Below are 139,050 nucleotides of genomic sequence, written 5' to 3'. Positions count from 1 at the left end.
CCAGACACCATCTCCAGACCACCATCTTCCAGACACCATCTTCCAGACCCATCTTCCAGACACCATCTTCCAGACACCATCTTCCAGACACCATCTTCCAGACACCATCTTCCAGACACCATCTTCCAGGCACCATCTTCCAGACACCATCTTCCAGACACCATCTTACCGGCACCATCTTCCAGACACCATCTTCCAGACACCATCTTCCAGACACCATCTTCCAGGCACCATCTTCCAGACACCATCCTCCAGACACCATCTTCCAGGCACCATCTTCCAGGCACCATCTTCCAGACACCATCTTCCAGACACCATCTTCCAGACACCATCTTCCAGACACCATCTTCCAGACACCATCCTCCAGACACCATCTTCCAGGCACCATCTTCCAGACACCATCTTCCAGGCACCATCTTCCAGACACCATCCTCCAGACACCATCTCCAGACACCATCTTCCAGACACCATCTTCCAGACACCATCTTCCAGACACCATCTTCCAGGCACCATCTTCCAGACACCATCTTCCAGACACCATCTTCCAGACACCATCTTCCAGACACCATCTTCCAGACACCATCTTCCAGGCACCATCTTCCAGGTACCATCTTCCAGACACCATCTTCCAGACACCATCTCCACACCATCTCCAGACACCATTTCAGACACATCTTCCAGCACCATCTTCAGACACCATCTTCCAGACACCATCTCCAGCACCATCTCCAGACACCATCTTCCAGGCACCATCTTCCAGGACACATCTTCCAGGCACCATCTTCCAGGCACCATCTTCCAGACACCATCTTCCAGACACCATCTTCCAGACACATTTCCACTCTTCCAGACACCATCTTCCAGGCACCATCTTCCAGCGACCATCTTCCAGACACCATCTTCCAGACACCATCTTCCAGGTACCATCTTCCAGCACCATCTTCCAGACACCATCTTCCACACTCTCCAGACACCATCTTCCAGACACCATCTTCCAGACACCATCTTCCGGGACCATCTTCCAGGTACCATCTTCCGGGACACCATCTTCCAGACACATCTTCAGGCACCATCTTCCAGACACCACCCTCCAGACACCTTTCTTCCGGGCACATCCCCCAGACACCATCTTCCAGGCACCATCTTCCAGGTACCATCTTCCAGACACCATCTTCCAGACACCATCTTCCAGACACCATCCTCCAGACACCATCTTCCAGGCACCATCCTCCAGACACCATCTTCCAGACACCATCCTCCAGACACCATCTTCCAGGCACCATCTTCCAGGTACCATCTTCCAGGCACCATCCTCCAGACACCATCTTCCAGACACCATCTTCCAGACACCATCTTCCAGGTACCATCTTCCAGGTACCATCTTCCAGACACCATCTTCCAGACACCATCTTCCAGGCACCATCTTCCAGACACCATCTTCCAGGCACCATCCTCCAGACACCATCTTCCAGGCACCATCCTCCAGACACCATCTTCCAGACACCATCCTCCAGACACCATCTTCCAGGCACCATCTTCCAGGTACCATCTTCCAGGCACCATCCTCCAGACACCATCCTCCAGACACCATCTTCCAGGCACCATCATCCAGGTACCATCTTCCAGGCACCATCCTCCAGACACCATCTTCCAGACACCATCTTCCAGACACCATCTTCCAGACACCATCTTCCAGACACCATCTTCCAGGCACCATCTTCCAGTTTCTTGCAGCATCGGTAAACCTGGAACATGACAGACACGTCTCCATGCTCGCCCCTATCCGTGCGATATATTGAGAGACAGTCATTCGTATGTGGTCACTGTAATGCCAGAGTAGAGAGAGTAGAGAGAGAGAGAGAGAGAGAGAGAGAGAGAGAGAGAGAGAGAGAGAGAGAGAGAGAGAGAGAGAGAGAGAAAGAAAGAAAGAAAAGGGAGATGCGGTTACCATGGAAATAAACCTGCATTCATCGCCCAACCGAAGATCTCTTCTCTCATTCTTCGATCGTTTCATTCATATGGTAATGACCCGCCCATCAGCAGTACATGCCAGCCTCTGAATGATTGTCAATGGTAACAACTTCAACCACCATTAAACCACGTCCCTCATAAACCTAAAGACACCAGAGACATTTGTGGGTTTCTTCATCTTCATTTTGGTGGACACCAACCGAAAGCTTTTTGACCGGGTCAACCATAAGCTAATGATCCTCAAGAGACGTCCGCAGTGCTCGTGGCCATGTTCCTGAGGGGCCCATCTCCACCCTCACACTGAGGGGTGCCATCTCCACCCTCACACTGAGGGAGCCATCTCCACCCTCACACTGAGGGGTGCCATCTCCACCCTCACACTGAGGGGTGCCATCTCCACCCTCACACTGAGGGAGCCATCTCCACCCTAACCCACACACTGAGGGAGCCATCTCCACCCTGACCCACACACTGAGGGAGCCATCTCCACCCTGACCCACACACTGAGGGAGCCATCTCCACCCTCACACTGAGGGAGCCATCTCCACCCTCACCCACACACTGAGGGAGCCATCTCCACCCTGACCCACACACTGAGGGAGCCATCTCCACCCTGACCCACACACTGAGGGGCCCATCTCCACCCTGACCCACACACTGAGGGGGCCCATCTCCACCCTGACCCACACACTGAGGGCCCATCTCCACCCTGACCCACACACTGAGGGGCCCATCTCCACCCTGACCCACACACTGAGGGGGCCTCTCTCCCTGACCACACTGAGGGAATCATCTCCGCCCTGACCCACACACTGAGGGGCCCATCTCCACCCTGACCCACACACTGAGGGGCCCATCTCCACCCTGACCCACACACTGAGGGGCCCATCTCCACCCTGACCCACACACTGAGGGGCCCATCTCCACCCTGACCCACACACTGAGGCGGGCCCATCTCCACCCTGACCCACACACTGAGGGAGCCATCTCCACCCTGACCCACACACTGAGGGGCCCATCTCCACCCTGACCCACACACTGAGGGTCCTATCTCCACCCTGACCCACACACTGAGGGCCCCATCTCCACCCTGACCCACACACTGAGGGGCCCATCTCCACCCTGACCCACACACTGAGGGGCCCATCTCCACCCTGACCCACACACTGAGGGGCCCATCTCCACCCTGACCCACACACTGAGGGGCCCATCTCCACCCTGACCCACACACTGAGGGGCCCATCTCCACCCTGACCCACACACTGAGGGGCCCATCTCCACCCTGACCCACACACTGAGGGGCCCATCTCCACCCTGACCCACACACTGAGGGGCCCATCTCCGCCCTGACCCACACACTGAGGGGGGCATCTCCACCCTGACCCACACACTGAGGGAGCCATCTCCACCCTGACCCTCCAGGTTGTCCAGTCCACCAAGCTTCCAACGCTGTCCCACCCCCTACTGTCTCACTGTGCCCCAGTCCCCTCCAGGTTGTCCAGTCCACCAAGCTTCCAACTCCTCCTCCTCCTCTAACGATCACCCGCACCACCATCCCCGCCACCCTCACCTCCTGCCAGCCAGAGATCCCTCGTCCCCAGGTTGCAGTTCATCCAACATTTCACCAAGAAGTATATTATTATTATTATTATTATTATCATTATTATTATTATTATTATTATTATTATTATTATTATTATTATTATTATTATCATTATTATTATTATTATTATTATTATTATTATTATTATCATTATTATTATTATTATTATTATTATTATTATTATTATTATTATTATCATTATTATTATTATTATTATTATTATTATTATTATTATTATTATTATTATTATTATCATTATTATTATTATCATTATTATCATTATTATTATCATTATCTTTATTCTTAATTATGATTATGATATCTACGTTTCTCTGAATTAGAGTAACTTATCCTCACTACATGTGTTGGGTCATGGCAGTCATGTGAGTGTGTCATGAGGGGCTTAGAGCCGTAGGAAGTAGCGATCAATGTTTATACATCTGGCACACACCTGTTGGTAGCACCGCGACAGGTGCTCCAGCAAACTCATGCCGATGGATGAAGCTTGATATTAAAGGCACTTCTTTTTCATATCTTAGTTATTTCCCACGTTAGGGAGGTAGCGCCAGGAAACAGACAAAGAATGGCCTCATGCGCTCACTTCCACTCTCTAAGCTGTCATGTAGAATGTACCGAAACCACAGCTACCTCTCCACAATCAGGCCCCAAGAACTTCTTCGCATGCCCTAGTTCAGTCCATTGACAGCACGGCGCCCCATATATACCACTTCGTTCCGGTTCCTTCTATCCCGTGTATACGTTACCCCCCTCCTACATGTTCAGGCCCCTCTCACTCAACCATCTTTGACTCCAACTTTCCACTTCTTCCTTGATTTTCCCGCTTCTTGTTACCTTCACCTCCGACACTTATGTTTCCTCAGTACACCATCTTCACCTCTTCCTTACACACTCCTCTTCCTACGCCTACTAACTCATACCCGATCATGTCTTATTAGATCAACTCTCCTCATTCCCTGCTTCATGCCTGACATCCAGACAAAACACCAATTTTGTCCACACAGACAGCCACCTCTCGTTGCACATTCTCACTACTCCCAGAACCTTCGCCCCCTCACCCACCTTACTTCGCACTTCATCTCCCATGACTCTATCCACTGCCATATCCACTCCCAGGGGTCGAAAACACTCCACCTCCACTGGGATGTCTCCACTGAAACTAAACCCCGAACTCTCTCCACTGCCAAACCTGACCACCTTACTATTACTCACGTTTACTCTCAGTGTTTGCCTTTCATACACTAGTTACTCACCCCAGTCTGACCCCAGCTTTAGGTCATTAGCAAGCTGTAACTGACAGACCACCCCAGTCTCCAACCACACCCCTGACAAACTACAGAACTGCTCTTCTCTCCATGACCCTTCCGTTGACCTCCCTCACTATCCCATCCATATATAGATCAAACAGCCATAGTGACATCACACACCCCTGGCGGAATGTATATATAGAGAGCCACTGTATTAATTATGCAAGGGGATGAAGGTGAATTTTCGAACTACAGAAGTATGAGTTTGTTGAGTATACCTAGTTAGTTGTATGAGAGGGTATTGCTTGAGAGGGTGAAGGCATGTACAGAGCATCAGATTGGGGAAGAGCAGTGTGGTTTCAGAAGTGGTAGAGGATGTGTGGATCAGGTGTTTGCTTTGAAGAATGTATGTGAGAAATACTTAGAAAAGCAAATGGATTTGTATGTAGCATTTATGGATCTGGAGAAGGCATATGATAGAGTTGATAGAGATGCTCCGTGAAAGGTGTTACGAATTTATGCTGTGGGAGGAAAACTGTTTTGAAGCAGCGAAGAGTACAAGGCTTGTCGCAGTCATAACATGAATCACATATAATACAGTAAACAACTCGGACTACTGTGCGCATGTGTGACAAGCGGTCAAATGGGGATTTAGTGTTGAATTATGTCCCTGATACCTTATTGCAGACACTGTGATCATACGACCCAAAGCTGATATGATGTTCATATGTTTTCTTCTTTTTTTATGATATTCTATACTGTGAGGTTAGAAATCAGATGAGCTGTGTATGTCTAACTCTATCAGGTTCTATCATCTATATAGCGGCTATGTAGCGGCAGCCTTTGCTCACGATATAGCTCAGTATAGCATTCCGTGCCTAAGTTGAGGATTTAGAAGCGCTGTTCATATTTGTATGTATGTACTCACGTCGTAACAAATGATTGTTTATCTATCTATGTATCTATCTATCTATCTATTAATCTATCCATATCTATATCTGTATGTCTATCTACCTATCTATCTATCTACCTACCTACCTATCTATCTATCTATCTATTTACTTATCTATCTACGTATCTGTCTCTCTATCAGTCAGTCTATCTATCTATCGATCGATCTATCTACGGATAAGATGAATTGAAGAAAACATGTCCGATCCCAACTGACGACTTAGGAAACATGGCTCAAGCCTCCATAACTCATGCTGGCTGAGCCGTCTTAACATTATCATACACATACACACAGACACACACACACACAGACACACACACACACACACACACACACACACACACACACACACACACACACACACAGGTCGAAGGTGGAGACCCGGGAACACTGCCACTTAAGCAAACAGCAAATAAAAGAAAACTTGAGCTGGGAGAATATAGTGCGGGAGAGCGTGGATCATCTCGTCCACCATCACACAACAGCGGTACAAAGGACCATGGTGGAGGGGGGGGACCAACCCCCTCCCCCCCATCACATTTACAACCCCTTCGGAAAATGGCGTTTGTTTACATTACTTCTGAGGAGGGGGGGGGGTCACAATGGTGCGCCGGAGCGGCCAGCATGAGAACGGCCCGGAGAACGGTGGAATGAACGGCCCAGAGAACGTGTAGGAATGAACGGCCCAGAGAACGGACGAATGAACGGCCCGGAGAACGGACGAATGAACGGCTCGGAGAACGGACGAATGAACGGTCCGGAGAACGAAGGAATGAACGGCTCGGAGAACGTAGGAATGAACGGTCCGGAGAACGGACGAATGAACGGCCCGCAGAGCGTAGGAATGAACGGCCCGGAGAACGGACGAATGAACGGCTCGGAGAACGTAGGAATGAACGGCCCGGAGAACGGACGAATGAACGGCCCGGAGAACGAAGGAATGAAAGGCCCGGAGAACGTATGAATGAACGGTCCGGAGAACGAAGGAATGAACGGTCCGCAGAACGTATGAATGAACGGTCCGGAGAACGAAGGAATGAACGGCCCGGAGAACGTATGAATGAACGGCCCGGAGAACGGACGACAGAACGGACGACAGAGCGGTCACAAGAACGTCCAGAAGAACGTGTAAGAAGGGAACGGACCTTCGTTGTTTCGTGTGGTTACATGATGAGGATCTTGTGGTCTATATACGGTAATGTTAAAACAAATTGATATACGTACATCTATAGCACGTGGTGGTGAACGTGCCTGGGGGTTCAGCACGTGGTACTGAACGTGCCTGGGGGTCAGCACGTGGTATTGAACGTGCCTGGTGGTCCAGCACGTGGTGGTGAACGTGCCTGGTGGTCCAGCACGTGGTGGTGAACGTGCCTGGTGGTCCAGCGCGTGGTATTGAACGTGCCTGGGGGTCCAGCACGTGGTGGTGAACGTGCCTGGTGGTCCAGCACGTGGTATTGAACGTGCCTAGTGGTCCAGCACGTGGTATTGAACGTGCCTGGTGGTCCAGCACGTGGTGGTGAACGTGCCTGGGGGTCCAGCACGTGGTATTGAACGTGCCTGGTGGCCCAGCACGTGGTGGTGAACGTGCTTGGTGGTCCAGCACGTGGTGGTGAACGTGCCTGGTGGTCCAGCGCGTGGTATTGAACGTGCCTGGGAGTCCAGCACGTGGTGGTGAACGTGCCTGGTGGTCCAGCACGTGGTGGTGAACGTGCTTAGTGGTCCAGCACGTGGTATTGAACGTGCCTGGTGGTCCAGCACGTGGTGGTGAACGTGCCTGGGGGTCCAGCACGTGGTATTGAACGTGCCTGGTGGTCCAGCACGTGGTGGTGAACGTGCCTGGGGGTCCAGCACGTGGTATTGAACGTGCCTGGTCGTCCAGCACGTGGTGTTGAGCGTGCCTGGGGGTCTAGCACGTGGTATTGAACGTGCTGGTGATCCAGCACGTGGTGTTGAGCGTGCCTGGTGGTCCAGCACGTGGTATTGAACGTGCCTGGTGGTCCAGCACGTGGTAGGGATGCCAGGCAGGGCCCGTCCTGTGTACACATGTCAACATCCTCGGGGCATGGGGAGGTGTGGGGCCCTAAGCGCCCTCCTGGACGGTGGGAAACTACACGTTGCTATGCACCCACAGCTGGGGGCTCCTCCTCTCTGGGGGGGAGGAGCCACTCTGGGGTAGGAGGGAAGTGGGGGGGGGAGCCACTCTGGGGTAGGAGGGAAGTGGGGTCTTGTGTTTGGGGGGTTGTGAACCCAAGGAGAAGTCTGGATGCTCTGAGGATGACCTCAAGGGTGACCTCTGCTGTGAGGACGACCTTCTCATGGTGACCATACACCTCAAGGACGACCTTCTCATAGTGACCATACACCTCAAGGGCGACCTTCCCCTGGTGACCATACACCTCAAGGACGACCTTCCCCTGGTGACCATACACCTCAAGGACGACCTTCCCCTGGTGACCATACACCTCAAGGACGACCTTCCCCTGGTGACCATACACCTCAAGGGCGACCTTCCCCTGGTGACCATACACCTCAAGGGCGACCTTCCCCTGGTGACCATACACCTCAAGGACGACCTTCCCCTGGTGACCATACACCTCAAGGGCGACCTTCCCCTGGTGACCATACACCTCAAGGGCGACCTTCCCCTGGTGACCATACACCTCAAGGACGACCTTCCCCTGGTGACCATACACCTCAAGGACGACCTTCCCCTGGTGACCATACACCTCAAGGGCGACCTTCCCCTGGTGACCATACACCACAAGGGCGACCTTCCCCTGGTGACCATACACCTCAAGGGCGACCTTCCCCTGGTGACCATACACCTCAAGGGCGACCTCTGCCTGAAGGACGACCTTCTCCTGTTTAAGGATAAGGTTCTGGATCCCCCCTTTATCAGGGGTGTTGACAGGGGGGGATAGATAGATATTGCTTCATTTTCGAAACTTTCAGAGGTTGGGATGTGGTTCGTGGCCCCTTCTTCTCCAGCGACACCCCGATCTATGGGGGTGTTTATGGGGGAATAGAAGGGGACTCGAACCCCAATCCCGTCCTCTTGTGTGAAGAGGGGGATCTATCCCTCTTTCTCTGGGGTGTAGAGGGATCTTCTCTCTCTCTTTGAGGTGTTGGAGGACCCTTTTGCTCTCTCTCTCTGGGGTGTGGAGGGAACCCCTTACCCTCTTTCTGGGGTGTAGAGTATTCCTTAAGGTGTGGGGAGAGGTATCACTCTGGGGTGAAGGGAGATTATTCCTTTCTCTCTGGGGTGTTTTGGGGGGGAAGCTTACCCTTCTCTTGGGTGTTGGGGAGACTTCCCCTCTCTCTCTGGGGGTGTCAGGGGTGTTACACCACGAATGATACATTCAGCTTCAGCCAGGCTTGTATCACTGGACGGAAAGGAGTACAGACAGCATCGACAGGCGAAGGAGAGACGGGAAGAGAGGGAAACAGACGCCAGGCGTGTGGAGAGAGAGAGAGAGAGAGAGAGAGAGAGAGAGAGAGAGAGAGAGAGAGAGAGAGAGAGAGAGAGTTCTCAGGAGATCAGTGACTGCAGGAGTTAGCTAGAGGAAGAGTAAGAGGAGGAGGAGGAGGAAGAGGAGCGAAGAAGAGGAGGAGGAGGAAGAGCAGCCCCTCATGTGTGGGGAGGTCTGGGGCAGGTTGGCCCACGCCTGTGTGGCGTGGCAACGCGGAGGAGGACATGTGTGGCGTGGCAACGCGGAGGAGGACATGTGTGGCGTGGCTTCCTCACTCATCCTTCCTCACATCTTACTCCTCACTCATCCTTCCTCACATCTTACTCCCTCATCATCCTTCCCTCACATCTTACTCCTCACTCATCCTTCCCTCACATCTTACTCCTCACTCATCCTTCCTCACATCTTACTCCTCACTCATCCTTCCCTCAATCTTACTCCCTCACTCATCCTTCCCTCCTCTTACTCCCTCACTCATCCTTCCCTCAATCTTACTCCCTCACTCATCCTTCCCTCACATCTTACTCCTCACTCATCCTTCCCTCACATCTTACTCCTCACTCATCCTTCCCTCACATCTTACTCCTCACTCATCCTTCCCTCACATCTTACTCCTCACTCATCCTTCCCTCACATCTTACTCCTCACTCATCCTTCCCTCACATCTTACTCCTCACTCATCCTTCCCTCACATCTTACTCCTCACTCATCCTTCCCTCACATCTTACTCCTCACTCATCCTTCCCTCACATCTTACTCCTCACTCATCCTTCCCTCACATCTTACTCCTCACTCATCCTTCCCTCCTCTTACTCCCTCACTCATCTTCCCTCACATCTTACTCCCTCACTCATCTTCCCTCACATCTTACTCCTCACTCATCCTTCCCTCCTCTTACTCCCTCACTCATCCTTCCCTCAATCTTACTCCCTCACTCATCCTTCCTCACATCTTACTCCCTCACTCATCCTTCCCTCAATCTTACTCCCTCACTCATCCTTCCCTCCTCTTACTCCCTCACTCATCCTTCCCTCCTCTTACTCCCTCACTCATCCTTCCCTCAATCTTACTCCCTCACTCATCCTTCCTCACATCTTACTCCTCACTCATCCTTCCCTCCTCTTACTCCCTCACTCATCCTTCCTCACATCTTACTCCCTCATCATCCTTCCCTCACATCTTACTCCTCACTCATCCTTCCCTCCTCTTACTCCCTCACTCATCTTCCCTCACATCTTACTCCCTCATCATCCTTCCCTCACATCTTACTCCCTCACTCATCCTTCCCTCAATCTTACTCCCTCACTCATCCTTCCCTCAATCTTACTCCCTCACTCATCCTTCCTCACATCTTACTCCTCACTCATCCTTCCTCACATCTTACTCCCTCATCATCCTTCCCTCACATCTTACTCCTCACTCATCCTTCCCTCAATCTTACTCCCTCACTCATCCTTCCCTCAATCTTACTCCCTCACTCATCCTTCCTCACATCTTACTCCCTCACTCATCTTCCCTCACATCTTACTCCTCACTCATCCTTCCCTCAATCTTACTCCCTCACTCATCCTTCCCTCAATCTTACTCCCTCACTCATCTTCCCTCACATCTTACTCCTCACTCATCCTTCCCTCAATCTTACTCCCTCACTCATCCTTCCTCACATCTTACTCCCTCACTCATCTTCCCTCACATCTTACTCCTCACTCATCCTTCCCTCCTCTTACTCCCTCACTCATCTTCCCTCACATCTTACTCCTCACTCATCCTTCCCTCAATCTTACTCCCTCACTCATCCTTCCCTCAATCTTACTCCCTCACTCATCTTCCCTCACATCTTACTCCCTCACTCATCTTCCCTCACATCTTACTCCTCACTCATCCTTCCCTCAATCTTACTCCCTCACTCATCTTCCCTCACATCTTACTCCCTCATCATCCTTCCCTCACATCTTACTCCCTCACTCATCCTTCCTCACATCTTACTCCTCACTCATCCTTCCCTCACATCTTACTCCCTCACTCATCTTCCCTCACATCTTACTCCCTCATCATCCTTCCCTCACATCTTACTCCCTCACTCATCTTCCCTCACATCTTACTCCCTCACTCATCTTCCCTCACATCTTACTCCCTCACTCATCTTCCCTCACATCTTACTCCCTCACTCATCCTTCCTCACATCTTACTCCCTCACTCATCTTCCCTCACATCTTACTCCCTCACTCATCCTTCCTCACATCTTACTCCCTCACTCATCTTCCCTCACATCTTACTCCCTCACTCATCTTCCCTCACATCTTACTCCCTCACTCATCCTTCCCTCAATCTTACTCCCTCACTCATCTTCCCTCACATCTTACTCCCTCATCATCCTTCCCTCACATCTTACTCCCTCACTCATCTTCCCTCACATCTTACTCCCTCATCATCCTTCCCTCACATCTTACTCCCTCACTCATCTTCCCTCACATCTTACTCCCTCATCATCCTTCCCTCACATCTTACTCCCTCACTCATCTTCCCTCACATCTTACTCCCTCATCATCCTTCCCTCACATCTTACTCCTCACTCATCCTTCCTCACATCTTACTCCCTCACTCATCCTTCCTCACATCTTACTCCCTCACTCATCTTCCCTCACATCTTACTCCCTCACTCATCTTCCCTCACATCTTACTCCTCACTCATCCTTCCTCACATCTTACTCCCTCACTCATCTTCCCTCACATCTTACTCCTCACTCATCCTTCCCTCCTCTTACTCCCTCACTCATCTTCCCTCACATCTTACTCCCTCACTCATCTTCCCTCACATCTTACTCCCTCACTCATCCTTCCTCACATCTTACTCCCTCATCATCCTTCCCTCACATCTTACTCCTCACTCATCCTTCCCTCACATCTTACTCCCTCATCATCCTTCCCTCACATCTTACTCCCTCACTCATCCTTCCCTCAATCTTACTCCCTCACTCATCTTCCCTCACATCTTACTCCTCACTCATCCTTCCCTCAATCTTACTCCCTCACTCATCCTTCCCTCAATCTTACTCCCTCACTCATCCTTCCCTCAATCTTACTCCCTCACTCATCCTTCCCTCCTCTTACTCCCTCACTCATCTTCCCTCACATCTTACTCCCTCATCATCCTTCCCTCACATCTTACTCCTCACTCATCCTTCCCTCAATCTTACTCCCTCACTCATCCTTCCCTCAATCTTACTCCCTCACTCATCCTTCCCTCAATCTTACTCCCTCACTCATCTTCCCTCACATCTTACTCCTCACTCATCCTTCCTCACATCTTACTCCTCACTCATCCTTCCCTCACATCTTACTCCCTCACTCATCTTCCCTCACATCTTACTCCTCACTCATCCTTCCTCACATCTTACTCCTCACTCATCCTTCCCTCAATCTTACTCCCTCACTCATCCTTCCCTCAATCTTACTCCCTCACTCATCTTCCCTCACATCTTACTCCCTCATCATCCTTCCCTCACATCTTACTCCCTCACTCATCCTTCCCTCACATCTTACTCCCTCACTCATCCTTCCCTCCTCTTACTCCCTCACTCATCCTTCCCTCCTCTTACTCCCTCACTCATCCTTCCCTCACATCTTACTCCCTCACTCATCCTTCCCTCACATCTTACTCCCTCACTCATCCTTCCCTCACATCTTACTCCCTCACTCATCCTTCCCTCACATCTTACTCCCTCACTCATCCTTCCCTCACATCTTACTCCCTCACTCATCCTTCCCTCACATCTTACTCCCTCACTCATCCTTCCCTCACATCTTACTCCCTCACTCATCCTTCCCTCACATCTTACTCCCTCACTCATCCTTCCCTCACATCTTACTCCCTCACTCATCCTTCCCTCCTCTTACTCCCTCACTCATCCTTCCCTCCTCTTACTCCCTCACTCATCTTTCCCTCCTCCTACTCGCTTTCCCATCTCCCATTCCCGTTACTCCCTCACCCATCCTTCCATCCTCCCACTCCCTCACCCATCACGCTTCCCCCCCCCCCCCCCCCCCCCTCGCCATCTCTACGTCAACCAAAAGGGAAAAAATAGTCTTGCTTATGGAAAGAGCGGCGCCAATATCTCAAATATTTCCCCTGGCCGAGCGCTCCATTAAAGGGGGGCAACGGCGCCAAATCTTCCCCCGGGGAGAGAGAGGGGAGGTGCAGGGGAAGGGGGGCTGCGCGCCCGCCCCCACTCCGGCATCTCCAGAATGACAAATAAAGTCCAGGACCCACGTAAACAAGAGACAATCGTCTAGTTTATGAAAGAACAGGATAGGATCCTATTGTTGGGCATTCCCGATCCTTCCGGGATTTTTAGGGGGGGAGTTTGGTCCCTTTCCCCCCCTCCTCCTCCCCCCCCCCCCCCCGCCCCCTGTTTTCCTTATCTTCACTCAAATTCACTCAAGCCGTCTCCTGTGGGTGGCTGTGTGAGCGAAAGTCCTTGTTATCTTTACCCGCCATCATCCCTCTGTCATCTCCCCAGCTCTTCATCTCCCCCAGGAGGAGGAGGAGACAGCAGGAGCAGCGCCCCCAGCTCCCCCAGCAGGAGCAGCTAACCCTGGGGTGTGCGCAGAGCTCGCTGGGGGAGAGAGAGAGAGAGAGAGAGGAGGGAAGAGCGACACACACACACAGAGGGAGTTGCCATCTTGCGATGAAAGTTAATGAAGCGGGTTTATAGACGGAGACACCAGGCCGGAGTTCTGGCCTCCTCGTACCATTGTTTGGCGGGTGGGCGCGCGAACCCACGCCAGGTATGTGCATGTGGCGCGGACCAACTTCTCGTACATTATTCCATTTTTCCTTCCGTTCTAGTGGCCATTTCACCCCCGCTGGGGCTTCCAGTACTCCCCTTTCAATATTTGTGTATCCGTTGCTGTCAAAGAAAAGGGTGCCAACTTGAAATTGAAAAGGCTAGAGCGGTGTGAAGTTGGGCGGGCGTGAGGGGGTGACAGATTTCGGCAACGCTGGAGGTATGTGTAATATTAGGATTCCAGCAAGCGTTACGGCTCTCGCCTGGAATGCAATATCATAGATGGACGATTGGACACCCCATTCACACTATCACTCGGCCCCAGAGAGTGTGATCATTGCTTCACTTATAGTCACCAGCCATCCAAGCCATTACCAGAAGAGACCCATCCAACCCCCCTATTTGCCACTCGACACGGGCCCAGCTGAAAGGGGGTAGGAGGGTGGTCTTCTTCGTGGATGCACTTAACCCTGGAAGACCATGGACCTCCCTCACTCACGCTCACCTGCAACTCCAGCCATCACTCGTCTTGTTCGTCTTCTTCCAGCCTCATATACACCACCACCCACTCCACCACCACACACTTCCCCTCCCTCACTCTCACCACCGCTTGCCTCCTCCTCCTCCTCCTCCAGGCCCGCCCCTCCTGGAGGAGGACCTCGAACTCCTGTGGTGCTGGCCCTTGCAACGTCTGCAGAAGAGGAAGGACCCACTCACTGTCTTGGTCCTGGTGACACTCAACTGCAAGAATTTTTTTTCTTTTTTTTAACCAATAGATCTGGCTGAGGGTGAGGAGACTCTCTCTCTCTCTCTCTCTCTCTCTCTCTCTCTCTCTCTCTCTCTCTCTCTCTCTCTCTCTCTCTCTCTCTCTCTCAGTATACATCACCCCTCCTCTTGCTCCTCCTCCCTCGCTCGGGTGCCACCCTATGACCTTAACGTGACCCGTTTCTTGTGTGACCCGTGTGTGTGTGTGTGTGTGTGTGTGTGTGTGTGTGCGCGCGCGAAGCTGGTCTTAGTGTGACCTGGTCCCAAAATTGTGACCTGGTTCCCTAAGTATGACCTGGTTATCCAAGTGTGACCTGGTTCCCCAAGTGTGACCTGGTTATCCAAGTGTGACCTGGTTATCCAAGAGTGACCTCGTCCCTGAGTGTTATCTGGTCCTAGTGTGACCTCTCTGAATTCTCTGTTAAATGGGCCTCAGTAAAAATAATAATGATAATGATAATAATAATAATAATAATAATAATAATAATAATAATAATAATAATAATAATAGCAATGTTATGTGGTGTGAGGTGGTTTGATCGAGTAAGTAATGTAAGGGTAAGAGAGATGTGTGGTAATAAAAAGAGTGTGGTTGAGAGAGCAGAAGAGGGTGTATTGAAATGGTTTGGTCACATGGAGAGAATGACTGAGGAAAGATTGACCAAGAGGATATATGTGTCAGTGGTGGAGGGAACGAGGAGAGGTGGGAGACCAAATTGGAGGTGGAAGGATGAAGTGAAAAAGATTTTGAGTGATCGGGACCTGAACATACAGGAGGGTGGGAAGCGTGCAAGGAATAGAGTGAATTGGAACGATGTGGTATACCAGGGTGGACGTGCTGTCAATGGATTGAACCAGAGCATGTGAAGCGTCTGGGGTAAACCATGGAAAGTTTTGTGGAGCCTGGATGTGGAAAGGGAGCTGTGGTTTTCGGTGCATTATTACATGACAGCTAGAGACTGAGTGTGAACGAATGTGGCCTTTATTGTCTATTTTCCTGGCGCTACCTCGCTGAAGCGGGGGGTAGCGACGAGAATGGATGAATGCAAGCAAGTATGAATATGTCTTGAGTCCAGGTCATTACCGGACTCAGGTCACGAGCCCACTTATGGGCAGGTCAGACAAGGTCACGGACGATGCAGGTGTATGACCCTGATACACTCCAGGTCATGTCCTGACCTGGAGTGTCCCAGGGTCATACACCTGTTAGGTCAGGTCCTGACCTAGAGTGTCCCAGGGTCATACACCTGTTAGGTCAGGTCCTGACCTGGAGTGTCCCAGGGTCATACACCTGTTAGGTCAGGTCCTGACCTGGATTGTCCCAGGGTCATACACCTGCCAGGTCAGGTCCTGACCTGGAGAGTACAAGCGTTATACACCTGCCAGGTCAGGTCCTGACCTGGATTGTCCTAGGGTCATACACCTACCACGTCAGGTCTTGACCTGGAGAGTACCAGGGTCATACATCTGCCAGGTCAGGTCCTGACCTGGAGTGTCCCAGGTCTGATGTGCCGCTTCTCTCTCTCTCTCTCTCTCTCTCTCTCTCTCTCTCTCTCTCTCTCTCTCTCTCTCTCTCTCTTATCTTACTCTTTCATCTGTTTCTCCCCAACCCTTTATCGTTCTCCCCCCTCCCCTCCATCGTACGCCTACCCCCTCCCCTCCATCGTACGCCTTCCCCCCTCCTCCCCTCCATCGTACGCCTTCCCCCCTCCTCCCCTCCATCGTACGCCTACCCCCTCCCCTCCATCGTACGCCTTCCCCCCTCCTCCCCTCCATCGTACGCCTTCCCCCCTCCTCCCCTCCATCGTACGCCTTCCCCCTCCCCTCCATCGTACGCCTTCCCCCCTCGCCTCCATGGTACGCCTACCACCTCCCCTCCATCGTACGCCTTCCCCCCTCCCCTCCATCTTACGCCTTCCCCCTCCCCTCCATCGTACGCCTTCCCCCCTCCCCTCCATCGTACGCTTTTCTCCTCCCCTCCATTGTACGCCTTCCCCCCCTCCCTCTATCGTACGCCTTCCCCCTCCCCTCCATCATACACCTTCCCCCTCCCCTCCATCGTACGCCTTCCCCCTCCCCAACATCGTACACCCTCCCCCTCCCCTCCATCGTACGCCTTCCCCCTCCCCTCCATCGTACGCCTTCCCCCTCCCCTCCATCGTACGCCTTTCCCCCTCCCCTCCATCGTACGCCTTCCCCCTCCCCTCCATCATACGCCTTCCCCCTCCCCTCCATCGTACGCCTTCCCCCCTCCCCTCCATCGTACGCCTTTCCCCCTCCCCTCCATCGTACGCCTTTCCCCTCCCCTCCATCGTACGCCTTTTCCCCTCCCCTCCATCGTACGCCTTCCCTCTCCCCTCCATCGTACGCCTTCCCCCCTCTCCTCCATTGTAGGCCTTGCTCCCTCCCCTCCGTCTTACGCCTCCCCCCCTCCCCTCCATCGTACGCCTTCCCCCTTCCCTCCATCTCACGCTTCCCCCTTCCCTCCATCGTACGCCTTCCCCCCTCCCCTCCATCGTACGCCTTCCTCCTCACCTCCATCGTACGCTTTCCTCCCGCCTCCCCCTCCATCGTACGCCTTCCCCCTTCCCTCCATCGCACGCTTTCCCCCTGCCCTCCATCGTACGCCTTCCCCCTCCCCTCCATCGTACACCTTCCCCCTTCCCCTCCATCGTACGCCTTCCCCCTCCCCTCCATCGTACACCTTCCCCCTTCCCCTCCATCGTACGCTTTCCCCCTTCCCTCCATCGTACGCCTTCCCCCTCCCCTCCATCGCACACTTTCCCCCTCCCCTCCATCGTACGCCTTTCCCCCTCCCCTCCATCGTACACCCTCCCCCTACCCTCCATCGTTCGCCTCCTTCCCCCTCCCCTCCATCGCACGCTTTCCCCCTTCCCTCCATCGTGCGCCTTCCCCCCTCTCCTCCATTGTAGGCCTTGCCCCCTCCCCTCCGTCTTACGCCTCCCCCCTCCCCTCCATCGTACGCCTTCCCCCTCCCCTCCATCGTACACCTTCCCCCTCCCCTCCATCGTACGCCTTCCCCCTCCCCTCCATCGCACGCCTTTCCCCCTCCCCTCCATCGTACGCCTTCCCCCCTCCCCTCCATCGTACGCCTTCCCCCTTCCTTCCATCGTACGCCTTCCCCCCTCCCCTCCATCGTACGCCTTCCCCCTTCCCTCCATCGCACGCTTTCCCCCTTCCCTCCATCGTACACCTTCCCCCTCCCCTCCATCCTACGCCTTTTCCCCTCCCCTTCATCGTACGCCTTCCCTCTCCCCTCCACCGTACGCCTTCCTCCTCCCCTCCATCGTACGCTTTCCCCCCTCCCCTCCATCGTACGCCTTCCCCCTCCCCTCCATCGCACGCTTTCCCCCCTACCCTCCATCTTACGCCTTCCTCCTCCCCTCCATCTTACGCCTTCCCCCTCCCCTCCATCTTACGCCTTCCCCTCCCCTCCATCGTACGCTTTCCCCCCTCCCCTCCATCGTACGCTTTCCCCCTCCCCTCCATCGTACGCCTTTCCCCCTTCCCTCCATCGTACACCTTCCTCCTCCCCTCCATCGTACGCTTTCCCCCCTCCCCTCCATCGTACGCCTTTCCCCCTCCTCTCCATCGTACGCCTTTCCCCCTCCCCTCCATCGTACGCTTCCCCCCCTCTCCTCCATCGTACGCTTCCCCCCCTTTCCTCTATCGCACGCCTCCCCCCCCCTCTCCTCCATCGCACGCCTTCCCCCCTCCCCTTCATCGCTCCCCTCCCCCCATGCGCCCAGCAGACACCAACAATAGAAACAAACACGTGAATTGCGCCATACACTGTTGACTGATAGAAATGTATCCCCGGGCAGGAGGGAGGGTGGGGGAGCAACCCCCTCCCCCCCGCCTTCAGGGGGTGAGAACGAGGCGAGGGGAGAAGGGAGAGGGGAGGGGAGGAGGGGAGGATAATTGTGGTAGAGGAGGAGGTAAGGGGTTTGGGGGAGGGGGGAGTTTCTTGAAGGAGGGGAGGAGGGGGTGTGTCAGTCTTGGTTAGGGAAGGGGAAGGGGGGAGGAGGGGAAGGGGGGAGGAGGGGGAGGTGGTGGTGAGGTGGCGGGGTTGGGGGGGGGGGGACGTCCCGCCCTATTCACAGTTTCCTGAACAAAACCTCAATTTTTCGACCGTCGGCTTCACTTACCGGAGACGTTCCAGAATGTTTCGTCCACCGCCTGGGCTGGGAATGGCAGCTGGGGCTCCCGGGCAGCGGTAAACTACCCGGATAATTGACTCATTTCATGATGCTGCGGGTGTAAAGGAGGGAGGCATCGGCCATGGCAGCCCAGACTCGGCCCTCGCCCTCCCTGCCCACCAAGATGGCCAACCTAGTGATCGAGACCAAGTTAAGAATGATCATTTCCCTCGCCCGCGGTCGGCCAACCAGGCCCCCCCCCTCCCTCCCCCCCCTCTCCTGTTAGTCCACATGTGGCTCATCCTCACAGATCCTCAGCTGCCGAGCTCCCTCCTCCTCCTCCTCCTCCCGATAATGACGTAATAAATGTATACCTTATTAAGTGTGGAATCGACATGAATGGCGGGCGTGACGGCCACCAACCCGGGACACTCCACCTTTTCACCCGTCGATTCCGTTTTCTGTGGAGTCGCTCCTCCTGCCTCGTCTCTAACTGGATAATTTGAGAGAAATTGTTATTAAAGACAATTTTTATATATGTAATAGATGGAATTATTCCTTTTTAATTTCTTAAAAAATAAAAGAAGCAATTTTTCCTTTCCTAAAACCTGATCTTTTTCCTAGAATTTCAACGCATTTGAGAACGCGACATTGCTTAGATTCAAATCTTGTCTCGCGGTGTATAAAGATAAGCAACAAAAAGGATAATATATAACTGAATATGATACAGCCACACACTTTTAGTATATGCATATATATTTTATACTATATTATATTATATTATAATATATATATTATATAATATATATTAGAGATGTATTATATGAAGGGTCCCTTAGTGTTTACATGAGTGAGTGTTGGGACAACGTATCCTTGGTCGTTGTGCATCCTTCTTCATCTGGACGTATGGCGTTCCATAACCGAATTCTGAGTATGATGTTTTCACTGTGACGCAGATGAGAGGCCATTTGTCCGAATATCTCAAATAAAAAGTTTTTTAAAAGACTCTTTCGCTTTGGGCTTAACCAGCGAGTGATGGACAGGTCGGACCCCACCACCGTGTTCACACAGGCATAAAAAAACGTCTGCCAGCCAAGTGAAAACCACCCTTATTCCAGAGGTATGTAAAGGTTTAGTTCTCCCTTTGGGTCAATGTTTGACAGAGCCTTACTGCCGGGTCTCCATAGCATCAATGTTTAAATTGGGCGAGCGTTTTAATTATGTGTGACAGCCAATTATTTGCATAATCTGGGATGATCGGTCCATCCAGGTGGCCGCGGGCGGGAGAGGGGCGGTGTGAGAGTAGCGCTGGGAGAGGAAATGTAGAGGAAGTGCAGCCACACGGAAAGGAGGAGGAGGAGGGAGGAGGAACAGAAAATGGAAGGTGGGGAGGCCATGAGATGATGATCGGGGCGCCGCTGGTGAGCCGGGCAAATATATTGAGGGCGTCTTGGCTTGGGGGGGAGGGGGGTTGGGAGTTGTTGTACAGGGGGACATGTAGAAGATCTGTAATGAGAGTGGGATCGTGATAAAGGGAGAGTACATGGCACGTGACTACATGAAGAGGAAAGGGAGACTTTGTGTGGAGAGAGATTGTGTGGAAAGGGGGAGGCTGTGTGGAAAAGGGGAGGTTGTGTGGAAAGGGAGAGATTGTGTGGAAAGGGAGAGATTGTGTGGAAAGGATGAGGTTGTGTGGAAAGGGAGAGAGTGTGTGGAAATGGAGAGATAGTGTGAAAAGGGAGAGATTATGTGGAAAGGGAGAGATTGTGTGGAAAGGGAGACTTTGTGTGGAAAGGGGAAGGTTGTGTGGAAAGGGAGAGATTGTGTGGAAAGGGGGAGGTTGTGTGGAAAGGGAGAGATTGTGTGGAAAGGGAGAGATTGTGTGGAAAGGGGGAGGTTGTGTGGAAAGGGAGAGATTGTGTGGAAAGTGAGAGATTGTGTGGAAAGGGAAAGATTATGTGGAAAGGGAAAGGTTGTGTGGAAAGGGGGAGATTATGTGGAAAGGGAGAGATTGTGTGGAAAGGGAAAGATTGTGTGGAAAGGTTTAGGGAGGAGAATGTGTATGAGGAACGTGGTGGGGGGTGGGGGGGGGGGCAAGAAAGACTTATGACGGTGCTGGGAGGGAGGGAGGGAATCCCACTGGTTGTCAAGGGAGAAATAAACCATATAGGGAGCTTGAGCATAAGTCTACTGGGGAGAGGAGGCAAGTCTTAAGGGCAGTACTGGGGGCAGGAACCGTGTTGGTGTGGGGCGTGCCCCTGGGGTCGACTGTGGGAGGAAGGCATACGAGAACTGGACCGCGAGAGCGACGCCCGCGGGAGGCCAGGCTCGGGAAAACCAACATGGCCGTGTGTGGGAAGGATTTAGATATGAAGGGAAACGCTATATGACAGGACTGTATATAGAAGGTATAGGACAGTACCATGTATAGAAGGTATATGAGAGGACTGTATATGGAAGGTATATGAGGAGACTTTATATAGAATATATATATATATATATATCTTTCTCTTTCTTTCATACTATTCGCCATTTCCCGCGTTAGCGAGGTAGCGTTAAGAACAGAGGACTGGGCCTTTGAGGGAATATCCTCATCTGGCCCCCTTCTCTGTTCCTGCTTTGAGAAAAACAAAAAAAAAAAAGAGGGGAGGATTTCCAGCCCCCCGCACCCTTCCCTTTTAGTCGCCTTCTACGACACGCAGGGAATACGTGGGAAGTATTCTTTCTCCCCTATCCCCAGGGATATATATATATATATATATATATATATATATATATATATATGTATATAGGGTGGGGGAGGGGGCGAAAATCCTGGGAGCCTTGAAGAATGTGTGGAAGTCGAGAACATTATCTCGGAAAGCAAAAATGGGTATGTTTGAAGGAATAGTGGTTCCAACAATGTTATATGGTTGCGAGGCGTGGGCTATGGATAGGGTTGTGCGGAGGAGGGTGGATGTGCTGGAAATAAGATGTTTGAGGACAATATGTGGTGTGAGGTGGTTTGATCGAGTAAGTAATGTAAGGGTAAGAGAGATGTGTGGTAATAAAAAGAGTGTGGTTGAGAGAGCAGAAGAGAGTGTATTGAAATGGTTTGGTCACATGGAGAGAATGAGTGAGGAAAGATTGACAAAGAGGATATATGTGTCAGAGGTGGAGGGAACGAGGAGAAGTGGGAGACCAAATTGGAGGTGGAAGGATGGAGTGAAAAAGATTTTGAGTGATCGGGGCCTGAACATGCAGGACGGTGAAATGCGTGCAAGGATTAGAGTGAATTGGAACGATGTGGTATACCGGGGTCGACGTGCTGTCAATGGATTGAACCAGGGCATGTGAAGCGTTTGGGGTAAGCCATGGAAAGTTTTGTGGGGCCTGGATGTGGAAAGGGAGCTGTGGTTTCGATGCATTATACATGACAGCTAGAGACTGAGTGTGAACAAATGTGGCCTTTGTTCTCTTTTCCTAGCGCTACCTCGCGCGCATGCGGGGGGAGGGGGTTGTTATTTCATGTGTGGCGGGGTGGTGACGGGAATGAATAAAGACAGCAAGTATGAATTATGTACATCTGTATACATGTATTATGTCTGTGTATGTATATATATATATATATATATATATATATATATATATATATATATATATATATATATATATATATTATATATGTTGGAATGTATAGGTATGTATATGTGCGTGTGTGGGCGTGTATGTATATACATGTGTATGTGGGTGGGTTGGGCCATTCTTTCGTCTGTTTCCTTGCGCTACCTCGTAACATGGGAGACAGCGACAAAGTATAATATATATGTATATATATATATATATATATATATATATATATATATATATATATATATATATATATATATACCCTATCCCTGGGGATAGGGGAGAAAGAATACTTCCCACGTATTCCCTGCGTGTCGTAGAAGGCGACTAAAAGGGGAGGGAGCGGGGGGCTGGAAATCCTCCCCTCTCGTTTTTTTTTTTTTTTTTTTTTTAATTTTCCAAAAGAAGAAACAGAGAATTCGGCCAGGTGAGGGTATTCCCTCAAAGGCCCAGTCCTCTGTCCTCAGTGGTCAGCTGGGTGGGTCACAACTCCAGTGGTCAGCTGGTTGGGTATCAACTCTAGTGGTCATCTGGGTGGGTTACAACTCCAGTGGTCAGCTGGTTGGGTATCAACTCTAGTGGTCATCTGGGTGGGTTACAACTCCAGTGGTCAGATGGGTGGGTCACAATTCTCCAGTGGTCAGGTGGGTGGGTCAAAACTCCAGTTGTCAGCTGGGTGGGTATCAACTCTCCAATGGTCAGGTGGGTAGGTTACAACTCTCCAGTGGTCAGCTGGGTGGATCGCAACTCCGGTGGTCAGGTGGAGGGGTCACAACTCACCAGTGGTCGGGTGGGTGGGTCACAATTCGCCAATGGTGAGGTGGGTGGGTCACAACTCCATTGGTCAAGTGGATGGGTCACATCTTCAGTGGTCAGATGGGCAGGTCACAACTCTCCAATTGTCAGGTAGGTGGGTCACATTCAGTGGTCAGGTAGGTAGGTCACATTCATTGGTCAGTTGGGTGAATCAGAACTCCAGTGGTCAGGTGGCTGGGTCACAACTCCAGTTGTCAGCTAGGTGGGTCACAACTCCATTGGTCACCTGGATGGGTCACAACTCTCCAGTGATCAGGTGGGTGGGTCACGACTCTCCAGTGGTCAGGTGGGTGGGTCACGACTCTCCAGTTGTTAGGTTGGGTGGTTCACAACTCTCCGGTGGTCAGCTAGGTGGGTCACGACTCCAATGGTCAGCTGGGTGGGCTAACTCCAGTGGTGAGGTGGATGGGTCACAACTCCAGTGGTCAGATGGTTGGGTTACAACTCCACTGGTCAGATGAGTGGGTCACAACTCCCCAGTGGTCAGGTGGGTAGGTCACAACTCTCTATTGGTTAGCTGGGTGGGTCATAACTCTCCAGTGGTCAGCTGAATGGGTCATAGCTCCAATGGTCAGGTGGGTGGGTCACAACTCCAGTTGTCAGGTGGTTGGGTCACTACTCCAGTGTTAGGTGGATGGCTAGGTCACAACTCTCCACTGGTGAGGTGGATGGGTCACAATTCCAGTTGTCAGCTGGTACGGTCACAACTCTAGTGGTCAACTCGGTGGTTCACAATTCTCCAGTGGTCAGGTGGTTGTTTCACAACTCTCCAGTTGTCAGGTGGGTGGGTCACAACTCTCCAGTGGTCAGTTGGGTTGGTCACAATTCTCCAGTGGTCAGTTGGGTGGGTCACAACTCCAATGGTCTGCTGGGTGGGTCACAACTCTCCAATGTCCAGGTGGGTGGGTCACATCTTCAGTGGTCATGTGGGTGGGTCACAACTCCAGTGGTCAGGTGGCTGGGTCACATCTTCAGTGGTAAGCTGGGTGGGACACAGCTCTCCAGTAGTCAGGTACGTGGGTCACATCTTCAGTGTTCAGCTGCGTGGGTCACAACTCCAATGGTCAGCTGGGTAGGTCAACTCCAATGGTTAGCTGGGTGGGTCACAACTCCAGTGGTGAGGTGGATGGGTCACAACTCCAGTGGTGAGGTGGGTGGGTCACAACTCCAGTGGTAAGATGGGTGGGTTACAACTCTCCATTGGTCAGGTGGGTGGGTGGGTCAGAACTCTCCAATGGTCAGCTGAATGGGTCACAATTCTCCAGTGGTCAGGTGGGTTGGTCACTACTCCAGTGTTAGGTGGATGGATGGGTCACAACTCCACTGGTCAGGTGGATGGGTCACAACTCCAGTTGTCAGCTGGAACGGTCACAATTCCAGTGGTCAGCTGGGTGGTTCACAATTCTCCAGTGGTCAGATGATTGGTTCACAACTCTCCAGTTGTTAGGTGGGTGGGTCACAACTCTCCAGTGGTCAGTTGGGTGGGTCACAACTTTCCAATGATCAGCTAGGTGGGTCACAACTCTCCAGTGGTCAGCTGGTGGGACACAACTCTCCAAAGTTCAGGTGGGTGGGTCACATCTTCAATGGTCATGTGGGTGGGTCACAACTCTCCAGTGGTGAGGTGGCTGGGTCACATCTTCTGTGGTAAGCTGGGTGGGACACAACTCTCCAGTAGTCAGGTACGTGGGTCACATCTTCAGTGGTCAGCTGCGTGGGTCACAACTCTCCAGTGGTCAGGTGGGTGGGTCACCACTCTCCAATGGTCAGCTGGGTGGGTCACAACTCCAGTGGTGAGGTGGGTAGGTCACAACTCTCCAGTTGTCAGCTGACTGTGTCAACTCCAGTGGTCAGCTGGGTGGGTCAACTCTCCAGTGGTTCGCCTGGTGGGTCACAACTCAACAGTGGTTAGGTGGGTGGGTCACAACTCTCCAGTGGTCAGCTGGGTGGGTCACAACTCTCCAGTGGTCAGATGGGTGGGTCAAAATTCCAGTGGTTAGGTGGGCAGGTCGCAACTCTCCAGTGGCCAGCTGGGTTGGGCACAACTCTCCAGTGGTCAGCTGGGTGGGTCACAACTCTCCAGCGGTCAGCTTGGTGGGTCACAACTAATGATCAGGTGGGTGGGTCACATCTTCACTGGCAAACTGGGTGGGTCATAACTCTCCAGTCAGGTAGATGGATGACATCTTCAGTGGTCAGCTGGGTAGGTCGCAACTCCAGTGGTCAGATGGGTGGGTATCAACTCCAATGGTCAGCTGGGTTTGTCACAACTCTCCAGTGGTCAGCTGGGTGGTTCACAACTCTCCAATGGTCAGCTGGGTAGGTCACAATTCTCCAGTGGTCAGCTGGGTGGATCACAACTCCAGTGGTCAGGTGGGTGGATCAACTCCATTGGTCAGGTGGATGGGTCACAATTTTCCAGTGGTCAGTTGGGTGGGTCACAACTCGCCAGTGGTCAGCTGGGTGGGTCACAACTCTCCAGTGGTCAGGTGGGTGGGTCACATCTTCAGTGGTCAGGTGGACAGGTCACAACTCTCCATTGGTCAGGTGGATGGGTCACATCTTCAGTGATAAGCTTGGTGTGTCACAACTCTCCAGTGGTCAGGTAGGTGGGTCACATATTCATTGGTCAGGTAGGTGGGTCACATTCATTGGTCAGCTGGATGGGTCAGAACTCCAGTGGTCAGGTGGGTGGGTCACAACTCTCCAGTGGTCTGGTGGGTGGGTCACAATTCTAGTTGTCAGCTGGGTGGGTCACAACTCGTGGTCACCTGGATGGGTCGCAATTATCCAGTGGTCAGGTGGGTGGGTCACAACTCTCCACTGGTTAGGTTGGGTGGTTCACAACTCCAGTGGTCAGCTGGGTAGGTCACAACTCTCCAATGGTCAGTTGGGTGGGTCACAACTCTCCAGTGGTGAGGTGGGTTAGTCACAAATCCAGTGGTCAGGTGGGTGGGTTACAACTCCAGTGGTCAGGTGGATGGGTCACAACTCTCCAGTGGTCAGGTGGGTAGGTCACAACTCTCCATTGGTCAGCTGGGTAGGTCAATACTCTCCAGTGATCAGCTCAATGGGTCAACTCTCCAGTGGTCGGATGGGTGGGTCACAACTCCAGTGGTCAGTTGGTTGGGTCACAACTGATTTGAATGCAAATGTGAGTAATGAGGCAGTTGAGGAAATAATTGGTATACATGGGGTGTTCAGTGTTGTAAATGGAAATGGTGAAGAGCTTGTAGATTTGTGTGCTGAATAAGGACTGGTGATTGGGAATACCTGGTTTAAAAAGAGAGACATACATAAGTATACGTATGTAAGAAGGAGAGATGGCCAGAGAGCATTATTGGATTACGTGTTGATTGATAGGCTCGCGAAAGAGAGTCATTTGGATGTTAATGTCCTTAGAGGTGCAACAGGAGGGATGTCTGATCATTATCTTGTGGAGGCGAAGATGAAGATTTGTAGAGGTTTTCAAAATAGAAGAGACAATGTTAGGGTGAAGAGAGTGATGAGAGTAAGTAAGCTTGGGAAGATGACTTGTGTGAGGAAGTACCAGGAGAGACTGAGTACAGAATGGAAAAAGGTGAGAGCAAAGGACGTAAGGGGAATTGGGGAGGAATGGGATGTATTTAGGGAAGCAGTGATGGCTTGCACAAAAGATGCTTGTGGCATGAGAAGCATTGGAGGTGGGCAGATTAGAAAGGGTAGTGAGTGGTGCAATGAAGAAGTATGATTGTTAGTGAAAGAGAAGAGAGTGGCATTTGGATGAATTTTGCTGGGAAATAATGCAAATGACTGGGAGATGTATAAAAGAATGAGGCAGGAGGTCAAGAGAAATGTGCAAGAGGTGAAAAAGAGGGCAAATGAGAGTTGGGGTGAGAGAGTATCATTTGATTTTCGGGAGAATAAAAAGATGTTTTAGAAGGAGGTAAATAAAGTGCGTAAGACAAGAAAACAAATGGGACCATCGGTGAAGGGGGCTAATGGGGAGGTAATAACAAGTAGTGGTAATGTGAGAAGATGAAGTGAGTATCTTGAACGTTTGTTGAATGTGTTAGATAATAGAGTGGCAGATATAGAGTGTCTTGGTTGAGGTGGTGTGCGAAGTGAGAGAGTTAGGTAGAATGATTTGGTAAACAGAGAAGAGGTAGTAATAGCTTTGTGGAAGATGAAAGCCGGCAAGGCAGCGGGTTTAGATGGTATTGCAGTGGAATTTATTCAAAAAGGGGTGACTGTGTTGTTGACTGGTTGGTAAGAATATTTAATGTATGCTTGACTCATGGTGAGGTGCCTGAGGATTGGCGGAATGCATGCATAGTGCCATTGTACGAATGGAAAGGGGATGAAGGTGAGTCTTCAAATTACAGAGTTATAAGTTTGTTGAGTATTCCTGGGAAATTATATGGGAGGGTATTGATTGAGAGGATGAAGGCATGTACAGAGCGTGTTCAAATTACAGAGGTATAAGATTGTTGAGTATTCCTGGGAAATCATATGGGAGGGTATTGATTGAGAGGGTGAAGGCATGTACAGAGCATCAGATTGGGGAAGAGCAGTGTGGTTTCAGAAGTGGTAGAGGATGTGTGGATCAGGTGTTTGCTCTGAAGAATGTATGTGAGAAATACTTAGAAAAGCAAATGGATTTATATGTAGCATTTATGGATCTGGAGAAGGCATATGATAGAATTGATAGAGATGCTCTGTGGAAGATATTAAGAATATATGGTGTGGGAGGCATGTTGCTAGAGGCAGTGAAGAGCTTTTATTGAGGATGTAAGGCATGTGCACAAGTAGGAAGAGAGGAGAGTGATTGGTTCTCAGTGAATGTTGGTTTGCTGCAGGGGTGCATGAAGTCTCCATGGTTGTTTAATTTGTTTATGGATGGGATTGTTAGGGAGGTGAATGCAAGAATTTTGGATAGTGGGGCAAGTATGCACTCTGTTGTGGATGAGAGGGCTTGGGAAGTGAGTCAGCTGTTGTTCGCTGATGATACAGAGCTGGTGGCTGATTCGGGTGAGAAACTGCAGAAGCTGGTGACTGAGTTTGGTAAAGTGTGTAAGAAGAAAGCTGAGAGTAAATGTGAATAAGAGCAAGGTTATTAGGTACAGTAGGGTTGAGGGACAAGTCAATTGGGAGGTAAGTGTGAATGGAGAAAAACTGGAGGAAGTGAAGTGTTTTAGATATCTTGGAGTGGATTTGGCAGTCTATGGAACCATGGAAGCGGAAGTGAGTCACAGGGTGGGGGAGGGGGGGAAGTTCTGGGAGCGTTGAAAAATGTGTGGAAGACGAGAACATTATCTTGGAAAGCAAAAATGAGTATGTTTGAAGATATAGTGGTCCCAACAATGTTATATGGTTGCGAGGCATGGGCTATAGATAGAGTTATGTGGAGGAGGGTGGATGTGTTGGAAATGAGATGTTTGAGGACAATATGTGGTGTGAGGTGGTTTGATCGAGTAAGTAATGAAAGGGTAAGAGAGATGTGTGGTAATAAAAAGAGTGTGGTTGAGAGAGCAGAAGAGGGTGTTCGGTCACATGGAGAGAATGAGTGAGGAAAGATTGACAAAGAGGATATATGTGTCAGGGGTGGAGGGAACGAGAAGTGGGAGACCAAATTGGAGGTGGAAGGATGGGGTGAAAAAGATTTTGAGTGATCAGCGCCTGAACATGCAGGAGGGTGAAAGGTGTGCAAGGAATAGAGTGAATTGGAATGATGTGGTATACCGGGGTTTGACGTGCTGTCGATGGATTGAACCAGGGCATGTGAAGCTTCTGGGGTAAACCATGAAAAGTTTTGTGGGGCCTGGATGTGGAAAGGGAGCTGTGGTTTCAGTGCATTATGCATGACAGCTAGAGACTGAGTGTGAACGAATGTGGCCTTTGTTATCTTTTCCTAGCGCTACCTCTTGCACATGTATGGGGAGGAGATTGTCATTTCATGTGTGGCGAGGTGGCTACGGGAATGAATAAAGGCAGATAGTATGAAGTATGTACATGTGTATATATGTATATGTCTGTGTGTGTTTTTTTTTTTTTTTCTTTTTTGCTTTGTCGCTGTCTCCCACGTTTGCGAGGTAGCGCAAGGAAACAGACGAAAGAAATGGCCCAACCCACCCCCATACACATGTATATACATACGTCCACACACGCAATTATACATACCTACACAGCTTTCCATGGTTTACCCCAGACGCTTCACATGCCCCGATTCAATCCACTGACAGCACGTCAACCCCGGTATACCACATCGCTCCAATTCACTCTATTCCTTGCCCTCCTTTCACCCTCCTGCATGTTCAGGCCCCGATCACACAAAATCTTTTTCACTCCATCTTTCCACCTCCAATTTGGTCTCCCTCTTCTCCTCGTTCCCTCCACCTCCGACACATATATCCTCTTGGTCAATCTTTCCTCACTCATTCTCTCCATGTGCCCAAACCATTTCAAAACACCCACTTCTGCTCTCTCAACCACGCTCTTTTTATTTCCACACATCTCTCTTACCCTTACGTTACTTACTCGATCAAACCACCTTACACCACACATTGTCCTCAAACATCTCATTTCCAGCACATCCATCCTCCTGCGCACAACTCTATCCATAGCCCACACCTCACAACCATACAACATTGTTGGAACCACTATTCCTTCAAACATACCCATTTTTGCTTTCCGAGATAATGTTCTCGACTTCCACACATTCTTCAAGGCTTCCAGAATTTTCGCCCCCTCCCCCACCCTATGATCCACTTCCGCTTCCATGGTTCCATCCGCTGCCAGATCCACTCCTAGATATCTAAAACACTTCACTTCCTCCAGTTTTTCTCCATTCAAACTCACCTCCCAATTGACTTGACCCTCAACCCTACTGTACCTAATAACCTTGCTCTTATTCACATTTACTCTTAACTTTCTTCTTTCACACACTTTACCAAACTCAGTCACCAGCTTCTGCAGTTTCTCACATGAATCAGCCACCAGCGCTGTATCATCAGCGAACAACAACTGACTCACTTCCCAAGCTCTCTCATCCCCAACAGACTTCATACTTGCCCCTCTTTCCAAAACTCTTGCATTCACCTCCCTAACAACCCCATCCATAAACAAATTAAACAACCATGGAGACATCACACACCCCTGCCGCAAACCTACATTCACTGAGAACCAATCACTTTCCTCTCTTCCTACACGTACACATGCCTTACATCCTCGATAAAAACTTTTCACTGCTTCTAACAACTTGCCTCCCACACCATATATTCTTAATACCTTCCACAGAGCATCTCTATCAACTCTATCATATGCCTTCTCCAGATCCATAAATGCTACATACAAATCCATTTGCTTTTCTAAGTATTTCTCACATACATTCTTCAAAGCAAACACCTGATCCACACATCCTCTACCACTTCTGAAACCACACTGCTCTTCCCCAATCTGATGCTCTGTACATGCCTTCACCCTCTCAATCAATACCCTCCCATATAATTTACCAGGAATACTCAACAGACTTATACCTCTGTAATTTGAGCACTCACTCTTATCCCCTTTGCCTTTGTACAATGGCACTATGCACGCATTTCGCCAATCCTCAGGCACCTCACCGTGAGTCATACATACATTAAATAACCTTACCAACCAGTCAACAATACAATCACCCCCTTTTTTGATAAATTCCACTGCAGTACCATCCAAACCTGTCTGTGTGTGTATATATATGTATATGTTGAGATGTATAGGTATGTATATTTGCATGTGTGGACGTGTAGGTATATACATGTGTATGTGGGTGGGTTGGGCCATTCTTTCGTCTGTTTCCTTGCGCTACCTCGCTAATGCGGGAGACAGTGACAAAGTAAAATAAATAAATGATGAATATAGCGCCAGGAAAAGATAACGAAGGCCACATTCGTTCAAATCAGTCTCTAGCTGTCATGTATAATGCACTGAAACCACAGCTCCCTTTCCACATCCAGGCCCCACAAAACTTTCCATGGTTTACCCCAGACCCTTCACATGGTCTGGTTCAATCCATTGACAGCACATTGACCCCGGTATACCACATCGTTCCAATTCACTCTATTCCTTGCATGCCTTTCACCCTCCTCCATGTTGAGGCCCTGCTCTCTCAAAATCTTTTTCACTCCATCTTTCCACCTCCAATTGGGTCTCCCACTTCTCCTTCCCTCCACCTCTGACACATATATTCTCTTTGTCAATCTTTCCTCACTCATTCTCTCCATGTGACCAAACCATATCAAAACAAACTCTTCTGCTCGCTCAACCACACTCTTTTTATTACCACACATCTCTCTTACCCTTTCATTACTTACTCGATTAAACCACCTCACACCACATATTGTCCTCAAACATTTCATTTCCAACACATGTGCCCTCCTCTGCACTACTCTATCTATAGCCCATGCCTCGCAACCATATAGCATTGTTGGAACCACTATTCCTTCAAACATACCCATTTTTGCTTTCCGAGATAACGTTCTCACATTCCTCACATTTTTCAACGCTTCCAGAAATTTCGCCCCTTCCCCCACCCTGTGACTCATTTCCGCTTCCAAGGTTCCATCTGCCAAATCCACTCCCAGGTATCTACAACTCTTCACTTCCTCCAGTTTTTCTCCATTCAAACTTACCTCCCAGTTAACTTGTCCCTCAAGCCTACTGTACCTAATAACCTTGCTCTTATTCACATTTACTCTCAGCTTTCTTCTTTCACACACTTTACCAAACTCAGTCACCAGCTTCTGCAGTTTCTCACCCAAATCAGCCACCAGTGCTGTCCCATCAGCGAACAACAACTGACTCACTTCCCAAGCCCTCTCATCCACAACAGACTGCATAATTACCCCTCTCACCAAAACCTTGCATTTACCTCCCTAACAATCCCATCCATAAACAAATCAAACAATCATGGAGATATCATGCACCCCTGCCACAAACCGACATTCACTGAGAAACAATCACTTTCCTCTCTTGCTACTCGTACACATGCATTACATCCTCGGTAAAAACTTTTCACTGCTTCTAACAACTTGCCTCTCACACCATATATTCTTAATACCTTCCACAAAGCATCTCTATCAACTCTATCATATGCCTTCTCCAGATCCATAAATGCTGCATACAAATCCATTTGCTTTTTTAAGTATTTCTCACAAATATTCTTCAGAGCAAACACCTGATCCACACATCCTCTACCACTTCTGAAACCACACTGCTCTTCCCCAATCTTATGCTCTGCACATGCCTTCACCCTCTTTATCAATACCCTCCCACATAATTTCCGAGGAATACTCAACAAACTTATACCTCTGTAATTTGAAGACTCACCTTTATCCCCTTTGCCTTTGTACAATGGTACTATGCATGCATTCTGCCAATCCTCAGGAACCTCACCATGAGTCATACATACATTAAATATCCTTACCACCTGTCAGCAACACAGTCACCCCCTTTTTGAATAAATTCCACTGCAATACCATCCAAACCCGCTGCCTTGCCAGCTTTCATCTTCCGCAAAGCTTTTACTACCTCTTCTCTGTTTACCAAATCATTTTCCCTAACCCTCTCACCACCTTGACCAAAACACCCTATGTCTGCCACTCTATCATCAAACACATTATTCAACAAACCTTCAAAATACTCACTCCATCTCCTTCTCACATCACCACTACTTGTTATCACCTCCCCATTAGCCCCCTTCACTGAAGTTCCCATTTCTTCCTTTGTCTTACGCTTTTTATTTACCTCCTTCCAAAACATCTTTTTATTCTCCCTAGAATTTAATGATACTCTCTTACCCCAACTCTCATTTGCCCTCTTTTTTACCTCTTGCACCTTTCTCTTGACCTCCTGCCTCTTTCTTTTATACATCTCCCAGTCATTTGCATTATTTTCCTGCAAAAAACGTCCAAATGCCTCTCTCTTCTCTTTCACTAATAATCTTACTTCTTCATCCCACCACTCTACCCTTTCTAATCTGCCCACCTCCCATGCTTCTCACGCCACATGCAAGTTTTGGGCAAGCCATCACTGCTTCCCTAAAAACATCCCATTCCTCCCCCCACCCCCCTCTTAGGTCCTTTGCTCTCACCTTTTTCCATTCTGTACTCAGTCTATCATGGTACTTCCTCACACAAGTCTCCTTCCCAAGCTCACTTACTCTCACCACTCTCTTCACCCCAACATTGTCTCTTCTTTTCTGAAAACCTCTACAAATCTTCACCTTCGCCTCCACAAGATAATGATCAGACACCCCTCCTGTTGCACCTCTCAGCACATTAACATCCAAAAGTCTCTCTTTCGCGTACCTATCAATTAACCCGTAATCCAATAATGCTCTCTGGCCATCTCTCTTACTTACATATGTATACTTATGTATAGCTCTCTTTTTAAACCACGTATTTCCAATCACCAGTCCTTTTTCAGCACATAAATCTACAAGCTCTTCACCATTTTCGTTTACAACACTGAACACCCATGTACACCAATTTTTCCCTCAACTGCCACATTACTCACCTTTGCATTCAAATCACCCATCACTATAACCCGGTCTCATGCATCAAAACTACTAACACACTCACTCAGCTGCTCCCAAACACTTTCCTCTCATGATCTTTCTTCTCATGCCCAGGTGCATATGCACCAATAATCACCCATCTCTCTCCATCCACCTTCAGTTTTACCCATATCAATCTAGAGTTTACTTTCGTACACTCTATCACATACTCCTACCACTCCTGTTTCAGGAGTAGTGCTACTCCTTTCCTTGCTCTTGTCCTCTCACCAACCCCTGACTTTACTCCCAAGACATTCCCAAACCACTCTTCCCCTTTACCTTTGAGATTCGTTGAACTCAGAGCCAAAACATCCAGGTTCATTTCCTCAAACATACTACCTATCTCTCCTTTTTTCTCATCTTGGTTACATCCACACACATTTAGACACCCCAATTTGAACCTTCGAGGAGGATGAGCAATCCCCGTGTGACTCCTTCTTCTGTTTCCTCTTTTAGAAAGTTAAATACAGGGAGGGAAGGGTTTCCAGGCCCCTGCTCCCGTCCCCTTTAGTCGCCTTCTATGACACGTGAGGAATGTGTGGGAAGTATTTTTTCTCCCCTATCCCCTATATATTTTACTGAATAGTGTAATATTTGTTAATATATTTTTGTTATTCACCACCAATGCTTTGTCTGTGTATGAAATAGGAGTACAATATGAAATTGATTATAGAATAAGGAAAGAATTAAAACTTTTAATATCCTCCTTGCATGTGTTAACCTCACATCCTCTTCACGTTCATATTTAGTGTGAACGGTTGGATATTTCTATATTTCTAAACATATTCATGTTAGTCATCACCACAATGTGCCTTTTCATGAACCAGGAGTACAGTGCAAAAACAAGTTAAAAGGAAAAAAAGAGACATTTCCACATTCTCTCATTGGGAGCTGTCAGCCATGTCAGCCACACCCCACTCCGTCCCTCATTCAGCAGTGAATCAAGTCAACACAAGGTATTTCTCTGACTTTCATAGTACTGGTGTTTTTCCTCTCTTCTGAATGCTTTTATTTTTTCATATTATGATGGACTATCTGGACCATATCTTATACTTAAGCGATAACATATGGGTTAGCAATTAATTTTATTGTGTCATATGACGAATAATTTCTTTAACTCAGGCTTTTATATGTATAGGATTTATATATCACTTATGCTTAATATGTAAACAATGATGCATATTTAATACTGTTGGTTTAAGGTTTCTTCTTTAACATATGAAGCTTATGTAATGTAGATAGTGATTTATAATTTGCACATGTTTATTTAGGCTCAGTCATGTGTTCCAGACACTACCTTGCTCACATGGGAAATATTGGATGTAAAAGATGCATGTGGCATAAGAAAGGTGGGAGGTGGGCAGATTAGAAAGGGTAGTGAGTGGTGGGATGAAGAAGGTTGTTAGTGAAAGAGAAAACCAACATTCACTGAGAACCAATCTCTTTCCTCTCTTCCTACACGTACACTTACCTTAAATCCTCGATAAAGACTTTTCACTGCTTCTAACAACTTGCCTCCCACACCATATATTCTTAATACCTTTCACAGAGCATCTCTATCAACTCTATCATATGCCTTCTCCAGATCCATAAATGCTACTTACAAATCCATTTGCTTTTCTAAGTATTTCTCACATACATTCTTCAAAGCAAACACCTGATCCATACATCCTTTACCACTTCTGAAACCACACTGATCTTCCCCAATCTGATCCTCTGTACTTGCCTTCACCCTCTCATATAATTTCCAAGGAATGCTCATCAAACTTATACCACTGTAATTTGAGCACTCACTTTTATTCCCTTTGCCTTTGTACAATGGCACTATGCAAGCATTCGTCCAATCCTCAGGCACTATTTACTGAATAGTGTAATATTTGTTAATATGTTTATGTTATTCAACACCAATGCTTTGCCTGTGTATGAAATAGGAGTACAATATGAAACTAAGTATAGAATAGGGAAAGAAATAAAACTTTTAATATCCTCCTTGCATGTGCTAACCTCACATCCTCCTCCCATTCACATTTAGCATGAACGGTTTAATATTTCTAAACATAGTCATGTTAATCATCACCAACAATGTACCTTTTCATGAACCAGGAGCACAGAACGAAAACAAGTTAAAAGGAAAGAAAGAGACATTTCCACATTCTTCTCTCTCATTGGGAGCTGTCAGCCATGTCAACCACACCCCACTTTGTCCCTCATTCAGCAGTGAATCAAGCCAACACAAGGTATTTCTCAGACTTCCATAGTACTGGTGTTTTTCCCCTCTTTTGAATGCTTTTTTTTTTACATTATGATGGACTATCTGGGCCATATCTTATACTTAAGCGATAACATATGGGTTAGCAATTAATTTTATCGTGTCATATGACGAATAATTTCTTTAACTCAGGCTTTTACATGTATAGGTTTTATATATCACTTATGCTTAATATGTAAACAATGATGCATATTTATTACTGTTGGTTTAAGGTTTCTTCTTTAACATATGAAGCTTATGTAATGTAGATATTAATTTATATATAAATGTGTACATGTTTATTTAGGCTCAGTCATGTGTCCCAGACACTACCTTGCTCACATGGGAAATATTGGATGTAAAATATGCATGTGGCATATGAAAGGTGGGAGATGGGCAGATTAGAAAGGGCAGTGAGTGGTGGGATGAAGAAGGTTGTTAGTGAAAGAGAAAAGACAGGCATTTGGACGATACTTATAAGGAGGTATAAGTTTGTTGATTATTCCTGGGAAATTATGTGGGAGGGTATTGATTGAGAGGGTGAAGGCATGTTCAGAGCATCAGATTGGGGAAAAGCAGTGTGGTTTCAGAAGTGGTAGAGAATGTGTGGGTCAGTTGTTTGCTTTGAAGAACGTATGTGAGAAATACTTAGAAAAGCAAATGGATTTGTATGTAGCATTTATGGATCTGGAGAAGGCATATGATAGAGTTGATAGAGATTCTCTGTAAAAGGTATTAAGAATATATAGTGTGGGAGGCAAGTTGATAGAAGCAGTGAAAAGTTTTTATCGAGGATGTAAGGCATGTGTACGTGTAGGAAGAGAGGAAAGTGACTGGTTCTCAGTGAATGTTGGTTTGCGGAAGGGGTGTGTGATGTCTCTGTGGTTTAATTTGTTTATGGATGGGGTTGTTAGGGAGGTGAATGTAAGGGTTTTGGAAAAAGGGGCAATTATGCAGTCTGTTGTGGATGAGAGGGCTTGGGACGTGAGTCAGTTGTTGTTCGCTGATGATACAGTGCTGGTGGCTGATTCATGTGAGAAACTGCAGAAGCTAGTGACTGAGTTTGGTAAAATGTGTGAAAGAAGAAAGCTGAGAGTAAATGTGAATAAGAGCAAGGTTATTAGGTACAGTAGGGTTGAGGGACAAGTCAATTGGGAGGTAAGTTTGAATGGAGAAAAACTGGAGGAAGTGAAGTGTTTTAGATATCTGGGAGTGGATTTGTCAGCAGATAGAACCATGGAAGCAGAAGTGAATCATAGGGTGGGGGAGGGGGTGAAAAATCTGGGAGCATTGAAGAATGTGTGGAAGTCGAGAACATTAAGTCGGAAAGCAAAAAATGGGTATGTTTGAGGGAATAGTGGTTCCAACAATGTTATATGGTTGTGCGGAGGAGGGTGGATGTGCTGGAAATCAGATTTTTGAGGACAATATGTGGTGTGAAGTGGTTTGATCGAGTAAGTAATAACAGGGTAAGAGAGATTTGTGGTAATAAAGAGTGTGGATGAGAGAGCAGAAGAGGGTGTTTTGAAGTATAAAAAAAAAAAAAAAAAAAAAAAAAAAAAAAAAAAAAAAAAAAAAATATATATCTTTCTTTCAAACTATTTGCCATTATGTATATGTGTATATATATGTGTGATGTCTCCATGGTTGTTTAATTTGTTTATGGATGGGGTTGTTAGGGAGGTAAATGCAAGAGTTTTGGAAAGAGGGGCAAGTATGAAGTCTGTTGGGGATGAGAGAGCTTGGGAAGTGAGTCAGTTGTTGTTCGCTGATGATACAGCGCTGGTGGCTGATTCATGTGAGAAACTGCAGAAGCTGGTGACTGAGTTTGGTAAAGTGTGTGGAAGAAGAAAGTTAAGAGTAAATGTGAATAAGAGCAAGGTTATTAGGTACAGTAGGGTTGAGGGTCAAGTCAATTGGGAGGTGAGTTTGAATGGAGAAAAACTGGAGGAAGTGAAGTGTTTTAGATATCTGGGAGTGGATCTGGCAGCGGATGGAACCATGGAAGCGGAAGTGGATCATAGGGTGGGGGAGGGGGCGAAAATTCTGGGGGCCTTGAAGAATGTGTGGAAGTCGAGAACATTATCTCGGAAAGCAAAAATGGGTATGTTTTAAGGAATAGTGGTTCCAACAATGTTGTATGGTTGCGAGGCGTGGGCTATGGATAGAGTTGTGCGCAGGAGGATGGAGGTGCTGGAAATGAGATGTTTGAGGACAATGTGTGGTGTGAGGTGGTTTGATCGAGTAAGTAACGTAAGGGTAAGAGAGATGTGTGGAAATAAAAAGAGCGTGGTTGAGAGAGCAGAAGAGGGTGTTTTGAAATGGTTTGGGCACATGGAGAGAATGAGTGAGGAGAGATTGACCAAGAGGATATATGTGTCGGAGGTGGAGGGAACGAGGAGAAGAGGGAGACCAAATTGGAGGTGGAAAGATGGAGTGAAAAGGATTTTGTGTGATCGGGGCCTGAACATGCAGGAGGATGAAAGGAGGGCAAGAAATAGAGTGAATTGGAGTCATGTGGTATACAGGGGTTGACGTGCTGTCAGTGGATTGAAGCAAGGCATGTGAAGCGTCTGGGGTAAACCATGGAAGGCTGTGTAGGTATGTATATTTGCGTGTGTGGACGTGTGTATGTACATGTGTATGGGGGGGGGGGGCCATTTCTTTCGTCTGTTTCCTTGCGCTACCTCGCAAACGCGGGAGACAGCGACAAAGTATAAAAAAAAAAAAAAAAAAAAAAAAAAAAAAATATATATATATATATATATATATATATATATATATGGGGAAGAGCAGTGTGGCTTCAGAAGTGGTAGAGGATGTGTGGATCAGGTGTTTGCTTTGAAGAATGTATGTGAGAAATACTTAGAAAAGCAAATGGATTTGTATGTAGCATTTATGGATCTGGAGAAGGCATATGATAGAGTTGATAGAGATGCTCTGTGGAAGGTATTAAGAATATATGGTGTGGGAGGCAAGTTGTTAGAAGTAGTGAAAAGTTTTTATCGAGGATGTAAGGCATGTGTACATGTAGGAAGAGAGGAAAGTGATTGGTTCTCAGTGAATGTAGGTTTGCGGCAGGGGTGTGTGATGTCTCCATGGTTGTTTAATTTGTTTATGGATGGGGTTGTTAGGGAGGTAAATGCAAGAGTTTTGGAAAGAGGGGCAAGTATGAAGTCTGTTGGGGATGAGAGAGCTTGGGAAGTGAGTCAGTTGTTGTTCGCTGATGATACAGCGCTGGTGGCTGATTCATGTGTGAAACTGCAGAAGCTGGTGACTGAGTTTGGTAAAGTGTGTGGAAGAAGAAAGTTAAGAGTAAATGTGAATAAGAGCAAGGTTATTAGGTACAGTAGGGTTGAGGATCAAGTCAATAGGGAGGTGAGTTTGAATGGAGAAAAACTGGAGGAAGTGAAGTGTTTTAGATATCTGGGAGTGGATCTGGCAGCGGATGGAACCATGGAAGCAGAAGTGGATCATAGGGTGGGGGAGGGGGCGAAAATTCTGGGGGCCTTGAAGAATGTGTGGAAGTCGAGAACATTATCTCGGAAAGCAAAAATGGGTATGTTTGAAGGAATAGCGGTTCCAACAATGTTGTATGGTTGCGAGGCGTGGGCTATGGATAGAGTTGTGCGCAGGAGGATGGATGTGCTGGAAATGAGATGTTTGAGGACAATGTGTGGTGTGAGGTGGTTTGATCGAGTAAGTAACGTAAGGGTAAGAGAGATGTGTGGAAATAAAAAGAGCGTGGTTGAGAGAGCAGAAGAGGGTGTTTTGAAGTGGTTTGGGCACATGGAGAGGATGAGTGAGGAAAGATTGACCAAGAGGATATATGTGTCGGAGGTGGAGGGAGCAAGGAGAAGAGGGAGACCAAATTGGAGGTGGAAAGATGGAGTGAAAAAGATTTTGTGTGATCGGGGCCTGAACATGCAGGAGGATGAAAGGAGGGCAAGGAATAGAGTGAATTGGAGCGATGTGGTATACCGGGGTTGACGTGCTGTTAGTGGATTGAATCAGGGCATGTGAAGCGTCTGGGGTAAACCATGGAAAGCTGTGTAGGTATGTATATTTGCGTGTGTGGACGTATGTATATACATGTGTATGGGGGTGGGTTGGGCCATTTCTTTCGTCTGTTTCCTTGCGCTACCTCGCAAACGCGGGAGACAGCGACAAAGTATAAAAAAAAAAAATATATATATATATATATATATATATATATATATATATATATATATATATATATATATATATATATATATATATATATATATATGTATGTATATTTTTTTTATTCATTTATTTTGCTTTGTTGCTGTCTCCCGCGTTAGCGAGGTAGCACAAGGAAACAGATAAAAGAATGACCCAACCGACCCACATACACATGTATATACATACACGTCCACGCATGCAAATATACATACCTATACATCTCAACGTAATCATATTTATACACACAGACATATACACATATACACATGTACAAAATTCATACTGTCTGCCTTTATTCATTCCCATCGCCACCCTACCACACATGAAATAACAACCCCCTCCCCACTCATGTGCGCGAGGTAGCACTAGGAAGACAACAAAGGCCCCATTCGTTCACACTCAGTCTCTAGCTGTCATGTACTAACACACTGAAACCACAGCTCCCTTTCCACATCCAGGCCCCACAGATCTTTCCTTGGTTTACCCCAGACGCTTCATATGCCCTGGTTCAATCCATTGACAGCACGTCGACCCCGGTATACCACATTGTTCCAATTCACTCTATTCCTTGCACGCCTTTCACCCTCCTGCATGTTCAGGCCCGATCACTCAAAATCTTTTTCACTCCATCTTTCCACCTCCAATTTGGTCTCCCACTTCTCCTTGTTCCCTCCACCTCTGACACATGTATCCTCTTTGTCAATCTTTCCTCACTCATTCTCTCCATGTGACCAAACCATTTCAAAACACCCTCTTCTGCTCTCTCAACCACACTCTTTTTATTACCACACATCTCTCGTACCCTACTATTATTTACTCGATCAAACCACCTCACACCACATATTGTCCTCAAACATCTCATTTCCAGCACATCCACCCTCCTCCACACAACTCTATCTATAGCCCATGCCTCCCAACCATATATAATTGTTGGAACCACTATTCCTTCAAACATACCCATTTTTGCTTTCCAAGATAACGTTCTTGACTTCCACACATTTTTCAACACTCCCAGAACTTTCGCCCCCTCCCCCACCATATGATTCACTTCTGCTTCCATGGTTCCATGCGCTGCCAAATCCACTCCCAGATATCTAAAACACTTCACTTCCTCCAGCTTTTTTTCTCCATTCAAACTTACCTCCCAATTGACTTGTCCCCCAACCCTACTGTACCTAATAACCTTGCTCTTATTCACATTTACTCTCAGCTTTCTCCTTGCACAAACTCAGTCACCAGCTTCTGCAGCTTCTCACCCGAATCAGCCACCAGCGCTGTATCATCAGCGAACAACAACTGACTCACTTCCCAAGCTCTCTCATCCACAACAGACTGCATACTTGCCCCTTTTTCCAAAACTCTTGCATTCACCTCCCTAACAACCCCATCCATAAACAAATCAAACAACCATGGAGACATCACACACCTCTGCCACAAACCAACATTCACTTAGAACCAATCACTTTCCTCTCTTCCTACACGTACACATGCCTTACATCCTCGATAAAAACTTTTCACTGCTTCCAACATCTTGCCTCCCACACCATATATTCTTAATACCTTCCACAGAGCATCTCTATCAACTCTATCATATGCCTTCTCCAGATCTATAAATGCTACATACAAATCCACTTGCTTTTCTAAGAATTTCTCACACACATACCTTAAAGCAAACACCTGATCAACACATTCTCTGCCACTTCTAAAACCACACTCTTCTTCCCCAATCTGATGCTCTGTACATTCCTTCACCCTCTTAATCAATACCCTCCCATATAATTTCACAGGAATACTCAACAAACCTATGCCTCTGTAATTGGAGCACTCACTTTTATCCCCTTTGCCTTTGTACAATGGCACTATGCAAGCATTCTGCCAATCCTCAGGCACCTCACCATGAGTCATACTTACATTAAATAATCTTACCAACCAGTCAACAATACAGCCACCCCCTTTTTTAATAAATTCCACAGCAATGCCATCCAAACCTGCTGCCTTGCCGGCTTTCATCTTGTGTAAAGCCTTTACTACTTCTTCTCTGTTTACCAAATCATTCTCCCTAGCCCTCTCACTTTGCACACCACCTCGACCAAAACACCCTATATCTGCCACTCTATCATCAAACACATTCTACCAACCTTCAAAATACTCACTTCATCTTCTCACATCACCACTGCTTGTTATCACCTCCCCATTTGCCCCTTCACTGATGTTCCCATTTCTTCCCTTGTCGTACACACTTTATTTACCTCCTTATAAAACATTTATTTTATTCTCCCTAAAATTTTATGATACTCTCTCTCCCCAACTCTCATTTGCCCTCTTTTTCACCTCGTGCACCTTTCTCTTGACCTCCTGCCTCTTTCTTTTATACATCTCCCAGTCATTTGCATTATTTCCCTGCAAAAATCATCCAAATGCCTCTCTCTTCTCTTTCACTACTAATCTTACTTCTTCATCCCACCACTCACTACCCTTTCTAATCAGCCCACCTCCCACGCTTCTCATGCCACAAGCATCTTTTACACAAGCCATCACTTCTTCCCTATATATGGCGATGAGAATAAATAAAGGCAGATAGTATGAATTATGTACATGTGTATATATGTATGTCTGTGTGTGTATATATATGTGTACAATGAGATGTATAGGTATGTATATTTGCGTGTGTGGACGTGTATGTATATACATGTGCGTCAGGGTGGGTTGAGCCATTCTTTCGTCTGTTTCCTTGCACTACCTCACTAACGTGGGAGACAGCAACAAAGAAAAATAAATAAATAAATAGATATTTATTTTTATCTATTTTGCTTTGTCACTGTCTCCCGCACCTGCGAGGTAGCGCAAGGAAACAGACGAAAGAAATGACCCAACCCACCCCCACACACATGCACACACACACACACACACGTCCACACACGCAAATATACATACCCATACATCTCAATGTACACATATATATACACACACAAACACATACATATATACACATGCACACAATTCACACTGTCTGCCTTTATTCATTCCCATCGCCACCTCGCCACACATGGAATAACATCCCCCTCCCCCTTCATGTGTGCGAGGTAGCGCTAGGAAAAGACAACAAAGGCCCCATTCGTTCAGACTCAGTCTCTAGCTGTTATGCAATAATGCCCGAAACCACAGCTCCCTTTCCACATCCAGGCCCCACAGAACTTTCCATGGTTTACCCCAGACGCTTCACATGCCCTGATTCAATCCATTGACAGCACGTCGACCCCGGTATACCACATCGATCCAATTCACTCTATTCCTTGCCCGCCTTTCACCCTCCTGCATGTTCAGGCCCTGATCACTCAAAATTTTTTTCACTCCATCTTTCCACCTCCAATTTGGTCTCCCACTTCTCCTCGTTCCCTCCTCCTCTGACACATATATCCTCTTTGTCAATCTTTCCTCACTCATTCTCTCCATGTGCCCAAACCATTTCAAAACACCCTCTTCTGCTCTCTCAACCATGCTCTTTTTATTTCCACACATCTCTCTTACCCTTACATTACTTACTCGATCAAACCACCTCACACCACATATTGTCCTCAAACATCTCATTTCTAGCACATCCACCCTCCTGCGCACAACTCTATCCATAGCCCACGCCTCGCAACCATACAACATTGTTGGAACCACTATTCCTACAAACATAGCCATTTATGCTCTCGGAGATAATGTTCTCGACTTCCACACATTCTCCAAGGCTCCCAGGATTTTCGTCCCCTCCCCCACCCTATGATTCACTTCTGCTTCCATGGTTCCATCCGCTGCCAGATCCACTCCCAGATATCTAAAACACTTCACTTCCTCCAGTTTTTCTCCATTCATACTTACCTCCCAATTGACTTGTTCCCCAACCCTACTGTACCTAATAACCTTGCTCTTATTCACATTTACTCTTAACTTTCTTCTTTCACACACTTTACCAAACTCAGTCACCAGCTTCTGCAGTTTCTCACATGAATCAGCCACCAGCGCTCTATCATCAGCAAACAACAACTGACACACTTCCCAAGCTCTCTCATCCCCAACAGACTTCATACTTGCCCCTCTTTCCAAAACTCTTGCATTCACCTCCCTAACAACCCCATCCATAAACAAATTAAACAACCATGGAGACATCACACACCCCTGCCGCAAACCTACATTCACTGAGAACCAATCACTTTCCTCTCTTCCTACACGTACACATGCCTTACAACCTCGATAAAAACTTTTCACTGCTTCTAACAACTTGCCTCCCACACCATATATTCTTAGTACCTTCCACAGAGCATCTCTATCAACTCTTATCATATGCCTTCTCCAGATCCATAAATGCTACATACAAATCCATTTGCTTTTCTAAGTATTTCTCACATACATTCTTCACACATATATATATATATATATATATGTGTGTGTGTTCTCAAGTGTGTACAAGAGGTTAAGTGTGTTCCCAAGCGTGTATAAGAGGTTAAGGGTGTTCCCAAGTGTGTATAAGAGTTTAAGTGTGTTCCCAAGTGTGTATAAGATGTTAGGTGTGTTCCAAGTGTGTGAGGTTAAGTGTGTTCCCAACTGTGTATAAGAGGTTAAGTGTGTTCCCAAGTGTGTATAAGAGGTTGTGTTCCCAAGTGTGTATAAGAGGTTAAGTGTGTTCCCAAGTGTGTCTGGAGAGTCCAGTATCCTGAGGTCTAGGAACTGTGTGTGTGTGTGTGTGTGTGTGTGTGTGTGTGTGTGTGTGTGTTTCATACATTATAGTAGGAGAGTTATATCTTCTATATCATCTAGAACACTTCTAAACCTGTGCAGGTTGCTGACTCTCACAAAGCACCAGTATGTCCTCCTCCCTGACCAGCCACTTGCTCACCTCCCCATCATGGCCAGTGAGGCCGCGCACCTCGGTATACAGCGGATTCAAGAGCTTAGTGGCTGTTCTCAGGTCACCCCTCTCTCCTCTAAGGTGGACAGCTGTGTAGCCCTGGCCCTTTCACTGAAGCTCACCTTTCTCTCTTCAGGTCCCAGCTTCAATGCCTCTTCCCTGCCTCTGTGTGTGTGTGTGTGTGTGTGTGTGTGTGTGTGTGTGTGTGTATGTGTGTTCAGGAGGATTACCTGTGGGGTTACAGAGGTAGGTGGCGGAGCCATTACAGTGGCCGTCACGTCGGATTTCACGGACGGGCGAGTGACGCATCAGCAGCAGATGGCAGGCGAGGGATGAGGAGAGTCACGGACGGGACAGCCTGGTCTGCCAGATGGCAGGCAAGGGACAAGGAGAGTCACAGACGGAACAACCTTGTCTGCCACATGGCAGGCAAGGGACGAGGAGAGTCTTGGATGGGACACCCTGGTCTGCCAGATGGCAGGCGAGGGATGAGAAGAGTCACAGACAGGACAACCTTGTCTGCCAGATGGCAGGCGAGGGACAAGAGTCATGAACAGGACAACCTTGTCTGCCAGATGGCAGGCGAGGGACAAGGAGAGTCACAGACGGAATAACCTTATCTGCCAGATGGCAGGCGAGGGACAAGGAGAGTCACAGATGGGACACCCTGGTCTGCCAGATGGCAGGCGAGGGACGAAAAGAGTCATGGATGCTACATCCTTGTCTGCCAAATGGCAGGTGAGGAACAAGGAGAGTCATGGACGGAACAACCCTGTCTGCCAGATGGCAGGTTAGGGACAAGGAGAGTCACGAATGGGACACCCTGGTCTGCCAGATGGCAGGCCAGGGACAAGAAGAGTCACGGATGGGACAACCTGCCAGATGTCGACCAGAGTCAGGATGGACGTGACGTAAGGGATAGGAGGACCCAGCACCCGCTCCAGGTCGCGTCCCATCCCAGCTGTGTGGGTCAGGGACACGTCCAGAACACAAGACATGCTGGAGGTACCCACAACACAGTCATTCTCCACATCTGTTCAGGTAAGTAATGATCAAATGTTCATCAGTCAACTATGATCACAAGATTTGCACTTAACGTAGCTAGAGACAAACTGTGTTAGTAGACTAGAACCCCTAGACTGAGGTCATGGGAAATACAGGCAAATATTTATATAGATAAATGAAGTACTTACTTACCCAGACACTATCTCTGATGTCATGATAAGGTATATAACACAGGGTTGTGATTACAGGCAACAATAATCTCATCATACAATTTTCCAACTTATAGATGAAAATATTTTGGCCACAAATCAGAAGAGACCAGTGTGTGATGTGGGTGTGGGATCCAGTGTGACGGTAAACACTGATGAAGCAGTACATACATTGTGGGCACTAGACATGTGAGGGTTATGAGTACATAATTTAAACCTACAGATGTTCATGACCACACATGGGACAGACACAGGGAAGGCTGGGGACATGGGTGCATGGTACAGATGGTACAGTCACAGGGAATGCTAGGTCACAAGAGTGTATTCTGTAGACTCAGGGAAGGCTGGGGAGACAAGTATGTATGGTACAGACAGAGAAGGCTGAAGACACAAGATTGCATGGTATAGACAGAAAATGAACTGTGTTATGTTTTTTTTAAGTATACATTTTTACCATTCTTATATGGATTTTTTTCGCAGGTAGTGGATCTGTGGTGTGATGAGTCCTGGGAATATTCCTTCAAGACAGCGATAGAGAAGTAATACCACAGGAAATGAAGTTAATCGACGTTGGTGGATTAAGATCAGACAGTAATGAGAGATGCCCCAGGACTTGCATATTGGCGACAGGCAAAGAGGCACTGCATTCAATTGAGGTAAGCCATTGTCTGTGTCAGTAGATGTGTAATTCATAGAAAACATAGGTTGGCAAATTTCTTATGGAAACCATATCCATTAGAGCATTTTCATAATCATTTTCCTGTTCAGTGTCCCAGTATCTAGATAGGGAAACACATTTCATCAATATAATGAAAGCAATGATTCTGTGCTTTTTAGATCAATGCAATTTGTATTTTTCCTGATGGTAGAAAATTTAAAGCAATGAAAGCCAATGAGGAATAGAATGAAATTCTTTAATGAAAAAGGTGTAAATATTGACAGCCATGCAAGATGTTCTATGAAAACTTACATTGGTTACACTCCTTTAACACTGGAAGTTACTGTATGTAACAAATATTTGCAGATTCTATGAGATAATCATTTCCTAGAGTATTTGAAAGAAAATACAGATCTAAGTCTCCATGCTGTGTATTCATGACAATAATCTTGGATTTCAAGGCAATGAGGCTAACTCATGACCAAAGTGATTTTGTAATAGGTAAGGGACTTAACCACATACATCAAACTTAAGAGTGAATACATACAAATGCATTTAAGAATTTAAACCATAACAAGCCTTCAATAACACCGATTTTAAATTTCCAGGACGTGCTTATTTGTCCAATGGTGCTGCTGAAGAATCAACAGTTCCTGTTTTTCTTTAATAACTTTTTTTGCAATAATATATTTCAAATCTAGCATTAACTTATATCCTATTTCATAATGTTTGTAAACTTTTTTCTTATATAATTACATATCTTTTTACATACATCATAAATGCATACACTAAATGGTATGACCAAGTAAAAATAGATTGTGAAAATCCCTGTTTTCATAAAGGTTACAGTTCTTTTAATTTGTAAACATAAGCTTGCCTGTAGAGTACAAATGAAGTTTCTGACCTAGTCTCACCATAAATTGTTTGTAAAAAATAATACATGCATAAAAAAGTTCAATTACACTAAATTTCTACCTAACTTGATATGTGACTGACTTCATACATTCAGTATAGCCAGTATCAAGCAAATCAATGAGAAAGTACATAAAATTTGTAATTTTACACATCAGTGAGCCTCATCAATTCATAAACAATATACAATTCCTGACAATTTTCAAATTACTCCCTTCAGGTGCTGTAGGGCAATAAAACATGCACCATTCCCATGCAACAACTCCAGTTTCATGCCTATCCAGTACAGTACATACTTAAACCCTGTCAATTTCAAGAATTGCACATACTCTTTACAAGATGACATTATCTCGATATATCAACACTATGTGTCATAAAATTCTTTAGGGATGAGTAAAAGGATTGGAATAAAAGAAAATACAGGGAAAGTGCAGATAGAAAAAAGGGGAAAAGTAATGGAAGACATACATGACAATGCCTCTTAACTAAATCACATGCGGTATTAAAGAATGGAAGTGTATTGGTGAAATTTCCAACACAAGAAGCAATGCCTGGGGATGACTTCAAAGCAATTATGAGCTGGGTATACTAGAAAAAGCCTCAGGAATAGATAACATTATAAATGTTGAAAAGCAGTGGTGATGTGACAAAATGAAAACAACAGATATGTGTCTTTGCTCATGGAAAACCGAGCAAAGACATATATCTGTTGTTTTATTTTGTCACATCACCACTGCTTTTCAACATTTATAATGTTATCCATTCCTGAGGCTTTTTCTAGTATACCCAGCTCATAATTGCTTTTAAGTCATCCCGGGCATTGCTTCTTGTGTTGAAAATTTCACCACTACACTTCCAGAATCAGTAATAGCCCCACTGTACAAAGGTTAAGTGGCAAAGACATGTAAAATTACGGAGAAACAAGCTTTTAAGTACACTGGGAAAGTTTGATGGGTGAACTGTCCACGAAAGGTAATAAAGATGACTAAGTGCAGTATACGGTGAAGAGCAGTTGGTTTTTAGGGAAGGTAAAGAATAAACAGATGGTAACAAAAAAGATAGAAGAGGCATATAATAAAGTGCACTGAAATGCAGGAGGAAGTTGCCAAGTGCAACAAAATCATTCTACTGAAACAGTGAAGTATGTGTGAAAGTGGATGACAGGTACTGTGAAAGGTCCAAGATAAGTATGGGAGTGAGGCAAAACTTGGCTTTTCAATGATGCATAGCATAATGGTACAAGAAATGTAAAAGGAAGCAGTCCAAGGAAGAAAAACGATCTGATCCTTGCAGAGAGTTACATGATGGAAAATGGGACCATAACAATAGATAAGACTGAGAGGCACCTTCGTCTTGCCTACCCTAACCTACAAGCATAAAAAGTGGTTTTGAAACAGAGCAGACATTTTGTGGATAAAGGCTGCTGAAGTGAACTACTTAAAGGGTGCTTGCAGTGTTAAGAGATCAGGTGGAGTAAGTAATGCAGAAAAGCAATGATGTAGGTTGTCAAAGAGAGAGCAAAAAGTTTGGGGTAATGTTACAGAATGGGTTAGCAAAATACCTTGCAACAGTTTGCTCGTCGAGGGGATGAATCATGAAAGGTTGGTAAAGAAAATGTATAAGAGCATTGAAAAGAAAATAAGAGAAAGATCTGTCGTCCTGGGGAGTGTAGGTGAGGGAATATACTGGGAAGAAGACTATGGAAGCATGCACCTTTTGCAGGAGCTGACTTTGCATAACTAAGGTCCCCTTCTCTATTCTTATAGGCTGGCAAAGGGCAGTGATAAATAATCATATTTATCACTGCCCTTTGCTAGGAGTTGACTCAACTCCTGTAGACTGGCAAGGGGCAGAGATATCCGATTTCCTACTCTATTACCCTTACAAATTTTATAAAAATACACACACAACATAAATTTACAAATGGAAATATTAGACCTACAAAATGCACAAAATAGGAAACTAGACAGAAGTGGCATTACTTTAAATTACATGCTGCATATTACTGTAGTATGTGAGCATCTGATTATCCATTGTTTGTGAATGATGGTCTACCACAGATGAAAAGCCTTAAAGTAAATGTGGCAGTGACGTACTAGTATAACATGAAAGAGAATACATCTGTCATGTCACTATTGTACATTTACAAACAACACCACTGAAACATTCTTGAACATAACAGATCAGACATGATGTTCAAAACTTAAATGAATTCACTTATATTTCAAACACCTTTTTCTGAGCACAAAGTGGTCTTAAATATACGAAGCAATTAAAAAAAAGCAACAGACAATTTAATCCTATTCAAGCTATCTGTGATGGCAGAAAAGTTCATAAACTAAGAGACATGTAACGTACAAGAAAAAAGGCATACAGATAATTATAAGAGAAATATTGTATTTGTAAACTTTACATGCAAATATGGAGGCACAAATACTGTAAAGGCAGTTGTAGTCTTGAAGTGAAACATCTGTCAAGTCTATTCTTAGATACTTTTGGATGCATGTATCAAATAAACTCTTAGCCATCTTTTTTTTTAGAAGGTGAATAAGTTAAGTTTTCTAGCTGCCTCTTATAGGATTTGTCTCCACAAATTGGAATAATTTTGGTTGCTCATCACTGAGATTTTTTTTTTTTTTCAAATAAGGAGACCAAAAGTGAACACAGTATTCAATGTTGGGATGCACCGGTAAATTACAAAGTGAGAATTGGCTTCTGAGACTGAAATTCAAATGCCCTTCCTATTAATCCAAGCATGTTCCATGCCTTTTTTTTTTTGTATATCTACTGCTTACTTGGCTTTAGATCATCAAATGTTATCACACCTATGTCTTTTCCCTCATTTACCCTTTGTCACTCGAGAAAATTCACACTGTGGCTTGTAGCCTATCATATTAAAATTCTTCAACCATTTGTTAGCCCAATTCGTCCGTTTGTTTATGTCAGTTTGAAATTACAAATGTTCAGTTTCTTAGGTTAACATCTGTAAATTCTAATATCACATAATGCATCCCAGTATAAATGTTATAGATACCTATTAGGAAAAGAACCAGTCCTAAGACTGATCCTTGTGGCACATCACTTGCTAAGTCTAACCAATAAGAGTCTTGACCATTAATCACCAAAGAAGCCTACCAATTTTCTAACCAATGAAGTACAACTCCATCTATACCATATGACTTAAAGTTCACTTGTCACCTTTGCAAATGTGGGACTTTATCAAAAGCCTTCTGAAAATCTAACTACATGACATCATCTGCTTTACATTCGTCATACATGGTAAAAATATGATAAATAAAATCAAGCAGTTTTGTAAGACACACAATTTCCTCAACACCATGATGATAACAATTTCTTACATGGTGATCCCCTAAATGATTTACAGTCTTGAATGATGGTTCCCACAAATGTACCAACAATGGATGTAACTAACTGGGCAATAACTTGCGGGCATGGACCAACTATCCTTTTTGAATACTGCTGCAATGCTAACAAACTTCCATCCTCTGGAATTTTCCCTACATCAAGCATCTGACTGAAAGGGCTGTCAAGGGCTCAACTATCTTACTTTCAAAAATGGGAAATTTATGAAAATTAACGTGGACTTATAATGAACTTAGCTCTCTTAAGCCATTGTAACCCTTTCCTGGAAAAATATCACCTTTAGAGCTTACAATTCACTTATCTTTTTCAAAGATAGAAATCTAGTAATGATGAAAATAATTCAAACATCATTTGACCTCAGTAACAAATGTATAAATTCTTAATTAAGTGTCAGTCAATCATCAAAGCCTGATACGATAACTGCCTGATTTGTAGCTTCTCAACATTTAAATATATAAATACAAAATTTAATGAGTCTACTTACAAAAACTACTCAGATATACAAATTACTTGAGCTGCATTTATGTACACACCACATGAAAAAATCTATAAAAAGTACAATAAAGCTAATTCACAAAGAAAGCTGATCAAAATTGTTACTATATATAAATACCTATAATTATGTCCGAATTTACACATATGTGTATATTGCACAAAAGAATACAATAACCATGCACTAAATTTGAAATCAACATACAACATCCATTTGTAAGTTTATTATAACATCAATTAGTAATCTACTTAAATGTAGCACAGTAACAAATCCAGCTGAGGGAAGCAGGACATCCCTTCCCTCTTGCCAGCCTATAGTATAGGGCTGTGGACTGCAGTTTCATAAACTAATTACCGAGTTGATTGTGCCATCTCAGCTAACATAAAAAAAAAAAAAAAAAAGAAATGCACATATGCACTTGATCAAGTCACATGAATGAGAATGGAATCAAAATATAAGACACACAGGCAGACAGAGCAATCAGTGTCTGACTAGTATTTTCCCTTTAAAGCAATAAATGTGTCTCTCACTCAAAATTTTAAAATCTTTCAAGCAAACATGAAGTTCAGGTACAAAAGATTTCTTATGCCACATACCAAGACAAATACTGACATTCTGTTACAATCTTCTATCCTAAAAATTGGTGCACATGGCAGTATTTGATCAATTATCCCTTAATATGTACATGCCTTAAATATTATTACTTCATAATGTATGAGCATTTTCACTGGTACAATCATATTATACACAAGAGCAAAAGTGAGCAAAGCCATGTCTTTGTTCCTGATGCTACCTCAGTAACTGAGGGAACTATGAACAGTTAATAAAAAAAATACACACACCCTTCCGTGACTTTGTTTTAAAAAACAGTTACTCTCTGCATCTTGAACCAGACAAAGAGACAAATGAAGATTAGGATTAACATAACATCAGGAGCACTGTGCAAGAAAGTGCACTGTACCTTGTTTCCCTCATGTAAACTTGCAGTTTACAAAACTGCTATTCCTCCAATAACGTTATGATATCTTCAAAAAGTAACTCTATTTTTAATAAGAAAGCAACAAAGTTTTATCAATCTACAAGAAAGGAATTGCAATCTAAAAAATTCTTCTTGGGAAATGAATTTTGTTCCAGTTTATGTGGGGCAGAAAAGGCACACAAATATCAACAAAATAATGACTCTGGCAAACAAATGCACAAGCAACTGCAAAAATGTTACGAATCAAACATAAGCTGAACTTAAGTGTAAACTCGAATCCATAGACACACTCAAATTGTAATGAATGAAAAAAAAAGGCACATCAGGATTTCCAAACTTATTTATGCTACTTCATTATCATATCTTGTATTTCTATGTACTCAATCAATATCATCCTTCCAAAATCTTTATACAGTTAGCAGTCATTCCTCTTAAAGCTTATAATAACAAATGCCTGTATCTTATCAGTTCACAGCACCTATCCATCTACTCTACAGTCTTCCTTAGCATCAAGTGATCTGCCATAAATCTCTTCCCTGCTATCACCTATCACAGAGATTTGAATACAAGCCCATGCAAACTAAATCCTGGCATCGTAATTTTTGTTACTATGGACTGAGAAAAAAAGTGTAATTCTTTACAAGACATGGGAGATGAAAGGATGAAATTCAACTAGAAAAACAAATGATTCAGCGAATCTGTTGCTAACCAGTCATCAAGTGACTGATATGACAGAAAAGTGCTACTCAAAGTATACACTGCAAACTTGGATAATACAGTGCTAGTCAACCACGTAATCAATGTATTCGTTGCAAACTCAGAGACTGGACTGACAGGAAACAAACAAACCTATGACACTTAGTCCCCAAGATCATGGAGTGCTAAGAATCTCCAGGTTCCCACCTGCCTCAACTGCCAATGAGAGGGAGTGCTCAGACAGAAGTAGTACTGGCCCCTCCCAAGACCTTTCCCTCTCTAACAGACTTGCTTCTTTTACCATTCACTGTAGCAATATTTGTTGTCTTTCTAGTTACTTCTCTTCAGTTGAACACCATCTGTCTAGTGCTTTTTCTAATATTTTACTTCTCTCTCAGACCCAATTGTCTAGTGATATTTTCACTAGCTCTTATTTCATATCCAACTATAATCTCCACTCACGATTCCTGTTCAAAGGAGGTGTCTTTGCTTGTTCCAACATCAACACACCTGCTGCACACCTTAAGGACCCTGAGTCCCCAAACTCTGATGTGGCTTGTCTGTCTGTCTTTTAACTACCACACTTTTCCTTTGTTTTGCCTACTGCTTTACCAATTCTACAAACTTTATATCTTCCTTGAACTATCTAAAATCCTGCCATGAGACGGTAGCATCTTTTCACCTGCAAGTCAAGATCTTCTACCTGGGAGATTTCAATGTTTAACGAAGGCAATGACTGGATTCCTCCAACACAGATGATGAGGGGATTGAAGCCTTCATGTTCTCCATTCTTAATGACCTAAAACAAATTCTCTCCCACCCTACCCATATTCCTGACAGCTGTGACCACTCTCCTAATATTCTGGATCTGTTTCTCACCCATAATCTTTTGCACAGTAAATACACAATCTCACTCTTAATTAGTTCATCTGACAAAACCCCCATAAATGTATCTATTTCAACGGCACCTCCCCCTCCAGCAACCCCGTCTAAACATAAATATTGGCACCCAAGCAAAGCTAACCGGGATAACTTACGAAAATTCTTTTCTGACTTTCCTTGGGTTAATTCCCATCTCTTATGTGGAGATGCTTCTGTCTCTGCCAAAGGCATAGCAAAAGTCATTGTTGTGGGAAATGAAGTATTTATCCCCTCTTCTTCCGATCCATGGTTCAACCATACCTCTTCTAAGGCCATTCAGGCAAGGGATCAGGCATATCAGGCTTGGTAAAACTCTCCTTCCTCCAACTCTCATTCAATATTTATCACTGCCCATGATCACTGCAAGTACATTATCCATGATGTAAAGCATTCCTTTATGCAAACAAGCTGCGATAACCTCTCCTAATCCACTGATAGGTATTTCTGATTGTTAGCCAAGGGGAATAGCTAACAACTTCTGTAGCTCTAACTCCTTTACTTTTCTGTTCTGACAGTACTACAACTGCTTCTTCCGAAGACACAGCAACTTTCTTTGGTTTCCATTTCTCCTTTAACTTTGCCTTGGATGATTAACATTCCTTCATCCCCTGATGCTCTTTTTACTAATCCTATGCCCTGTCCCCTAATCTCCTGTCTAACTGTCTGAATAGCACTTCTCTCTCTGGGCACAGGAGCTGTGATAAACTCTCCTAATCATCCACTGATAGGTATTTCTGATCATTAGCCAAGAGGAATAGCTAACAACCTCTGTAGCTCTTACTCTCCTTTACTTTTCTGTTCTGACAGTACTACAACTGCTTCTTCCGAAGACACAGCAACTTTCTTTGGTTCCCATTTCTCCTTTAACACTGCCTTGGATGATTGACATTCCTTCATCCCCTGACGCTCTTTTTACTAATTCTATGCCCTTTCCCCAAATCTCCTGTCTAACTGTCTGAATAGCACTTCTCTCTCTGGGCACAAGTAAGGCATATTGTTCTAATGGCATCCATCCCCACATACTGAAGCAGTGTGTCTCTAAACCTGCACCTATGCTATGCTAGTCTGTTCCGTTCCTGTTTAAAAACAGCACTTTCCTTTCTTCTTGGAAGCATGTGTTGGTGTATCCCATTCCTGGGAAGGGTGATTGTTCTAACCCATCTAACTATTCTCCTGTTGCTTTAATATCTACACTTTCCAAAGTATTTGAATCCCTCCTCAACTCCCATATCCTCAGACATCGTGGATCTTATTTCTGATCACTAGTATGGCTTCCATAAGGCGAGATCTAATGTCTGGTCGTCATCCCTGAAAGATTTTGGCAAATCATATGAAGTTGCCCTTGATATATCCAAAGCTTTTGACACGGTGTGGTTTTGGGGTCTCATCTCTAAGCTCCTCTCTTCTGACATCCCTCCCTCACTTAACTCCATCATATCTTGCTTCCTCTCTGGCCGATCTATCTCCATGGTTGTTGATGGATCAGCCTCTCCTCCTTTCTCCATCAACAGCAATGTCCCTCAAGGTTCTATCCAATCTCCTAAATTTCTTCTTCCTTATATCAAAGATTTAATTTCTTCCAAAAATAACCAAAAGCACTCTTACACCAACTACTTGACACTGCATTCAACATATCCTTCAATTCTGCTCCTCTTATGTGATCTGCATCTAATCTCAACACAACTTCCTTAATAAACTCAGACTTGGACAGGATACCTCAGTGGAGTAACAATAATCTGGTTAAGTTTAATGCCTCCAAGACCCAGTTTCTACAATCTCTCTATTGAAAATTCCTCACAACTTTCCTCTCTCCTTTGATGGTTCTGTGATTCCACCTCTTGACTCAATGTAAATACTTGATATTACAGTAACATCCACTACATCTTGGAAACCCCACATATGGAAATAGCTAAGTCTACCTCTAAGATACTGGGAGTCCTGTTTAGATGTCAAAATTTCTTTTCTTCCAAACAGTTGCTCTGTTCATAAAAAGGATTGATCTGTCTTTGTATGGAGTACTGTTCTCACATCTAGGGTAGTTCTAGATCTGCATCCTTACCAGACAGAGTCAAGTCGAAAGTGGCCCGACTTATAAAGTCTCCCAGGCTAACTTCAAAACTTGACCCACTTGGCCAACACCAAGACGTTGGCTTACTTTCTCTCTTTAATTGATATCACTCTGGATTTTGCTCCTGAGAGCTGGCTGCTTGTGTGCTCCCACTACTAGCTGGATCACACAAAACTCAGCAAGCTGTTGCATCACATGATTACTGTGTGGGTATTGGCAACTCAAGCATGGGCCATTTTGACAACTGTTTCTTTCCATACACCTAGAAGCTTTGGAACTCTCTTTCCCTATAATTATGACCTGGCATATTTTGAAAGACAGGTTTTTCACTTCCTCTAGAATTCATAGATATTTTCCCTTGTCTTCTTTTCCCCTTTCATTAACCTTTACATACTTTAGCTGAGGCCTGGCCTTGATGTGGACTTTTGTCTGTGACTGGAACCTCCAGTGTGAAAAAATAAAAAGGATATCCAGATATAGTCTATGAACTGTTCAATAATCCAGACTGAACCAACGTTTTTGCTGAAAAATTTTGATGCTGACTAAGATGCACTCAATGATAAATGACAACAGGTGATGATGCCACTGTTTCCTGATACTGTACTAAACTCACAAAAGTAACTACTTACTTGGTAGGTAGCCACTGACCAGGGAGGTATATTGCCAATACTATCTGCCTGGGTATCAGGAAGGTTGATGATGGCTGCATAGTGAGCCAACACTTAAGCAGCTGTCAAACTGCACTCCTTTGATCCAGGTTGTTGTCTTTTCTTTCTGCTTCATCCATATGCGGACTGCTGGCATTCTGTCCACAAACATACAAAATTCCCTTGTCGTATATTACACACAACTAATTCGCCATAACTCTAGATTTTCTTGTGGTAAGCGCTATACATTAGCCTTGCCTTCTGGCAAATTGGCAGAAGCAACAGATAAAAGTAGTTGATACGAACATGAGACAGGAGCATTATGGAGAAGCAGTAGATAGGAACATTAGGTTGAAGCATCAGATAGAAGTAATAGGTTGGAACATTTGGCAAAAACATTAGATAGACATATCAGATAGAGGAAGTCAGTAGGAACATTAAGTAAGAGCCTCTAAAAACACTGCAAGTGAGTTGCCCTCTGTTTGTGGCCTGTTAAGGGTAATGTAAAGGCTAAGAAGTGACACTGAAGTTCACCAGTTATGGAGACTCTTTTGCTGTGGCCATCCCCTTGAGGAACTTCCCACAGGGAATAGGCATCAAAGATACAGACATATAGATAGACAGACAGATATATATAACATCAAAAGGATGATTCTTTGAGTTACATCCAAAAACACCTTTCAGAAACAGCTATGCAAGTTACTTGATTCATTAGCATGTTACAGCATAACACATAATGAGTTGGAACCAACTTGGAATAGGTATTACAAGAATCTATCTGTATCTCTGAAGCCCGTTCCCTCTAGGAACTTCCATCAGGAGGTGGTCACAGCAAAAGAATTTCCCTTTAACCCTCTCCTTATATGCCTTTCTCGCATACACCGTTCCATGCATTCTTCCCTAATTTCTCTCCCTCCAATACTATTCCACTCTAATTCGCCATGTTACAGGTGGTCTTTCTCTTACACCAACCTCTTTCATTGTATTATCACACGCTCTCCTTGTAAGCTTGAATGCTTTCCAGATGCCCAAACCACCTCTTTTTATAGTGTTGTTTCACCCACTCTACCACTCCACAATTCATTTTCTCTATATTCCCTATCATACCAATCTCTCATTCCTTTCTTCATTCCATCTAGTCATACTACATGCTCCTTCCAAATAAATGATTTCCACAACCTGAATTCTCAAACTCTGTGACTCATCCCATGTCCATGTTTTGGCTGTATAGGTCAGGATTGGGAGGACTATGCTGTCCTTTAATCCTTTCTTCACTTCTATACTTACACCCCTACCCCCAGTTGTTCTATTAAGGGACACAATAACTCTACTACTCTGCACTGCTCTCCCCCTTATCTCTCCTTCTATATCACCAAACTTACCCACAACAGCTCCCAAATATTTAAATTCTCACTCTATACGGCTTTGCAAAATCTATACTGTCATTCTGTTTCTTTCAAAAACCATTATTTTACTTTTACTCACACCTGCCCGCCTTCAATTGCCTATGCTTACGCACATTATAAAACTTACATCCTTCTGCAACTCCTCTTCACCCTCAGCAAACACCACAGTATCATCCACAAACAGGTTTGTCACTAGCCACCATACTTCACAACCACACTCCACCTTATTCCCCTTTTCCCTAATTTTACTTTCATCTCTTTTATCACACTATCCATATATATACGTCAAAATGCCTCAGATACATTACGCACGTATAATGAAACTTTTGCTCAATTCTCTATGCACTCCTATGCATGCATTTGCTACTCTATGGAAGGCTTTCACACCCATCCAACAGTTGTTCCTCTACCCTTTATAACCTTAACACATCTCATAAAGAATTCCATGTCATATGCATTCTCCAGATCCATGAAAGCTTTTGCTAAATACTTTTCCACAGTCATTCTCACCAAAAAAATCTGATTCACACATTCCCTACCTTTCCTAAATTTCCCTTGCTCTTCACTTATTTTGCATTCAGTCCCTTCCACCACTCAATCAACAATTTTGGATACACTTTTTCTGGTATACTTAACAAATCTATTTACCTGTAATTGCCACATGCACCCTTTGCACCTTTTCTTTTGAATAAAGAAACAATACATCTGATCCCCTACCTATGATCTATGTGACTTACAACCATCCAGATATATGACTAGAAAAAAAATATAGATTAAAGAATAAAAATAATGAAATATGAACAGAAGAATCTTAAATAAAAGGAAACTACAGAATCACATAATAAAGCTGGCCAATAAGAAATGAGACAATCATGACAGAAAGTGAGCAGGATGAAAGAATACTGTACAGGTATATGAATTCTACAAGCTATGCTGACATGAATCTGATTTACGTTCATTTCCAGATTCGACCAGTCAGTCAGAATGGAACACGGACGTATGTCGTAGAGGGGATGTAAAAGCTTTCACCCAATCCTCAGACACAACCTCCTACTTCCATGCTGAATTACCTATCAAAGGCATCCACTCTATCCACTCCATACTTCAACATTTCAGCTGTAATCCCATCCACTCCAGGTGCCTTTCCTAACTTCAACCTCATTATTAACCATTTTACCTCAGTGCTTGCTGCAGGCCCCTGTATTTGTATCCTTTTCCTTCCAACCTTCATACCCAGGCATGTAACGACTGCTGCATCACCTTTTACATTCATCAGTTCTTCAAGATGCTCTTTCCATCTTCATTTCACTTCCATATTTGATTTAGCAACTCCCCTTCCTCAATTCTCACATTTGCATTTCCACTCTAACATCCACCTCTTTCCTTTTCCACCTCCTTCTAACGAAATTTCTTATTTCCTTTAAACTTTACAATAAAGTTTCTTTCAAACTCTCAATCAACTCTTTCTTTGCTTTCCTTCATCAGCCTCCTAACATTCTGTTAACACATCTTATATTCTTCCTTCCTCCTTTGCTGAACTTTCACTGGTACATTCCTTTTGAACAATCTATTATGTATCTTTTCATTTTCTTCCACAGCATTTCTAATCTCATCAGTCTACCATACATTTCCACTTTTATATTTTACAAATTTGTATGCAACCACTAATTGCAAAACCTTTAACAGTTTTTCTCTAAATATTTTAAACACCTCATTCACACATGACTGCATCTTAACATGTGCTTCACTTCCATCTCATCCCCATAAAAACTGTAAAATGGTAAGAATCTCTAAAGAATCCTTTCATAGCTCTATCATCCAGCACAACTTTTCTCAACCTTTCATCCAAAGCCACATAATCAATTAAACCCTTCTGTTCTCTCCTATTATTTCTTATCCACAAATATCTGTCAAACCTCTTGTGCTGAAAAAAGGTGTTTACAATTAATAAATCTCTCTCAGCATGGACATCCACAAGATGATAATGTAAAGAGTGTTTAAAGCTGGCAATGCATGGTGTCTAAGACACCATCATGTTCCAGCATTACAAAGCTAAAAGAGAAGCAATTAAGACTCACAGTGGTTTAGTACATACAGTTTCATACCAAGACATTTACAGACCACAAATACTTGAAAAAACTGTACAACCTCTATACTATTATTCTTTAATCACAGAGCCAAACTGAATTACATCTGTCTCTGATCTCCAATCCAAATGAATATCACAATAAGTATGAAGATGAGATTTTGAGGGAAAAATCCAAAAGATGGCCAAGGATACTTCTCAATATGGCATTACCTGAGTGCCCATGCCTTACATGGTGGTAGTTTTTTTGTCTTGAAAATGCTTAAAACAAGACTGACAAGTTTACTTTTCACATAAATGGCCTTGGAAGACAACACACCTAAACTGATTACAATCAGAGCAACTTAAATGTCTACATTATGAGGATGCTGCAAAGCAACTTGACTGAGATCTTGCCTTTATTTCTGTACTTTCACCTTTTGAGATGTATCTGCTCAGAATGTATTAGCTTGAAAAACATTACCTTGCCTTGCGGTCATTGGCAAAAGGCCAAAGCTTATTGTAAAACTACTCAGAAAAACAAAATATGATCATCTGCCACGAACAATTCATGGAATTTGTGAAGTACGAGAACCTACTGGCTATTCAGCACATTTTGGCATGAAAGATATTCAAAACATAAAACTGTGTATGATATAAAGAATTATATATTTTGGCTTCCTTTAAAAACTCATCAAACTGCTTACGTTAACATCTAAGATTCCTCCAATATAGTACTTACATTTCTTCTAGTGTTATCGCATAAATCATATTTGACCCTGAGATTCCAACATCAATGGCAATCTGTTGGTTCATGTTCCACAGTAATACTGTAATTGCAGGTGTCACATGCTGGAGCTGGTCTACTCTCTATGAAGTGACCATGATCAAAACACTATGCCTGATCCTCAGTTGAACAAACAACTGTCTCAAAATGGCAATGCCTGTTGAAAGAGGAAGGCCATACTTCATCATCTCTCTCTACTTCCTGAGTCTATTATTCTTTTGGGTTTCCAGATCCCATTTAGCTTCTTATTTACATTCAAAATAATCAATTATTCTGTCCATTAAATCACTGTGCAGTATAATTCATATACAGAGGTCTAGGACTTACCAGTTTAGATAACATAACTAACGTAACATTGACCCAAAACCTAGTCTTATTGCAATTTCTGCACTAATCCGAGATGCCATTTCCTGTGAGGCACGGTAGCGACAGAAATGGATGAAGGCAAGCAAGTATGAATGTGTACATGTGTATATATGCATGTCTGCTTATGTGTATGTATATGTTGATATGTATATGTGCGTGTATGGGCGTTTATGTATGTATATGTGTATATGAGTGGATGGGCTTCCTCGGTGACGTGGGAAACAGGGATTAAGTATAATAAAATAAAAATAATAATGAGTGAGGAAAGACTGACAAAGACGATATATGTGTCAGAGGTGGAGGGAACAAGGAGAAGCAGGAGACCAAATTGGAGGTGGAAGGATGGAGTGAAAAAGATTTTGAGCGATCGGGGCCTGAACATGCGGAAGGGTGAGAGGCGTGCGGGGAATAGAGTGAACTGGAATGATGTGGTATAATGGGGTCGACGTGCTGTCAATGGATTGAACCAGGGTATGTGAGGCATCTGGGATGAACCATGGAGGGGTCTGTGGGGCCTGGATGTGGAGGGGGAGCTGTGGTTTCAGTGCATTACACATAACAGCTAGAGACTGAATATGAACAAATGTGGCCTTTTTTGCCTTTTCCTGGTGTTACCTCGCTGGAGGGGGAGGGGATGCTACTTCATTTGTGGTGGGGTGGCGACGGGAATGGATAAAGGCAGCAAGTATGAATATGTACATGTGTATATATGTATATGTTTGTGTATGTATATATATGTATACATTGAAATGTATGTGTATGTATACATGTGTGTGTGTGTGGGTGCTTAAGTATATACATGTGTATGTGGGTGGGTTGGGCCATCTCTCGTCTGTTTCCTTGCACTACCTCACGAACGTGGAAGACAGCAATAAAGTATAATAAATAAGAAAAAAATATATGTTTTAGATATCTGGGAGTGGATTCAGCAGTAGATGGAACCATGGAAGCGGAAGCAAGTCACAGGGTGGGGAGGGGGGCGAAAGTTCTGGGAGCGTTGAAAAACGTGTAGAAGGCAAGAACATTATCCCGGAAACCAAAAATGGGTATGTTTGAAGGAATAGTGGTCCAACAATTTTATATGGTTGCGAGGCGTGGGCTATAGATAGAGTTGTGCATAGGAGGGTGGATGTGTTAGAAATGAAATGTTTGAGGATAATATGTGGTGTGAGGTGGTTTGATTAAGTAATGAAAGGGTAAGAGAGATGTGTGGTAATAAAAAGAGTGTGGTTGAGAAAGCAGAAGGGGGTGTTTTGAAATGGTTTGGTCACATGGAGAGAATGAGTGAGGAAAGATTGACAAAGAGGATATATGTGTCAGAGGTGGAGAGAATGAGGAGAAGTGGGAGACCAAACTGGAGGAAGATAGATGAAGTGAAAAAGATTTTGAGCGATGGGGGACTGAACATGCTTGAGGGTGAAAGGCATGCAAGGGATAGAGTGAATTAAAATGATGTGTTATACAGGGGGAGACATGCCGTAAATGGATTGAACCAGGGCATGTGAAGGGTCTGGGGTAAACCATGGAAAGTTTTGTGGGGCCTGGATGTGGAAAGGGAGCTGTGGTTTCGGTGCATTACACATGACAGCTAGAGACTGAGTGAGAATGAATGTGGCCTTTGTTGTCTTTTCCTAGCGCTACCTGGCACACATGCGGGGGTAAGGGGTTGTCATTTCATGTGTGGCGGGGTGGCGACGGGAATGAATAAAAGCAGCAAGTATGAATTATGTACATGTGTATATATGTATATGTTTGTGTGTGTATATATATGTATATGTTGGAATGTATAGGTATGTATATGTGCGTATGTGGATGTGTAGGTATGTATATGCGCGTGTGGACGTGTATGTATATAAATGTGTATGTGGGTGGGTTGGGCCATTCTTTCGCCTGTTTCCTTGCACTACCACGGGAGACAGCAACAAAGTATAATAATAATATAATAAAAATATATATCCCTGGGGATAGGTGAGAAAGAATACTTCCCACGTATTCCCGGCTTGTCGTAGAAGGTGACTAAATGGGGCAGGAGCGGGGAGCTAAAGACCCTCCCCTCCTTGTATTTTAACCCTCTAAAAGGGGAAACGAGAAGGAGTCATGCAGGGAGTGCTCATCCTCCTCGAAGGCTCAGACTGAGGTGTCTAAATGTGTGTGGATGAAACCAAGACAAGAAAAAAGGAGAGATAGGTTGTTAGTTTGAGGAAAGGAACCTATATGTTTTGGCCTTAAGTGAAACAAAGCTCAAGGGTAAAGGGGAAGGGTGGTTTTCGAATAAAGTCGGGTTAGTGAGAGGACAAGAGCTAAGGAAGGAGTAGCACTACTCCTGAAGCAGGAGTTGTGGGAGTATGTGGTAGAGTGTAAGAAAGTAAACTCTAGATTGATATGGGTAAAACTGAAAGTGGACGAAGAGAGATGGGTGATTATTGGTGCCTATGCACCTGGTCATGAAAAGAAAGATCATGAGAGGCAAGTGCTTTGGGAGCAGATGAGTGAGTGTGTTAGCAGCTTTGATGCACGAGACCAGGTTATAGTGATGGGTGATTTGAATGCAATGGTGAGTAATGTGGCAGATGAGGGTATAACTGGTGCAAATGGGGTGTTCAGTGTTGTAAATGGAAATGCTGAAGAGCTTGTAGATTTGTGTGTTGAAAAAGGGCAGGCGACTAGGAATACCTGGTTTAAAAAGAGAGATATACATAAGTATGTGTATGTAAGAAGGAGAGATGGCCAGAGAGCGTTATTGGATCATGTGTTAAGTGATAGGTGTGTGAAAGAGACTCTTTTGGATGTAAATGTGCTGAACATTATCTTGTGGAGGCAAAGGTGAAGATTTGTAGAGGTTTTCAGAAAATAAGAGAGAACGTTGGGGTGAAGAGAGAGGTGAGAGTAAGTGACCTTGGAAAGGAGACTTGTGTGAGGAAGTACCACGAGAGACTGAGTGCAGAATGGCAAAAGGTGAGAGCAAATGACGTCAGGGGAGTGGGGGAGGAATGGGATGTATTTAGGGAAGCAGTGACGGCTTGTACAAAAGATGCATGTGGCATGAGAAAGGTGGGAGGCGGGCAGATTAGAAAGGGTAGTGAGTGGTGGGATGAAGAAGTAGGATTGTTAATGAAAGAGAGGATAGAGGATGTAAGGCATGCGTACGTGTAGGAAGAGAGGAAAGTTACTGGTTCCCAGTGAATTTTGGTTTGCGGAAGGAGTGCGCTGTCTCCATGGTTGTTTAATATGTTTATGGATGGGGTAGTTAGGGAAGTGAATGCAAGAGTTTTGGAAAGAGGGGCCAAGTATGCAATCTGTTCTAGATGAGAGGGCTTGGGAAGTGAGTCAGTTGTTGTTTGCTGATGATACAGCACTGGTGGCTGATTCAGGTGAGAAACTACAGAAGTTGGTAACTGAGTTTGGTAAAGTGTGTGAAAGAAGAAAGCTGAGAGTAAACGTGAATAAGAGCAAGTTTATTAGGTTCAGTAGGGTTGAGGGACAAGTCAACTGGGAGGTAAGTTTGAATGGAGAAAAACTGGAGGAAGTGAAGTGTTTTAGATAACTGGGAGTGGATTTAGCAGCGGATGGAACCATGGAAGCAGTAGTGAGTTACAAGGTGGGGTGGGGGCGAAGGTTCTGGGAGCATTGAAGAATGTGTGGAAGGTGAGGACATTACCTCAGAGAGCAAAAATGGGTGTTTGAAGGAATAGTGGTTTCAACAATGTTATATGGTTGCAAGGAATGGGCTATAGATAGGGTTGTGTGAAGGAGGGTGGATGTGTTGGAAATGCAATGTTTGAGGAAAATATGTGGTGTGAGGTGGTTTGATTAAGTAATGAAAGGGTAAGAGAGATGTATGGCAATAAAAAGAGTGTGGTTGAGAGAGTAGAGGAGGGTGCATTGAAATGGTTTGGTCACATGGAGAGAATGAGTGATGAAAGATTGACAAAGAGGATATATATATGTCAGAGGTAGAGGGAATGAGGAGAAGCAGGAGACCAAATTGGAGGTGGAAGGCTGGAATGAAAAAGATTTTGAGCGATCGTGGCCTGAACATACAGGAGGGGGAAAGGCGTGTAAGGAACAGAGTGAATTGGAATGATGTGGTATACCAGGGTCGATGTGCTGTCAATGGATTGAGCCAGGGTATGTGAAGCGTCTGGAGTAAACCATGGAAAGTTTTGTGGGGCCTGGATGTGGAAAGGGAGCTGTGGTTTCGGTGCATTACACATGACAGCTAGAGACTGAGTGTGAACGAATGTGGCCTTTTTTGTCTTTTCCTAGTGCTACCTCGCAGGGTGGCGACGGGAATGGATGAAGGCAGCAAGTATGAATATGTACATACGTATATGTCTGTGTATGTATATGTACGTATACGTTGAAATGTATAGGTACATGTGCATGTGTGGGCATTTATGTATATACATGTATATGTGGGTGGGTTAGGCCATTCTTTCGTCTGTTTCCTTGCAATACCTCGCTAATGTGGGAAACAGCGATTAAGTATAATAATAAAGAAAAAATAAATCCAAGGCTCAGTCACAGGTACAGGTCCTAATGAGGCCAGGCCTTAAATCTACTGAATATTTCAAACATAAATACTAACAGTTAAAGTTGTTTGCGACTCTTGAATCAGAATAAGAAACCTTAACATCATCTGGGCAAGCTGGAGAAGGTATGGGGTTCCTAGCAGGGGTCTAAAATGGCAGTCTCTGACTGGTTCTCCTTTGAAAGATTGCTCTTGCATATCATAATGGTCTTTCACCATTATCTTTCGAGATTCTAATGCTAACTGTCCAAGAGTGCCTTACTTTTTGAGCTTGAGGTCAGTATTTTTACTACTCACAAAACTCATTAGCAATGAAAAAATTCAAAGGTAAAATACTTTCTGCTTCAGTGTATATTACAAGAGTTTGCCTTAACCTACATTAAAGCTCAAAATAATAAAGATTCAACTTTCTCCTTATAATACAGTATCTAAAATTATTCTCTTTACATTATAAACCTATACACCAAAACAACAGTATTCAACCCCTCATATGGCCACTCTGTTCCACCAGTCAGCTTCCTAATAGCATCTCCTGGAGGATTCTGGATACTTATCCTTCAGCTCTTCCCTGAATTGGCGGAAAAGGATGCGATTCTTCTCCAGTTCCATGTCCTTAGTCTTGTGAAAACCTCCGGCAGTTTTGAAGCCTTCATGCACTGCAAAGGCTGTGTCTAGAACCAGGAACCTATACCCAGCCATATGGAGCTCACATACCTAAGGAAAATATAAATGAATAAGAGAAACTTTATCATCCCTCACAATAAACACAAATTAAGGCCTGATGGCATTTGTCTAGGAATGAAATAATGGAATAGTGGAATAGTGTAGGTGGTAAATACAAATGACAATTTCATACCAAAACAACACACTATCGATCCCAATATTCATCTATTATCGAGGACTATGGGTCCACAAACATACAATCTCTCCTTATTACATGTAACACCTGACAGACCTTAACTCATACAACTCATTCTTCATAACTTTAGATTTTTTCTACAGTGAGTACTTTGTGCTTGCCCTGCCTTATGGCAAAATGGTTGGAGCAACAGATGGAAATAGTGAGTCAAAATCATAGACAAAAGTATGAAATAGAAACACTTAGTAGATGTAGTAGGTAGGAACATTTGATGGGAGCATTAGGTAGAAGCAGATGGTTGTAACATTAGATACACACATTTGGTAGAAGTCTCTGGAAACACAACCCTAGAGTTGCCCTCTGCCAGTGACCTGTTCAGGGTGAGAAGTGGCATTGGAGACTTTTCCTATTGCCATCCCCTTAAGGGAGTTCCCAAAGGGAACAGGCATTAGAGATCTAGACAGTCGATAAACCTAGATCCCAAAAAGAAAACCAACCAATCTCTACTCAAAAGCAACATAGGCAGTGAGAGCAAGTAGGGTTTTGGAATTATATCAAACACCTAAAGATGTTCAAAATTTTCAAATAGTGATTACAGCTTGAAGCTGAAAAATTTAATAATCCAGGCAGTCACTGACTGCCAAACCCAGAGCCAAAATAACCAACCACACAGCCTCCACATGGCCCAGTATATTGTATAACTCAAACACAGACTTAAGAAATGTATTAAGGCTACTCTGGAACTTATATTCTTTTCAAGTATGACAGAGCACATTTCATCAAGGACTATTTCAAACTACAAGGTCAAAATTTGCAAAATCATGGTATATAAATTACTTTTACTATTCTAGTGATGATGCAAAAATATCATTTGTTTATTCAATGAATTCAACAATGTACATACATTATTTCCTGCATGTTTCTTTCTTGTTCTCTGAACCTTTCAGTGGACTATTTCCCCTCACTCAACCACGTTATGTTCTTTTTATTTCAATTTCTATTCTAATATACTTTAATTCCATTTCCAATAACTACATTAAAATACATGTTTAACACTTCATCCAAATGAAATCATAACTGAAAAAGAAATATTCCTACCTGACTAATTCTGTTGTAACCAAACTGCCTGAACCTTTCGTCATAGAGTGGTATGTTGTTTCTGCCAATATAGAATGGTTCCCAGACGGCCTTCCACAACACCTCGTAGAGGGGTTCCACATACCCCACTCTTCCCTCTCTACTTTTCTCCCAAGCTTCATAGTTGGTATATCGCTGTTGAATTATCAGTAAGATCAAATTATGATAATGTTTATAATTCTGTTTGATTAAATTATAATGTATATGTTTCCCTTTAAAAGTATTAACAGAATTACAGCAATTCTATATTCCCTCATACTTCAACTTTCTGGGTCTTTACAGCAAATATATTGAATTATGTGTTTTCATTTTGTGTATGCTCATAATCATAATTTGTTAACAAATACTCTTGGCAAAATTCTGTATTTATTAGAAATGATTAAGAGAAAATATAAACTGATTTAAGATTTTCTGAACATGAAATGTAAATCATCTAAAACCATCACATACCTGACAATTCAAACAGGTCTCTTGATAAAAAGGTCTGGCAGTTCCATTTTCTCTCATCTTCAACAAATCTTGTTTAGTTTTTGGGATTCCTGCACTTTCCTTTATTTCATATATTGGCACTACCCACACTGTCTTCTCCTCACCTGAGTTTTCCCCAAATAAATTCTTTTCATTTGCATATGAAACAAATGCATCATGAAGACCTGAGCTTGGTACAATATCAATATCAATTACCATCATTAGTGGTGTAATAGTAGCTTTTCTAGCACTATTTCTAAGTAAGTTGGCAGGATACTGAATCCCCTTGATGTCATAATTGACCTGATCGATTTCAGAAAATATCTTTTCACAAGGAGTTGTATTCGAAGTGGGAGTAAGATGTGGTGAAGTAGGGGAATTTAGAGGAAAGATGAGACTAAATGTGACATTTTCCTTGATACCAGGATAACACTGCCGTAATAGATGAAAGGTTTGAACCACTGCCTGCACCTCTCCACTTAATGCAAACACTGCAATGGAGATGGGACCCTGAAAGAATGAAATTAACATATGTTTATATAGCCCACAAAAATCAATTGACCTTCTAAACTAAATCAAAATGAATGGAGTGTAAAAGATTTTCAGCAATCAGAGCATGAACATACAGGAGGGTGAGAAGAGCACAAGGAAATGAGTGAATTGGAATGATGTGGTATACCAGGGCCGATGTGCTGTCAATGGACTGAACCAGGACATGTGAAATATCTGGGGTAAACCATGGAAAGGTCTGTGGGGCCTGGATGTGTGTGAATAGGGAGCTGTGGTTTCAGTGCATAGCACATGACAGCTATGAACTGAATGTGCATGACTGGGCTTTTTTGTCTTTTTTCCTGGTGCTACCTCGCTGAAGCAAGGGGTAGCAATGCTGTTTCATGTTGGGCAAGGCGCCAGGAATGGATGAATGCAAGCAAGTATGAATATATACATGTGTATATATGTATATGTCTGTGTATGTATATATATATGTGTATATGTTGATATGTATGTATATGTATATGTCCACTAAGGGCATTTATGTATATATATGCATATATGAGAGGATGGGCCATTCTTCGTCTGCTTCCTGGCGCTAACTCACTAACGTGTAAAATGGCAATCAAGTATAATAATAATGATAATGATAATATATATTTCTTTTAAACTATTCGCCATTTCCCGCGTTAGCGAGGTAGCGTTAAGAACAGAGGACTGGGCCTTTTTTGGAATATCCTCACCTGGCCCCCTCTGTTCCTTCTTTTGGAAAATCAAAAAAAAAAATACGAGAGGGGAGGATTTCCAGCCCCCCGCTCCCTCCCTTTCTGTCTCCCGCGTTTGCGAGGTAGCGCAAGGAAACAGACGAAAGAAATGGCCCAACCCACCGCCATACACATGTATATACATACGTCCACACACGCAAATATACATACCTACACAGCTTTCCATGGTTTACCCCAGACGCTTCACATGCCCTGATTCAATCCACTGACAGCACGTCAACCCCGGTATACCACATCGATCCAATTCACTCTATTCCTTGCCCTCCTTTCACCCTCCTGCATGTTCAGGCCCCGATCACACAAAATCTTTTTCACTCCATCTTTCCACCTCCAATTTGGTCTCCCACTTCTCCTCGTTCCCTCCACCTCCGACACATATATCCTCTTGGTCAATCTTTCCTCACTCATTCTCTCCATGTGCCCAAACCATTTCAAAACACCCTCTTCTGCTCTCTCAACCACGCTCTTTTTATTTCCACACATCTCTCTTAACCTTACGTTACTTACTCGATCAAACCACCTCACACCACACATTGTCCTCAAACATCTCATTTCCAGCACATCCATCCTCCTGCACACAACTCTATCCATAGCCCACGCCTCGCAACCATACAACATTGTTGGAACCATTATTCCTTCAAACATACCCATTTTTGCTTTCCGAGATAATGCTCTTGACTTCCACATATTCTTCAAGGCTCCCAGGATTTTCACCCCCTCCCCCACCCTATGATCCACTTCCGCTTCCATGGTTCCATCCGCTGCCAGATCCACTCCCAGATATCTAAAACACTTTACTTCCTCCAGTTTTTCTCCATTCAAACTTACCTCCCAATTGACTTGACCCTCAACCCTACTGTACCTAATTACCTTGCTCGTAGAAGGCGACTAAAAGGGAAGGGAGCAGAGGGCTGGAAATCCTTCCCTCTCTTTTCTTTCTTTTTTTTTTTCCAGAAGAAGGAACAGAGAAGGGGGCCAGGTGAGGATATTCCCTCAAAGGTCCAGTCTTCTGTTCTTAACGCTACCTCGCTAATGCGGGAAATGGCGAATAGTATGAAAGAAAGATATATATATATATATATATATATATATATATATATATATATATATATATATATATATATATATATATATATATTTATGGATGGGGTTGTTAGGGAGGTGAATGCAAGAGTTTTGGAAAGAGGGGCAAGTATGAAGTCTGTTGTGGATGAGAGAGCTTGGGAAGTGAGTCAGTTGTTGTTAGCTGATCATACAGCGCAGGTGGCTGATTCATGTGAGAAACTGCAGAAGCTGGTGCCTGAGTTTGGTAAAGTGTGTGAAAGAAGAAAGTTAAGAGTAAATGTGAATAAGAGCAAGGTTATTAGGGACAGTAGGGTTGAGGGTCAAGTCAATTGGGAGGTAAGTTTGAATGGAGAAAAACTGGAGGAAGTAAAGTGTTTTAGATATCTGGGAGTGGATTTGGCAGCGGATGGAACCATGGAAGCGGAAGTGAATCATAGGGTGGGGGAGGGGGCAAAAATTCTGGGAGCCTTGAAGAATGTTTGGAAATCGAGAACATTACCTCGGAAAGCAAAAATGGGTATGTTTGAGGGAATAGTGGTTCCAACAATGTTGTATGGTTACGAGGCGTGGGCTATGGATAGAGTTGTGCGCAGGAGGGTGGATGTGCTGGAAATGAGATGTCTGAGGGCAATATGTGGTAAGAGGTGGTTTGATCGAGTAAGTAATGTAAGGGTAAGAGTAATGTAAGGGTAAGAAAGATGTGTGGAAATAAAAAGTTTGGTTGAGAGAGCAGAAGAGGGTGTTTTGAAATGGTATGGTCACATGGAGAGAATGAGTGAGGAAAGATTGACCAAGAGGATATATGTGTCAGAGGTGGAGGGAACAAGGAGAAGTGGGAGACCAAATTGGAGGTGGAAAGATGGAGTGAAAAAGATTTTGAGTGATCAGGGCCTAAACATGTAGGAGGGTGAAAGGAGTGCAAGGAATAGAGTGAATTGGAACGATGTGGTATACCGGGGTCGACGTGCTGTCAATGGATTGAACCAGGGCATGTGAAGCGTCTGGGGTAAAACATGGAAAGTTCTGTGGGGCCTGGATGTGGAAAGGGAGCTGTGGTTTTGGTGCATTATTACATGACAGCTAGAGACTGAGTGTGAACAAATGGGGCCTTTATTGTCTTTTCCTAGTGCTACCTCGCACACATGGGGGGGAGGGGGTTGTTATTCCATGTGTGGTGAGGTGGCGATGCTAATAAATAAAGGCAGACAGTATGAATTATGTACATGTGTATATATGTATATGTCTGTGTGTTTATGTATATATGTACATTGAGATGTATAGGTATGTATATTTGCATGTGTGGACGTGTATGTATATACATGTGTATGTGGGTGGGTTGGGCCATTCTTTCGTCTGTTTCCTTGCGCTACCTCGCTAATGCGGGAGACAGCAACAAAGCAAAATAAATAAATAATAAATATATATCTATTTATCTATTCATTATACTTGATTGCCGTTTCCTGCGGCAGATCAGCTTGAATTCTCTTCATCCTGGTTGCCTCCACGCACTTAGTACCCTAACTTGAGCCTTCGAGGTCAATTGCTCACTTAAATCTTTTATCTGTTCCTGTTTTTGGAAAGTGATAATGTATATGGGTATGGCATCAACATTCCCACTCCTGCTCATATCAATTAGATATGCAATCCTAGGGCCACTTTTTTAGGGCTCCTACACCTTTGAGGCTATGCTACATATGGGAGCGGAGTAAAGCGAGATCTTCTACGGTAGGGAGGTGGTTATAAACATTTCAGTTTCTGCTAGATTGATTTTTGATGTAACAGCAGCAAGGAAATGCTTTTAATTTAGGTGACAATGGACCAATGTATTAATTCACCCAAAAATCCTTCAAATGCCACTAACTAATTGGTATAGGATATTTGAAAAAAAAAAATGATGTGCACAAATCTCCAGTTCATCATTAGTCACATGTACATTATTAGACATGCATTTCAGTAAACTTGCTTTACTGTATGTGTAAAATGAGGATATATTCAATTAAACACCAATAAACAGACAAACCTGCCAGTGCTTGGCCAAGAGGGGTAGTCGGTGAAGCCTGGCAAAAGAACACTGAGTGACCAAAGTCAAACCATGGCTTTCTGGCAAATCCTGTTCATCTCTGCCATCCAATCCCTCATCTTGACTGGCCTCAATCCCCGATCCTCGAAGGACACCCACCGACACCCGGAATTCTCCAGTACTATCTAGGACACTCCAACGAGCAATACGTGATAATACTGCTTGGTGGTCATCTGAAAGCTGCAAAATGAAATTTCATCAAGAATCTGAACAAAAACACAACAGGTTAATTAACTAAGGGATTCAGTAACCACAAGAATGCTGTGGGGAGTATTACATCATTTTTGTTCTGCCAAGGCAGTAAGGAAAATGTATCTATATGATGTATACAGATTTGTATGAATAATGTATACAGATGTATATGAATGATGCATCACATATCACTGTGCATTATAACATGATTACATAGCAAAATGTGTATATATTACTCCAGTAGAGGGAACATATCACAGCCAGCAACATTGCAGACAGAACATTTGTTCATTTGGTAATCTCACTGTGCACATAAGGTTTGTCTTATTACACTGACATATATATCATAGGGTTAATAGGAGATGCCTTGTGGGGGTTGATAAGAGATGCTTTGTGGAAGGTCTAATTAATATATGGTGTGGGTGAAAACCCACTGGATGTAGTAAGAAGTTATCAAGATTGCAAGATATGTGCATGTGTGGGTAGAGAGGAGAGCGAGTGGCTCCAAGTGAAGGTTAGTCTGCAATAGGGGTGAGTCATGCTACCATAGCTGTGTAATTTGTTAATGGATGGAGTGGTAAGGGAGGCAAAAGCAAGGGCCTTGGAAAGAGGGATGAGTATGCAGTTTAATTGAGGTGATAGGAGCCTGAGAAGTGAGTCAGTAATTGTTTGCCGATAACACGGCTCTGATGGCAGGTTCAAGTAAGACTCTGCAAAAATGGATGTCTGAGTTTGGGAGAGTGTGTGGAAGGGGGATGTCATGAGTAGATGGGAATAAAAGCAAGGTCATCAGGTTTAGTAAAGCAGAAGGACTGGTTAATTGCAGTTTGAGTGTCAATGGAGAAAATTTAGATACCTGGGAGTGGATATGGCAACAAATGAAACAACAGAAGTAGAAGCAAATCACAGGTTGGGTTAGGGGTCAGTGGTAATGGGAACATGAAGGAATGTGTGGAAAGAGAGGTCATTATCTGGGGGGGGGAGAAAATTGATATGTCTGAAAATACAGTAGTCTCAACAATGTGTGGATGCAGGGCATGGGCTATAGATGAGAATGTGCAAAGGAGGGTTAGTGTGTTGAAAATGAAATGTCTAGGGGCAATACTTGTGGGTGCTTTAATCGAGTAAGTACTAAAAGAATAAGAGAGAGGTGTGGCAATAAGTTGAGTGTGGTTGAGAGAGCAGAAGAGGGTGTACTAAAATAGTTCAACATCAAAAATTCACAATTCAACCCTGCCATAACATCTACAAGCTGGGCAAAGCAATATCATCCAATTTATGGTAATCCCTAAACAATCAAAAGCAGGGAATGTTACATGGGTACCATAATTCTATTTCATGTCAACAGCTATTCCATATACACTAGAGATTTATTCACCCTTGTATGGAGTACTGCACTGCTCACAAATCTGGGATGAATTCATCAACCATCTCTCTATTGGCAAGAGTGGAATCTAAAGCCTCCTGTCTCATTAATTCTCCAGGTATGAGCTCTCTTCAACCACCCCTTTCTATACACCATGAAACTGCTGCCTTCTTGTTCTACAGGAATTGTTTCATTTGGGTCACTGCTCTCATGAGTTGTCTGCATGTCCTTCCCATCAAGGACTGGATCCAAGGAATAATTTAGGTTACTGCCTGCCATAGGTTTTGTATGGAGACCAGTCGGTCAAGAACAGCCTATTATGACATCTGTCATTCAATAGCTAAGCCGTTGTATAGTCTCTCTTTTTCATCTTTCCCTGTTCTTAAACCTTTCTACCTTTAAGAGTCAAATCAACTACCACCAGTGGAACAGTGATTATTTCCTACATTCTTTTCCCCAAACTTTTTCTTTTCACCAAGATGGCCTTGATTGGGGCATATTTTACCCATATTATGACAGTCACTGTAAAAAAGTAAACACTGAAGCTTAAATTTACATTTTGACAATATTGAGTACTTAATACCCTGATAGCAATTAAAAACTGGAGTGAGAACTCCAGCAGCAGTAACACTAAAAATAACAAGAGCACATATGATTCAGTGATCAATATCATGTAAAAAAAAGAGGAAAACAATATTAAGCAAAAAAAGAAAAAAAGGATATGCAATTACCAGAGAAAGAATTGAAAAGCTGGACAGAAAAAAACTGCAAATGTTGACAAGGATATCAAGGCCAAAAAATTTATGGCTTTTCAAAGAAGGTAAAAGATATGACAGCAACACCAAGATATCATGCCAAATGTTAATCAATCAGTATAAGTCTGTGTTCAGCACAAGACGATATACAGATGACAAAATATCTAATCAATAAGATGAGCATTCAACTACAGATACTGATTATTATTTTCTTATAATACCTAATTACTGTTTCCCGCATCAGTGAGGTAGCACCAGGAAATTCATTAAGAATGGCCCATCCACTCATATACACACATACATACATAAAGGCCCATACACACATATATACATACATATACATATCAACATATACATACACAGACATATACATCTATAAACAAGTACATATTCATCCTTGCTTGCCTTCAACCATTCCTGTCGCTACCCCACTCCACAGGAAACAGCATCACTACTCCCTACTTCAGCAATCTAGCACCAGGAAAACAGACAAAAAAGGTCACATTCATTCACACTCACTCTCTAGCTCCCTATCCACATCCAGGCCCCACAGACCTTTCCAAGGTTTACCCCAGACAGTTCACATGCCCTGGTTCAGTCCATTGACAGCATGTTGATCCTGGTATGCCACATCATTCAACTTCACTCTATTTCCTGCATGCCTCTCACCCTCCTGTATGTTTAGGCCCCGATCACTCAATTTCTTTTTCACTCCATCCTTACACCTCCAATTTGGTCTCCAGCTTCTCCTTGTTCCCTCCACCTCTGACACATATATCTTCTTTGTCCATCTTTCCTCACTCGTTCTCTCCATATGTCCAAAACACTTCAACACACCCTCTTCTGCTCTCTCAAAGACACTTTTTATTTCCACACATCTCTCTAACCCTTTCATTACTTAATCAAATCACCTCACACCACATATCGTCCTAAAACATTTTCTTCCAACACATCCACCCTCCTCTGTACAACTCTATCTATAGCCCATGCCTCGCAACCATATAATATTGTAGGAACAACTATTCCTTCAAACATACCCATTTTTGCTCTCCAACACAACTTTCTCTCCTTCCACACATTCTTCATTGCTACCAGAATCTTCGCCCTTTCACCCACCCTGTGGCTTACTTCTGCTTCCATGGTTCCATTTGCTGCATAGTCCACTAGTAGATATCTAAAATACTTCATTCCCTTCAATTTTTCTCCATCCAAACTTACATCCCAATTAACTTGTCCCTCAACCCTACAGAACCTAATAACCGTGCTCTTATTCACATATATTCTCAACTTTCTCCTTTCACACACTTTTCCAAACTCAGTCACCAACTTCTGCAGTTTTTCCCTTGAATCAGCCACCAGAGCTGTATCATCAGTGAACAACAACTGACTCACTGCCAAGGCCCTCTCATCCCAACAGACTGCATACTCGCCCCTCTCCAAAACTCTTGGATTTACCTTCTTAACCAACCCATCCATATACAAATTAAACAACCATGGGGACATCGCACACTCCTGCCACAGACCAACCTTCACTAGGAATCAATCACTCTTTTCTCTTCAAAGCAAATTACATGTGACAGCTAGAGAAATGTAATAAAGGACACAACCAAAGTAAATTGCAAATCACATATAAAGAATGAATGTGAGCAAATTGGCAACAAAATAAGAAAGAAAAGAAAAGACCAACTTAAATGGAACTCAGCACAAGAACCTCAAGAGAACCCAGTTATCATCCCTGAAAAGACTAAGATGACAGCAAAACCTTTGATTATGTTACCTGGAAAAAGCACTGGTCAATCCAGTATGGCAAACATACATACCATGACATATTCCTATGAGTCCACGGAGAAAATGAAACACGAAAAGTTCCCAAGTGCACTTTCGTGTAATAATCACATCATCAGGGCGTCCTAGCTTCATCTCTTCGATGTATATCGACTGACTGTTATATTCCTCTCTTGTGTCTCTCCTGATGATGTGATTATTACATGAAAGTGCACTTGGGAACTTTTCGTGTTTCATTTTCCCCGTGGACTCATACGAATATCCTGATCACACGCAAAATTGTGATCCTTTCCACCATGACATATATATATATCACCAATGCCCAGAAGAGGGTCTGAGATGGTACCAAAACAGTATTGCACAATTACCCAAACATCACAAAACTCATATTCATGAGTGATAAAAATACACATACCGTAACACAATACTGTATCACAAAGGACTGGTGATAGGGAAAACCTGGTTTAAGAAGAGAGATATACATAAGTATACGTATGTAAATAGGAGAGATGGCCACAGAGCATTATTGGGTTGTGTGTTAATTGATAGGCACATGAAAGAGAGACTTTTGGATGATGGTGTGCTGAGAGGGGCAACTGGAGGGTGGTCTGATCATTATCTTGTGGAGGCAAAGGTGAAGATTTGTAGAGGTTTCCAGAAAAGAAGAATGTTGGGGTGAATAAAGTGGTAAGAGTAAATGAGCTTGGAAAGGAGACTTGTGAGGAAGTACCAAGGGAGATTGAGTGCAGAATGGAAAAAGGTGAGAGCAAATGATGTACGGGGAGTGGGGGAGGAATGGGATGTATTTAGAGAAGTAGTGATGGCTTGTGCAAAAGATGCTTGTGGCATGAGAAACGTGGGAGGTGGGCAGATTAGAAAGGGTAGTGAGTGGTGGGATGAAGAAGTAAGATTGTTAATAAAAGAGAAGAGATAGGCATTTGGACGATTTTTGCAGGGAAGTAGTGCAAATGACTGGGAGATGTATAAAAGAAAGAGGCAGAAGGCCAAGAGAAAGTGCAAGAGGTGAAAAAGAGGGCAAATGAGAGTTGGGGTGAGAGAGTATCATTGAATTTTAGGGAGAATGAGAAGATGTTTTGGGAGGAGGTAAATAAAGTGCATAGGACAAGAGAACAAATGGGAACATCAGTGAAGGGGGCTAATGGGGAGGTAATAAAAAGTAGTGGTGAAATGAGAGGGAGTGAGTATTTTGAAGGTTTGTTGAATGTGTTTGATGATAGAATGGCAGATATAAGGTGTTTTGGTCAAGGTGGTGTGTGAAGTGACAGGGTCAGGGAGAATGGTTTGAGGTAGTGAAGGAAGCGGGAAGGGAGTGGGGGGCTGGAAATCCTCCCCTCTTATTTTTTTTTTAATTTTCCAAAAGAAGGAACAGAGAAGAGGGCCAAGTAAGGATATTCCCTCAAAGGCCCAGTCCTCTGTTCTTAACGCTACCTCGCTAATGCGGGAAATGGCGAATATTATGAAAAAAAAAAATGTGAGTAGGAGAGATGGCCTGAGGGCATTATTGGATTATGTGAAAATTGATAGGCATGTAAAAGAGAGACTTTTAGATGCTAATGTGCCGAGAGGGGCAGCTGGAGGGATGTCTAATCACTATCTTGTGGAGGCAAAGGTGAAGATCTTTAGAGGTTTTCAGAAAAGAAAAGAGAATGTTGGGGAGAAGAGAGTGGTGAGAGTAAGTGAGCTTGGAAAGGAGACTTGTCTGAGGAAGTACCAGGAGAAATTGAGTGCAAAAAGGCAAAAGATGAGAGCAAATGACATAAGGGGAGTGGGGGAGGAATGGGATGTATTAAGGAAGCAGTGATGGCTTGCGCAAAAGATGCGTGTGGCATGAGAAAGGTGGGAGGTGGGCAGATTAGAATGGGTAGTAATTGGTGGGATGAAGAAGTAAGATTGATAGTGAAAGAGAAGAGAAAATCGTTTCGACGATTTTTGCAGGGAAGCAGTGCAAATGACTGGGAGATGTATAAAAGAAAGTGGCGGGAGGTCATGAGAAAGGTGCAAGAGGTGAAAAAGAGGGCAAATGAGAGTTGGGGTGAGAGAGTATCATTAGATTTTAGGGAGAATAAAAAGATGTTTAGGAAGGAGGTAAAGAAAGTGCATAAGACAAGAGAACAAATGGGAACATTGGTGAACAGGGCAAATGGGGAGGTAATAACAAGTAGTGATGAAGTGAGAAGATAGAGTGAATATTTTGAAGGTCTGTTGAGTGTGTCTGACGATAGAATGGCAGATATAGGATGTTTTGGTCGGTGTGGTGTGCGAAGTGAAAGGGTCAGGGAGAATGGTTTGGTGAACAGAGAAGAGGTAATGAAAGCTTTGCAGAAGATGAAAGCTGGCAAGGCAGTGGGCTCGGATGGTACTGCAGTGAAATTCATAAAGAAAGGGGGTTACTGTATTGTTGATTGGCTGGTAAGGATATTTAATGTATGTATGGATCATGGTGAAGTGCCTGAGGATTGGCGGAATGCAGGCATAGTGCCATTGTACAAAGACAAAGAGGATAAAGGTAAGTGTTCAAATTACAGAGGCATAAGTTTGTTGAGTATTCCTGGGAAATTATATGGGACAGTATTGATTGAAAGGGTAAAGGCATGTACAGAGCATCAGATTGGGGAAGAGCAGTGTGTTTCAGAAATGGCAGAGGATGTGTGGATCAGGTGTTTGCTTTGAAGAATGTATGTGAGAAACACTTAGAAAAACAGATAGATTTGTATGTAACATTTATGGATCTGGAGAAGGCATATGATAGGGAGGATAGAAATGCTTTGTGGAAGGTTATAAGAGTACATGGTGTGGGAGGTAAGTTGCTAGAAGCAGTGAAAAGTTTTTACCAAGGATGAAAGGCATGTGTACAAGTATACAGAGAGGAAAGTGATAGGTTCTCAGTGAATGCCAGTTTGTGGCAGGGATGCATAATGTCTCCATGGTTGTTTAATTTGTTTATGGATGGGGTGGTTAGGGAGGTGAATGCGAGTGTTTTGGAAAGAGGGGCAAGTATGCAGTTTGTTGTGGATGAGAGGGCTTGAGTAGCGAGTCACTTGTCATTTGCTGATGATACAGTACTGATGGCTGCTTCGGGTGAGAAACTGCAGAAGTTGGTGACTGAGTTTGGTAGTGCATAAAAGAGAAAGTTGAGAGTAAATGTGAAAAAGAGCAAGGATATTAGGTTCAGTAGGGTTGAGGGGCAAGTGAATTGGGAGGTAAGTTTGAATGGAGAAAAATTGGGGGAAGTGAAGTGTTTTACATATCTGGGAGTGGATTTAGCAGCAGATGGAACCATGGAAGCGGAAGTGAGTCACACGGTAGGGGAAGGAGTGAAGGTTCTACGAGCTTTGAAGAATGTGTGGATGGCAAGAACGTTATCTCGGAGAGCAAAAATGTGTAAGTTTGAAGGAATAGGGGTTCCAACATGTTATATGATTGCGATGGATGGGCTATAGATAGGGTTGTGTGGAGGAGGGTGGATGTGTTGGAAATGAAATGTCTGAGGACAATATGTGGTGGGAGGTGGTTTGATCAAGTAGGTAATGAAAACATAAGAGAGATGTGTGGTAATAAAAAGTGTGGTTGAGAGAGCAGAAGAGGGTGTGTTGAAATGGTTTGGACACAAGGAGAGAATAAGTGAGGAAAGACTGACAAAGAGGATATATGTGTCTGAGGTAGAGGGAAGAAGGAGAAGTGGGAGACCAAGTTGGAGGTGGAAGGATGGAGTGAAAAAGATTTTCAGCGATCGAGGTCTGAGCATACAGGAGAGTGAAAGGCATGCAAGGAATAGAGTGAATTGGAACAATGTGGTATACCAGGGTCAACATGCTGTCAATGGATTGACCCAGGGCATGTGAAGCATCTGGGGTAAACCATGGAGAGGTATGTGGGGTCTGGATGTGGAAAGGGAGCTGTGGTTTCTGTGCATTACACATAACAGCTAGAGACTGAGTGTGAATGAATGTGGCCTTTTTTGTCTGTTACTGGCACTGCCTTGTTTGTGGGGTGAGGGGATGCTATTTCGTGTGTGGCGGGGTGGCAACTGGAATAGATGAAAGTAGCAAGTATAGATATGTACATGTGTATATATGTATATATCTGTGTACGTATATGTATGTATACGTTGAAATGCATATGTATACATATGTGAGTGTGTGGGCGTTTATGTATGTACATGTGTAAGTGGGTAGGTTGGGCCATTCCCTGTCTCTTTCCTTGTGCTACCTTGCTAATGCAGGAGATGGCGGTTAAGTATAATGAAAAAGAATATAGTAAAAATGGTGAAACAAAATATCAAAGATAAACTAAATTAAATGGATCAGAGTTCTTTACTAAGAGAAAATTCAAAGTGGTGAAAAATGGATCAATGTCTGAAAAATAGAATGCTCTATCAGGAATACCAAGAGGAAAGGCATTAGTTTCAATGATATTCACTGAGTACCTATGACTTTAAACACATACAGGGAAGTAAAGGTAAGTACAGCTAGGTGTTTTGCAGGTAACACAAAAGGAAAACTGCAAATATGCTTGAATATACTCTATAAATGGACAGAAGAGATCTTGGTGGAATTTAATACAGAGAAATTTGAGAAAATTCTACAAAGACCCATCAGGAAAAAAAAGAGTGAAGAAAATGTCAAATGAAGTAAGAATGATCATAACTAGAAACCTGAATTCAGTGAGCATATCTATAAGATATCAATATCAAGCCAAATAATGAGTGGTATGATGATTATACAGGTGATCCCTGACTTACGATGGTTCGTCTTACAATTTTTCAACTTTACGATGGTGTGATAGCAATACGCATCTAGTAGAAACTGTACTTTGAATTTCTAATTTTGATCTTTTCCTGGGATAGCGACATGCAATATGATACACTCTCATGATGCTGTGCAGCAGCAGCAAGGCACAGCTTCCAGTCAGCCAAACAATCATGAGTGTAAACAACCGTTACTCTAAAGTATACTGTGGTGCCAGTGTTTTTTTGTGTTTTGTGTTTTTGCATCCCATCATGTTTACAAAATCCCCATCTGTGTCTCCTGCCTTTGGTGATAAGAGGAAGGTAATTACTCTTGAGATGAAATTAAAGATAACCGCACAGCATGCAGGCAGCAAGCCAGTAATGGCCATTGAAAAAGAGTTAGAACTTTCGCAATCAACGATCTCGACCATCCTAGAGGATAAGAAGCAAATCAATGATGCAGTGAAATCTTCAGCACTGGTTAAATCCAATGTCATCACGAACATAAAAGCTGGGCTAACTGATGATATGGAAAAATTACTTTTTACATGGATGGAAGACCAGATACAAAAGCAGATACCCCTGAGCCTCTCAATGATCCAGACAAAGGCAAGAAGTCTTTCCGATATGCTAAAACAGCATGCCAATGATCCTACATATACGCAAATGTTTACAGCAAGTCATGCGTTTTTCCAACGCTTCAAAAGGCATCAAAATTTTCATAATGTACAGGTTAGTGGTAAGGCAGCAAGTGCCTGATGATTACGGATGAAAAAAGTAAATGTTCTGAGAAGGTTTAAGGTATGCTAGGCTAAGCTATGATGTTCGGTAGGTGAGAAGTAAAGCATTTAATGTATTAAATGTATTTTTGACATGATATTTTCAACTAATGACGGGTTTATCGAGGAGCACCTGTAACTTTCAAAATGAAATACAGAAAGCTAATAACAGAAATTTCTTCTGTTTCTATCGAGGATGTAAGGCATGTGTACGTGTAGGAAGAGAGGAAAGTGATTGGTTCTCAGTGAATGTAGGTTTGCGGCAGGGGTGTGTGATGTCTCCATGGTTGTTTAATTTGTTTATGGATGGGGTTGTTGTTAGGGAGGTGAATGCAAGAGTTTTGGAAAGAGGGGCAAGTATGAAGTCTGTTGGGGATGAGAGAGCTTGGGAAGTGAGTCAGTTGTTGTTCGCTGATGATACAGCGCTGGTGGCTGATTCATGTTAGAAACTGCAGAGGCTGGTGATTGAGTTAGGTAAAGTGTGTGAAAGAAGAAAGTTAAGAGTAAATGTGAATAAGAGCAAGGTTATTAGGTACAGTAGGGTTGAGGGTCAAGTCAATTGGGAGGTAAGTTTGAATGGAGAAAAACTGGAGGAAGTAAAGTGTTTTAGATATCTGGGAGTGGATCTGGCAGTGGATGGAACCATGGAAGTGGAAGTGAATTATACGGTGGGGGAGGGGGCGAAAATCCTGGGAGCCTTGAAGAATGTCTGGAAGTCGAGAACATTATCTCGGAAAGCAAAAATGGCTATGTTTGAAGGAATAGTGGTTCCAACAATGTTGTATGGTTGCGAGGCGTGGGCTATGGATAGAGTTGTGCGCAGGAGGGTGGACGGCTGGAAATGAGATGTTTGAGGACAATATGTGGTGTGAGGTGGTTTGATCGAGTAAGTAATGTAAGGGTAAGAGAGATGTGGAAATAAAAAGAGCGTGGTTGAGAGAGCAGAAGAGGGTGTTTTGAAATGGTTTGGGAATATGGAGAGAATGAGTGAGGAAAGATTGACCAAGAGGATATATGTGTCGGAGGTGGAGGGAACGAGGAGAAGTGGGAGACCAAACTGGACGTGGAAAGATGGAGTGAAAAAGATTTTGAGTAATCGGGGCCTGAACATTCAGGAGGGTGAAAGGCGGGCAAGGAATAGAGTGAATTGGATCGATGTGGTATACCGGGGTCGACGCGCTGTCAATGGATTGAATCAGGGCATGTGAAGCGTCTGGGGTAAACCATGGAAAGTTCTGTGGGGCCTGGATGTGGAAAGGGAGCTGTGGTTTTGGGCATTATTGCATGACAGCTAGAGATGGAGTGTGAACGAATGGGGCGTTTGTTGTCTTTTCCTAGCGCTACCTCGCACACGAGGGGGGAGGGGGATGTTATTCCATGTGTGGCAATTGGCGATGGGAATGAATAAAGGCAGACAGTGTGAATTGTGTGCACGGGTATATATGTATGTGTCTGTGTGTGTATATATATGTGTACATTGAGATGCATGGGTATGTATATTTGCGTGTGTGGATGTGTATGTATATACATGTGTATGGGGGTGGGTTGGGCCATTTCTTTCGTCTGTTTCCTTGCGCTACCTCGTAAAAGCGGGAGACAGCGACAAAGCAAAATAATAAAATAAAAAAATAACAAATGTTCAGTGTATAACCAAGTAGAAAAAGTAAATACTATCACTTAATATGGCCACCAGCAAAACAAATGGAAAGAAATGTTACAGAAAATATATCAACATTTCACAAGCAAAGCCAATAGTCTGAAACATATGAAATATCACAAGATTGAAAAAGCTCAAAAATCACAGCCCAGAAAAAAGGGAAAAATGCATGATAATGTATTGTATGCTTAGCGGCAAACTGAGAGCATCAAGAATAGTTCTAAGTCTGAAAACATTTCAACATAGAAGACTTTTTTCATACCTGATTACTGTTTTCCCACATTAGCAAGGTTAGCACCAGAAACATACAAAGAACACATTTGTTCATATCTATTCTCTAGTAATCATGTGTAATACACTGAAATCACAGCTCCCTATGCACAACCAGGCCCCACAGACCTTTCTGTGTTTTACCCTGGGTGCTTCCCATCCCCTGGTCTGGTCCACTGAGAGCATGTTGACTCCTGTATACCATATCGCTCCAGTTCACTCTCTCGCATGCGCACCTTTCACCCTCCTGCATGTTCAGGCTCCAATCACTCAAATTTTTTTTTCCCTCCATCCTTCTATCTCCAATTTGGTTTCCCCATTCTTCTTGTTTCCTCCACCTCTGACACATATATCCTCTCTGTTAGCCCTTCCTCACTCATTCTCTCCATATGTCCAAACAATTTTAGGACACCCTCTTCTGCTGTCAATCAAACTTTTTTCATTACTTCACATATCTCGTACCTTTTCATTACTCAACATGATCAAACCACCTCACACCACACATTGTCCTAAAACATTTAATTTCCGAATATAAACCCTCCTCTGCACAACCCTATCTATAGCCCAAGTGTAATAGCCCATGTGTAATACACTGAAATCACAGCTCCCTATGCACAACCAGGCCCCACAGACCTTTCTGTGTTTTACCCTGGGTGCTTCCCATCCCCTGGTCTGGTCCACTGAGAGCATGTTGACTCCTGTATACCATATCGCTCCAGTTCACTCTCTCGCATGCGCACCTTTCACCCTCCTGCATGTTCAGGCTCCAATCACTCAAATTTTTTTTTCCCTCCATCCTTCTATCTCCAATTTGGTTTCCCCATTCTTCTTGTTTCCTCCACCTCTGACACATATATCCTCTCTGTTAGCCCTTCCTCACTCATTCTCTCCATATGTCCAAACAATTTTAGGACACCCTCTTCTGCTGTCAATCAAACTTTTTTCATTACTTCACATATCTCGTACCTTTTCATTACTCAACATGATCAAACCACCTCACACCACACATTGTCCTAAAACATTTAATTTCCGAATATAAACCCTCCTCTGCACAACCCTATCTATAGCCCAAGCCTTGCATCCATATAATATTGTTTGGACTACTTGTACCTTCAAACATACCCATTTCTGCCCTCCCAGATAACCTTCTCTTTCCACAAATTCTTCAGAGCCCCCAGAACCTTCGCCCACTTGCCCACCCTATGACTCGCTTCTGTTTCCATGGTCCCATTTCCTGCCATGTCCACCTCAAGATATCTATAACACTTCACTTCCTCTAAATTTTCTCCATTCAAAGTCCCATCCCAACAAACATGTCCCTCAACCTGCTGAACCTCATAACCTTTCTTTTATTCACATTTACTCTCTACTTCTTCCTTTCAAATATTTTTCCAAATTCAGTCCCCAACTTCTGCAGTTTCTCGGTTGAATCTGCCACCAGTGCTGTATCATCAGCAAACAATAACTGACTCGATTCCCAAGCCCTGTCATCCACCAAAGACTGCATACTCTAGCCCCTCCTTCAAGACTCTCAAATTTACCTCCCTCATACCCCATCCATAAACAAAATATAAAACCATGACAACATCATACACCCCTACTGTAGACTGACCTTCACTTGGAACCATTCACTCTCCTCTCTTCCCACTCGTACTTGTGCCTTAAGCCCTCGATGAAAACTTGTCACTGCTCCTAAGAGCTTTCCTCCCACACTATATATCCTTAAGACCTTCCACAAGGCATTACATGCTTTCTCCAGTTCAATAACTGCCACACACACACATCCTTCTGTTTCTCTAAGCATTTCTCACACATTCTTTAATGCAAGATATGTGTACGAGTAGGTAGAGAGGAGAGTGACTGGTTCCCAGTGAAGGTTAGTTTGCAGCAGGAGTGTGTGACTCTCCTTAATGTACTCATGACATTTACCCCATCACCCACCCTATGGTTCACTTCAGCTCCCATAATTTCCACCCACTGCGGTGTCTACTACCAAGTATTTAAAACTTTTATGTTCTTTAATTTACAACCTCAAAGTTTTCACTCTTTTCCCTCCACTTATCACTATTATCAAAGATTTATGTTCTTTCAAGTTTTATTTTCTCATCTATCAATTTCCTTAAAGCTAAAAGAAGTTGGAAGGCTACCTGCCTAGGTATTGGGAGGATTAGTGACAGCTGCATAGCAAGCCAGCATTTCGGTGGTTGTCAAGTTGCACTCCTATGACCTAGGTGGCTGTCTATTCTTTCTGCCTCACTCACACGTGGACTTCTGGTATTCTGTCCACAAACATACAATCTCTTCTTGTCATACATAAGAAATGACAAAACATGACTCATACAGCTCATTCTTCATAGCTAAATTTTCCTGTGGTGAGCACAATGCAGCAGAACTACCATTTGGTTAAATGGTAGGAGCGATAGATAAAAATAGAGGGTAGGAACATTAAGGCAGGAGCATTAGGCAGAAGTAGGTAAGAACATTAGGCAAGATCATTAGATAGTAGTCGGTAGAAACATTAGGCTGTAGCCTCTGCAAACACAGTTTCCCTCTGCCAGTAGCCTGTTAAGGGTGAAGCACTAGAGGCTAAGAAGCGGCACAGAAATTTACTACTTATGAAGATCTTTATTGCCATGGCCACCTCCTTAAGGGAATTCCAGGAGGGAACAGGAATCAGATATATAGATAGACAGATAGATAAAATGAGCACAGAGCCATGTGGCAATGAGACCTAAAATAGCAATTGATGTCACACAGGACTTTGTACCAATTTCACCTTCCACAAGAGGAGCCATTCTGCATATATGATTTACATGTCAAGTGTAACTACAGCTTTCTTCACCTGAAGCAAATGAAATGCAACATTAAGACAATACACTAATTTTACTGCTCAAGTTAAACATTTATGATCAAAGGAGTATCTTGGGGATTGATCTGTCAAACTAGTTTTGCACAGCAAACAAATGCAAAAAAGTCAGACTGAAGCTATTGACCTAAGACATGTCAAATTGTACATTTTCTTTTGATTTACAAAAAATTTGGCCTCATCTGATCATAGCAAAAGAAATGCATAATACATAATGTTCACCTATGAACTAACTATAGTACCTTCTGCCCAAGATGATAGTCTCGCCTGCGGAAAGGAGCATGCTGGCCCTTTAGTCCAACCCTCTGTCCTAGACCATAGCTTCCTTCTCCAGCTGCTGCTTCTGCTGCAGTCAGTTGTCTCTGTTTCAGCAACCTTGTGAGAAGCACATTGGTTACCTGCAAAACATAATACTACTTGTTAAACCTACCTACATCTAAATGGTCGAGATGACATCTTAATAACTTATGGATAAATTTTATCAAAAATTAAAGGGCAAAAAACTTGAAACCAACAGTATATTTATCAGCTGAAAGTGAAATGAACACGATGTACATCTCCGGTCTGAATATACACATCAGGAAGCAACCAAAGTTTTTATCTTGCCCATTTAAGAACCGTTACAATGGTGCATGAATTTTTCCAAAGCTTGCTGCGTGGTGCTGTAGACCACACCACCATTTCATCATTGTTCACCCACTTAGGATTTGAAGGGGTAGTGTTCTGTGCTTTTCTCAATCATTTTTGTGGTTTTGTCCTTACTATGACATCCAAAAGATAATGACAAGTATAATATAGCAAAGAAGCATGTTACATTTAACATGTAGAAATTTAAAACTCAATAGCAACCACATAAGGGCAAGTCAATGTGTAACTAAAAAGAGCATCATGGTGTTCATAATATGATCATACATATCAAAAGTAAATTGGAAAATTGTGGTTTGAGTAAGGACACTGACATGCACAGAACACAGCATGGAGATAGACCAGCAAATAAGGCCATTCTTCTTCAGTTCCTGGTGCAACACTGCCAGTGCAGAAAATGGTAAGCAAGTATGCAAAAAAAAAAATTGCATCTTTGCAAATTAAGCTTGAGCTACGGAAAATAAAAGGATCACCATGTTCCCATAATGGATCACTTAGCAAAAAAAAAATTACTCTCATGAAAGATAAGATGCTAGATGAAAGTGAAAAATGCTCTTCCATATACATGATATGACTATCCTAAACAATACAATGTAATCTTTATTGATGATCAATAATTTCTTTAAAATGATAATGAAGCATAAACAAAAATGCCAATATACAAGACATTAAAAGTGCAACAATGATCATCGTATGAGCACCATATTGCCTGGCATAAGAAATGCTCACAGCAGGTAGCACTAGTCTTTGTATATTTTGATTTTTTCATGATACAAAACATTATCATAAAGTACTTAAGTAAAAAACTTTCCTTTCAGCTATCAATATTATCATTACTATATTTGTTAAGCCAGTGTGCAGTATTCTAGCATTTAAACAGATCTTTCATCTTTAATTCTTTTCCAATGGACAGGTGGTGGAATTAGCAGCTATGCACCTTAAGTGGAATAAATTTTGCAGAATTAAGAATCACACCCTCTGTCCTACAGAGGCAAAAAGTGGGGATATGTACTTCCTTGGGGAAGGTTTACTACCCTGCTATGTTTTAAACACTCACTTCAAATGACATAATTCTAATCAATATAACAATGGTCACTGACATACAAACAACCATAAACCAAAAACCTCAACATAATCATTCAATACTTATTAAATTACTTTGTTTTTTTTTTGTGCAGTTTTAAAATCAGCTGTAACATAAGTTTATAATACTTTTGGCAGTATTATGAAAATATGTCACACAAGAGATTAACAAAATACCTCTGAAAAACATGGAAAAGGTTTATCTACCACCTATCTTGATGAATAAATTCTCACCTGTAACAAACTTGCAATGACTGCCAAAACAGCCACAGACCGCCATGATATGATGCTTGATAGGAACCTTGGAAACATCCCAGTGAACATTACATTCAATATCTACTCATGCCAAGGTCAGGAGTACAGGTCATCTGTGTCAGTCATGATCTGTGGGATGCTCATGAATATCAATAATGGTTCTACAGTAATCAAAACAATGCAAATTATACAGAATGTGATCAAGAAAATTAAGCAAAAACTTGTAACTACAGGTTTTAGCTTTTTTAAAGAGTTTGGAAAACCAGAGACAATCACTCATCAGTCTGAAAAATAGAACTTTTTATTATTCTACTATCACCAATTAAAGACTAAATTAGCCAACCAAAACATCAATCAGCACCAACTGAATAAAGTCTGGAATTATCTGACTTACTGTACGTCACCAGATATCAAACTGGTCCTCCTGGAAATGTATCATAATAAGACAAGACCCTTGTCATATAATTGAAAAACATGCTACAGGCTACGTTTCAACAAAAAAGAATCTGCAATCTGCATTTTCATTATGGAGTTATACACTAGGGCACCAAATGGGGAACTATAAAAGGTAGTTACCATTTTGCAGTTACAAAACACTGGTAGGTCAAATGACATAATGCCATTAAGCACTCTGATTGCCCAGTATAAGATGGCACTTAAATGTCAAATATTATTAAACTGTTAAGCTTTAACTTCAATAAAAGTTGTTGATTTGCATCACTGCAATAAAGGGATGTTCACTGCATTAAACTTTATAAATGAAAAATCTATAATGGGAGAATAAGTTGCACCCCACCTTTCAATCTTAACAAACCTCCAAAATGGGGAAGGAGCATGAAAATCATGGAAAAAGTGGGGTTAAGTATCATGTACTTCAAACAAACATCACAAACAAACAAAGCTAACCCATCGTAGTTTCGCCAAGCAACCCCAATCCTTCTTATGCATATGCCATATTTGGAAAAAAATACCACAACCAGATAAAGAAAACTCTCATAACAAAACATGTCAGGGGCACATAAAACCTCTTCGTTACTTGCACAAACATCATTCACACACGAGACATCTTGGGATAGCCAACAGCCATATTAACGGGCTGGTCAACCATGAGAGCAACATAATATAGCAATGATGCACTGTTAGCAATCAGTGTATATTGACTACTCAGTGTTTAATGGCTTAATGTCATCCGACTTTCTAGTGCTGTTTAACAACACAATAACTATAGTAAATTTTACTCTACATATGCTGCAATTCAAACTTAAAAATATTACCTACAATGTACCGTATTACTAATCTATGGATTACATTAACACATGTATGTAGTGATTTACACTACATTCTCTTATCCCATCACTTGAAACAGCTCTCTCAAAAAAGGGCAGGACACTGAAGATGAGATGATGGGTTAAATAACATAAGTAGATGCATGCTCCATGGAATATTTGTGTCACCTACAGTGAAACTTGAAAACATTAGAGCGAAATACAAGTGGGTGGAGATATTCATTTATTTATCTATTTATATTATTATACTTTGTCGCTGTCTCCCACGTTAGCACAAGGAAACAGACAAAAGAATGGCCCAACCCACCCACATATACATGTATATACATACCTGTCCACAGATGCACCTACACATACCAATACATTTCAACGTATACATATATATACATACATAGACATATAAATATATACAAATGTACATAATTCATACTTGCTGCCTTTATTCACTCCCATCACCAACCCGCCACACATGAAATGACACACCCTACCCCCGCATGTGTGCAAGGTAGTGCTAGGAAAAAACAACAAAGGCCACATTCATTCACACTCAGTCTCTAGTTGTTATGCATAATGCACCAAAATCACAGCTCCCTTTCCACATCCAGGGCCCCACAAAACTTTCCATGGTTTTACCCCAGACACTTCACATGCCCTAGTTCAATCCATTGACAGCACATCGATCCCGGTGTGCCACATCGTTCCAATTCACTCCATTCTTTGCATGCCTTTCACCCTCCTGCATGTTCAGGCCCCCATTGCTCAAAATCTTTTTCACTCCATCCTTCCACCTATAATTTGGTCTCCTACTTCTCATTCCCTCCACCTCTGACACATATATCCTCTTTGTCAGTCTTTCCTCACTCATTCTCTCCATGTGACCAAACCATTTCAATACACCCTCCTCTGCTCTCTCAACCACACTCTTTTTATTACCACATGGGAAACAAAAGAAGGAGTCACGTAGGGAGTGCTCATCCTCCTCGAAGGCTCAGATTGGGGTGTCTAAATGTGTGTGGATGTAACCAAGATGAGAAAAAAGGAGAGATAGGTAGTATGTTTGAGTAAAGGAACCTGGATGTTTTGGCTCTGAGTGAAACAAAGCTCAAGGGTAAAGGGGAAGAGTGGTTTGGGAATGTCTTGGGAATAAAGTCAGGGGTTAGTCAGAAAACAAGAGCAACGGAAGGAGTCACACTACTCCTGAAACAGGAGTGAAGGGAGTATGTGATAGAGTGTGAGAAAGTAAACTCTACATTGATATGGGTCAAACTGAAAGTGGATAGAGAGAGATGGGTGATAATTGGTGCATATGCACCTGGGCCTGAGAAGAAAGATCATGAGAGACAAGTGTTTTGGGAGCAGCTGAGTGAGTGTGTTAGTAGTTTTGATGCACGAGACCAGGTTATAGTGATGGGTGATTTGAATGCAAAGGTGAGTAATGTGGCAGTTGAGGGAATAATTGGTGTACATGGGGTGTTCAGTGTTGTAAATGGAAATGAAGAGCTTGTATATTTATGTGCTGAAAAAGGACTGGTGATTGGGAATACCTGGTTTAAAAAGAGAGATATACATAAATATACATATGTAAGTAGGAGAGATGGCCAGAGAGCGTTATTGGATTACATGTTAATTGATGTGCTGAGACGAGAGGTGCAACTGGAGGGATGTCTGATCATTATCTAGTGGAGGCGAAGATTAAGATTTGCAGAGGTTTTCAGAAAAGAAGAGAGAATATTGAGGTGAACAGAGTGGTAAGAGTAAGCGAGCTTGGGAAGGAGACTTGTGTGAGGAAGTACCAGGAGAGACTGAGTACAGAATGGAAAAAGGTGAGAGCAAAGGACGTAAGGGGAGTGGGGGAGGAATGGGAAGCAGTGATGGCTTGCACAAAAGATGCTTGTGGCATGAGAAGCATGGGAGGTGGGCTGATTAGAAAGGGTAGTGAATGGTGGGATGAAGAAGTAAGATTATTAGTGAAAGAGACGAGAGAGGCATTTGGACGATTTTTGCAGGGAAATAATGCAAGTGACTGGGCTATGTATAAAAGAAAGAGGTAGGAGGTCAAGAGAATGGTGCAAGAGGCAAAAAAGAGGGCAAATGAGAGTTGGGGTGAGAGAGTATCATTAAATTTTAAGGATAATAAAAAGGGGGTGACTGTATTGTTGACTGGTTGGTAAGGTTATTTAATGTATGTATGACTCATGGTGAGGTGCCTGAGGATTGGCGAAATGCGTGCATAGTGCCATTGTACAAAGGCAAAGGGGATAAGAGTGAGTGCTCAAATTACAGAGGTATAAGTTTGTAATTTGACTATCAGTAAATTTTAGGGAGAATAAAAAGATGTTCTGGAAGGAGGTAAATAGGGTGCGTAAGACAAGGGAGCAAATGGGAACTTCAGTGAAGGGCGTAAATGGGGAGGTGATAACAAGTAGTGGTGATGTGAGAAGGAGATGGAATGAGTATTTTGAAGGTTTGTTGAATGTGTCTGATGACAGAGTGGCAGATATAGGGTGTTTTGGTCGAGGTGGTGTGCAAAGTGAGAGGGTTAGGGAAAATGATTTGGTAAACAGAGAAGAGGTAGTAAAAGCTTTGCGGAAGATGAAAGCCGGCAAGGCAGCAGGTTTGGATGGTATTGCAGTGGAATTTATTAAAAAAGGGGGTGACTGTATTGTTGACTGGTTGGTAAGGTTATTTAATGTATGTATGACTCATGGTGAGGTGCCTGAGGATTGGCGGAATGCGTGCATAGTGCCATTGTACAAAGGCAAAGGGGATAAGAGTGAGTGCTCAAATTACAGAGGTATAAGTTTGTTGAGTATTCCTGGTAAATTATATGGGAGGGTATTGATTGAGAGGGTGAAGGCATGTACAGAGCATCAGATTGGGGAAGAGCAGTGCGGTTTCAGAAGTGGTAGAGGATGTGTGGATCAGGTGTTTGCTTTGAAGAATGTATGTGAGAAATACTTAGAAAAGCAAATGGATTTGTATGTAGCATTTATGGATCTGGAGAAGGCATATGATAGAGTTGATAGAGATGCTCTGTGGAAGGTATTAAGAATATATGGTGTGGGAGGCAAGTTGTTAGAAGCAGTGAAAAGTTTTTATCGAGGATGTAAGGCATGTGTACGTGTAGGAAGAGAGGAAAGTGATTGGTTCTCAGTGAATGTAGGTTTGCGGCAGGGGTGTGTGATGTCTCCATGGTTGTTTAATTTGTTTATGGATGGGGTTGTTAGGGAGGTGAATGCAAGAGTCCTGGAAAGAGGGGCAAGTATGAAGTCTGTTGGGGATGAGAGAGCCTGGGAAGTGAGTCAGTTGTTGTTCGCTGATGATACAGCGCTGGTGGCTGATTCATGTGAGAAACTGCAGAAGCTGGTGACTGAGTTTGGTAAAGTGTGTGGAAGAAGAAAGTTAAGAGTAAATGTGAATAAGAGCAAGGTTATTAGGTACAGTAGGGTTGAGGGTCAAGTCAATTGGGAGGTAAGTTTGAATGGAGAAAAACTGGAGGAAGTGAAGTGTTTTAGATATCTGGGAGTGGATCTGTCAGCGGATGGAACCATGGAAGCGGAAGTGGATCATAGGGTGGGGGAGGGGGCGAAAATTTTGGGAGCCTTGAAAAATGTGTGGAAGTCGAGAACATTATCTCGGAAAGCAAAAATGGGTATGTTTGAAGGAATAGTGGTTCCAACAATGTTGTATGGTTGCGAGGCGTGGGCTATGGATAGAGTTGTGCGCAGGAGGATGGATGTGCTGGAAATGAGATGTTTGAGGACAATGTGTGGTGTGAGGTGGTTTGATCGAGTAAGTAACGTAAGGGTAAGAGAGATGTGTGGAAATAAAAAGAGCGTGGTTGAGAGAGCAGAAGAGGGTGTTTTGAAATGGTTTGGGCACATGGAGAGAATGAGTGAGGAGAGATTGACCAAGAGGATATATGTGTCGGAGGTGGAGGGAACGAGGAGAAGAGGGAGACCAAATTGGAGGTGGAAAGATGGAGTGAAAAAGATTTTGTGTGATCGGGGCCTGAACATGCAGGAGGGTGTAAGGAGGGCAAGGAATAGAGTGAATTGGAGCGATGTGGTATACAGGGGTTGACGTGCTGTCAGTGGAGTGAATCAAGGCATGTGAGGCGTCTGGGGTGGACCATGGAAAGCTGTGTAGGTATGTATACACGTGTGTGGACATGTGTATGTACATGTGTATGGGGGGGGGGGGGTTGGGCCATTTCTTTCGTCTGTTTCCTTGCGCTACCTCGCAGACGCGGGAGACAGCGACAAAGTATAAAAAAAAAAAAAAAAAAAAAAAAAAAAAAAGTTTTTTGAGTATTCCTGGTAAATTATATGGGAGGGTATTGATTGAGAGGGTGAAGGCATGTACAGAGCATCAGATTGGGGAAGAGCAGTGTGGTTTCAGAAGTGGTAGAGGATGTGTGGATCAGGTGTTTGCTTTGAAGAATGTATGTGAGAAATACTTAGAAAAGCAAATGGATTTGTATGTAGCATTTATGGATCTGGAGAAGGCATATGATAGAGTTGATAGAGATGCTCTGTGGAAGGTATTAAGAATATATGGTGTGGGAGGCAAGTTGTTAGAAGCAGTGAAAAGTTTTTATCGAGGATGTAAGGCATGTGTACGTGTAGGAAGAGAGGAAAGTGATTGGTTCTCAGTGAATGTAGGTTTGCGGCAGGGGTGTGTGATATCCCCATGGTTGTTTAATTTGTTTATGGATGGGGTTGTTAGGGAGGTGAATGCAAGAATTTTGGAAAGAGGGGCAAGTATGAAGTCTGTTGTGGATGAGAGAGCTTGGGAAGTGAGTCAGTTGTTGTTCGCTGATGATACAGTGCTTGTGGCTGATTCATGTGAGAAACTGCAGAAGCTGGTGACTGAGTTTGGTAAAGTGTGTGAAAGAAGAAAGTTAAGAGTAAATGTGAATAAGAGCAAGGTTATTAGGTACAGTAGGGTTGAGGGTCAAGTCAATTGGGAGGTGTTTGAATGGAGAAAAACTGGAGGAAGTGAAGTGTTTTAGATATCTGGGAGTGGATCTGGCAGCGGATGGAACCATGGAAGTGGAAGTGGATCATATGGTGGGGGAGGGGGCGAAAATTCTGGGAGCCTTGAAGAATGTGTGGAAGTCGATCGCTGTCTCCCGCATTTGCGAGGTAGCGCAAGGAAACAGACGAAAGAAATGGCCCAACCCACCCCCATACACATGTATATACATACATTCACACACGCAAATATACATACCTACACAGCTTTCCATGGTTTACCCCAGACGCTTCACATGCCTTGATTCAATCCACTGACAGCACGTCAACCCCGGTATACCACATCGCTCCAATTCACTCTATTCCTTGCCCTCCTTTCACCCTCCTGCATGTTCAGGCCCCGATCACACAAAATCTTTTTCACTCCATCTTTCCACCTCCAATTTGGTCTCCCTCTTCTCCTCGTTCCCTCCACCTCCGACACATATATTCTCTTGGTCAATCTTTCCTCACTCATTCTCTCCATGTGCCCGAACCATTTCAAAACACCCTCTTCTGCTCTCTCAACCACGCTCTTTTTATTTCCACACATCTCTCTTACCCTTACGTTACTTACTCGATCAAACCACCTCACACCACTCATTGTCCTCAAACATCTCATTTCCAGCACATCCATCCTCCTGCGCACAACTCTATCCATAGCCCACGCCTCACAACCATACAACATTGTTGGAACCACTATTCCTTCAAACATACCCATTTTTGCTTTCCGAGATAATGTTCTCGACTTCCACACATTCTTCAAGGCTCCAAGAATTTTCGCCCCCTCCCCCACCCTATGATTCACTTCCGCTTCCATGGTTCCATCCGCTGCCAGATCCACTCCCAGATATCTAAAGCACTTCACTTCCTCCAGTTTTTCTCCATTCAAACTCACCTCCCAATTGACTTGACCCTCAACCCTACTGTACCTAATAACCTTGCTCTTATTCACATTTACTCTTAACTTTCTTCTTTCACACACTTTACCAAACTCAGTCACCAGCTTCTGCAGTTTCTCACATGAATCAGCCACCAGCGCTGTATCATCAGCGAACAACAACTGACTCACTTCCCAAGCTCTCTCATCCCCAACAGACTTCATACTTGCCCCTCTTTCCAAAACTCTTGCATTCACCTCCCTAACAACCCCATCCATAAACAAATTAAACAACCATGGAGACATCACACACCCCTGCCGCAAACCTACATTCACTGAGAACCAATCACTTTCCTCTCTTCCTACACGTACACATGCCTTACATCCTCGATAAAAACTTTTCACTGCTTCTAACAACTTGCCTCCCACACCATATATTCTTCATATATTTATATATTTTTTTTAAGAAAATATATAAATATATGAAGAAAATATGGTTTTTCATTAATCTATGTAAATAATATTTGAGTGTGTATATATTGTTTGCTGCTTAATTAATGCTCATAATCTAAAAAGTATGTTTATTGTAAATAATTTGTAAAAGATGTGAAGGATGAAAAAAACGTGTGTAATGTGCTTTGGTGCATGTTGAACAAAATCAAATGTAAAAACATGCCCCTAAGCATCGTATACTTACAAAAATAAATAAACATCCATGCTACCAACCAGGGTCTTACCTTGTCAGTACAACATGCTCCACACCAATTCAGATGAAGTTCTTATACTTTTATGGGTTTTACTTCAATAACATATGACAGAAATATTCTGTAAGTAATCATGTATTTTAGAATTTATTTGGCGCACATGATAAGTGTAATTTTATATCGCAGCCACAGGTTGTTAAGGATTAAAATCAACAGAACCTATGAAGCCTCACCCACCTTGCAAGTCATACTGCCTTTATGTAAATATCATTTTTGGATTATACTTTCATCACTTTTGTCTACCTATCTTCAGTGGATATTGACATTTAAAACATGGACTTAGAACACAGTGTCAGTATTTCTGAAGTTTAAGGGCACCACCAAAGTAACTCAAGAAGTGGAAGAAATGCATGCAAATGGACATAGCCCTGCCTAATATCACATTTGATGAGAAAAAATAAGAAATCACGTAGCAACAATCCAAATTACTTCTAATGTATAGGGGATCAGTTGCTATGTATTTCTTCAAAATCCAGTATTTTGTGTGGTGTCCATAGAGTAAAATCTTATTTAACTTTTATCATATAATATTCCTAGAGCCAGGAGTGATCCCATGCTTTGAAAGCTTGAGGACCAAGTAACTTGCATTTAGATTAAACTGAAAAAGAAAATGGTAACAAAACTCATTCCAATGAATGACTAAATGAAGTATTGGAAAACAATCATAAAATCTCATGCATACTCCATTCTTTCGGCCCCGTGATTGCAGAAATTGAAGACTACTGGTTCTAGAGCCACTACCTTTTTCACTTAAATGTGATCAATAGAAAAGAACGCATGACTGGACTTGGTACTGGTCCCCGAGGTCTCCAGGCTCCAGGAGGAGTTGAGATGAATTCATAAGAAATCTCAGAACATGCAATAAAGTCTTGGCTTAGGTCCTAAATCAAATTAGATTCCTAGGTTAATTCCTCAGCACTAGGTCCTTAGACGAAGTTAGGTAATATGGCTACTCTTAGATCATGTTAAGTTAGGTACTAAAATATATTCTTACAATGATTACTCCTCAGTTACACTGAGTTAGGTCCAAAAATCGATTCTTACAACCTAGTCCCAAAGACTACACCTTGGACATAATCTAGGAACCTATCCCAACCTAACGAAAAGATCTAGCCTTAGCCATAAGCTTAGGACTCAACCTAAGATCTTATCATGAAACGCCTCTTGTGAACTCATCTTCACCAGATCTGGGAACTAAAGAGATCGGAGTCCAGTAATGGTTCCACACAGATATGTCTTCCAATAACTTTTCCCAAATCTTATTATATTCCCCACAACATATCCTGCCGACCCACACAATGGCGGGACCAAAGCGGAATTTTAAAAGTCACGTTCTTTAACTACCCAATAACCAATAAAAAGCACCAGACAACGTTCTTTTAAACACAAATCCCTTAAGACACATAAGAGGTTAACACCCCCAAAGAGAAGCAGTAACTCGACACATTACCTACCTACACATAAGATGAGACAACCCCACAGCAATATGGAGAGACGCATCTACTTCCCGTCTCTTCTTCTGTTTACTTTCATTTGAAAAGAGACAGATGACGAGACAGACAACTGTATCTTGTTGGGTATTGGGTGTCGCCGTCCTCCAGGCCTGACCATGTGTTGTCCCGCCTCAGCTGCCACCTACCGTGAAAATATATAGTTGACCACATTACCATATGTAACACTACATCAGACGAAAGAACTACTTAGCAAAACACTATTACATTACTTATATGTAAAATTCTTTGTGTTAATGCCATGAAAATGCTTGATAAATAACTTGCACACGTACAGGCGAACAATTGTATAGTTCATAGAGCGTCATTAAGGGGTGGCAGCGGTGGTGTTGGTTTGTTTACACTGCCGCTGTTCGCACAACAAATCCGGATTTTAAATCGGATTTCTTACTGAATAATATTATTTTTGAAGAATCTCTACACAATAAATGAATCATCAGTCGATATAACTCTGAAATACCTGAACTTATTTCGAGTATAAGCCTGAATGATTTTTTCTTTATTTAACGATCATGATACATTTCTAGTGCGATTTTTTTCTTCTATGCTGTAAAGCCGTCTTATGTCCGTGCTACAAAAACACCTCAACCTTCTTCCTACCGTGCATTTAATAAATGAAGGTATCTCGATAATACATTATTCTTATTATCCTCATAAGTGATAAATGTTTCATCAACCATCCTCACAAGAGACTTTCTTGCTTCAATAGGATCAAAATGATGACAATCAGCTTTTCCAGACATGGCTGATTTTACCAGATACATCCCATGAGCAAAACTATGCGTGCACCCATCTACGCCATGTCAGTTGAAAAAATAAATCAGAGTTTATTCATAGAGAAAATATTACTATGGAAATCAATTTTACCTTCTCAGGTATTTGTAGACATTTGAAAGTGGAGAGGTTCCAGGTTGAAGAAGAGAGGAAAGGAGGGAGGGAATTCCACAAATTAACTTTACGAGGAAAATAGATATTACAATAGTCCATCCTCGTGTGGCTGGCATCCCCACAATAAGTATAGGAAGAAGCAGTCATGGGATTCGAGCTGGATACACATAATAGCAGCTCACCTGAGCCGTGTCTGAGACCATGCATGGAGGAGCAACATCAAAGGGAGATGGAAAGGGATGATAGAAAAAAGATGTGATGACAGGCGAACTAATATGGCAAAAAAGGTTCTCTCTCTCTCTCTCTCTCTCTCTCTCTCTCTCTCTCTCTCTCTCTCTCTCTCTCTCTCTCTCTCTCTCTCTCTCTCTCTCTCTCTCTCATCTATCTATCTATCTATCTATCTATCTATCTCTCTGTGCCAAGATTAAGCTTGACGTGGGCTTTTGTCAATAACATGACCTATGTGCTTGGAGGTGCCATGACGGGAAGAGAGCGACATATGTGTAATGATTGTGTCGTGGGATTATCTAGGTGGATATGTGCGTTCCAGATGTGTGAACTCTTCTGAATAATAAGACATACATACGTAGAACGCAACATGGCAATAACATATAAAATCGTACTCAAGGAATAAATTTTAAGAAAATAACAATACTAGAAAATAATTTACTGTAAATCTCTTATTTATGTCCTTTACGGTAAACAAACATTGCAATAAAAGTATCCTAAATTGATTTTGAATACATTTGGTCATTTTGAATGTGACCCCAATTCACTACAAAGCAATCATATGTATATATATATATATAATGCAAGAGTTCTGGAAAGAGGGGCAAGTATGAAGTCTGTTGGGGATGAGAGAGCTTGGGAAGTGAGTCAGTTGTTGTTCGCTGATGATACAGCGCTGGTGGCTGATTCATGTGAGAAACTGCAGAAGCTGGTGACTGAGTTTGGTAAAGTGTGTGGAAGAAGAAAGTTAAGAGTAAATGTGAATAAGAGCAAGGTTATTAGGTACAGTAGGGGTGAGGGTCAAGTTAATTGGGAGGTGAGTTTGAATGGAGAAAAACTGGAGGAAGTGAAGTGTTTTAGATATCTGGGAGTGGATCTGTCAGTGGATGGAACCATGGAAGCGGAAGTGGATCATAGGGTGGGGGAGGGGGCGAAAATTTTGGGAGCCTTGAAAAATGTGTGGAAGTCGAGAACATTATCTCGGAAAGCAAAAATGGGTATGTTTGAAGGAATAGTGGTTCCAACAATGTTGTATGGTTGCGAGGCGTGGGCTATGGATAGAGATGTGCACAGGAGGATGGATGTGCTGGAAATGAGATGTTTGAGGAAAATGTGTGGTGTGAGGTGGTTTGATCGAGTAAGTAACGTAAGGGTAAGAGAGATGTGTGGAAATAAAAAGAGCGTGGTTGAGAGAGCAGAAGAGGGTGTTTTGAAATGGTTTGGGCACATGGAGAGAATGAGTGAGGAAAGATTGACCAAGAGGATATATGTGTCGGAGGTGGAGGGAACGAGGAGAAGAGGGAGACCAAATTGGAGGTGGAAAGATGGAGTGAAAAAGATTTTGTGTGATCGGGGCCTGAACATGCAGGAGGGTGAAAGGAGGGCAAGGAATAGAGTGAATTGGAGCGATGTGGTATACAGGGGTTGACGTGCTGTCAGTGGATTGAATCAAGGCATGTGAAGCGTCTGGGGTAAACCATGGAAAGCTGTGTAGGTATGTATATTTGCGTGTGTGGACGTGTGTATGTACATGTGTATGGGGGGGGGGTTGGGCCATTTCTTTCGTCTGTTTCCTTGCGCTACCTCGCAAACGCGGGAGACAGCGACAAAGTATAAAAAAAAAAAAAAAAAAAAAAAAAATATATATATATATATATATATATATATATATATATATATATATATATATATATATATATATATATATATATATATATTATCCCTGGGGATAGGGGATTAAGAATACTTCCCACGTATTCCCTGCGTGTCGTAGAAGGCGACTAAAAGGGGAGGGAGCGGGGGGCTGGAATTCCTCCCCTCTCGTTTTTTTTTTTTTTTTAATTTTCCAAAAGAAGGAACAGAGGGGGCCAGGTGAGGATATTCCAAAAAAGGCCCAGTCCTCTGTTCTTAACGCTACCTCGCTAACGCGGGAAATGGCGAATAGTTTAACAGAAAAAAAAAAAAAAAAAAAAAATATATATATATATATATATATATATATATATATATATATATATATATATGAATACGAATAAAGTGTATATGAACGCGCACCTTCATAGAACATACAAAGCTCCATCAGCCAGGATCGAACCTGGGACCCTTTATGCAAGAGGGGTCTATCGGTTGTTTCCGAACAGAACACATAGCCAGCTGAGAGCGTTTTACCGAACCTGACTGTACAACGCGATAGACCCAGTTGCTCACCATTGTGAGACGAAGGGTATTCGAGTACTTAGTATTTCGAATAGTTGTTTCCTATTATACAGTCCCTTAGCCTAGCGGTTAGCATGCCTGCCTCTTGCATATATATATATATATATATATATATATATATATATATATATATATATATATATATATATTATATGTGTGTGTGAGAAACTGCAGAAGCTGGTGACTGAGTTTGGTAAAGTGTGTGAAAGAAGAAAGTTAAAGAGTAAATGTGAATAAGAGCAAGGTTATTAGGTACAGTAGGGTTGAGGGTCAATTCAATTGAAGGTGAATTTGAATGGAGAAAAACTGGAGGAAGTGAAGTGTTTTAGATATCTGGGAGTGGATCTGGCAGCGGATGGAACCATGGAAGCGGAAGTGGATCATAGGGTGGGAGAGGGGGCGAAAATTCTAGGAGCCTAGAAGAATGTGTGGAAGTCGAGAACATTATCTCGGAAAGCAAAAATGGGTATGTTTGAAGGAATAGTGGTTCCAACAATATTGTATGGTTGCGAGGCGTGGGCTATGGATAGAGTTGTGCGCAGGAGGATGGATGTGCTGGAAATGAGATGTTTGAGGACAATGTGTGGTGTGAGGTGGTTTGATCGAGTAAGTAACGTAAGGGTAAGAGAGATGTGTGGAAATAAAAAGAGCGTGGTTGAGAGAGCAGAAGAGGGTGTTTTAAGATGGTTTGGTCACATGGAGAGAATGAGTGAGGAAAGATTGACCAAGAGGATATATGTGTCGGAGGTGGAGGGAACGAGGAGAAGAGGGAGACCAAATTGGAGGTGGAAAGATGGAGTGAAAAAGATTTTGTGTGATCGGGGCCTGAACATGCAGGAGGGTGAAAGGAGGGCAAAGAATAGAGTGAATTGGAGCGATGTGGTATACCGGGGTTGACGTGCTGTCAGTGGATTGAATCAAGGCATGTGTATGGGGGTGGGTTGGGCCATTTCTTTCGTCTGTTCCCTTGCGCTACCTCGCAAACGCGGGAGACAGCGACAAAGCAAATATACATATATATATATATATATATATATATATATATATATATATATATATATATATATATATATATATATTATCCCTGGGGATAGGGGAGAAAGAATACTTCCCACGTATTCCCTGCGTGTCGTAGAAGGCGACTAAAAGGGGAGGGAGCGGGGGGCTGGAAATCCTCCCCTCTCAATTTTTTTTTTTAATTTTCCAAAAGAAGGAACAGAGAAGGGGGCCAGGTGAGGATATTCCCTCAATGGCCCAGTCCTCAGTTCTTAACGCTACCTCGCTAACGCGGGAAATGGCGAATAGTTTGAAAAAAAAAAAAAAAAAAATATATATATATATATATATATATATATATATATATATATATATACTTGATCACCGATTTCCGCGTTAGCGAGGCAGCGCCAGGAATCTGACGAAGAAAGACACATCCACTCACATACACAATTTTACGAAGAATATAAGCACATACACGTACACATACATATAAACACATAATACATACACTCGCACATACATATATATACACATACTTGTTCGCCTTCATCCATTCCTGGCACCACTCTGTTCCACTGGAAACAGCATCGCCACCCTGTACGTCAGCGAGGAAGCGCCAGGAAACAGAGGAAGAAGGCCACATCTGCTGAAGTCCATTCTCTAGTGGTCATATGTAATGCACCGAAACCACAGCTCCCTTTCCACATCTAGGTCCCACAAAACTTTCCATGGTTTACCCTAAACGCTTCACATGCCCTGGTTCAATCCATTGACAGCATGTCGACCCCGGTATACCACATCGTTCCAATTCACTCTATTCCTTGCATGCCTTTCACCCTCCTGCATGTTCAGGCCCCGATCACTCAAAATCTTTTTCACTCCATCTTTCCACCTCCAATTTGGTCTCCCACTTCTCCTCGTTCCCTCCACCTCTGACACATATCCTCTTGGTCAATCTTTCCTCACTCATTCTCTCCATGTGCCCAAACCATTTCAAAACACCCTCTTCTGCTCTCTCAACCACGCTCTTTTTATTTCCACACATCTCTCTTACCCTTACGTTACTTACTCGATCAAACCACCTCACACCACATATTGTCCTCAAACATCTCATTTCCAATCTTCTTTGTAATGCATGACCCGATGAACAGCATTTCCACTGGCTTGGGAAGCGCCTCCAATACATCCCTTCACCACGATGTCCACATGATTGGTTCATAAGGATGGTCCACCAAGCTGGTCTATCTGGCTGGTCCATATGGCTGGTCCACATGGCTGGTCCATGTGGCCGGTCCATATGGCTGGTCCACGTGGCCGGTCCACATGGTTGGGCCGTCTGGCTGGTCCATATGGCCGGTCCATATGGCTGGTCCGTCTGGCTGGTCCATATGGCTGGTCTATATGGCTGTTCCACCTGGGCTCAGAGGAGACAACACATGGCACAGCTGGTGGTGTGTGGGGGAACCAGCTGGAGGGTGTCTCAAACCATCTGTAGCGGGGACTAAAGTTTAGCTCTCTCTCTCTCTCTCTCTCTCTCTCTCTCTCTCTCTCTCTCTCTCTCTCTCTCTCTCTCTCTCTCATCCCCGAGACTTTCCACCAACTTCCCAGAACTTGTTCTTCTCCTTGGCAACTTCTGGAAGTTTTCGCATCTAAAATAGAACATCCCAGGAGTTGTGTTCTTCCCAGTAGAACGCCCCAGATGTGTTCTTCCTAGAAGAACGCCCAAGGAGATGTGTTGTTCCCAGTAAAACGCCTTAGGAGATGTGTTCTTTCCAGTAGAACACCTCGAGGTGTGTTGCTCCTTGTAGAGCACACCAAATGTGTTCTTCCCAGTAGAACACTTCAGGAGATGTGATGCTCCTTGCAGAACACCCCAGAGGATGTGCTGCTCCTTGTAGAACACCCCAGAGGATGTGCTGCTCCTTGTAGAACACCCCAGAGGATGTGCTGCTCCTTGCAGAACACCCCAGAGGATGTGCTGCTCCTTGCAGAACACCCCAGAGGATGTGCTGCTCCTCGTAGAACACCTGAGAAGATGTGTTGTTCCTTGTAGAACATCCCAGGGGATGTATTGCTCCATTTAGAACACCCCAGGAGATGTGTTACTCCCTGCAGAACACCTCAGATGTGTTTCTCCCTGCTGTAAAACACTGAAGAAGGTGTGTTGTTCCCTGTAGAACACCGCCGAACCCACCGTGTGGCTGGGGATGTGTTCACAGGTCCCGGAATACATTTGAGGTTGTGTTGCGTCGCTCATGATGAATGACAACAAGAGCGGTGTATCGGCCAGCAGGGGTAGACCGCGCCTCTCCTCTCCAGCCAAGTGGATCATACTCCACATGACCTCAGTAGCGCCCCAGGTTCCCACATGACCTCAGTAGCGCCCCAGGTTCCCACATGACCTCAGTAGCGCCCCAGGTTCCCACATGACCTCAGTAGCGCCCCAGGTTCCCACATGACCTCAGTAGCGCCCCAGGTTCCCACATGACCTCAGTAGCGCCCCAGGTTCCCACATGACCTCAGTAGCGCCACAGGTTCCCACATGACCTCAGTAGCGCCCCAGGTTCCCACATGACCTAAGTAGCACCCCAGGTTCCCACATGACCTCAGTAGCGCCCCAGGTTCCCACATGACCTCAGTAGCGCCCCAGGTTCCCACATGACCTCAGTAGCGCCCCAGGTTCCCACATGACCTCAGTAGCGCCCCAGGTTCCCACATGACCTAAGTAGCACCCCAGGTTCCCATATGACCTCAGTAGCGCCCCAGGTTCCCATATGACCTCAGTAGCGCCCCAGGTTCCCACATGACCTCAGTAGCGCCCCAGGTTCCCACATGACCTAAGTAGCACCCCAGGTTCCCATATGACCTCAGTAGCGCCCCATTCAGTGGCCAAAGCAACGTAGGATGTGTCTTGCTTGGTTCATAAAGACGCGTAGCAAGAAACACTTCTATTCCCCGCGGGTCAGGGTCGTGGGGAGGACCAGCCAGGGGTCAGGGTCGTGGGGAGGACCAGCCAGGGTGGTGGGGAGGACCAGCCAAGCGTCAGGGTCGTGGGGAGGACCAGCCAGGCGTCAGGGTGGTGGGGAGGACCAGCCAAGCGTCAGGGTCGTGGGGAGGACCAGCCAGGCGTCAGGGTCGTGGGGAGGACCAGCCAGGCGTCAGGGTCGTGGGGAGGACCAGCCAGGTGTCAGGGTGGTGGGGAGGACCAGCCAAGCGTCAGGGTCGTGGGGAGGACCAGCCAGGCGTCAGGGTGGTGGGGAGGACCAGCCAAGCGTCAGGGTCGTGGGGAGGACCAGCCAGGCGTCAGGGTCGTGGGGAGGACCAGCCAGGGTGGTGGGGAGGACCAGCCAGCGTCAGGGTGGTGGGGAGGACCAGCCAGGTGTCAGGGTCGTGGGGAGGACCAGCCAAGCGTCAGGGTCGTGGGGAGGACCAGCCAGGCGTCAGGGTCGTGGGGAGGACCAGCCAGGCGTCAGGGTGGTGGGGAGGACCAGCCAAGCGTCAGGGTCGTGGGGAGGACCAGCCAGGCGTCAGGGTCGTGGGGAGGACCAGCCAGGGTGGTGGGGAGGACCAGCCTGGCGTCAGGGTGGTGGGGAGGACCAGCCAGGTGTCAGGGTGGTGGAGAGGACCAGCAAGGCGTCAGGGTGGTGGGGAGGATCAGCCAGGCGTCAGGGTGGTGGGGAGGACCAGCCAGGTGTCAGGGTGGTGGGGAGGACCAGCCAGGGTGGTTGGGAGGACCAGCCAGGTGTCAGGGTGGTGGAGAGGACCAGCCAGGTGTCAGGGTGGTGGGGAGGACCAGCCAGGTGTCAGGGTGGTGTGGAGGACCAGCCAGGCGTCAGGGTGGTGGGGAGGACCAGCCAGGTGTCAGGGTGGTGGGGAGGACCAGACAGGCGTCAGGGTGGTGGGGAGGACCAGCCAGGGTGGTGGGGTGGACCAGCCAGGTGTCAGGGTGGTGGGGAGGACCAGCCAGGCGTCAGGGTGGTGGGGAGGACCAGCCAGGGGCTGGGTGGGGTGGACCAGCCAGGTGTCAGGGTGGTGGGGAGGACCAGCCAGGCGTCAGGGTGGTGGGGAGGACCAGCCAGGGTGGTGGGGTGGACCAGCCAGGTGTCAGGGTGGTGGGGAGGACCAGCCAGGTGTCAGGGTCGTGGGGAGGACCAGCCAGGTGTCAGGGTGGTGGGGAGGACCAGCCAGGCGTCAGGGTGGTGGGGGAGGACAGACAGGCGTCAGGGTGGTGGGGAGGACCAGCCAGGTGTCAGGGTGGTGGGGAGGACCAGCCAGGGTGGTGGGGAGGACCAGCCAGGCGTCAGGGTGGTGGGGAGGACCAGCCAGGCGTCAGGGTGGTGGGGAGGACCAGCCAGGTGTCAGGGTGGTGGGGAGGACCAGCCAGGCGTCAGGGTGGTGGGGAGGACCAGCCAGGCGTCAGGGTGGTGGGGAGGACCAGCCAGGTGTCAGGGTGGTGGGGAGGACCAGCCAGGCGTCAGGGTGGTGGGGAGGACCAGCCAGGCGTCAGGGTCGTGGGGAGGACCAGCCAGGTGTCAGGGTGGTGGGGAGGACCAGCCAGGGTGGGGTGTGGGGAGGACCAGCCAGGCGTCAGGGTGGTGGGGAGGACCAGCCAGGTGTCAGGGTGGTGGGGAGGACCAGCCAGGCGTCAGGGTGGTGGGGAGGACCAGCCAGGTGTCAGGGTGGTGGGGAGGACCAGCCAGGCGTCAGGGTGGTGGGGAGGACCAGCCAGGCGTCAGGGTGGTGGGGAGGACCAGCCAGGCGTCAGGGTGGTGGGGAGGACCAGCCAGGGTCAGGGTGGTGGGGAGGACCAGCCAGGCGTCAGGGTGGTGGGGAGGACCAGCCAGGTGTCAGGGTGGTGGGGAGGACCAGCCAGGCGTCAGGGTGGTGGGGAGGACCAGCCAGGCGTCAGGGTGGTGGGGAGGACCAGCCAGGCGTCAGGGTCGTGGGGAGGACCAGCCAGGTGTCCAGGGTCGTGGGGAGGACCAGCCATGGTGGTGGGGGTGGACCAGCCAGGCGTCAGGGTGGTGGGGAGAACCAGCCAGGCATCAGGGTCGTGGGGAGGACCAGCCAGGTGTCAGGGTGGTGGGGAGGACAAGTCAGGGTGGTGGGGAGGACCAGCCAGGCGTCAGGGTGGTGGGGAGGACCAGCCAGGCGTCAGGGTCGTGGGGAGGACCAGCCAGGCGTCAGGGTCGTGGGGAGGACCAGCCAGGCGTCAGGGTGGTGGGGAGGACCAGCCAGGGTGGTGGAGAGGACCAGCCAGGCATCAGGGTGGTGGGGAGGACCAGCCAGGGTGGTGGGGAGGACCAGCCAGGTGTCAGGGTCGTGGGGAGGACCAGCCAGGCGTCAGGGTGGTGGGGAGGACCAGCCAGGTGTCAGGGTCGTGGGGAGGACCAGCCAGGCGTCAGGGTCGTGGGGAGGACCAGCCAGGCGTCAGGGTGGTGGGGAGGACCAGCCAGGGTCAGGGTGTGGGGAGGACCAGCCAGGTGTCAGGGTGGTGGGGAGGACCAGCCAGGCGTCAGGGTCGTGGGGAGGACCAGCCAGGCGTCAGGGTCGTGGGGAGGACCAGCCAGGCGTCAGGGTGGTGGGGAGGACCAGCCAGGTGTCAGGGTGGTGGGAGGACCAGCCAGGCGTCAGGGTGGTGGGGAGGACCAGCCAGGCGTCAGGGTCGTGGGGAGGACCAGCCAGGCGTCAGGGTCGTGGGGAGGACCAGCCAGGTGTCAGGGTCGTGGGGAGGACCAGCCAGGTGTCAGGGTCGTGGGGAGGACCAGCCAGGTGTCAGGGTGGTGGGGAGGACCAGCCAGGTGTCAGGGTGGTGGGGAGGACCAGCCAGGTGTCAGGGTGGTGGGGAGGACCAGCCAGGCGTCAGAATGGTGGGGAGGACCAGCCAGGGTGGTGGGGAGGACCAGCCAGGCGTCAGGGTCGTGGGGGAGGACCAGCCAGGTGTCAGGGTGATGGGGAGGACCAGCCAGGTGTCAGGGTGGTGGGGAGGACCAGCCAGGTGTCAGGGTGGTGGGGAGGACCAGCCAGGTGTCAGGGTGGTGGGGAGGACCAGCCAGGTGTCAGGGTGGTGGGGAGGACCAGCCAGGCGTCAGGGTGGTGGGGAGGACCAGCCAGGTGTCAGGGTGGTGGGGAGGACCAGCCAGGGTGGTGGGGAGGACTAGCCAGGCGTCAGGGTGGTGGGGAGGACCAGCCAGGTGTCAGGGTGGTGGGGAGGACCAGCCAGGTGTCAGGGTGATGGGGAGGACCAGCCAGGTGTCAGGGTGGTGGGGAGGACCAGCCAGGGTGGGTGGGGAGTACCAGCCAGGTGTCAGGGTGGTGGGGAGGACCAGCCAGGTGTCAGGGTGGTGGGGAGGACCAGCCAGGTGTCAGGGTGGTGGGGAGGACCAGCCAGGGTGGTGGGGAGGACCAGCCAGGTGTCAGGGTGATGGGGAGGACCAGCCAGGTGTCAGGGTGGTGGGGAGGACCAGCCAGGCGTCAGGGTGGTGGGGGAGGACCAGCCAGGGTGGTGGGGAGGACCAGCCAGGCGTCAGGGTGGTGGGGAGGACCAGCCAGGTGTCAGGGTGGTGGGGAGGACCAGCCAGGGTGGTGGGGAGGACCAGCCAGGTGTCAGGGTGGTGGGGAGGACCAGCCAGGTGTCAGGGTGGTGGGGGAGGACCAGCCAGGTGTCAGGGTGGTGGGTAGGACAAGCCAGGGTGGTGGGGAGGACCAGCCAGGCGTCAGGGTGGTGGGGAGGACCAGCCAGGGTGGTGGGGAGGACCAGCCGGGCGTCAGGGTGGTGGGGAGGACCAGCCAAGCCCTTATCTCCCAGGTGGAGGCAGCTGGCCTTGGTAACTCCAGCAGGAAGATGTTATATTATGAACGAGTCACAACACCACATCATCTTCCTCCCTCTGTCTGAAGGTACAGAACCTCATCCATAAGGCAGTTTGTCATAACACAAAATCATCAACAAAATTCTAAATGTTCAAAAGCCATTCGTCCTCATGATCACCAGTTTACAACTCGTTCTGTGCAATATTCTCCCTTTCATTATATCATCATCACAATACAATAATCATAATATGAAAGGTAGGATCAAGGTCTCCCCTTGTTGAATCCCTGATTCGAAACCCATTTACATTGCTTCGACTCCCTACAGCCCTACCTTACTGGGGCGTCCGTCTAATCAAAAATACATTTTTTTTTTCTCCGTGTTGTGAGCATTGCTGTATTCCTGTCTGATGAACTAACTCTGTTTTGACCCTTGGAACGCAAGGGCGCGACCATCTCCTGCAGGGTAGGGCGCTGGGAAGGGGGGGAGGGCGCCCTTATTCAAGGCCAGCACGCACTGAGAATGCCATGGTCGGGCGGAGGTCTTGCGCGCGATGCGAAGGTGTCCAAACTGCCACAGGTCGGCCCTTATGGATCTCCGTTCGCTACACGTGTGTGCTACGTTGGGTGTGACTCAGTAACGATGGTTTGAGGAGGGTCATTTGTGGTCGCCCCGGGTCGAGTTGCTCCCCAGCAGGTGGACACGTAGGGTCGGCCCTTGGGTGGTGGGTGGCGGGACAAGTTGCAGGTCCAGCCACCGCTGGGACGTCTGTAACTGTTCCTCCTCCTTCGTCGTCTGCCTACCACTCCACCTCACTGATCATTGCGTCACCCGACCACTGCAGACGACACCACTCACCACTCACCTCCCCAGGCGAGCCCCTGGTCCTCCCCAAGGGTCAGCCCTAGAGGAACCGGACACATAAAACATCACAACGAAAGAAATACAAACGTTTTCCCCTCAGGTTCCATGACACACCCGTATCTACTCACACATCAGACATTACGAATACATGACCTTGAAATCTACAAGACCTACGTGCCCTGTGGCCAGACAGTCTTACCCTCGACTGTGGCGAGTGTCGAGGCAATGGTTCATACAGCCATTCATCTTTTCCCTGTCCAGGAACTGTCCCCTGTCCAGGAACGGTACGGCTGTTACCCTCCTCTCCACTGATGCCACACACTTTACTCTGGTGAGGCATCGCAACAACAGATCTGGGAGTGTTCACCTCTGGCATGTCCAATCTCATGCATGCTCCTCTGCTACCTTCCTCTACATACTCCTTTAATGGTTGTGGGAACGAGGAGTACTTGCCCACACTCTCGTAACGATCAGTTCGGGTATAAATTACTCCACACAAACACAATGTAACATTATCGTACCTCGTCCGTTTATGTCTTGCAGATCCTCTACAACGAACTGTCCGCTCCTATAAAACATCATACAGTGTGCACTGTTACTCTCTGGAAGCAATACAACTTCAGCATAAACATCTAAAACACGAAGATCAAAAACACTTTCTCACTATTCGAGACATTAACTGCAACTTCCTGGCCATCGCCATAGCAGTAGTGTGGTACGTAAGTGTGGTTAACCAACCTCTTGCTGTTGTGTGGATGACAGAAGGACAGACACCAGCCTCCTGCCAGGCTCAGAGAACCTCACTGCGTCCCACTGTGACTTCTCTTTAAGTCTTCGCTGTCGCTGCTGCAGCGGAACATCACTTCTGTAGGCGAGGATTCCACATTCAAGTGCAATTCATCAATTGCAAGTGACATGGGGACACAGGCATACGTCAAAATAACTATAAAGCAAATAAGTGAGACAAAATCTCAATACATTACCTCATTCCGTGCAGCTGATCTGCTTCCTACACTGCCATGATCCATCTGGCGGTCGTCTCTCCAACTACCACCCACTAACACCAGGTTACATAGTGAAGTCTGGCAGGTTTGGCAGCCGTGAATTCCGTCAGGGGTCCCGATTTCTGATGGCCACAGGACACAACGTGAAGCCGCCCAGCAAATCAATCCGTAATTTCAATCGTGTTCCACGCCACCTTGGGGCCCAGTTGGTCCCCCTGCAGCGCTGGCTCTCGCTCACCCAACACCGAATTTTGGTGAAAGATTAAATGTCGGTCATGATCATGTTTTATATACAATAATATTATTCCTTTTCTGTCTTATGTACACCTTACCGTACTATATATATATATATATATATATATATATATATATATATATATATATATATATATATATATATATATGAGTCCACGGGGAAATGAAAAACGGTAAGTTCCCAAGTGCATTTTCGTGTAATAATCACATTATCAGGGGAGACACAAGAGAGAAATATAACAACTGTCACTTGATATACAACGAAGAGACATAACTAGGACGCTATTGGTTTACCCAGTAGCGTCCTGATACTTGGCTGACTGATCCCTAATATTCTTGAAGGTTCATACGGAAGATATTGAGAGAAAAGAGATGATACGTTGATGATTTCTACACTCGGGATACGTAATGCCGATTGGAAAGACGTCAAGCATGACAGGGTGTTACACTGACCTAAGATCCAGTCAAGACCCACTGGAAGTATGAGTGATTGTCACACTGGCTTGCCTCATCGACCCCTGACAACACCTTAGGGCCAGTGTGACAAGCTGTTACATTGGCCTATAGCCCTTAAAGACGCCTCCGAAGGCAATGTGCGAACGGAGAGAGAGAGAGAGAGAGAGAGAGAGAGAGAGAGAGAGAGAGAGAGAGAGAGAGAGAGAGAGAGAGAGAGGTGTAAACATACTGCCCTCATATGTAGAGAGAGTGTGACGTCACGCAGGTGGCCCGCCACAACTGTTGCCATGGCAACCATGGCTATCATCATCCCCCCCCCCCCCTTCCCCTTCCCCAGCCAGGTGTGTGACCGTCTGTCATGACCCCAGCAGGTGTGCGCAACAGGAATCAGCCACGTCTAAAACAGAGGTCAACATGAAATAGAACAGATGCCATTTAGTTTATAACAGAGGTCAAACGCGTATACAGGAAACATGGGTCAGGTTCACGTGACCCCCAGGTCGGGTGTCAAGCCCTTGTTACTCCAGGGTCGCCCCCCAGGTCGGGTGTCACGCCCTTGTTACTCCAGGGTCGCCCAAACCATCATCAGAACTCAACCTCTTCGACATTCTCGATATTTTTTATTCCCAGGACGAACATGAGTGGATGATTACAAGCATATTTTTGTCTTCTATTTCCAGGTGAGTCTCCGACCTCCCTCTCGATAGTTTTATTCCCAGGATGAACATGAGTGGATGATTTCATGCATATTTTTGTTTTTTATTCCCAGGTGAGACTCCGACCTCCCTCTCGATAGTTTTATTCCCAGGATGAACGTGAGTGGATGATTTCATGCATACTTTTGTTTTTTCTATTCCCAGGATGAGCGTGAGTGGATGATTCCATGCATATTTTTGTTTTTTTTATTCCCAGGTGAGACTCCGACCTCTCTCTCTCTCTATTTCTTTGGCTTAAAAGGCAAGACAGCAGTGCATGGATCAGCGTGATCGTCTACCTCCGTTGCCACAACAGACCAGCAAACAGAACTCCGTTACATACTGCAGGGGTGTCTGATCTCACCCCTAACCCCCCCAAGCTGACGTCCTTGGTTGCCGCTGAGATGTCAGCCCTCCCTCCTCAGGGCTGCTAGCCTCGGCTGACACATTCTTGTCCAGCATGAAGCGTCAGCAGCCCTCGGGGGGATGTCTGAGTCTGTGGTTCGTAATTAGCTTCAACAGGAGGTCAAGGTGACGTCACTAATGAGATGCCATGCCTCGAGATGAAGGCTGACACACTCCCTCCACCTGCTGACACTTGGGTCACACAGTCCCTCCACCTGCTGGCACTTGAGTCACAGACTCCCTCTACTTGCTGACACATGGGTCACACACTCCTCCACCTGCTGACACTTGGGTCACACACTCCCTCCATCTCCTGACACTTGGGTCACACATCCCTCCACCTGCTGACACTTGGGTCACACACTCCCTCCATCTCCTGACACTTGGGTCACACATTCCCTCCACCTGCTGACACTTGGGTCACACACTTCAGCCCCGTGTGTCACTTATTACAACTGTTCACAGTTAGGTCACACCTCTGTATCTGTTAACAGATGGTTCACATTCATATACGTGTTGACAGATGGTTCACATTCATATACGTGTGGACAGATGGGTCACATTCATATACGTGTGGACAGATGGTTCACATTCATGTACGTGTGGACAGATGGGTCACATTCATATACGTGTGGACAGATGGTTCATGCGACGCCCGTCTACTCTCATAACACTGTGCTCCAGCGACGAAGGCGGCCATGGTAGCCATCTTCCACCCGCCACCTGTCTGTCATTAAGGCGGGGTCATGCCCGTGTAAGACGGGGTCATGCCCGTGTAAGACGGGGTCATGCCCGTGTAAGACGGGGTCATGCCCCGTGTAAGACGGGGTCATGCCCGTGTAAGACGGGGTCATGCCCCGTGTAAGACGGGGTCATGCCCGTGTAAGACGGGGTCATGCCCGTGTAAGACGGGGTCATGCCCCGTGTAAGAGGGGGTCATGCCCCGTGTAAGACGGGGTCATGCCCCGTGTAAGACGGGGTCATGCCCCGTGTAAGACGGGGTCATGCCCGTGTAAGACGGGGTCATGCCCCGTGTAAGACGGGGTCATGCCCCGTGTCATGGCAACGGCGCGGGCTGCTGACCAGCCCACACCTGTATGGTGGGGGGGGGGGGGGGGGGGGGGAAACAGCCTCGAGACCCCCCCCCCTTTCCCCCTCACAGGAGGGGGTGGGGGGGTCGACCTCAGCCCCCCCAACACCCCCTGAAGGACTCCATCCCCTGGCAGGCAACGGAGCTCTAAAGCTTTGAAGTTAAGCTTGAAGTTCACGTGGAAAGGTTTAGTAAGCTTGGACACGGAGCGCTAAAGCTCTCTAGGGATGGGGGAACCAAAGGGAAGAACCTCTCCAGCTGGGGAGGAACCTCTCCAGCTGGGGTGGAACCTCTCCTCCAGCCGGGGTGGAACCTCTCCAGCCGGGGAGGAGCCTCTCCAGTTGTGGAGGAACTTCTCCAGCTGGGGTGGAACCTCACCAGTTGAGTAGGAACCTCTCCAGCTGGGGTGGAACCTCACCAGCTGGGTAGGAACCTCTCCAGCTGGGGAGGAACCTCTCCTCCAGCCGGGGAGGAACCTCTCTAGCCGGGGAGGAACTTCTCCAGCTGGGGTGGAACCTCACCAGTTGAGTAGGAACCTCTCCAGCTGGGGTGGAACCTCACCAGCTGGGTAGGAACCTCTCCAGCTGGGGAGGAACCTCTCCTCCAGCTGGGGTGGAACCTCTCCTCCAGCTGGGGTGGAACCTCACCAGCTGGAGACTTCACTCATACTCACCAGGGAAACGCGCCAGAGACCTATGTTTCCATGAACACTTCCAACTGGAAGACATGGGAACACATGATCCTGGAACACATGACCCTGGAACACATGACCCTGGAACACATGACCTGGAACACATGATCCTGGAACACATGATCCTGGAACACATGACCCTGACACATGACCTGAACACATCCGACACCTGGAACACATGATCCTGGAACACATGATCCTGGAACACATGACCCTGGAACACATGATCCTGGAACACATGACCCTGGAACACCCATTAGACCCTGCCTGAACACATGACCCTGGAACACATGATCCAGGAACACATGACCTGGAACACATGATCCTGGAACACATGACCCTGGAACACATGACCCTGGAACACATGACCCTGGAACACATGATCCTGGAACACATGATCCTGGAACACATGACCCTGGAACACATGACCCTGGAACACATGACCCTGGAACACATGATCCTGGAACACATGATCCTGGAACACATGACCTGGAACACTGGAACACATGATCCTGGAACACATGATCCTGGAACACATGATCCTGGAACACATGACCTGGAACACATGATCCTGGACACATGATCCTGGAACACATGATCCTGGAACACATGATCCTGGAACACATGATCCTGGAACACATGACCCTGGAACACATGATCCTGGAACACATGATCCTGGAACACATGATCCTGGAACACATGATCCTGGAACACATGATCCTGGAACACATGATCCTGGAACACATGATCCTGGAACACATGATCCTGGAACACATGATCCTGGAACACATGATCCTGGAACACATGATCCTGGAACACATGATCCTGGAACACATGATCCTGGAACACATGATCCTGGAACACATGATCCTGGAACACATGATCCTGGAACACATGATCCTGGAACACATGATCCTGGAACACATGACCCTGGAACACATGATCCTGGAACACATGATCCTGGAACACATGATCCTGGAACACATGATCCTGGAACACATGATCCTGGAACACATGATCCTGGAACACATGATCCTGGAACACATGATCCTGGAACACGTGATCCTGGAACACATGATCCTGGAACACATGATCCTGGAACACATGACCCTGGAACACATGATCCTGGAACACATGATCCTGGAACACATGACCCTGGAACACATGACCCTGGAACACATGATCCTGATCCTGGAACACATGATCCTGGAACACATGATCCTGGAACACATGATCCTGGAACACATGATCCTGGAACACATGATCCTGGAACACATGATCCTGGAACACGTGATCCTGGAACACATGATCCTGGAACACATGATCCTGGAACACATGACCTGGAACACATGATCCTGGAACACATGATCCTGGAACACATGATCCTGGAACACATGATCCTGGAACACATGACCCTGGAACACATGATCCTGGAACACATGATCCTGGAACACATGATCCTGGAACACATGATCCTGGAACACATGATCCTGGAACACATGACCCTGGAACACATGATCCTGGAACACATGATCCTGGAACACATGACCTGGAACACATGATCCTGGAACACATGATCCTGGAACACATGATCCTGGAACACATGATCCTGGAACACATGATCCTGGAACACATGACCCTGGAACACATGATCCTGGAACACATGACCCTGGAACACATGATCCTGGAACACATGATCCTGGAACACATGATCCTGGAACACATGATCCTGGAACACATGACCCTGGAACACATGATCCTGGAACAACTTGTGTTCTCAATTACCACCCGCTCACCTCCCGACCCTCGTCTGTGTGGAGCATGCATAACCCACACCCACCTCACTTATGAGGGAAGAGGTAATGAGGCCACCTCTCACTTATGAGGGAACGGGTAATGAGGCCACCTCACACTTATGAGGGAACAGGTAATGAGGCCACCTCTCTCTTGTGAGGGAACAGGTAATGAGGCCACTTCTCACTTATGAGGGAACAGGTAAAGAGGGCACCTCTCCCTTATGAGGGAACGGGTAATGAGACCACTTCTCACTTATGAGGGAACAGGTAATGAGGCCACCTCTCTCTTATGAGGGAACGGGTAATGAGGCCACTTCTCACTTATGAGGGAACAGGTAATAAGGCCACCTCTCTCTTATGAGGGAACAGGTAATGAGGCCACTTCTCACTTATGAGGGAACAGGTAATGAGGCCACCTCTCTCTTATGAGGGAACAGGTAATGAGGCCACCTCTCTCTTATGAGGGAACGGGTAATGAGGCCACTTCTCACTTATGAGGGAACAGGTAATGAGGCCACCTCTCTCTTATGAGGGAACGGGTAATGAGGCCACTTCTCACTTATGAGGGAACAGGTAATGAGGCCACCTCTCTCTTATGAGGGAACAGGTAATGAGGCCACTTCTCACTTATGAGGGAACAGGTAATGAGGCCACCTCTCTCTTATGAGGGAACAGGTAATGAGGCCACCTCTCTCTTATGAGGGAACAGGTAATGAGGGCACCTCTCTCTTATGAGGGAACAGGTAATGAGGCCACCTCTCTCTTATGAGGGAACAGGTAATGAGGCCACCTCTCTCTTATGAGGGAACAGGTAATGAGGCCACCTCTCTCTTATGAGGGAACAGGTAATGAGGCCACCTCTCTCTTATGAGGGAACAGGTAATGAGGCCACCTCTCTCTTATGAGGGAACAGGTAATGAGGCCACCTCTCTCTTATGAGGGAACAGGTAATGAGGCCACCTCACTCTTGTGAGGGAACAGGTAATGAGGCCACCTCTCTCTTATGAGGGAACAGGTAATGAGGCCACCTCACTCTTGTGAGGGAACAGGTAATGAGGCCACCTCACTCTTGTGAGGGAACGGGTAATGAGGCCACCTCTCTCTTATGAGGGAACAGGTAATGAGGCCACCTCTCTCTTATGAGGGAACAGGTAATGAGGCCACCTCTCTCTTGTGAGGGAACAGGTAATGAGGCCACCTCACTCTTATGAGGGAACAGGTAATGAGGCCACCTCTCTCTTGTGAGGGAACAGGTAATGAGGCCACCTCTCTCTTATGAGGGAACAGGTAATGAGGCCACCTCTCACTTATGAGGGAACAGGTAATGAGGCCACCTCTCTCTTATGAGGGAACAGGTAATGAGGCCACCTCTCACTTATGAGGGAACAGGTAATGAGGCCACCTCTCTCTTATGAGGGAACAGGTAATGAGGCCACCTCTCACTTATGAGGGAACAGGTAATGAGGCCACCTCTCTCTTATGAGGGAACAGGTAATGAGGCCACCTCTCTCTTATGAGGGAACAGGTAATGAGGCCACCTCTCTCTTATGAGGGAACAGGTAATGAGGCCACCTCTCTCTTATGAGGGAACAGGTAATGAGGCCACCTCTCACTTATGAGGGAACAGGTAATGAGGCCACCTCTCTCTTATGAGGGAACAGGTAATGAGGCCACCTCTCTCTTATGAGGGAACAGGTAATGAGGCCACCTCTCACTTATGAGGGAACAGGTAATGAGGCCACCTCTCTCTTATGAGGGAACAGGTAATGAGGCCACCTCTCTCTTATGAGGGAACAGGTAATGAGGCCACCTCTCTCTTATGAGGGAACAGGTTATGAGGGTTTGAAGGAGATGAGTTCTTACACCTCTGATTGCCAGACGGTCGAGCTAAAGTCACTGGCCGATCTGAACAAGAGGGTCATGACCCCGTGTCATGGTGCTGGAGGGCTGATGACTCCGTGTCATGGTGCTGGAGGGCTGATGACTCCGTGTCATGGTGCTGGAGGGTGATGACCCCGTGTCATGGTGCTGGAGGGCTGATGACTCCGTGTCATGGTGCTGGAGGGTGATGACCCCGTGTCATGGTGCTGGAGGGTGATGACCCTGTGTCATGGTGCTGGAGAGTGATGACCCTGTGTCATGGTGCTGAAGGGCTGATGACCCTGTGTCATGGTGCTGGAGAGCTTATGACCCCGTGTCATGGTGCTGGAGGGCTTATGACCCCGTGTCATGGTGCTGGAGGCTGACGACCCTGTTCCTCACTTGACATGACACACCTACAGGAAGTGAACGACCCCTTCTGATCCCATTACCAAAATTCCTCTGTATATGATGTCAAAAGTCGATCTTTTAACATTGTCTCTAAGGTTGAAGTACCTCAGCAATTAGATATTACTGTTAGCTCTCCTATCAGAACGTAATATGTCTATCTACAGTATTCTAATGTACAGTTCGAACCCAGTGGAGGCAGTAGGTTGGTGTGAGACAAGAGTGAATATAGGATAATAAGACTCACATACGACGAAGTCAAGTTTAATCAAATCTATTCGAACGATACAGAAACCATAATGTCGTAATGAAGTGTTTAATATTCATGTCTTCAGTAGATAGTCCAAGTTACTAAGATTGAGGAAAATGAGAATATCAATCAGACGATATCAAACTAGCAGGTACACCATTACAGACATACTCCACATTACAGGAGGACTTAAGATCAAAGTATTATTGACAAAAAGAGTAAAAATCACCAGGTATACCAACAGATATACCCTCTCTGATTCCATGGCTTGTGAGCCAAAAAGCTAAATATTCAGTCATGTGAGGGGCCGTCCATGGGCAGTGTTATGGTCCTGGTCCCACTGAACTGGCTGTGTCAGGCTCGGGGGGGACACTGCCCTCCCACCCACAGTTGTAGTAGATCTCGGTCCTCCTCTACTTGCCTGTATCAAGCTGGGGTCAACTGCCTCCCCCAAGGGACGTATGACAAAGAACATGTCGACACTAATACTTGTTACATGTTATTCACAGAACTATGTAACGTGTAGTTAACACTTCCATTTATAGTTCATTGCGCCGTGGTCACTGTACCACCACAGTATACAGGCTTTACGTATGTATACACATGCATGTATGCACGAGTATGTATGAATATCTTAATATGTCACATAATACCCTCCAACACTCAGGATTCGAACCCAGGACCTTTTGCGTGGTAGTCTGGAACGCCAACCGTTAGGCTATGATCATAGCCTAGAAGGCAGCGTTTCCGACTACCACGCAAAAGAGCCTGGGTTCGAATCCTGGCCGTTGGAGGGTACTATGTGTTCTATGAATGTGTGCGTTCATATGTACTATATTCATGTGTATATGTGTGTATACTTATGTGTTTTCTTCAGGCTGAGTATACATTTTGACCCATCTGATATGATAAGGGGAATATACGAAGGGCATGGGTGGAACGGTCTGTTCCCAGTGGGGGACGAGTGGGCTGTGAGTGGGGGACGAGTGGGCTGTGAGTGAGGGCACGAGTGGGCTGTGAGTGAGGGCACGAGTGGGCTGTGAGTGAGGGCACGAGTGGGCTGTGAGTGAGGGACGAGTGGGCTGTGAGTGGGAGATAAGTGAGGTGTGAGTGGAGGACGAGTGGGCTGTGAGTGAGGGACGAGTGAACTGTAAGTGGAGGACGAGTGGGGTGTGAGTAGAGGACAAGTGAACTGTAAGTGGAGGACGAGTGGAGTGTGAGTGAGGAACGAGTGGAGTGTGAGTGGAGGACGAGTGGGGTATGAGTGGAAGACGAGTGGGGTGTGAGTGGAGGACGAGTGGACTGTGAGGGGGGGACGAGTAGATCAAAAGTGGAAAACCAGTGGATCATGAGTGGAGGATGATTGAGAGACGAGTGGAGGACCAGCGGATCATGAGTGAAAGATGAGTGGAGAACCAGTGGATCATGAGTAGAGGATGAGTGGATGAAGAGCAAAAATCCATTTCTTTCCTCACTTTGCTCCTTGGGTGACTGTCGGCAGAGCAGCAGCCCAGGAGGTGACCGGGACCATTCTACCAGCACCTGTGTCTCCCTGGTCCTCCCTGGAGGGCCCTGGAGGGAGAACCTTCAGAGTGTCCCTCTCTGGTCCTCCCTGGGGGGAGAACCTTCAGTGTCCCTCTCTGGTCCTCCCTGGAGGGAGAACCTTCAGAGTGTCCCTCTCTGGAGGGAGAACCTCCAGAGTGTCTCTCTCTGGTCCTCCCTGGAGGGAGAACCTTCAGAGTGTCCCTCTCTGGAGGGAGAACCTCCAGAGTGTCTCTCTCTGGTCCTCCCTTCAGGGAGAACCTTCGGAGTGTCCCTCTCTGGTCCTCCCTGGAGGGAGAACCTTCAGAGGGAGGGAACCATAACCTTCTGGTCCTCCCTGAAGGGAGAACCTCCAGAGTGTCCCTCTCTGGAGGGAGAACCTCCAGAGTGTCTCTCTCTGGTCCTCCCTGGAGGGAGAACCTTCAGAGGGTCCCTCTCTGCTCCTCCCTGGAGGGAGAACCTTCAGAGAGTCCCTCTCTGGAGGGAGAACCTCCAGAGTGTCTCTCTCTGGTCCTCCCTGGAGGGAGAACCTTCAGAGTGTCCCTCTCTGGAGGGAGAACCTCCAGAGTGTCTCTCTCTGGTCCTCCCTGGAGGGAGAACCCTCAGTGTCCCTCTCTGGTCCTCCCTTCAGGGAGAACCTTCGGAGTGTCCCTCTCTGGTCCTCCCTGGAGGGAGAACCTTCAGAGGGAGGGAACCATAACCTTCTGGTCCTCCCTGAAGGGAGAACCTCCAGAGTGTCCCTCTCTGGAGGGAGAACCTTCAGAGTGTCTCCCTCTGGTCCTCCCTGGAGGGAGAACCTTCAGAGTGTCTCTCTCTGGTCCTCCCTGGAGGGAGAACCTTCAGAGTGTCCCTCTCTGGAGGGAGAGCCTTCGGAGGGAGGGAACCATAACCTTACCCTGACCAGTCTTGGAGTGTCCTCCCAGGGAGTGAAAACCATATGGTCCCCCTTGTACTCCTGCCCTCCCTCGAAGTACTGCCTGGGAGTGTGTGGCGCGGACAGGGAGGCCTTCAAACTGGTGGTTCTGGTGAGGAAGTGCCACCGGGGGTAGAGGACGCAGGAGCGAGGAACGACAGGTCGTGTGTATCATCTGAGCATGTGGAGCAGGAGGAGGAGGGCCACCACAAGAAGCGACAGGTCGTGGAGGCTGTGGGACGACCCCTCGTCGTGATGCATGGCCCTGGGTTCCTCGTCTGTTGCGCGCGCACACACACACACACACACACACACACACACAAAGGAAGAAAGAATCAATCAGTATAAACATCATATCAAAAACCACATCTTAATGATAATAGTAATAATAATAATAATAATAATCTGTTTTCCCTTTTAGAAAGTTAAGACACAAGGAGGGGAGGGTTTCTAACTCCCCATTCCCGTCTCCTTTAGTCGCCTTCTACGACACGTGAGGAATGCGTGGGAAGTATTCTTTCTCCCCCATCCCCAGGGATAAAGGAGTGAAAAGTTTCTTGTTCTCAGTGAATGTCGGTTTGCGGCAGGGGTGCGTGATGCCTTCATAGTTGTTTAATTTGTTTATGGATGGGGTTGTTAGGGAGGTAAATGCAAGAGTTTTGGAGAGAGGGGCAAGAATGCAGTCTGTTGTGGAGAGAGGGTTCGGGAAGTGTGTCAGCTGTTGTTCGCTGATGGTATATACAGCACTGGTGGCTGATTCGGTTGAGGAACTGCAGAAGTTGGTGACTGAGTTTGGTAAAGTGTGTGAAAGAAGAAAGTTGAGAGTAAATGTGAATAAGAGCAAGGTTATTAGGTACAGTAGGATTGAGGGACAAGCCAACTGGGAGGTAAGTCTGAATGAGGAAAAACTGGAGGAAGTGAAGTGTTTTAGATATCTGGGAATGGATTTGACAGCGGATGGAACCATGGAAGCGGAAGTGAGTCACAGGGTGGGGGAGGGGGCGAAAGTTCTAGGAGAGTTGAAATATGTGTGGAGGGCCAGAACATTACCTCGGAAAGCAAAAATGGGTATGTTTGTAGGAATAGTGGTTCCAACAATGTTATATGGTTGCGAGGAGTGGGCTATAGACAGGGTTGTGCGGAGGAGGGTGGATGTGTTGGAAATGAGATGTTTGAGGACAATATGTGGTGTGAGGTGGTTTGATCGAGCAAGTAATGAAAGGGTAAGAGAGATGTGTGGTGATGAAAAGAGTGTGGTTGAGAGAGCAGAAGAGGGTGTGTTGAAATGGTTTGGTCACATGGAGAGAATGAGTGAGGAAAGATTGACCAAGAGGATATATGTGTCAGAGGTGGAGGGAACGAGGAGAAGTGGGAGACCAAATTGGAGGTTGAAAGATGGAGTGAAAAAGATAATGAGCGATCGGGGTCTGAACATACAGGAGGGTAAAAGGCGTGCAAGGAATAGAGAGAACTGGAACGATGTGGTATACCGGGGTCGACGTGCTGTCAATGGATTGAACCAGGGCATGTGAAGCGTCTGGGGTAAAGCATATATATATATATATATATATATATATATATATATATATATATATATATATATATATATATATATATATATATATATATATATTTGTGGAAAGAGGGGCAAGTATGAAGTCTGTTGGGGATGAGAGAGCTTGGGAAGTGAGTCAGTTGTTGTTCGCTGATGATACAGCGCTGGTGGCTGATTCATGTGAGAAACTGCAGAAGCTGGTGACTGAGTTTGGTAAAGTGTGTGGAAGAAGAAAGTTAAGAGTAAATGTGAATAAGAGCAAGGTTATTAGGTACAGTAGGGTTGAGGGTCAAGTCAATTGGGAGGTGAGTTTGAATGGAGAAAAACTGGAGGAAGTGAAGTGTTTTAGATATCTGGGAGTGGATCTGGCAGCGGATGGAACCATGGAAGCGGAAGTGGATCATAGGGTGGGGGAGGGGGCGAAAATTCTGGGGGCCCTGAAGAATGTGTGGAAGTCGAGAACATTATCTCGGAAAGCAAAAATGGGTATGTTTGAAGGAATAGTGGTTCCAACAATGTTGTATGGTTGCGAGGCGTGGGCTATGGATAGAGTTGTGCGCAGGAGGATGGATGTGCTGGAAATGAGATGTTTGAGGACAATGTGTGGTGTGAGGTGGTTTGATCGAGTGAGTAACGTAAGGGTAAGAGAGATGTGTGGAAATAAAAAGAGCGTGGTTGAGAGAGCAGAAGAGGGTGTTTTGAAGTGGTTTGGGCACATGGAGAGAATGAGTGAGGAAAGATTGACCAAGAGGATATATGTGTCGGAGGTAGAGGGAACGAGGAGAAGAGGGAGACCAAATTGGAGGTGGAAAGATGGAGTGAAAAAGATTTTGTGTGATCGGGGCCTGAACATGCAGGAGGGTGAAAGGAGGGCAAGGAATAGAGTGAATTGGAGCGATGTGGTATACCGGGGTTGACGTGCTGTCAGTGGATTGAATCAAGGCATGTGGAGCGTCTGGGGTAAACCATGGAAAGCTGTGTAGGTATGTATATTTGCGTGTGTGGACGTATGTATATACATGTGTATGGGGGGGGGGGGTTGGGCCATTTCTTTCGTCTGTTTCCTTGCGCTGCCTCGCAAACGCGGGAGACAGCGACAAAGTATAATAAAATATATAATATATATATATATATATATATATATATATATATATATATATATATATATATATAGTGTGTGTGTGTGAGTGTGTGTGTGTGTGTGTGTGTGTGTGTATTATGACAACACATACTTTGTTCTACCCTAATTTTCCACGGTTATTATGTGATGGCACAGGAGACCACCTCTCCCACACAGGTTCACTCCCAAATGTTTACAAGCTTTAAGTAGCCACACATAGAATTGTACGTGGGCTTGCCCAGTGTGTGGACGTGTGTGCTCGAACGACCTGCGAAGCCTTGGCCTCTCTTTTTACCTGTATGTAATGATAACTTTTTAAACATCTCAAAGTATTTCAAATGGCTTCCGCGAGTCTGTGATCCTTTCGAACTTAGTTCTGAGTTCCTTAAAATTTCCCAAGTTAACTCCAAGTATTCACAAGTGTTGTTAAATGATCCCAAGTATTGTAAGACTCTCAATGGATGTGAATGTTTCCAAGTGTTCTTATGTAATTGCGAGTGACATCATGCAAGTGGCTCGAGCTGAGGATACAAGAAGCGTCCTCAAGAGGGACAGGTCGGGGCGCCCCCACCGCGTCTCTACGCCCTTGTAAGTTTGTGGTCGGTGTTGTCAAGGGTGATACAAGTGTTTGCTGAAGGAGTGGCTGCAGGGCCTCTCAGGACGGGCAAAACAACACCTTAATTAGGTGTTCTGCTCGAGTGTCGCCTCTGACAAACACTCGTGGCCGACACACGAGCCAAGAGGGTCGAGGCTCAGGAGGAGGAAGGTGAGGGGGATCACATCGTCCCTACAGGAGGGAGGAACCACGCACTCTGCACAGGCTGGATCAGCGAAGGGAGATGGAAGAAGCACAGGAGGAGATCGAGATGTAAGATGAAGCACTTGAGGTTTGTGTGTGGGGGGTCACATGGTTAGCTGATGAGAGGAGACGAGACAGTGTGACCACGGGACGTCCAGCCCTCACAGTACCGGGACTCACGAAGCAGTGACGCCCTAACACGAAGCAGTGACACCCTAACACGAAGCAGTGACGCCCTAAGGGAACATCAGTGAACTCAAGGTGCAGTGAACGCCCTGATGTATCAGATACGACTCTCCCTCCCAACAAGACATATATATATATATATATATATATATATATATATATATATATATATACATCCTACGCCATCTATATAAACAACCATTAACATCACGAAGGAAGAGGCAGGTTAGAAATAACTTTATGACTAAGGACAAAAAAATTTACGACATAATACAAATCGAAAATGACATCACTGAAGGATTTGTATTCATTGTGGACAGGTCCCGTGGGAGAACAAGAGATGATCGCGTTCATAATAGCACAAATAGAATTTCTGATGATAGATCCTGGCGTTGAGAGAGAGAGAGAGAGAGAGAGAGAGAGAGAGAGAGAGAGAGAGAGAGAGAGAGAGAGAGAGAGAGAGTCTCCTTACCCTTGAGGACGAAGACAGAGACGTGGGCTGGGCTGAGGTCCTCCGGCTGGCAGGTGTAGTTGCCAGCGTCGCCAGGCGTCACACTGGTGAGCGTGAGTCTGGAGGTGGCCCGCGCCCCCTCCTGCGCCTCCTGCAGGCTCACCCCGCCCCTGGGGAGCACAACAGTGATCAGCTGACTCCGTAATACTTACAAAAATTAGGTCAGAGGTCAACCCAGATAACATTCTCTCCTCTAACCCACACAGACACACACGCACACACACACACATATGTATATACATCCTCACACACACACACACACAGTCACACACAGACATATGCACACACACAGACACCACACGTAGGTCAACAGATAACCCATATTCTTAACATATACACAGTGGTACAGTGTACTGCAACCAATTTTTCTGTGGGGATCAAATTTTGTGGTTATTAAATTATTTCATATAAGCAGCTTACCACGAAATAGGCTTAACAGGTGCGTATTAATTTTTCCTTATATATATATATATATATATATATATATATATATATATATATATATATATATATATATATATATATATATATATAACAGGGTAGATGTCATAGGGTAGAAGCGATGGAGGAGGAGATATCTGACCGTGTGCATAAAGTTATCGCAAAACAAACACAGACGGAGTCAACAAGGGACCAGATGGTCGCCAGTGTTGTCATATCTATCTAACCTGTATAGTATTCTTGACTCCTAAATGTTATCTGATATGTTGGGAATATCATACCTTGCCACTAAGAATATACATTATTACTAGAACCACTATAGGGGGGAGGGAGATCCTATGTTGACTACCCCACGGTGTTGATCGGTGCACACGGTCAACACCGTGGAGCCGAAAGCCACCAACTGACCCTCCCATCACATCACATCAGTTCCCACACCCTCTTGCTGGCCTGATCCAGATCAACTCGGTCCTGACCCCCGCACCACGGGACGCCAGACCAGAACCAAGCGTCTGGATAACACAGAGGAACTGGATAGTACAAGATAAAACAACCTATAGAAATCAGCTATATATGAGCTTGGTGGAGCTATTTATAGAATCAGTAGACTTCGTCCTATTTCGATAGATCTATCTGTATATGGAACTAGCTATATAAATTTTCCGAAAGAGTGTTCAAGCTTGTTTAATGGGTAGATGCGAGAGTATCTGTAATTAACTAATTTAGCTGTAGTTTAATTATGTACTGGAACGTTCCCATGTTGCTCTAGTTTAACAGCATTGGTCAAACTTGTCAAGTTTGATAGATAGATCACACAGAAGTAGATTTATGATAACGTATGAAATTCTTTAAGTAGATAAAAACGTCATCATAGTTATCAAATGATGGACTACTGTATCCTCAGGTCAATCATGAAGGTCACGGATGACGGGTCCCGGTCATGACCTGTTAGGTTAGGTTAGGTCAGGTCAGGACCTGTTAGGTAAACATCCCTTCCATTCCTAAGTCTGGTCCTCACACCAGGTCATATTCACAGGGCCAATTGACCTCGAACCTCTCATTACTATTTGGATGACCTGAGATCAAGTGGCCCAGCGTAAGGCACTGCCAGAGAGATGGTTAAGATAAGAACAGAGCATAAGGTCGCTTATCTTATCTGCCACAGTGTCTGGCCCCTCTGAAGATGGCGTCACACCAATTTCCTAAAGTAAACAGTGACTGGGGTCATTCCTTTAGGTATTATCATCCGAAATCCATGTTGACGACCATCAGCTGATCAACCTGGGGGTTGGAAATCAAACTGAAATGTGAAGTCATTTCAATCCTGGAAATTATAAGGCTTTTGGCCCGATGGGATTTGATATCATAATTGCCAGGGCGTCTCCGATTACATGACGTCACGGGGTATAATTCAAGAAGCAGCAATGTTATATTACGTCAACTAGGCACGCCATCTTGGTGATTGGAACCCTTGATCAGAAATCTATGTAAATTCTTTGTCTACTAACAGATGAAGCCTTCACTGTGTATATATAAGTTTCGACCATTGCTGGAATGTAATAAGTCCACAAACTGGTACATGACTGAGCCATTGACTGGTATATGGCTGGACCATTAACTGGTATATGGCTGGACCACTAATGGTATATGGATGGACCATTAACTGGTATATGGATGGACCATTAACTGAGATATGGCTGGACCATTAACTGGTGTATGGCTGGACCATTAACTGGTGTATGGCTGGACCATTAACTGGTGTATGGCTGGACCATTAACTGGTGTATGGCTGGACCATTAACTGGTGTATGGCTGGACCATTAACTGGTGTATGGCTGGACCATTAACTGGTGTATGGCTGGACCATTAACTGGTGTATGGCTGGACCATTAACTGGTATATGGCTGGACCATTAACTGGTATATGGCTGGACCATTAACTGGTGTATGGCTGGACCATTAACTGGTGTATGGCTGGACCATAAACTGATGTATGGCTGGACCATTAACTGGTATATGGCTGGACCATTAACTGGTGTGTGGCTGGACCATTAACTGGTATATGGCTGGGGTCGAGCCTGCCTTACTGTAGAACTCTCCCTCGACCTAATAACGCCTTGTGGCCACATGAATCATACATATTCTTTAACTCTGGATCAAAACTGAGAAACAGTGATGTTAACTGATATCTATCGACCCTCGACACACACACACACACACACACACGTATACATACGTACATATACAGAAACAATACATAGCGTTCGTCAGCGTAAAAGAACTATGAGATTAGAGTAACGTATGTGTAGATATATACAAATAGAAGAAAAGGAAATGTATCATCTGAAGCAATAAAGGTTGGGAGGAGGGCCCACCCGTGTCTCAGGTTGGGAGGAGGGCCCGCCCGTGTCTCAGGTTGGGAGGAGGGCCCACCCGTGTCTCAGGTTGGGAGGAGGGCCCGCCCGTGTCTCAGGTTGGGAGGAGGGCCCGCCCGTGTCTCAGGTTGGGAGAAGGGCCCACATGTGTCTTGGGAGGGGGGGCCCGCCCGTGTCTCAGGTTGGGAGAAGGGCCCAAATGTGTCTTGGGAGGGGGGGCCCGCCCGTGTCTCAGGTTGGGAGAAGGGCCCGCTCGTGTCTCAGCTTGGGAGGGGGGTTGGGAAGGCCCACCCCACCCGCGTCTCAAGTTGGGAGGAGGGCCCCTCCGTGTCTCAGATTGGGAGGAGGGCCCACCCGTGTCCCAGGTTGGGAGGAGGGCCCGCCCATGAGCCACCCTCAGCTCACCATTACCATTGGTGTGGAATTCTCTAACACATCCTCAAGACAGCTTGTTATATGTCTGTCTGTCTGTCTGTCTGTCTGTCTGTCTGTCTGCTACTGTCTCTGTCTGTCTGTCTGTTTGTCTGTCTGTTCGCTACTAACTCTGTCTGTCAGTCTGTCTGTCTGCTACTGTCTCTGTCTGTCTGTCTGTTTGTCTGTCTGTTCGCTACTAACTCTGTCTGTCAGTCTGTCTGTTCGCTAGTCTCTGTCTGTCAGTCCGCTACTGTCTCTGTCTGTCAGTCCGCTACTGACTCTGTCTGTCAGTCTGTTTGTCTGTCTGTCCGCTACTGTCTCTGTCTGTCAGTCTGTCTATTTGTTCGCTACTGTCTCTGTCTGTCTGTCTGTACGCTACTGTCTCTGTCTGTCTCTACGTACGGGTTAATCAGTTAATGTAAGTCTATCTGTATGTCTGTCTACTTGTACTGTACGGGAAGGGAGTTGTACACTGGTAGTTGCCCATCTCTTGTACTGTACGGGGAGGGAGTTGTACACTGGTGGGTGCCCATCTCTTGTACTGTACGGGGAGGGAGTTGTACACTGGCGGATGCCCATCTCTTGTACTGTACGGGGAGGGAGTTGTACACTGGTGGGTGCCCAGCTCTTGTACTGTACGGGAAGGGAGTTGTACATTGGTGGGTGCCCATCTCTTGTACTGTACGGGGAGGGAGTTGTACACTGGTGGGTGCCCATCTCTTGTACTGTACGGGGAGGGAGTTGTACACTGGTGGGTGCCCAACTCTTGTACTGTACGGGGAGGGAGTTGTACATTGGTGGGTGCCCATCTCTTGTACTGTACAGGGAGGGGGTTGTACACTGGCGGGTCCCCATCTTTTGTACTGTACGGGGAGGGGGTTGTACACTGGTGGGTCCCCATCTTTTGTACTGTACGGGGAGGGGGTTGTACACTGGTGGGTGAACATCTCTTGTACTGTACGGGGAGTTGTACACTGGTGGGTGCACATCTCTTGTACTGTACGAGGAGGGAGTTGTACACTGGTGGATGCACATCTCTTGCACTGTACGGGGAGGGAGTTGTACACTGGTGGGTGCCCATCTCTTGTACTGTACGGGGAGTTGTACACTGGTGGGTGCCCATCTCTTGTACTGTACGGGGAGGGAGTTGTACACTGGTGGGTGCCCATCTCTTGTACTGTACGGGGAGGGGGTTATACACTGGTGGGTCCCCACCTCTTGTACTGTACGGGGAGGTTCTTGTACACTGGTGGGTGCTAATCTCTTGCACTGTACGGGGAGGGAATTGTACACTTGTGGGTCCCCATCTCTTGAACTGTACCGGGAGGGGGTTGTACACTGGTGGGTTCCCATCTCTTGTACTGTACGGGGAGAGAATTGTACAGTGGTGGGTGCCCATCTCTTGTACTGTACGGGGAGTTGTACAGTGGTGAGTGCCCATCTCTTGTACTGTACGGGGAGGGGGTTGTACACTGGTGGGTGCCCATCTCTTGTACTGTACGGGGAGGGAGTTATACACTGGTGGGTGCCCATCTCTTGTACTGTACAGGGAGGGAGTTGTACACTGGTGGGTGCCCATCTCTTGTACTGTACGGGGAGGGAGTTGTACACTGGTGGGTGCACATCTCTTGTACTGTACGGGGAGGGAGTTGTACACTGGTGTGTCCCAATCTCTTGTACTGTACGAGGATGGGAGTTGTACACTGGTGGGTCCCCATCTCTTTCACTGTGCGAGGAGGGAGTGGTACACTGGTGGGTCCCCATCTCTAGTACTGTACGGGGAGGGGGTTGTACACTGGTGGCTGATTCGGGTGAGAAACTGCAGAAGCTGGTGACTGAATTTGGTAAAATGTGTGAAAGAAGAAAGTTCAGAGTAAATGTGAATAAGAGCAAGGTTAATTATTAGGTACAGTAGGGTTGAGGGTCAAGTCAATTGGGAAGTACGTTTGAATGGAGAAAAACTGGAGGAAGTGAAGTGTTTTAGATATCTCGGAATGGATTTGGCAGCGGATGGAACCATTGAAGCGGAATTGAGTCACAGGGTGGGGGAGGGGGCGAAGGTTCTGGGAGCGTTGATGAATGTGTGGAAGGCGAGAACATTATCTCGGAGAGCAAAACTGGGTATGTTTGAAGGAATAATGGTTCCAACAATGTTATATGGCTGCGAGGCGAGGGCTGTAGATAGGGTTGTGCGGAGGAGGGTGGATGTGTTGGAAATGAGATGTTTGAGGACAATATGTGATGTGAGGTGGTTTGATCGAGTAAGTAATGAAAGGGTAAGAGAAATGTGTGGTAATGAAAAGAGTGTGGTTGAGAGAGCAGAAGAGGGTGTATTGAAATAGTTTGGTCACATGGAGAGAATGAGTGAGGAAAGATTGACAAAGAGGATATATGTGTCAGAGGTAGAGGGAACGAGAGAAGTGGGAGACCAAATTGGAGGAAGAAGGATGGAGTACAAAAAATGTTTGACTGATCGGGTCCTGAACATGCAAGAGGGTAAAAGGCGTGCAAGGAATAGTGAATTGGAACGATGTGGTATAACGGGGTCGACGTGTTGTCAATGGACTGAACCAGGGCATGTGAAGCGTCTGGGGTAAACCATGAAGTTTTATGGGGCCTGGATATGGAAAGGGAGCTGTTGTTTCGGTGCACTACACATGACAGCTAGAGACTGAGTGTGAACGAATGTGGCCTTTGTTCTTTTCCTAGTCTACGGGGAAAATGATACACGATAAGTTCCAAGTGCATTTTCGTGTAATAATCACAACATTAGGGGAGACACAAGAGAGAAATATAACAATCAGTTGATATACAACGAAGAGACGTAGCTAGGACGCAATATGGTAAACATGCGATTGTCCAAGACAGACAACGAGCGTATCACAAACTGTTATGTGGACAAGGTGAATTGTTTACAAATTTTTTCAACAATAAAGTTATCCAATTTATATAGAGCATCACTAATATTAAAATCATAATTCTTTGTGCATTTAATAATAGAAGATTCAATTATGTTTCTCTTGGTACTGAGATGGCATTACTCCACTCAATACAATGATCGTAGTTTTTAACGTGATTAAACAAGGCATTTGATTCTTGTCCCGTTCTTATACTATATCTATGTTGCTTAAGTCTAACAAAAAGATCCTTACCAGTCTGCCCAACATAAAACTTATCACAATTTCTACATGGCACTTTATAGATGCACCCAGGAGAATTTTCTGGTGAGTTCCTGATTAAGATATTCTTTATAGTATTATTGTTGCTGAAGGCAACATTTACATTAAAGGATTTAAGCAACATGGGAAGTAAAGTAAAATTCTTATTAAAAGGGAGAACTAAAAGATTCTTGGTGTCAATGGGAGGTTTAGGCTCAACTCTGTAAAATTATTTCTTTGCTAACTTAAGGGATTTATCAATAAAAGATCTAGGGTACTTTAACTTACATCCAATAGAATGCATCTTCTTAAACTCATCATCAATAAACTCTGGACTGCAAATATGTAATGCCCTAAGGAACATAGATTGAAATGCTGATAATTTAACTGTCATGTTGAGATGAGTAATAATGGATATATGAGCATACATTGGTGGGTTTTCTGTATATGCTAAACTTTAACTTGTTTCCTTGCCTATGGATCATGCAACCTAAAAATGGTAACACACCATCATTTTCATTTTCTACAGTAAATTTGATGGAAGGTACTAAATTGTTAAGTAAGGGGAGAAATATTTGTAAATTTTCATTTGATGGCCAAACACAAAGAACATCTACATACCTAAACCAAATTGCATTAGAAGGTAAGATATCCTTTAGTAATTTTGTTTAAAAAATTCCATATAAAGATTACTTAGTACAGGTGAAAGAGGGTTACTGATTGCCATATCAAATTTTTGAGCATAATAATCTCCATTAAATTGAAATACATAGTCTTTTATACACAATTTTATCAGTTCAATGAAAACAGACTTTGAAACAGGTAAAACAAATATTCTAAAAGATCATCAACTTGATTTTTTTGTGAAATGTGAGGAAAAGTTTGAAATCAAAATTAACATTGATATTGTTTAGCTTGTTAACTAAATCTACATTGTTCATGATATCAAAATTTGATATCTTACCCACTATAAGGGCTTCATAAAGAAACTAGCCATTTTGACGATTTATATGTGATGGAGCCTACTGAACTCACTATAGGTCTTGCTGGAAAATTTTGCTGATGTGTTTTGACAAGTCCATACATATATGGCAATGAAGGAGACCAAAAAATTATGATAATTGTATTGACTGGAGTAACGCCATCTCAGTTATTAACTCTAACTTCAGTACCACGAGAAACATCATTGAATCTTCTATTATTAGATACACAAAGAATTATAAGCTTACTATTAGTGATGATCTATACAAATTAGATAACTTTATTGATAAAATTTGTTAAATGATAAGTTTATGAACGCTCGTTGTATGTCTTGGACAATTACATGTTTACCAAATGGCGTCCTAGCTACGTCCCTTCGATGTATATCAAGTGACTGTTATATTTCTCTTGTGTCTCCCCCTAATGATGTGATTATTACACGAAAGTGCACTTGGCAACTTATCGTGTTTCATTTTCCCCGTGGACTCATAGGAGTATACTTGATCACGTGCAAAATTGTGATCCTTTCCAATATATATTTATATATTTGCTTCCTGACCCTTCATGACCCAGGTCGTGTTTCACACCACTCCTAGCGTTCGATATTTACACCAATGGTCAGAACTTGTAACTAAATAACGAGAAAAATAAACTGCCAAGACAATACCTTGTACACAGATGGTAAGTGGCTGTTCTGTGCTGCTAATTGTATCAAGACGGTAAATGAATTATCCCGGGGGTTGGATGAGCTTAGCAGCACTCGTCCTTCATCTCACAAGCCGTAATGAGCTAAGGAAATGCACAGGTTATGGCAGAATTACAGTAACACGTCTTCACTTAGCGAGGTAGTACGAGCAACTGATATTCAGCCAGTCTAGCCAGTAAGGCACCAGTAGCCAATAGCAAAGCATGACACATACAACGTTATCCCATGAAGAAGGAGCCAATGATAGGAAAGGACACATGGTAGGCTACGGCTCCAGTAGCCAATAGCAAAGCAGGAAACGTAAAACTTTATCCTAGGAACAAGGAACCAATGATAGTATGAGACACATGGTATGCTACGGCTCCAGTAGCCAATAGGAACGCAAGAGACATAAACGTCATCCTGGAACAAGGAGCCAATGATAAGATGGGACACATGGTGGGTCACGGCACCAGTAGCCAATAGCACAACGGGACACAGACCAACTCTCAGGACCCATACACAGCCGTGTATATAAATATATAAATAGATAGACAAATAAATAAATATAAATATATATTCATTTTTATTTTATTTTTTATTATACTTTGTCGCTGTCTCCCGCGTTTGCGAGGTAGCGCAAGGAAACAGACGAAAGAAATGGCCCAACCCCCCCATACACATGTATATACATACGTCCACACACGCAAATATACATACCTACACAGCTTTCCATGGCTTACCCCAGACGCTTCACATGCCTTGATTCAATCCACTGACAGCACGTCAACCCCGGTATACCACATCGCTCCAATTCACTCTATTCCTTGCCCTCCTTTCACCCTCCTGCATGTTCAGGCCCCGATCACACAAAATCTTTTTCACTCCATCTTTCCACCTCCAATTTGGTCTCCCTCTTCTCCTTGTTCCCTACACCTCCGACACATATATCCTCTTGGTCAATCTTTCCTCACTCATCCTCTCCATGTGCCCAAACCACTTCAAAACACCCTCTTCTGCTCTCTCAACCACGCTCTTTTTATTTCCACACATCTCTCTTACCCTTACGTTACTCTCGATCAAACCACCTCACACCACACATTGTCCTCAAACATCTCATTTCCAGCACATCCATCCTCCTGCGCACAACTCTATCCATAGCCCACGCCTCGCAACCATACAACATTGTTGGAACCACTATTCCTTCAAACATACCCATTTTTGCTTTCCGAGATAATGTTCTCGACTTCCACACATTCTTCAAGGCCCCCAGAATTTTCGCCCCCTCCCCCACCCTATGATCCACTTCCGCTTCCATGGTTCCATCCGCTGCCAGATCCACTCCCAGATATCTAAAACACTTCACTTCCTCCAGTTTTTCTCCATTCAAACTCACCTCCCAATTGACTTGACCCTCAACCCTACTGTACCTAATAACCTTGCTCTTATTCACATTTACTCTTAACTTTCTTCTTCCACACACTTTACCAAACTCAGTCACCAGCTTCTGCAGTTTCTCACATGAATCAGCCACCAGCGCTGTATCATCAGCGAACAACAACTGACTCACTTCCCAAGCTCTCTCATCCCCAACAGACTTCATACTTGCCCCTCTTTCCAAAACTCTTGCATTTACCTCCCTAACAACCCCATCCATAAACAAATTAAACAACCATGGAGACATCACACACCCCTGCCGCAAACCTACATTCACTGAGAACCAATCACTTTCCTCTCTTCCTACACGTACACATGCCTTACATCCTCGATAAAAACTTTTCACTGCTTCTAACAACTTTCCTCCCACACCATATATTCTTAATACCTCCCACAGAGCATCTCTATCAACTCTATCATATGCCTTCTCCAGATCCATAAATGCTACATACAAATCCATTTGTATTTATTTATCTATTTTTTTTTTTTTTTTTTTGCTTTGTCGCTGTCTCCCGCGTTTGCGAGGTAACGCAAGGAAACAGACGAAAGAAATGGCCCAACCCACCCCCATACACATGTATATACATACGTCCACACACGCAAATATACATACCTACACAGCTTTCCATGGTTTACCCCAGACGCTTCACATGCCCCGATTCAATCCACTGACAGCACGTCAACCCCGGTGTACCACATCGCTCCAATTCACTCTATTCCTTGCCCTCCTTTCATCCTCCTGCATGTTCAGGCCCCGATCACACAAAATCTTTTTCACTCCATCTTTCCACCTCCAATTTGGTCTCCCTCTTCTCCTCGTTCCCTCCACCTCCGACACATATATCCTCTTGGTCAATCTTTCCTCACTCATTCTCTCCATGTGCCCAAACCATTTCAAAACACCCTCTTCTGCTCTCTCAACCACGCTCTTTTTATTTCCACACATCTCTCTCACCCTTACGTTACTTACTCGATCAAACCACCTCACACCACACATTGTCCTCAAACATCTCATTTCCAGCACATCCATCCTCCTGCGCACAACTCTATCCATAGCCCACGCCTCGCAACCATACAACATTGTTGGAACCACTATTCCTTCAAACATACCCATTTTTGCTTTCCGAGATAATGTTCTCGACTTCCACACATTCTTCAAGGCTCCCAGAATTTTCGCCCCCTCCCCCACCCTATGATCCACTTCCGCTTCCATGGTTCCATCCGCTGCCAGATCCACTCCCAGATATATATTTATCTATTTATCTCTATTTATTCATCTATTTATTATACTTTGTCGCTGTCTCCCGCGTTAGCGAGGTAGGGCAAGCAAACAGACGAAAGAATGGCCCAACCCACCCACATACACATGTATATACATACACGTCCACACACGCACATATACATACCTAGACATTTCAACGTATACATACATACATACATACATACATACATACATACATATATATATATATATATATATATATATATATATATATATATATATATATATATATATATATTCCTTCAAACATACCCATTTTTGCTTTCCGGGATAATGTTCTCGACTTCCACACATTTTTCAAGGCTCCCAAAATTTTCGCCCCCTCCCCCACCCTATGATCCACTTCCGCTTCCATGGTTCCATCCGCTGACAGATCCACTCCCAGATATCTAAAACACTTCACTTCCTCCAGTTTTTCTCCATTCAAACTCACCTCCCAATTGACTTGACCCTCAACCCTACTGTACCTAATAACCTTGCTCTTATTCACATTTACTCTTAACTTTCTTCTTCCACACACTTTACCAAACTCCGTCACCAGCTTCTGCAGTTTCTCACATGAATCCGCCACCAGCGCTGTATCATCAGCGAACAACAACTGACTCACTTCCCAAGCTCTCTCATCCCCAACAGACTTCATACTTGCCCCTCTTTCCAAGACTCTTGCATTTACCTCCCTAACAACCCCATCCATAAACAAATTAAACAACCATGGAGACATCACACACCCCTGCCGCAAACCTACATTCACTGAGAACCAATCACTTTCCTCTCTTCCTACACGTACAGATGCCTTACATCCTCGATAAAAACTTTTCACTGCTTCTAACAACTTGCCTCCCACACCATATATTCTTAATACCTTCCACAGAGCATCTCTATCAACTCTATCATATGCCTTCTCCAGATCCATAAATGCTACATACAAATCCATTTGCTTTTCTAAGTATTTCTCACATACATTCTTCAAAGCAAACACCTGATCCACACATCCTCTACCACTTCTGAAACCACACTGCTCTTCCCCAATCTGATGCTCTGTACATGCCTTCACCCTCTCAATCAATACCCTCCCATATAATTTACCAGGAATACTCAACAAACTTATACCTCTGTAATTTGAGCACTCACTCTTATCCCCTTTGCCTTTGTACAATGGCACTATGCACGCATTCCGCCAATCCTCAGGCACCTCACCATGAGTCATACATACATTAAATAACCTTACCAACCAGTCAACAATACAGTCACCCCCTTTTTTAATAAATTCCACAGCAATACCATCCAAACCTGCTGCCTTGCCGGCTTTCATCTTCCGCAAAGCTTTTACTACCTCTTCTGTATGGTTGCGAGGCGTGGGCTATGGATAGAGTTGTGCGCAGGAGGATGGATGTGCTGGAAATGAGATGTTTGAGGATAATGTGTGGTGTGAGGTGGTTTGATCGAGTAAGTAACGTAAGGGTAAGAGAGATGTGTGGAAATAAAAAGAGCGTGGTTGAGAGAGCAGAAGAGGGTGTTTTGAAATGGTTTGGGCACATGGAGAG

At 45.2% G+C, this 139,050-nt stretch overlaps 2 protein-coding genes and 1 long non-coding RNA gene across 7 annotated transcripts in view; 1 reads left to right on the top strand and 2 right to left on the bottom strand.

Annotated features, from left to right (window-relative positions):
• Positions 1-19,834: 19,834 nt before the first annotated feature.
• Positions 19,835-47,939, top strand: LOC139765271 (uncharacterized). The gene is made up of 6 exons (XR_011716631.1): positions 19,835-20,096; positions 34,802-34,930; positions 36,078-36,211; positions 45,456-46,360; positions 47,014-47,189; positions 47,800-47,939. It is a non-coding gene; the product is annotated as an uncharacterized lncRNA (long non-coding RNA).
• Positions 47,431-99,531, bottom strand: LOC139765270 (beta-1,4-glucuronyltransferase 1-like). Of its 2 annotated transcripts, XR_011716630.1 has the most exons (9): positions 99,467-99,531; positions 99,135-99,315; positions 89,715-89,864; positions 87,995-88,150; positions 73,273-73,512; positions 68,893-69,420; positions 68,404-68,577; positions 61,505-67,160; positions 47,431-57,449 (listed from the first exon to the last, which is right to left on the bottom strand). XR_011716630.1 is itself a non-coding variant. In XM_071692626.1 (8 exons), the coding sequence occupies exons 3-8, from the start codon at positions 89,802-89,804 to the stop codon at positions 66,966-66,968; spliced, it is 1,383 nt and encodes a 460-aa protein (XP_071548727.1). In that variant the 5' UTR covers positions 89,805-89,864; positions 99,135-99,315; positions 99,467-99,531; the 3' UTR covers positions 47,431-66,965. The 2 variants fall into 2 exon arrangements, 1 of the variants encoding a protein (XP_071548727.1); XM_071692626.1 differs by having other exon boundaries at positions 47,431-67,160.
• Positions 99,532-121,086: 21,555 nt separating this feature from the next.
• Positions 121,087-139,050, bottom strand: part of LOC139765268 (protogenin A-like) — a 110,444-nt gene continuing 92,480 nt past the window's right edge. For 2 of the 4 annotated variants that reach the window (XM_071692622.1, XM_071692624.1), the window contains exons 6-7: positions 126,696-126,844; positions 121,087-122,841 (exon numbers count right to left, since the gene is read on the bottom strand). In XM_071692622.1, coding sequence (XP_071548723.1) covers positions 122,735-122,841; positions 126,696-126,844 — 256 coding nt within the window. In that variant the 3' untranslated portion in view covers positions 121,087-122,734. Of the gene's footprint in view, positions 122,842-126,695; positions 126,845-139,050 lie in introns of those variants that run through there. The other 2 variants (XR_011716628.1, XM_071692625.1) reach the window with 2 other exon arrangements.

This window comes from Panulirus ornatus, chromosome 53, assembly GCF_036320965.1.
Source record: "Panulirus ornatus isolate Po-2019 chromosome 53, ASM3632096v1, whole genome shotgun sequence".
Taxonomy (NCBI): Eukaryota; Metazoa; Arthropoda; class Malacostraca; order Decapoda; family Palinuridae; genus Panulirus; species Panulirus ornatus.
The sequence above is the reverse complement of the archived record's forward strand: the minus strand, read 5'-3'. Positions and strand labels throughout refer to the sequence as shown.

Coding starts and splice junctions, on each gene's coding strand:
- LOC139765270 (XM_071692626.1), bottom strand. CDS start 89,804: ATGTTCACTGGGATGTTTCCAAGGTTCCTATCAAGCATCATATCATGG. Junction 88,151..89,714: donor TCATTGCAAGTTTGTTACAG/GTGAGAATTTAT, acceptor TATGTTTTGCAG/GTAACCAATGTGCTTCTCAC. Junction 73,513..87,994: donor ACTATCATCTTGGGCAGAAG/GTACTATAGTTA, acceptor TTCATTTTGCAG/CTTTCAGATGACCACCAAGC.